The sequence below is a fragment of the Gouania willdenowi genome, unplaced genomic scaffold, assembly GCF_900634775.1.
Source record: "Gouania willdenowi unplaced genomic scaffold, fGouWil2.1 scaffold_62_arrow_ctg1, whole genome shotgun sequence".
Taxonomy (NCBI): domain Eukaryota; kingdom Metazoa; phylum Chordata; class Actinopteri; order Blenniiformes; family Gobiesocidae; genus Gouania; species Gouania willdenowi.
In genome coordinates, this window is record NW_021145227.1 from 221799 (window position 1) to 365159 (window position 143361).

General features: G+C 38.8%; 7 protein-coding genes across 8 annotated transcripts in view; 3 read left to right on the forward strand and 4 right to left on the reverse strand.

The window, feature by feature from the left end:
* LOC114460735 (uncharacterized) overlaps positions 1-1531 on the forward strand; it is a 4030-nt gene extending 2499 nt beyond the window's left edge. The window contains exon 8 of the mRNA XM_028442643.1: positions 1526-1531. Coding sequence (XP_028298444.1) covers positions 1526-1531 — 6 coding nt within the window. The remainder of the gene's footprint in view (positions 1-1525) is intronic.
* Positions 1532-5669: 4138 nt separating this feature from the next.
* On the reverse strand, positions 5670-24692 carry LOC114460708 (lysophospholipid acyltransferase 1-like). The gene is given in 13 exon segments (XM_028442635.1): positions 5670-7505; positions 8775-8926; positions 12535-12667; positions 12790-12854; positions 12929-13032; positions 13122-13314; positions 14544-14736; positions 15599-15653; positions 17152-17208; positions 18986-19095; positions 21572-21649; positions 22761-22906; positions 24498-24692. Coding segments are annotated over 13 exon segments (1551 nt in total). The 5' UTR covers positions 24588-24692; the 3' UTR covers positions 5670-7330.
* Positions 24693-31408: 6716 nt separating this feature from the next.
* On the forward strand, positions 31409-44314 carry LOC114460703 (transcription factor E2F3-like). Of its 2 annotated transcripts, none has more exons than XM_028442628.1 (8): positions 31409-32126; positions 33966-34086; positions 36887-37017; positions 37138-37226; positions 38574-38732; positions 39025-39139; positions 40604-40745; positions 43012-44314. In XM_028442628.1, exons 1-8 carry the CDS (start codon positions 31845-31847, stop codon positions 43299-43301), a joined length of 1329 nt encoding a protein of 442 aa, XP_028298429.1. In that variant the 5' UTR covers positions 31409-31844; the 3' UTR covers positions 43302-44314. The 2 variants fall into 2 exon arrangements, with proteins under 2 accessions (XP_028298429.1, XP_028298430.1); XM_028442629.1 differs by lacking the exon at positions 31409-32126 and adding an exon at positions 32240-32432.
* Positions 44315-47326: 3012 nt separating this feature from the next.
* On the forward strand, positions 47327-92535 carry LOC114460707 (threonylcarbamoyladenosine tRNA methylthiotransferase-like). Its single transcript, XM_028442634.1, has 4 exons — positions 47327-47462; positions 50984-51147; positions 52436-52548; positions 92447-92535. Exons 2-4 carry the CDS (start codon positions 50990-50992, stop codon positions 92533-92535), a joined length of 360 nt encoding a protein of 119 aa, XP_028298435.1. The 5' UTR covers positions 47327-47462; positions 50984-50989.
* A 12831-nt stretch (positions 92536-105366) lies between these two features.
* Positions 105367-109029, reverse strand: LOC114460736 (uncharacterized). The gene is made up of 5 exons (XM_028442644.1): positions 107298-109029; positions 107141-107209; positions 106884-106955; positions 106449-106523; positions 105367-105578 (listed from the first exon to the last, which is right to left on the reverse strand). The coding sequence occupies exons 1-5, from the start codon at positions 108508-108510 to the stop codon at positions 105367-105369; spliced, it is 1641 nt and encodes a 546-aa protein (XP_028298445.1). The 5' UTR covers positions 108511-109029.
* A 14-nt stretch (positions 109030-109043) lies between these two features.
* On the reverse strand, positions 109044-111115 carry LOC114460737 (uncharacterized). Its single transcript, XM_028442645.1, has 4 exons — positions 110855-111115; positions 110539-110631; positions 109146-109890; positions 109044-109066 (listed from the first exon to the last, which is right to left on the reverse strand). The coding sequence occupies exons 1-4, from the start codon at positions 110900-110902 to the stop codon at positions 109044-109046; spliced, it is 909 nt and encodes a 302-aa protein (XP_028298446.1). The 5' UTR covers positions 110903-111115.
* Positions 111116-126222: 15107 nt separating this feature from the next.
* On the reverse strand, positions 126223-132878 carry LOC114460738 (uncharacterized). The gene is made up of 7 exons (XM_028442646.1): positions 132141-132878; positions 131574-131729; positions 131220-131315; positions 129960-130202; positions 126910-127198; positions 126605-126748; positions 126223-126422 (listed from the first exon to the last, which is right to left on the reverse strand). The coding sequence occupies exons 1-7, from the start codon at positions 132720-132722 to the stop codon at positions 126223-126225; spliced, it is 1710 nt and encodes a 569-aa protein (XP_028298447.1). The 5' UTR covers positions 132723-132878.
* Between the last annotated feature and the right edge of the window lie 10483 nt (positions 132879-143361).

Below are 143361 nucleotides of genomic sequence, written 5' to 3' on the forward strand. Positions count from 1 at the left end.
TCCAGTAGCAAGCACTGTAAGAAAGGACTGTTATTAGGGCTTTGCTTCTGTTCTGGACTGGGGTGGACTGGGACCACTATTCAGCCCTGGTGGACACCACGTAGAAGCTGTTATTAAGTCAGTGATGCTCAACAAGTGGCTTTTTATGTCTTCATTGTAATTATTATTCCCCCAGAAAACCTTAAAAGGAGGAAACTTTAACCCATTTTTACCTTTTTCTTTTGGTCATTTTGCAACTTCTTTTGTCTCATTTTAGATCAACTATTTTTTCAGCTCCTTTTCTCCATTTTTGCTGCTTTTTTAATTTTTTTGGGCCACTTTTCATCCAAAATAAGCAACATTTTGCCCAATAAATACCACTTAATTCCTTTTTTTCCCTACATTTTGCCTTTTTTTTTGTTCCACATTTTTGCCCTTTTTTACCATTGTTTGCCACATTGTGCCCATGTAAGCAACCCTTTGCCATTACATTCCATCTGCTTCCTCTTTATTTGTCCAATTTTTGGCCACTCTTGATAGCTTTTGGCCCATTTTAGTCACTTTTCACTCTTTCATTGCCACATTTTTGCTATTTTTGGCCACTTGTTAACATGTCTGCTTCCACTTGCTGGTCAGGAAAAAAAAGAGAACCGTCGCAGACCAGACCGGCCCACTAGATGGCCAGTCCACCCCTGGTTATGGAATGGAAGGTGGGGAGTCAGCAGTGTGTCAGTAAATACAAATTCCTTCCTCAAAAGCATTAATTTTCTTGTTTTATTCGCACATGTATTGACGTATTCCTTTAGTGCCCTGCTTTACTTTATTTTGAAAGAGTCTTGTTCATTATTTTAACATAATCCATATCTGTGAGCATGTTTTGACTCACATCAATGACCTGCAAAGCACTAAACTTGAGACTCTAACTAAGGAGACTTCCCTGTACAGGAATGTGTAAAAGATATTTGCTATGTGCTTAACAATGATCCTACTTAAGTTATTAAAACTGAAGATAATGTACAAAGATATGATCAAATATATGTAGTTAGATTTTATTTTTATTTTTTCTGACCTGATGCCTTGAGTCCCACTCTGCATGTGTTAATGTTAATAAACACTAAAAGAACGTTAAAAGTGGGTTTGTTTCGAGGCTATGCATGACATGAAAATATAACAGGGAAGGGAATTAATGAGACTGTTGAAAAAGAATATAAATATTTTACCCTTTGACTTTGGCCGAGCTACAAAGCACAATTATTCCTGTTCCTTATCCCCAAAGTGATGTGGCGCACACTTTTAAACATACCTCTCTTTATACACATGATGTCTGTACAGTTCAGAACACAGGCTTGTGGGGTTAGAGTAAAATAAGGAAGATTACAGGAAAAAAAAAAAACATACAATTCTGATTGTTTACACCAGGAGTTAATTTTCCTCCTTGGTATTAAATGATCCGCGTTAGTGCTGTATTTGTTGTACAGTCTGCGTTACAATAACTTAAAAAGGTCTATACATTGGGTTGAATTTGTTTTTACATGTGTCGTTCCAGCCCTAATGGTGTGTGAAATAATAGCATGCTGCAGGCAAATACTTGCATACCTAAGGACCTTTTTTTTTCAGTCTTTATTTTTGTTTCCAAAAGTTACCCTTGCTTACAAATATGTCTTCAAATCAAAACTTTATTCTGTTTGTTTAAATTCTGTGCAACATGATTAAAATGTTAAATGACCAATACAATTTATTCTGGTTATTTAGGTATGCAGCGATGACGAGGCTACGTCTTGTGTTGGAGGTAAAATATATGTATAGAACTTTATTTCAGACACACGATTGGTTTAAATTTCACTATTTCGTCCAGTGTAGCTTTGTAACATGCATTTAGCTTGGAAGACATTAAAATGCTTCTTCTTCTTCTACAACATTTTTGAAAATGAACAACAAATCATATGTGATATAGATTTTCCACTTCCACCCAAAATGTAGCACTAATATTAAAAACGTTTGCAAATGATGTGGTCCATCACTCTGTTTTAATCTAAAATTTAATACTTATTAAACCTATTGGAACAATTTGTGCTCAACTTATTTTATTTATTTATTTATTTACACAGTATTTTGAATTTCACTCATGTAAACAATTGGTGTCAATGCAAAAAAAAAATCTGTTTTTCCCTTATGGGGAATCATTTCAAATCATTTTTAAAAACAAATTACCAACATCTCCCTGGAATCAGGACCACCAGCCTCCAAACATCTCTGCGAATGATGATGGTAGCGGCCATGTTGGGGTTCCTTTGCCGAGTTCTGGACACAAGAAGGGTGGAAATGCCCTCGCAGGTCTTTAAGTCCACATCTCGAACCATCCCTTTCTCGTCTGGATGCATCACAACCACCTGATCAAGTTGAAACTGTCCTCTCAGAGCATTTTGGTCTGCAATCCAGTCCAAGTTCATCTCCAACCTTGAGAGAAATCTCAAGGTTGGAGATGAACAAGTTCGATCCTGCAAGCTCGTTCCACTTTTTCCAGAACTTGTCGACTCCAACTTGGATAGCCCTCAGCCTGCGCCAAGAATGGTCTTCTATGTCAACCCCGATCATGTCTCCTCCCTTCCCGGTGTGTCCCAGGATAAGGGAATTGGGGGTCAAGTACTCCACCGTGTCCTCTTGTTCCTGCTCTCTGGCGTCGATGGGGCATTTGTTGGTCAACTTTGCCTTCTCTTCTTTACAGCATCCCTCACTTCAGAAGGACCAAGAGGACTAGTGTGGTATACTCGAATGGGTTTGCTCTACTGGTATGCTCCTGCAGGAGTATGCTCATCACTTGCTGGCACAATCGGGATCTTTGCTTTTTGCAAGTGATGCACTCATTGATCACCCTTTTTATAGTCCTCTAACCTTGCACCACCCATGCTTTTTTCCTGGTGCGCAGCAATGTGGTAGTAACACCTTCATGATTTGCCTTGTGGGCTTCCATCGCAAGCAAGGTCTCCAACCACAACTGGAGGGGGATCAATGGCACAGCTGTTCCATCTTCAGTCTAAGACTTAACTCTACCACCACAAAGTAAGAGTTCAGTGTTGGTCTCCTTGATCACCACCAGGCAGTTCAGTGTTGTGTCTTGAAAGTTTACGTCAGCTTGGGCTGCAATGGTCAGGTCTTGGAAGGCCGAGGCTCTTTCCTTTGGGGATAGCTCAGGGCCTTTTGCCACCCACTTTAAGAAACCTGGAGCTTGGTACTTTGTGCTTAACCACAACCCAGGCAACCACTCCACACAGCCTTGACAAGCTGTTGAATCGTTCGGGTCCGACAAGGCGAGCTAAGGCCACGCTCCATGGTTTCCTCTTTTGCCTCTCAGCTGTTAAAGTCGGATCCTGTTCTCTTGGCTTGGGTTGTAGACTGGTACGGGGCCACCCACGTTTGAAATAATGTTGGTGTTGCTGGGGCCGGGGTTGTTTTTGCTTCTGAAAAGTGACTTTCTGACCAATTCTAGAACCGGGCTGTTTGAGTGGGCGTGTCTATAGACAAGGACTCCACACAACAGTTCATCACTAGCAACTTTCTTTTGCTATTCACACACTCTTGTTGTTGTTTTCAGTCAAAAAACTGCACATTACAGTAAAACATGGCTATTTAAGCGGATATTGTGATTGTGAGTCAGAAAAACACTGTTTATTTATTTATTTATTTATTCAGTTTATTTCCGACATGGTTACATTCACTTTTTTTTTCTTTTTTTGTACATGCCGAAAAAGGAGACGAGAGAAGCAGTTTGCTTATCCGGGTCCCGTCCCCTGTTTTACCATCGCAAATTTACATGGGTTTACATGTCTCTCTGGTCAAACATTCTTGATTTCTTCTGAACGTCCATCTGTAGTCAGTGTTGTCCTCTCTATCTTTGTTTGTGTTGGCCTTGTTCCCTGCCAGACGTTGTTAGCATTCCTCCAGTTCAAGAATAGTTCCTCTTTCGAAGGTGTTTGGAAGGTTTTTCCCTTTTCATCCACAATGTCACCTTGTTTGTCTCTACTTCAAGGGTAATCCAGCTGTGTTGTTAGTTCCATTGGCAGTGTTGTATCCTCCACTGTCTGATGATGGGATCAGATCCAACTTGTATAAACACATCACTACATCCCAGTTCACAAGCAAGGCAGTATTTTAATGTAATATATCTTAGTTCATAAGCATGTTTCTAACTGCTGTTGTTAGTTTTATTGGCAGTGTTGTATTTTCCACTGTTAGATTTAACTTGTATAAACACATTATTATATCCAGCTCATAAGCAAGGCAGTAATTTCATTGTATAAAAAAAAACGTGTTTCTAACTGCACATATGACAATAAACACTTTGAATTTAAATTTAATGTAATCCTTAATCACCCCACCACCTAGCAATTGAGATGAATAAATGACAGACCTTTTTTACTCTTGGTTTCACATTTAAATCGGTCTCCGTAGAATAATCACAGTCTGAGTTTTGTTTCCAGTGTTTATATAGATCTCTGGTATCATTTCTCTTTGGCAGGAGATGGCAGGAGTTGATGTTGTCAGGGTTCAGGACAATGTCCTTCGACTTCAGGAAGTCAATGACCTGTTGTTCAATCGATTTTGTTTCTTCGTCACTCCTGGGTTTTATCTTTAGGCCTGTGATGATGACATCTTTCTCTCTTTCCTTTTGTTCCAGCTGTTCAACCCTCGCGTTCAACAATTTTATCTCTTCAGTTTGATGAAGTGTAGCGGCAATAGCAGCTTCAACGGCAAAAGCAGCTGTTTCAGTTCACTTACCTGAGCTGCCAAGTTTGTTTTATTGTCATCATCTCAAGTAGAGATTACAGGAATAGTCCATTCAAGGTGATAATCCACTGTTTTGTCCGAACCGCTGTCGCATTGTGTCACAAACACAGTGTTTGGCAGATTTGTGGTTTGTGTTTGGACTAAGATGTGATTGGGCTGGAATAATCCATCTGATCTGGCAACATTGATTCCCGATTTCACATGTGATGTCACAAATTTGAAACGGAGCAATTTTTTGTGTTAAAAGACCACAAACAAACGACTGGATGGTTTTATTTCATGTTTTGTGTGCTGGTGGACACAAAAATAAATAAAACTTTAGATTAAAATAAATAAAAAATGCTCCCCCATATCCACCACATGTGATGTACAATCAGGCTGATTCCATAACCATGGCATCCCGGCCCTAAGCTACATAATTAACCCTAACCCTATTATCCTTTGTAATAACAACAGTTAGCAGTAGCATTATCCCTGTGATTTCTCCACATTGTTCTTCCTGAGGACAAAGACAGTGCTGACGCTCACACGTACACTGAGGAATCTGAGTCAGAGGGGAGAACACATGGGACACAAGAGACGATGAGGACTTTAGGAGCATCTTTTGAGGGTTAGCAGCTTGGGAGTGGTGTCGCATGGAGAGGGTTGGACTGGATGCTCTGAAGAAAACAAATACTATTATGCACCACTCGCTTTTTCTTTTCCCCAATAGATTTAAGCTACCATGCACTTCATTATTACACAAGACTTTGTGTTATTATGAATAATTATTTACACTTTGTCAAACAAATCTTTAAAAAGAATGTAATTCAATGAAGTTTTATTGGTTAAATCAGATTATTAGCTCGAATACACACTTTGCTTCACAAAAACAATACTAAAACTGTAACACTCGTCATACACACGCAAAAAACATATTGTCATTGTCAGTTTTAAGTCTGAAATAGCTGCATATCTATACACATTGCTTCTCCCCTGATCAAGAAACATATTGAGGATCAGATTTACAGCTCAATACGAACTTCGTAGCAAAACAAACTTTTATTTCAGATCATGTAATGTAGGACAAGAGAACAACTTGAGGAGTGTTGTTGGCCTGAAACTATTGTTATAAACATTCATGCAAACTGAGTCTTAGTTACAGTCGGAGGTAAGAAATGTATTAGTTTAAATGTACTTGATGGCACAGAAAAAAAAAATTGATATGTACATGGTTTGTATTAGACTGACAGTCAAGAATGCACATTTGGAGCAGAGAGGATTTTTCAGAACCCGGAAGCCAAATACAATGTTTTTGAAAAGGCACCCGTGGTATTATAATAGCCAAAAAAATATGTAAGGCAATCTAAATAATACAAGACATTCTCAAGCCTAAAAAGAGACGCATCATCTTGTTCGCACACTTGTAGATGCATCTGAAAACCATCATATTAGATGCAGATTTGCACCAATAATAATCAAACCACTGTGACACAAACTCTAAATGCTCTCAAACTGTACAGGTGTGACTAAAAAAAGGCAGATAGAAACTACAGTTTATTGGATTTTCTTCTCGATGCACTTGAAATCACCTAAAAATCAAACATTTTCTGATTTCCATCCTTCCATTGTGCAAAAACAGACGCTTGCAATTTGGTTGACACACTAAATCATCTGTAATGGGAAAAAGTCCGTCTTAGGTTCTTAAATATTTGATTAAATAACATCCTCATTCCCATTTATTGTGCATGTTGGCATTTTTAAATAATCTAAGCTTTACCACATCTATACATTTTCTACAAAATGACACCCGGTGTCCAGCACCGTACACGTAAGAACAAACATTTTAAGAACTGTGACACTATTCAACTCCCCAGGGCTTCAGCAGGATTTAAAATTCATAAAAATCACTAAGATGTGTCCACTAAAACATTTTGTTCACTATGTCTTCTGGAGCAGAAACTAAGATGGGGGGGATTTGTTCTAAGTGCTGTAGTATCTGTTTGCACTGACGACCAGCCGTCCTGATCAAATACACTCATGAACAGAGGGAGAAAAATACTGACACAGTTCGTGGTTTTATAGACAGTAGAAGTGGGTGGAACACAAACAAAAGACAATGCTACACATCTGATGTAGAACTCCAGGCCATGCGGGTGCAACGGGTGCAGCACGCCCTCCGCGTAGCGTGGCCCTTTGTGGCCTCACAAGGGCAGCCTTTGTACCGCCATCAGAGTGTGAGCGAGTGCCAGTGAGCCGAGGAGGAGGTCCGTGGGTGTTTGTGTGTCAGATCGTGGCCTGGCATTAGTGCACCTACACACTCTGCTTCAGCCTTCCCAGTGAGATGGATAGTGCAGCTCGAGGAAGCAAAGCAAAGCTGAACTGGGATGAATGGAGTTAATGGGAGTAGTTGAGTTTCGGGTTAGTAGATGCACTTAGACGTTTTCTCTGTTTTTGTCCTCTTCACAGTGCAGATTTCAGGCATCATAATGTACCAGGAGAGTTCCTCTTTTCTTTTCTATCGTCCCAATAAATAAAAAGCATTATGTTGTTCAGCAGAGTAAATGAGTGAAAGGAGGGATTTTTTTCATTCTAGTTTCTCGTTGTTGTTGGCGTAAACAGGGTGGCACTCGGCTGAGCACGGAGCCGGGGAGGAAGAGGAGGAGGGGATGGGGGTGTCCTTGGGTTCCCTGGGTTTGTGTTTCCAATGGAAGGCAAGTGCAGCCAGAATGCTGATGATGTGCATGTGGAAGTACATAGATCTGAAAAAAAAAAAAAACACAGAAAAGCAGAGAAATAATTGTCCTATGTTGTTAAGAATGATATATGTTATAATATAATGTAATAATAATAATCTAATCAATAACAATAAAGTAGAATTCAAAAGTCTCCAAACGAGTCAGCCTAGTCTTAGTCATGAAAAGCAAAGATGCTGAATTTCTTTGTTAGAAATTAACAAGTGCACATCATGGCCCTCATTTATCAACAGTTCTGAGTGTACGACATGCGTTGCACCAGATTTGCGCAAACTTTGGTATTTATCAATTCTGACGTGAGCATAAGCAAATGAAAATAAAGTATTAAACAAGCCTCCGCTGTCATTTACGCATAATCAAACACACATTTAGAACAGATAAAACCGGATTATTAAAAGAAATGAAATTAAATAGAATACATTTTAAAAAGCTTACGTTATTACTGCTGCCACTTTTTTGGATTTCCTTTCACGGAATATCGTAAAAATACCTGAAATAGGACTTCATTCATGCTTTAAAATGTAAATAGTTTCTAAAACTTTTACAAATGTGCTGCAGTAATCAGTAATGTGATGAATTATAAATGAAATTGGCTGAAGGCATAATAAACACAAGCAATGGACAATATTTGGTCATTTTTAAGGCTTTTTAAAAAAAAAGCTTTTTGATCGTTAATTTCTTTTAATGTGATATTTATTGCCTAAAGTGTGCGGACCGAGGCTGATATAAACATCATATCAATCAATCAATCTTTATTTATATAGCACAGATTACAACAAAGGTAAACTCATCGCGCATCAAAATATAAAAATCATATATCTCATTTCAATGTGTCTCTCCAGGATCTCCGTTGTGAAGTTGCTCACTGCACACACAGGGGGGCAGACGTCAACCTGCTCAGTAGCTGATTCTCTTCCACACAAATGCACTCCTTCAATTCCAGTTTTCGCACCGTCAAAAATTCCATCTATGCCGATTTTTTATCTTGGAGAAGCTTCTTTCCTTTTTTGACCTCAGTGGGCGGAGCCTCCAAAACAGGAGGGCTTAACAAGTTAATGACGATCAAATTCAATCGCCGTATTTATCAACACCCGATCATTTGTACGCTGGGATTGATCAAATACAAACATTTTATGAATCCCACGTTGGTTCTAAATGTGGACTCAGATTTGCACCCGTTTTCATGCATGTTTGATAAATGAGGTCCCATATCCGTACATTTAATTGAGTTAAATGTGGAAGGAAAATGTGGGCTGTTTGCTAGTTAAAATATACCTGTAAAAGACGATCGTCTCTTCTACTTTGAGAAGGAGAAAAGGCATCACGGTGTAGCAGATGGCTAGCTGTGTGGCTACCCAGGTAAGAACGTCATAACCCAACTTCAAGGCTCTGGAGCCCAGGAAGTAATGACGAATGGACCTTCGGATCTAGTGCAGAAGAAGAAAGACAACACACTGTTAGACTGGAGCCAAATCATACAAATTCAAACTACTAATGATTCACTGTTGGTTGTATTCCTGCTATTTCATTTTTTTTTCTCTTGTATAACATTTTTGCAGTGTGGTGGATTGCTGACCTGATGAGCTACACAGCCAGTGTGGGTTACGATTAGGGTTAGACACACTTGAAGATATATAAGATATTGTAACCCATGTGAACTAGAGGCCAACTTCCTGCCATGGTTTAATTGTGACGAGCCCGCGCTACACCTTTATAGTCCCTGGCTCCTCCCCCTTCACTCTTGTTTGCTCCACTGAATGCTGTGATGGCTGCTGTCACTGTGTCGTCTGCATGGTCGGCTTACTGATTGAAAATCACCACTGAAACAAAACCTTCATAAGAAATACCTGGATGAACATCTTCTCCTATAAACTAGACATCTCTCCACTCACCGGGGAGTCGTTTCACATTGTACTTCAATGTGTTTCACTAAGTATTTGGCGGATTTGTGGTGTACCAGACTCCATTGAAATTCCTGCAAAATTAGCTGCGGAACACACATGGTCAGTCTGACCATTTGCACTTTTATTCAAGTAATCCTTTTATTTTCTAATTCATAATCAAACCCGAATTGTTAAATGAATAGTATTATAGTAAAATAATACTTCACTTTTTGTAGTTTTGATTGATTTTGACCATTTCTGTTACTTTTTGAAAGAAATGCCCATTCGGCTATGTGGTCTTGAATAGGCAACAATGATTTATTTGAAGAATCTATTTAAAACATGCATGTTTAATTTATATGATATGACTTAGCTTTACAGCTAATGATGTTGATTTAAAAGTGCACTTTATTCCCTTTGATCTCTGAAAATATAGAACGAAGCTTCAATTTGATTTACCTTGATGTGGATTTTTCTGCTATGATTTATAGCATTTATTTATAACTGTTTATTTATTTAACAATGACAAATTGTTTAAATGTGCTAAGGTCAATGTATCTTCTATTTTAAAATGTACTTAAGTTAATTCCTTTTTGACTGATTGTTGTTGGCCTTGTTTTATGGGTCAGGATTTTATGTTAGTCCCGGATCACCTACCACTCTCGACCACTAGATGGCGAGCCACCACCCAACCACCGCTGCATCGCAGTAGGAATATTTGATCTTTTTGTTTCCTCGGATACTCGGACCTGATACGTGGATTATACCCTGGGGACCTTTTCTGTTTTGTATTTTTTCCCCCAATGCGAAAGAACTTTGCGAAACCCTTCGTTTTCCAACTTAGTGAAATCAAACAAACTGAACTGAACTCACCAAAGGAAATGAACCTTGAACTGAACTTTGACTACAAGTTTTGAAAGAAGAAAATATTGTCTTTGTTTTGTAATTGTATTTTGTTTGTTTGTTTATTGCCTATACCTGATTATTAATAACAGCTAAATAATATATATCAATATAAATTGACTCCAAATATCTTTACTATATATAATATCTTTAATATACATATACTAAAACAAAATCCTTGTGTCTGTGTCCAGTTATTCACACACCTTGGCTCTACAGCCGAACCTATTTCTGTTGACCTTTTTCGCAGTCAGTTCCTGAGCCCTAGTGTGTTATTTATTTGTTACATTATACTTTTGAGATATTTACTAGTTTATTAGATTTAATGGCAACTACTTTTCCTTCTATTCTTTTTCACACAATGGTGAATTAGGGCCACATTAAAATAAAAAGGAATCTGAGCACTAATAATTTGAGAATAAAGTTGTAATTTTATTAAAATCGTAATATTTTGAGAATAGAGACGTACTTTTATGAGAATTTAGAATTCCCTGTTGAAGTGAACGCAACTAACACCGATAGCCCTGAAGTCGACCACTTCCAGAAAGTTCTTCCTCCACAAAAGAGGCTATTTGCTCCAAATCAGTCTGGTTCTTTTGTCGAAGCAAATGCAAACATCTGCAAAGTCACATTAAAGTCCTTAAACTGATGACAATGTCGTGATGGTGGGCTAAAAGACTTTCCCCATGTGTGAAACCTAAAGACAAGTATAATCTCACTAATTGCAGACAAGATCCTGTTTGTATTTCAATTTCATTCTCATAAAATTTTGACTTTATTCTCGAAATATTACAACTTTAATCCATACCTGTCAAGTTTTGAATTTGAAAATAAGGGAAATTTTCAGGCGCCCACTACGAGTCGTCTCACCACCCTAACCAAACTCCAGTATCCCTTATATTTTAAGACAATTGTACAAGAAATCTAAAATAGCCACTTGTCAACCACTTACTAAATACAATTATGTGATTAGAATCTGGTAGGTCGACCTTTATTAACACTGAAATGATGCGAACATTCCTACTAGGGCTGAGCAATATATACCAAAACTCATATCTCAATATATTTTCTCAGAATGGTGATATAATTCTGGGTTAAATTTGCTGATGCAAAATGCTACACAGACTCATTTATTAACAAAAAGCTGATCAATATGTTCCACTTTTGGCTCTTTCACCTGTAAGGGACAGCACGTGTGAGTGAGTTCTGTAGTGTAGCTTGTTATGGTGAAGATCGGGTTAGCATGCACTCAGAAATCCATCTAACTGTGCTTTACATGTTGTTCTGAGAAGTAAAAGCAGCGACTACTAAAACTAGTATTTTGATACAAAAAAGCTATAATATATATTATAATATTCTTTATATATATATATATATATATATATATATATATATATATATATATATGCAATATTGTAGTTTTCTATATTGCCAAAGTAGAAAACTCGATACATCTTGAATCTCGATATATCGCCCAGCCCTAATTCCTAAATTATAAAACAGCCTAAATAAAAACATAAATATATATATGGAGCACATGTGTTTATTTAATATACTTACAGTTTATATATGAGTCAACACGTTGCATATTTACTGTTAACTTCACGTTGCTTGTCTTTAAGTTCAGTCATGATCACTCATGTGGTTCTCTGGTATTCACTAATGACTTATTACACACATTTATTACAGACTTTACATCCTTTAACACTTTTTGAAAGCGGTGTATATTTGTGGTGTTTGTGATTGGCTGGTTTGTTATTTTCATGGTGACTTACGTGGTTCCTTCCGCTGTGGTAAACGTTAGAATCTCAGTTATGAATCTAACAGAATATGTAACTGTGTCCCATCCTGCTGCTCTTTAGGAAGGTAAACTCTCTGTCACATTTTTCATAGTATTCACACCAGTTCTTTGTTTTTTTTTGACTGAAACGTCTTCATTCATCATCTGTTTTCTGAGTTGTTTCCGGTTTTGTTGCCGCTGTCGGCACTAATCTCGCGGGAACTGCTACCCAGACCATTTCAGGTGGAAGTTCTCGTGAGGCTCGTGACGGCGTTCAGTTTAGTGAGGCATCTTTGAATTATTATTACATTAAAATACGGGACAATACTGATACGGGACGATGGCGGGAAAGAGGGGTAAAATACGAGAGTTTCCCAACCAAAACGGAATACTACATTTCAATGTGGCCCTAATACGCTGTAATAATTTCATCCACATTTTGTTGCGGTTATGGAGGCTAAAAACTCACCGCTCGAGCTGCCAGTGTGATGGGAATGGCTGTGAGGAAGGTGAAGTAGTAACCAGGATAAACACCGTGCCACATCGCAGACAGGATGAAAGTCAAAGGCAGCCGATACTTAGGAGCTCGATCGTAACACACCCTGACACGTGGAGGAAGAAGAGAGGCTGTGAGTTGTTAATCGATCCCAGTAAGAACAATTACACAAAGTTTGGATTGTGTGATTGAACACTTAACAATAATAATAATATTAGCACTGCTTACATCTTGAGCCAAATTCCTGTGCGTATATTCCAGTTGTCTATGAAGGTCTTGAAGCTGGTTGCTGTCTAGACAGAAAGTTCAACTTAAAAAATAGTTTTACTCTGGAAAGTAACACACTTGGTGCTGAATTGTAGTCTACCTCAATCCCAACAATGTTAATGTTTGAAATGAGATCCCATGACGGCTTTCCATTTCCACCCATTCCCTGGAATCCGTATCCAGCAGCATTGTTCACTGCATCCGCTGAAAAAACACAGTCCAGTTCAAACACAGAAATGCCACAGATATGATGAGTTTACTTTTATCTGCATATAAAACCTATAAACACTCACCCAGGGTCCAAGCAAAGTAGAACTTGGGCCTTGCAGCTTGTATGGAGAAGAAAGCGTAAGTGAGTCTCGTGAGGAAGTGGGCGTTGGCCACAAATACCTTGTCGACGTTATATTTGATGGGCAGAAAGCGCGTTACAGTGAGAAAGATCAGCATACAGCTGCAGCACACCAGCAGTTTACAACACACAGCTTTCTGCAGGGAAAACACACACATCACACGTAAACACAATGGATTATACACATTTCTACCATTTACTCTAAAGCAAAAAATATATACAGTAGTGACTGACCAATTCTACAAAGTATGAGGCCAGAAAGTGAATACCTTCATGGAACCTTCTGTCAGTCTGGATTTTCATTGATATTTCTGAGAGTCAACACACTAATAAAAACAACACCATATAATGAGATTCAAGATATATATGTATTTTTTTAAAGGCACACTGTATGACTTTTGGCCACTATGGGGCGCTAGACTGGTAACTTTCACGCAAGCGCCCCTATTGTCCACAAGCGCCGCAGCACTGTCGCAAAAATCAACAGTCAGTGGGGCCAGCCTCCCTTGTCTGTTGCTTGTGTATGCAGACAGTAGTTGACCTGTAACTTCAGGCTAAGGATTGGCTCTAAGGGCTGGGGTGCAAAGCAAGGATGGGTTTGTTAAGTTTGTCAAGTGCTGTATATTGGCCTGAGGAACCATTTAAAATAACTCATATGTGTGTGAACTCATTAGGTCAAAAAGTATTTTGTGTGCCTTTAAATATAACTTTTATGTTAAAAAAAAACATCATTTTATGGGTTACAGTGTTCGCTGCTTCTCAGAACAGCATGAAAAACACAGTTAGAACGATTACTGAGTGCGCCCTAACCTAGACTTTCCCCTAAACAAGCCACACTGCAAAACTCACTCACACATGCTGTCTTTTTGTAGGAGAAAAAGCCAAAAGTGGCACATTTTCTGCAGCTGTTAATAAAAGTGACTGTGTGGCATTTTTTATCAGCAAATTTGACCAAGAATAGTTTTTCTGGTCCGACTTCATTTTTATTAAAAATATTGAAATGTATATTGTATATCGCCATTTTGAGAAAAAATATCAAGATATGGGTTTTGGTCCATATTGCCCAGCCCTAGACCATAGCCTCTGTAAGATTAAATAGATGCTCTAAATGAGGTAAAGTCATACACGGATAGAACACCAACTTCCGCTTCTAGGCTTTCACAATAAGAGCATTAATTATAGGCAAAACTATTGTAATGAACACATACAGTAAGTTACCTTATAGTTAATGTTACAATGATAAGATTATAAGTTATTTTTGTTTAGAAAAAAGAATAAAACCCAATTATCTTTAAAAGCACTGCCTTCGTTGCACCGGACGTTGCTTAAAAAAGGACTTTCAGAGACTTTCGTTTGCAAAACTTACCAACGGTGAAAGCTGCGGGGATACACTATATCCGTTCTGCCCGTTGCATGTAGGTGTGTGCTGCCTGAGCCTCCTGCTGATGTGTTTACCCTCTATGAAGTCTGTGTATTCATTATAGTTATTGCACGGCCCCACCAGGACACTTAGAAAGTTGAGGTTATAGCTCAGGTACTGGATGAGGGAAGGGCTCACACTGCACACACAGAGCAGAAGAAAGGCAGTGAAGGCTAAATAGTTGTTTTTTTAAATTTGTGTGATAAACGTACAGTATATCCTGCATTAAACATCAACATGAGTAGTTCATTCAGTGTCTCTATAAACAGCTGTAGAGTTTACACATTCATGCTTCTACTAATCAAATGGGAACAAATGCTGTTTATGGAGAAGTGGTTAGAAAATGCAATTTACTCTGTGAAAAGTAAAAAAAAAAAAAAAAAGTGCATCAGTTTTAACTCATTTCTGGAAAGAAAGACGAAGGTTACAATTGCATCAGAGCAACTCAAACGTAGCCCCTCCCTTTTTTCTGTATTTTACTTAATAATTAATCAGTTATGTACCACGTAATAATGTTTCTTAATATAAACCATATAATTCCTATATTTTTCCACACATAAACACACACCAAATCATGTTGGTAATTGTAATTAAAAAAAATTTAAAAAAAAAAGGTGGTTGTTTTTAGAGGCTAACTGCATGCATGGTGAATAGGACGTCATTACACATGCATCAAAAGGTATGATTTCCCATGCAAGATGATGTCTGTTTGCAAGCTCCTGATCATGCCTCTTGAAGAAGCTATTCACCATCATTTCATCTCCTTGTCCTTCAGGGCTAAAGGAAAAGAGAAATGGATTTATTCTGTGGAGGAGGTGCTTTTGCACATCTTTATTTATTTTTTATTTTTTTATTTTTTTCTATTATAATCACATGAACCATTATTACAGGAAAGGGAGGATGAAATAAGTCAATTCAGAGATTCCAAGTCCACTGATAATAATCTATCCCTTGATGTTTCCAATGTAACGTAGAGGTTTTATTTAAATATACAGACTCACTTTATTGCCAAGAGTTTCTGCTCCCGTGATAACTGTTGTGTTTTCTTACACGTACCTGAAAAAGGCAAGACATACAAATAAGTTGAGGATTTAACTAAAAACTGTAGAGCAGCTCGTTTTGGAGTTTAAATCTATCAGCAGGTTGTCCCTGAATCACTCACCCATCATATAAATGCACTTTAGATAATCGTACTAATGGTGAATAATGAAACGTTATTACTAATTCCTATAGGAAGAAATGTAATGAATACATGTAATATCCCCTTAAATGTGATCATCGCCAATTTGAAGATTTCAGCCAACCAGCGTTGGCATATCCTGTTGTGGTTACGTCAGGCGTATTCTTTGTATTTCCACTACCATTGAAAGTCTGGCAGAGATAACATTTTTATCTGATGATCTAGTTTCTTAGATGTTACGACGTAATTCCAAAGAAGAGCAGAAACATTTCACTGGACAGGTTTCCATGTTGCACTTACCAGGAAATGAGAATCTGAACTTTTTTTCAGAATCCGCAAAAGTTTTATTACCAAGTTTAGTTTTCACAACACAACAAAAAAAATGGTTCTGTTGGTTGGTGCAAAAACAGCAGCAGTAATAAAAGATAGAGAATGATGAAAAAAGACAGGAGGAAATGTGAATATATACAGTATATACATGTAATGCAGGTAATATATTGTTATTACAATGTCTTATGGTGGTGGTGTCGATCAGAACTCATTTGGATGAGTCAGACGTCAAAATGAGTATGTAGTGCATTTGCATTAGATAGTATGAACAGATTGAGTGCGTGAGAAATACCCAGGTGTATACTATACTATATTTGGGACATTTTTGAAGTATGGATGGTGGGCACACTAGTCATACTGAATCGCCCCATGATGCATTGCAAGCGAGATGTAAAATCGTCCTGTGACCAGCTTCAAGCAAAAAAATCAAACGTCCACTTTTCAAAACAAAAGCGTCTCTTCTTGTCTTTCATTAGTTTTGAACACTTTTCTAAATAGGGCTCTTGTTTTGAAGTTAAATGGAAGTTTAGTCAGTAGCACAATGGAGGGTCTCCGTTTTTTTATGGATCAAACATGTTGTTACTTGGTCACTTTCTTACTTAAATGTTTTCAGAACTTTCAAAAGTGGAGACTTAACGGATATATTTAGCCTCAGTGTGCTTCAGGTTTTTGTTGTTGTAGGTTCAAAATGCATCTTGGGAAACTTGAAAGTATACTTCAGTGGGAACGCTCATCATCCTAATCATACTAGTATATAGTAGACAGTATATACTCATTGAGTTTGTAGTTCATAGTACGTTGTGTGCCATTTCAGACACAGCCATAGTCTTGGACTTGGAAAATAACTGATCCACGTTTCCGTGCATGCCCTGCCATTTGCTCAGCGATGTGTATAACTCTGGTTGGGAATCAGGGTTACCTATCCTGGGAAGACACTAAAGGAAGGAGATAAACTATAAATAAACCTAAACTTTAACAGCAATTGTATCAAACATGGGATAATCTTTTGACCTTGTTCGTGTTTGTGTACATCTACTGTCTTACCATCGTGGAGCTGGAAGGCCAACGTGGTGATCTTCTGAGTTACTATCATCAACGGTTCTAAAGAAAGGAAGGAAAACACTTTAGTCTGAATTACTGGCTTTAGAAGTCCTTCTTTGTCAGATATCGGAGGGTGAGTTTGACTGTTTCTGTTCCAGATCAAACAGTGATCGTATCAGCTCAACAAACAGAGAAATGTCAGATCAATGGTAGAATGTGAAGGATTTTAAATCCTCTAATCAAACAGCTGAATCCTAACAGAGGATTTTATATATATATATATATATATATATATATATATATATGTATATATATATATATAGACGTCTGAGTCTTTGTATGCGATGACAGAAAGAATGTGTTTTCTCTGGTGAATCCTTCATAAATCCAGACAAAGTCTTTATGATCCCTGAACATTCATCTAATCATCATTATCCCAGTGCAGCCACATCTTGTGTAATCCCACAGATGAGGATGAATAAAACTGAAATCAACACTAAAGTTAATTCATTCTCATTTGAAAAAGTGAATAAGTGATGTTTTAGAATAGATTTTAAAAGTAAAGTGACATTTGATGTAAATATTGTTCTCACATGCTCTCTTATTTTAATCCATAGATCCACCAAGAATTATAATTGTGCCACAGTGTGTGCCACAGTGTGTGAGCTGGCTGCAGGCTGAGGACAGACATCATTAGAGTAACTCGAGGACTGTTTTTTTTTTCTTCTCCCAATGGTAGAATTAACAAAACATGCAAGATTTTCTAACTGTGGTTCATCCCAGTTCCACTCTACAGCACTAAGGCAAATATTTGTTTAACTCTGATAATGTTCTACGAGTAACCTCAAAGTTCATAAGCACCAAATTAAAATTAAAAAAAAAAAAGACATTTAATGTGTGAGGAAAAAGTGAGTCTTGTGTGAGAGGGTGGATGTACAGCCATACATACTGGACACATATTCCAACATTGAGAGAGAAAAGAAAAAAAAAAGCCTGACACAAACATACCAACGACTGACTCACAGCTCAACACTACAGTCACATGGAAGCTAAAGTGAAGCTGCCAACAAACTCAACCAAACTGGAGCAGAGCAAAAAAAAACAACACACTGCCAACAATATCAACTGTTGCTGAGCAGATCCACCACAATGAGAAATGTCTATTTCACTCTTTATCTGGAATGAACCAGTGAAACCACTGATGGAACACATGCCCGCTTACAGCTACGCAGCCAAATAACCCATGCCATGAATCTGACGATACGGTGCAATTGACGATCTGCATGTCACAATACGATATATATCCATGATGCAAAACAATACAATATATATCACCATATCAATAATTACAAAGTTCACCTTTACAAGTTGTACAAAATGACATTAAATACAATTTAATTCATTTTTTTTAAACTTGGGGGAACATGTAAATGGAAACTAACTGTAATTAAAGTACCAATATCAAAAACAAGTGCTATCTTTATTAAACTGTCACATCAGATTTTTGCACATCAGATTCTGATTCTGTTAATTTCCTAAATTCTTTAAAAAAAAAAAGTAACCGCATAAACACCCCCTGAGTCAAAACAACTCTGTAAATTTAGTGCCAAGGTACTCAAGTTGGACTGCGTCTACCAGACTTAGGTGTGAAAATTCCTCGTTGCTGTGTGTTAATCGAAGAGTTTGTGTTTACAAAGGGATGTGGCACTGGTCGCCATGTAAGCAAGTATCTCGCAGGTTAGAATGTTCGCTGATAACAGAGAAGCTGCTCAAAAAAACTGGATCAACAAGGGAGTGGCAAAGAGATAAGAAAATCAATTTCAGAAACAAAGCAAACTGAGTTTCTCTCACCCTGAGAAGTCGGTGGAAAGGATTCCATAGTTAAAGATGAAAACACGACTCACTTGGCACGCTGTGAGGTAGCCCATGGATATCACCATGGAATATCTGTGGGATGACATGTGCGTTAGACAGAAAGACCAGTGACGGAGCTTATTGTCATAGCATGGTCATAGATTTCCCAAGTGAGTCTAAAGCATTGGGGAGGTTTTTCATGCACATTAAAACCAGTTATTCGTAAGTCGCTAAAATGCATTAATTAATCTGTTTTTCACCATCTCAAAGCCATTATATCACCCATCCTGTTAAAGCTGCAGTATGTAGAATCGTGAGACTCGTATAGAAACAACCACGCTCCCTCCTCCCCTCCCTGTTTTGAAACCAATCGTCCCTTGCCGGTATCCTCATGAACGCGCACAACTGTGGAGCTTAGCAAATTTTTTCTCAAAAGCAACTAGTAACAAATGTAGGGACTTGGTCTTGTGTTATTGGAGAGTTTTCTGGTATATTAGAGACTCTGACATGAATACACGTATCACTCTGTAGTTACTGCCCAAAGCCCCTGTGTGCCCCTCCCACCCACACAGGTGGCTGCAGTGAACCCAGCTGCTAGTCAAATCCACATCATTCCCCATCCAGACAGCAAAATGAATTGTGTCTGTTTATTCCACCTTGAATATGCTTCTCTTAGGTTTACATGCGATGTATCCCGTCCTTTCTCACTCCCCTGTATGTGGGGCAGAACTTGCGCAATCACGGAGGTCCACGTAGACTCAAAACAGATGGAGTCTGTTCTGCCCGAGTATGTTTGGGACTTTAAACTTCAGATTCACCACGTCGATCTTCCGTTTTCCGCTTGCTTTGCCGTGTAACCATTGTGCCTAATGCTGCAATGGAGACTTCTCCTGCTCGAATGTCCACCATTGTACTTTATTACGTGAATGCACATCAACTTTAGTCAAGCAGTCAATAGTAACACCCCAAAACAGCTCATGGAGCACTCTGTAAAACGATCTCTGATTGGTTGAAAGGTTGCGTCACGCTCCTAGATTTCTAAAGCTCTTATACAGAGCCAGGACAGGATACAAAATTCTACTGTTCTCTCAGAACACCTTGGATTACAATATGTTCAAAGGTGATTATGGATTTTTGACCTAATGAAGCCAAAAAAAAATTTACATACTGCAGCTTTAAGACAGCATTTGCTACCTGACTGATTTCTTCCCTTGTTTGATGGACTTGCGGTTATCCTTTTGCTGCTGTGTAAATGAAGTGTTCTTGATATTTTTCTTTTGGTTGTAGACAATTACTCTGCTGAGTCTAGATGTAAACCTATTCAACGTCTTTTTTATCAACAGTACTCTACTCTTTGAGCTCTTACACAGAAATGTCACTTTTAACCCAATCGGCCCTGCAGATAATCAGATGTTGCTGTTCCTGACTCTCTCTGTGCTCTAACATTTGGTTGACCTGCTATTCTAGGGATGAGTCATGATTTTTTTTTTTTTACAAATTGTCTTGTTTGTGGACTTACATGATTACAGATTGTTTTAAACCGGAGCTCTACCATTTAGAAAATGTCTTTTCTCAGCCTTTTTCCAGTACCATTAACGGTCAGTGTAAAGAGCCAAATAACTCAATAACTGTATGAAATAGGAGATCAGCTGATTGGATGACGCTGGACCTACTGACAGTCATGTATTTTCAAGAGGTCTGGTTACTAATGGACAAACTTTCCAAATATTGAAACAAGAACAAATAGTAGGAAAAAAAAAAGCCATTTCATACAAAAAAATAAAGTTATTGTTCATTATCGGTGCATTCTGAAATCTGATTATTTCTAAATGTATAACACTTGTAACTTTCTTTATTGCATGTTACTGCACCTTTAAAAAAAAAAAAGGTGCCACAAATATTTAAATGCCACACGTACCACATATTCTACTGAAACATTCTCTAGTTCAGCTACAGCCACAAAGCGATGTTGTCTTCAGTTCATGAGAAAGATGAAATATATGTTAAGTATGTAAACATACAGAGCAGCACACGGTAATTTAAGGTGGCACACAACAGAAGGGTTTAAACACGCACAAATAGATAGTTAGTCTTTCTGTGTACTTTAAGACAAGTTCAGGCTGTTTAACCTGACTTCTATTGCATTAGATTAGCTCAGGCCTCTTTAATAGAGGAGGAAAGGGGTGGGGGGGGATGGGGTATTTGCATGAAGAAAAATATTTTTCACACAAGCAGAATCTGATGTGTTAAAAAAAAAAAAAACATATTGTTTCGTGAGCCTGCAGTGCTAAGCTGCCACGCTAACATTGGTCAAAAGGAGCAAAGCTGAATAAATGGGTTTAAACTATGCCACTTATTAACTCATCAGTTTCTGTACTGGGCTAATCTTGTCCAACAAGTTCTGCTTAAAAACAACACGAACAAAGATTACATCACAGTCTGGAAAAAAGATGCAACTGTCCCAGTCAGTCAGGCTGGTCAGGAAACAAAGCCTAAAGGCAACAAGTCGGCATAGAAACACTGCCAGAACTTCAGAATTATGAGGTACTTTAGTAGCACAAACACTGACCTGTGCACATTGTTGATGTCAGCTTTGATGACGATTGAGTAGTTGATGATTACAACAATCAGAATATGAGCCGAGTACCTGCATAGATAGAGAAAAAACAATTGTGGGATACAATCACAGAATCTACGTTATTAATATTATACAACAATCTAATATAAATATTATTCGATAGAGTTGCATTCTTTCAAACCAAATCAGGTTAAACCTAGGGCTGGGCAATATATCGAGATTCAAGATATATTGCGTTTTCTTCTCTTTTTTTTTGGCGATATAGAAAAATACAATATCACCTATATTGATATACATATTTTTATAGCTTATTTTGTATTCAAATACTCATTTTAGGAGTCACTGCTTTCTCTACATCTCAAAAACAGCATTAAAAAAGCACAGTTAGATGGATTGCTAATTGTGTCCTCCTAACCCAGATCTACCACTAAACAAGCCACACTACAGAACTCACTCGCACGTGCTGTCCCTTGGAGAAGAAAAGGCCAAAAGTGACACATATTGTGCAGCTGTTTGTTAATAAATGTGCCTGTGTCGCATTTTGTATCAGAAAATTTAACCCAGAATAGTTTTTCTGGTAAAACTTCATTTGAATTACATTTTTTTAAGAAAAAATATTGAGATATGACACTGACTGCTACGCGCAGGGGTTCCCAAACATTTCAGCATGTGACCTCCAAAATAACGGTGACAGGGACTGGCGAGCGAAGAGCGGCAAACCGGGCCGGGGGCGGTGCCTGCACACCCCCACGAGTGCCCGCGGCGAGCTCATCGCTTGACGGGGGGGCCGAGGGGCACAAAGCCATCTGTGGGGGTCAAGAGGGTAAGACCCGGACCCCCACGGAGGAACCCTTTCTGTTTTGTCTTTGGTCGGTATTACTATTAACTTAACACTTCATTTTTAAATATTTTAATATCGTCCCTAACATCGCCGGGGGTTGGACCCCTGAATTGGGAACCACTGCTTTAGTGCCTCCTTCTACATTAGTAAACCTAAGTTGATCAAAAATAACCCAGTGTTCATTCATGAAGTCAGAAAAGCAAGAAAAAAGTCAACTAGTAAAAATATGTGACTATTGTGTTGTTTTCTCCTCACTCTTGGGTCTGAGGACAGTGCTGTAGTAGTTCAGGAATGTGATGAGAGAACAGTATCAGTGTTTTTTGGGGGGGAGGTTTTTACCATCCAAAGCAGAAGATGAGGAAGGCGATGCCTAGAAGGGTAGCCACAGCGTGTCTGACCACAGGAATGGTATGGTTTGGACTGAGGTAGAGACGGAACCAGAAGGCAGCAACCAGGGCGAAGAGCTGACACGCCAAAAAGTTCACCTGAGAGGAACACACACACACACACACACACATGGAGGACATAATTATAATCTTATAGTAGTCATTCAGTTACATTTATGTGCAGAATAAACTTTTAACTAATATGGAAGTCTTTGTCTTTTCATGACGCCTTCCTATAGAAATCACTCACCTTAGGGTCATTTTTTGCCAATAGTTCCGTGAATAATCTGTACATTTTTAGTTTGGTGGGAGGAAATCTTTTTGAGATATAGACAATTTAGTGAGGGGGGGGGGGGGGGGGGGGGGTCGATTTTCGTGCGTCCTTATTTCTCTTCAAATTTTGAGGGGCTGGCATGTCCACCAGATAGGATGTATAACTCTAAATATAGGATGTATATTGAAAGAAAGTAGGTATAATATGTATATTATTATAGAAAGTGTCTAGAGATACGTTAAACGTAGCCATAGCCTCCCAGGACTATGGGTACTGGACTGTGTTTTCACTGTGTCAGGATGGCTGAGTGGTCTAAAGCGGTGGTTCCCAACCAGGGGTACGCGTACGTGTACCCCTAGGGGTACTCAAACACATTGCAGGGGGTACTTGAAAACATTGATGAATCTATTTCCAACATGCTGAGTCATTTTTAAGCCTATTTCAGACACTGTACATGCTCATCCAACATCTTTTCCACTCGTTGACAATAAACGGCATTAATGGAATAAACAAAATTGTGGCCTTAATATTCTACTACATTGTTACTAACATGTTATGCACATTACTAAAAATTGAGGTAATTATATTCTCTGATATGCAATAATTGTAATGCACAACATGGATATTTAGTGTGCGTTAAATGTACAGATTGGCATTTTCAAGCTGTAGGAGATTTCAGAGGCCAATGGTCGAATACCACTTTTGACATGTACATTTTTTCATTTTAACATTATTAACACGGCAAATTCCACCTTTAAAAGTAGATATTCGACAAATGCACTTTCTGCAAACTGAGTTGTTTTTAATAGTGCTTTTATAAATACATTGGATTGGAAATATAAATAATTTAGGGTATTTCCTGGGTTAGGGCTAAAATAAAAGGGTTAGCAGGGTAGCTAAAATAAATATGAGCTAAAATACAACTGACAGAACTTAAAGTCACGTGGTGGATCTATCACGTGATCTAAACTGGCCAATGAGGGGCGCCGCGTATGCATAGAGTAGCAGTATACATAGCCACTGCCATTATTATAGACCAAATTTCAGTTTGATTATATATGATGTACAGTAGTTCCTGTGATATTGGAAGCTGAAAATGGAAGAAAAATAATAAGAACGCACAAAAATCAACACATACCCCCCTCACTAAATTGTTTATATATTTTTTAAAAAAAACATTTATCCGATCAAACTAAAAATTGACAGTGTGCCTATTGGATTATTAAGGATAAGTTCCAAAAATAAATAAATAAATAAATAAATAAACTTTTTTTTTTTTTTTTGCGTGGGATGTCCTGAAAATGTGTTGAAATGACCCCTTAGTAATAAGACACGTCCGATAATTGGCCAGCATTCATCCACACTCACAGTGAGTAACGTCCCCTCACCGTGTGACTCAGCAACCATCATTATTACCTGATCCAGAGGAAAGCCCAGGTATCCACTGACAGGCAGCAGCCACATGGAGCCGGTGGTTTGAAACGCAGGGACCGCAGGCTCACCCATCCTGCCTGTGTCCGGTGTGACCGACTTTGTGTTTCCACTACTTCCTGTGAGTGAGGCTCATGTTCTGACTGAGAACCCGAAGTCACAAGTCCGACTAGTCTACTACACTCCAGCAGCCACGCCTCTCCTCCTCCTTTCCATCCTCCTCTTCCTCCTCCTCCTCCTCTTCCTCAGCACCAGGAACCAGCGAGCCGCCACACGGAGGCAGCATGAACAGCACTTCCGGTCCGTACTTACAAAAATAAAAGCCTAGTTTTAAAACTCGCCAATACAGTATTCCTTTTATTCGAGAAAACATTAACACCAAGTGGACCTGATCAGTAAAATTTGACATTACACAATCTATAATCTAAGTCATAATTATGAGATACTATCTCAGAGGTCTAAATGGTCTTTCATGGGATTCACAAATCGTTAAATTGTAGTTGTTTTGTGAGGAATTAAATAAGACTAGCAGGCAAAACAGTCTACGGTTGGATGCACCAAAAACGTTGGATGGCCGGGATAATTACTGACAGAGACACTGTGCATCAACTGATGTGACTTCAAATAGCATGTATAAAAACACAATTTACATTATTTCACTGCATTGTCGTGCACAAGTACACATTACCCTCATAAAGCTCACTTTTAGATTCTCGTGTTAAAACATCTACACATTTCCAGTGAGAATTTCAAAAACAGCTTCTGAAAGTGAGCATGCACAAGCACAATTATGACTTAGCATCTCATAATTATGACTTAGTATCTTAGATTTATTAATTGTTTTACTTTTCCAAGTTTTTTTGTTTTTTTTACTGGCAGGAATGGGCTTTCATATTTTCCTGTGTTTATTATTGTCACAGTGTGATGATGTGGACCCAAATGCAGAGACAGATGGAGGCAGCAGGCAGGGGTGACATTGGTAATGAGAGTCCATTTTAATTCTCAAACAACAAAAAACACTAAATCCAAAAAGGCACGAGGAAACCAAGAAGCAGGGAACAAAATGCAGCATGACACGAGGAGGGTAACCAGCAATCATTCAGTGTCCAAACACTCAGCGAAATAATGCAGGAGCATCCCAGTCTCACTCCCAACTCATCATATATCGACGTTCCGGAACGACCCTTTAGCGTCAGTATTCGACACACGAGGTACAACGTGCTACGTGATGCCAAAGTACCCTCCCGAACGTCAACGTGTGACGAGTTGGGAGTGAGAATGTGTTGGCAGGAGGCTTGACTGGGAACAGGCCACACCTGGGTGCAAAACATGAGGCAGCCGATCACTCACAACCCAAACACACTGACATCACTGGGAGGTGAAGACATGAGCAGGAATACCTGGAACACAAAGACTAGAGTTAACACAAGAGATCATACTCGAAAACAGAATAAACAAAGACTCAAAAAAACCACAAGAGAACCACAAGGGCAACACCTAAACAAAATATAACAGACCCTAACATAACCACCTCCCCCTTAAGGACCGGGTTCCAAACGCTCCAAAACCAACACTGGGAAGTTGGAGCGAGACCTCCTGAAGGAGACCTCGAGGAAGACCCAGGACACGCTAGAAGGACTATGTCTCTCGGCTGGCCTGGGAACGCCTCGGGACCCCCCCGGAGGAGTTAGAAGAAGTGGGCAGGGAGAAGGAAGTCTGGCCTTCTCTGCTAGGGATGCTGCCCCTGCGATCCGGCAACGGATAAGCGGAGGAGGTTGGATGGACTTCAGTCTTTTCATTTAAGTCATGTTTTAACAAGGAGTGTCTGTACTTTCAAAGAACACAGATTTAAAGGAGCATTGAGCAGGATCAAGAAATAAAACTCCATCGTGACACAATGGCCAATAGGGTAACGACAACCATAGGCCAAGCTAGCGCGGGAGAACTCTTCATAGCAGTGCAGCTGATCCTGTGACACAGTTATTTATTTCACGTGACTTTACTTCAAGACCACCGCGCATGCCTCTGCAAGCTGATTCACTGCACTTGTCTTCTTCTTCTTCTTCTTCTTGTTCTTCTTCTTGTTGTTCTTGTTCTTGTTCTTGTTCTTGTTCTTGTTCTTCTTCTTCTTCTTCCTCTTCCTCTTCCTCTTCCTCTTCATCTTCCTCCTTCATTTCCAGCCGAGTGGACACCACTCCAAGCCCTTGAGAATACGCATCAGCGTCATTTCACCTCAAGTCTGCAGGACTACGCGGAAAATTTGGACCCCGAATGGCAGTACAAAATGTATCACACAGTCTGTTCAAGGCAATAGGGAGAAATGTAAGTGGGTTAGGTTTTTTTTTTTTGGTTTTGAACGCTTCATCGCCTATTAGCATTAAAATACTTAAAATGAGTGTTTATTTTTTTCACAAATCCTGCCCTATGCTCCTTTAATAAAGGTTTGCGTACGTAAAATCCACGCTAACTTGACAGCATGCACGAACACATGTTGCAGTTGATCTACTAACCCTGCACAACGAGGATTGCGTCTGTCAAACGCAGAAAATAGCATGAGCAATCTATGTAGCATGTTTGCCTCAAAAAGCATCTCTTCTAGAGCTAGTGGGAGTAGAAGATGACAGACGATCAATTTTGCACATGCAACGTAATTCACCAAACATGGAACTAAATTGTTTAAGTGCATTTATTTAGCGCCTTTGTCAGGCAAGTGTTCAATGTAAACGTAAACACAGATGGCTGTAGGTATTAATGCAATGAGACTAAACAATATGTGACACAGGGAACCAATCTTTTCAACTCAATCAGCATTTGTGGGAAAAAAAATCATTAAAAATAAGAGAAAAAAAAATTCTTATGAGGTACAATCCTGAAAAAACAGGAACAAGCAGGTCTGAAAATGGATGGATGGTACAATCTTTTTCATTTTATATCTTTTTTCGATGTCATCTGCTGATCCGTATTGGTTTCCCACAGCATTGGCTTAATTCTTGCAGTCTCTCATGTTGTTTTATTTATGCTTACATTCAGATTTGTTTGCTATGACTGAAAAATATGTCCAACTCTTCCATTAAACCTTCCAATTTAATAACTTCAAATTTCATTCTCTGCTTTCCCACATTCTTCATGTTGCTGCACAACCCTTTTTAATAAATAAATAAATAAATAACTGTCTCCACCACTTTTACAGCTTTTTTCCATTTGCGCTGGCAATCTTAGTAAATCACCTGCAACAGGTGAACAAATAAGACATGCAATTAATCTGTGTGCTCGCCCAATTTAGTGTTTTTTATTTGGGATCTCAGTAAATTAGGCTGATAATATGTATTCGTATTTTGTCATGTGTACAGTAATCACTGGGCTGGTTTAGATTCCCTGGTGGCACTTTAATAGCCTATTCCCAATGTGTTTTAATTAAACATATAAGCCAATTATTTCATGATAACGTCATCAAGGTCATGGATTAACGTACTCAAAACAACAAGTGCACTGACAATGTACAGGAGACTTCTTTCTTTCTTGTTTTTGTTCAAGCTTAGTTAAAAAGATCTTAAACACAAAAAACAGAGTGTTCTCATACATTATTCAAATTCAATCTTCGTACAGCAAAAGACATATTCATGAATTAATAAAGATAGTGGGAATAATGAGAGCCATGCAAACATGTATTAACATGAATAATACATACTGGACTCATGATTTTACTATATGTATATACCATTGCCTGGTAATTGTTTAAAATAAACTGACTTGTGAATCCATTCATCAGTTCATCTCACCTCTATCTATTTCTTTTGTTTTTATCTTTTAAACACCAATATTTACATAAGATGCACCAACAAATACCAACCATTCAAAACATATCTGACGTATTGAACTGTCTCTCCTCTGTTTATGTATCAGTTGTAAAACCCACTGCTTTGCATTGGATGTTTTATGTAATATAGTTATTTCTCGACCTGTCTATCTGAGTAAATACTGAAATAAACCTCAGCACCCTGACAGCTCCAGCTCAGCCTCCTGTCCCTCAAACATGAGCTACTGTCTTTGAACCTGAAGCCAGCAGTTCTCACTACAGGCTCGTCAATCTTTCCCTTCCAGTCTGAGTCTTTTCCATCTGTCAATCATCCACTGTCTGCAGCCCATCCACTGTGCATTCAAACACAGCACACTGCTGAAAACATCACTTAAGAAAATGCATGTTTGACACACAGCACAAATGATGGATAGATGATACGTCATGCTCCGTTCTGTGCTGCAAATATTTAACAGATAAACTGGATTAACCATTGTGACCTGATTCAACCCCCATTTAAATACAAGGTAGGTTTTTGGAAAACTTTTGACTCATCGTACACATCATACTATGCGAGCAAAGGTGTTTTCATTTTAGGATTTTTCATAGTCCACATGCACAGCATGACTTTAAATGATACTTCTTGTAACACAGAAGTGATTTTTGAGACTTGACAGACAGTGTCAACTGGCTGTTGCTCCTGTTGTGTGTTTCACACGGAGGCCGTGGTTACAGAACCATCATTATAATAAAAAGTAATGACAACAATTACTCTTCCTTATACTTAACAGCAGCAAATGTGTTCACTTTATGTTTCAAAAGGTGGCTTTAGAAGGGAACGATCATTTTAGGTTCAATATTTAGCTTTCACTCTCCCCAACAATAACCCCCCACTCTAAAAAGAACTAATAACTATGTGATAGTGGTGCTGTTTTGCTTACTCTCCCAGGGTAAAGGGTTGCTCCTTATCTGAGTTTATATTGACCTTCCCGAAAGGCTGATTTTGCTGGAGGATTCTGAACATGTCACCACATTCTGTATTACACAGTGTACAAACAGCCCTTAATTAATTATGTGGTAAAACTAGGACGATATATTGTGCAACAATAAATCACGCCTTTCCATCTCTACTAAATCTGTCCCAGGCGAGCGTGTCTTTTTACCTGTAGGGGACATAGTCAATGCACAAATATAGACATGCTAATATTGTTGAATAAAAAACATATCTATATCTAAAATCTGGGCTTTGTAGACTGTTCTAGTTTGTTATGCAAAGTTCATGTAGAGATAGGGGTTTTTCTTCTGTTTAAGAATGTCATGAAGTCAAGGTGACATGATTTGGTTTTAATTTTAGACTAGCATTAATTGTCAGTCTCTGTTTTTGCATTTATTTACAGAGTGGCATTATTTGCACTTACATTTTTCATTATTTACCCTTTCTTTGATTTTTTATATTCCTATTGAGTTGAAAAGGTTATAATCAAGGTGAGTATGCACAGAGTTAATGTCAAATAATTGTTCCAACTGCCATTTTTTTTTTTTGTCTTTTATTCCTTTCCATTATTGGCTATCATATGATGAAATCTATCATCCCATGGTCACCCCTTGATTAGATAAAGGTCATTTATTCTGATTTAATACTGTTCTACAAGTGTGTGTGCATGTTATATATATACATAGAAAAAGTTTTAGATATTTGAGTTCAGCTCAAGAAAAATGGGAGGGAGCAAAAACAACATTTTTGAAAATGATCTATATAGGTCACAGCTTGATAGTGTGTTATTGTGTCATTTTGACCAAATATCCAGTTTTTACTTCTTCTTTTAAGCCATAGCTGTTGTTTTTTTAATGCAAAGATTACCTTATGTTCACACAGAACAACTGTTTTCGTTATGTCTTAATTTAGCTGGAATTCCTTCGTTCTGGGATCCAGGAACAAACTAAATATTTGACATTAAGACTTAATTTTGTATACACTGCAAGCTAAACAATGGGTGGTTAAATTAGTACCTCGCCACATCAAAATAAACACAATAAGTTCACGAGGATAAATCACTAAAATAGAGAAACAGTAACATGATACAGGTGTTCATCACTCAACACATCAATTTCAATCTCTATTTTATACAGCAAAATTATGATTAGAGACTTTCCATTTAAAAAGGTCAAATGGTGGAGTGTGTCAACACAAATACAAACCTTAGAACAATCATTGCAAGTACTGTACATGCGCAAGGGCCTGTATTGTTTTTGGGATAACTGTCCTTTTAATACTGACAGAACTGTGAACATTGTTTTATTATGATTTCATCAAATCTTTTCTGTCTTTCTATCTTGTTTCATAGCTGGGGAACAGTCCTGAACATCAGAAACATAAACTGTTTAAACCTAACCATGGAAAAACAGAGTGATGGGAGAGTTGTAGAGACACTAAACATTTACAGATGGTGGTTGACTCCCCTCATTCTTCCCATGCTGAGCTTCAGCTGCTACTTTCAAAATGGAGGCTCAAAAGGCCTGGATGAAGGAAATACTAAAATCAAGCCTCTAGCTAGCAGCCATAATAATAATAATAATAATAATAATAATAACATGCCTCTTTTGCATAGGCTTTTAGGTTAGATTAGATTACATTAGAAAGCAACAGGGTTGAAATAATGCATATAATACAGAATATAGAAAATATAGAAAAATTTGAATATACAAAAATAAATGAATTATATATATATATATATATATATATATATATATATATATATATATATATATATATATATATAAAGTTATGTGCACAATTGTGCTGACTGGTCGAAACCTTTAACGTTTCATTAAATTTTCTTCATGTTCTTTCTAAGGGTCAATAATTAAATTAAAACTAATTTTAATACAAACTGTTATCTAATGTTTCTTTCCGTTTCCCATCCATATTATATAGCTAAAAACAAATGTGTAATAATAATAATAATAATAATAATAATAATAATAATAATAATAATAATAATAATAATTAGTAGTTGGTTGCTTTGTGTATATTTTCTGTAAAATGTGTCACTTCCGCCATCTAGCGTCCTCTCAGAAACATTTGCAGGCGTGGCTTATGACGTTTCCTGATAACAACTGCCAATGGACACGTGGAGCAATGAATACGAAGCCGTCATTGGACAGTTTTTTAGCAAAAGGGGCGGAGATTCTCTCTTCGTTAACCAATAGCGACCAACATGTAAATTTCGTTTGAAAGTTTCCCGGGAAATCTGAGTTTCGCGGGAGGGCTGTTGAGCGCGTAAACCGTATCCCTCCATTCATCAGGCCGTTTCCTGAAGCCATTTCTGGACCCGAGAAAGCAGAGTTGCGCTACTTTTTAATCCGTTGCATCTGCCTCAATGCACGTTCCGAGGGAAAAATACTTTGCTAAAGTCGCTCATTTAGACATTAGTCTTCACTTTTGTCTGATTATTGTTGCGACTGTCGCGGTGGATTAGCAACCAGACGGGTTTGAAAGTAAGGAGACAAGAAAGGGGTTACCCTGAATACGCAAGATGAGAAGAGGGATCTCTTCAGCCCCGGACAAAGTGATTTTAACGGGGGTTGGGGGCTCTTCTCTGGATAGCAATATAATTTTAACGGCACTTTCGGATCGCTTAAATCCAGCTCAATCCAACGCTACTTATATCCAAATCATAACTACATCACCGCCTTGTAACGTTACACAGACACCGAATGCGTGTTTATCAGAGCCTCAGGTTAACAACATTTACACAACTCCACAGCAAGCGGCGACCAACGGAGTGGGACACCGACCTACAGTGGGCAGACCACCGGTAATCATCTCCTACAGCTACTTTAACATCTTTAGCTCCATGTTAGCAAGCTAGGCTAGCTGAGCTTGTTGTTTCGGGCAGCTAATGTTAGCCACCTAGCCAGGGCATTCCCACGACTGAACCGAGCGAGGTGGCTAACTAACCAGCGCTAGCTGAGTTACCTAACTGGTCTGGTTAAGTGTCTGTTCGGCTGTGGGGACTGGTTGAAGTTAGTTTGTTGTGAACAGAAGTGATGAGCTGTCAGTCAGCAGCGTGCTAGCTCACTGTGTGGGACCGCTTCACCTTTCCAGACAGATGGAAGTGTTGGTAAGAGATGAGGCAGGTTAGCGGGGGCCTACTGCCTGTGATGGTGGCTCAGTTTGGGGGGTTGGTGGGGGGGTTGTTGGGCTGCCTTGTTTTTAAATAACTCGTATTTAGCTTCACAATCAGATTTAAGCAGTAAAACCTGCATGTTTGCTCAGTTTAGTGAGGTATTCAAAACTGCACAGTCGTGTTTTGAAGATGCAGACCAACTTAGGTGAAGCTTAATAAATGTGTGTTAGCCTTCCAGGCTATTAGCACTAAGTATAATGCTGTACAATATCTTAATACGGGTCTTAAATCTTCAGTGATCATGCATGCCTGTGCTATGTGTCTGGTTAACGCTGTGGTGCATTCACTGCCAAGTAAAGTGAAACCTGACTGAGTTTTGTTGCTTTAGTGCTGATTGCTCGTTTCCTGTTTTCTCTGCATGCCCTAAAATCATCAAACATCTCGAGCTGTTGTCAGGGTGCAGGTTTATGCTTTTTTTATTTGATCTTTAGATGGACTAAACCAGCCCCAGGGTCTCAGGCTGGAGCTATGAGCAGGCACTGGGGGTGAGGGGAGCTGCTTTCTCATAGAAAATGGCTGACACTTTGACTGTCAGAGGGCATGTTATTCTCTATCTGGGCTGAATTAAGAGTGCTGATGGGCTCAATCTGACATTAAACCTGATCATGCATGTAGAGACTGTGTTTATACATACACGTATGACTAAAGGTGGGTGAGGGGTGACACAACAGGGGCTCTTGCACTTATAGCTTGGAAATGCTATGAACAAGAGAAAAAACACTTAATTTGACATGGCTGTTATTTTAAATATATATTAATACAACCATAATTTGAATTGGAAGGATTGACATTTCTGTCTTGCTTTGAATGAGTAAAACTGCTCTAGATGCAATAAAATGTCCTGGTAACTGGGTGGGAAAATGTGTTTTTTTTTTTTTTTTTCCTACTAGGGTGAAATAAACAACTTGAAACTGAAGAGTTATGAGGGACTTAAACATGAATTAGGTTGTACCTTTCGTTGCATTAGCATTTTTAATAGTTTTTTTTTTTTTTTTAAGGCTATGGTGTGTGCATGTGCCAGTGTTCTGGGGCCTGACAGTGACTCGTGTTGGAAGCAAACCCTTGAGTTGTGACTCACTCTTTAGATATTTGGGTTTGTCTCACCCTCTCTAGAAAAGAGGAACACACAATGGCTGAGATAGGATTGCAGACACCTATCAAACTGGTATCAATTAATCCTAACGTCAGAGCATATGGTCAGTCTGTGGATGCTGTAGGGTTGTGTGGGCGTTTCCTGTGACTGTCCAATGGAAGGCATTAAATACCAAAACCAATGTGAACGACATCACCCCCGAAGATTCAGCCATCAACAGAAATTAAACAGCCAGTGTGTTTTGTTGTATAATATTAGAGTTAAAGAGTTTATTTAAAAACATGTGTGTAGTTGTACTCCACGTTTAAACATCTTCTCTGGATCCTTAAAGTAGCCATTTCCCCTCATAACTCCTATTTCCTCTACTCTAACAGGCGAAAAGAAGGCTGGCGCTCGATGACTCGGATCACCAGTACCAATCAGAACCAGCCAGGACGCCACGAGGGAGAGGAGCAGCTGCAGCAACCAACGGAGCTCGAATTAAAACGGCCAAAAGTAAGAGGACAGTGACTTCATGCAGCGTTCAGACCCCCTGTGTCAACTGGTGGAGTTTCAAACAGGCACTGTTTAGTCCTCCAAACTTTTTGAAACTTATTTCTTGCACCATGTGATTCATTTTCATGAAGGCATCTGTTCACCTTACAGGGTTCTCATCAGAAGTTTCTTACAGCATAGGGGGATCAACTGAGCCGAGCGAGTGCCGCCAGTGTGGGAAAATTTAGACAATGACAATTCATTTAGTGAAGTAAAGCTCCGGACGTTCCGTGCTCCTCGGAGCTTACATACTCGTGGACTGTGATTACAGTAACGTTAGCGGAGGATGCACACAGGCGGCATCGGGGGCAGCTAAAGGGCTGCAGGGGTCCTTGGGTAAAGACGAGGGCCTCCGAGCAAATCGCCTGTATTAAATACATAGTTTCACTGATTTAAAGTACTGGGTTATGCAGATTAAAAATAGTTAAAACAACTAGTGCACGCCAGGAAGTCCCTTTTGTGTGCAAGTGTGCAACTATTATTACGACGGTAGCTATTAAAAAAAGGAAAAAACAGAAAATTTATCACTTTGTAGGGAATTAAAATTACGTCGGGGGCCCCTATGCTCAACAATGCTGGCAAGGACCCTGCCTTAGTCATACCCCCCAAAAAAACAATCTTCCCCCAGCACTTTAAAAATGATTATTGCATGTCTTAGCTTTTGAGGTTGTTTTTGTCTTTGTTTTTTTAAATTTAAATGACTAGTACAGTGCCCGTCATATGTATTCATATAGTGGGAGTTTAAGTAGAGTTAATTATGGCCAAATAAGTATGTGTTTGAAGGTTGGATGTACAAAAAGGTGTACATACTCTGTACTCTGTAGTGTTATAAAGGGGTATATGTGCGGGTGCAAAGTAAAATAGTGTGTGAGATTTCCCTGGTTTAATTCTATGGGACATGCACATGATTTGTCTGTCTGTTGTGTATTTGTGCATTTTTTGTATAATTATTGTTTTTTGTTGCCATTTAGTGTGATTCTGTTATATTTTTGTGTATTTCTGTATCTTTTTTAGCGTAGTTTTGTGCATTTCCGTTGTCATTTTGCGTATTTTTTGTATAAATGTTTTGTTTTGAGTATTTTAATTTTAATATTTTTGTTGTGTGTGTGACTCGCTACTCCGTGGCGCACACGCATGAGCTTTAGCCACCCACATGCTAGCACATCAGTGACTAACATCAGGTCCAATCAGTGAGACTTGAGAGCTTTGCTGGTTTATCGATGTGTGCGCGGCTGCTCAGACGCCCCTCCCCCCTCTCCGGTTCAAAATATCTTCCTCTCTCACTCATGTGTTTGCAGTCCGTGTCTGCTTGGCTGTGTGCGGCGATTGGATCTGGCCGCGCACGTGACTCTTGCTCGGATGAGGAGCCGTGCAGTGAATTAAATATAGATGGTGCGCTAGCGCCCCTAACACATTGAGGTCAAAATCTGAATAGGTTTCACTTCTGTGTTGTCCAGAAGTGAAATTAAATTAAAATAAATATTTGGAAATGACCTGGATGCACACATTTGGGGTATTTGGAAGCCATTGAGAAAGTCTCAGGTCGAACTCATACCGCGTCGGGGAGATATTCGCTCCACACATGCACAGACCGTCTTTGCTTTTATAGATAGATGTTGATAAATTAACTGTTTAACCGTTAACTGATAATAACTTTGACCGATTACTACTAACGAATGACTTTTTATTTTATTTTTGTTACTTATGTCAGTGTGCTCATTTATTTAAATCAGGCTCAATATCACACGGAAATACCTTGCATGCATGTTTTTGGACAATATCATGCATTTACATGCTACTGAAAACAGGTGACTAAATGTACCAGACAGACGAGTATGTCAAATCTTACTCATAATCCATTGCTATAACCTCACGGCAGCAGGGGTATTTGTGCAAAACCAGAAGATGATTCACCGGGTGGCAGTAGTTACAGGTTTCACAATCATTAAATGGAAAAACAAATGAATCTATTTCATTTCAATGGTATTTTTAACCCGTAAAAACAGGCTGTGTGACGCGCTGTTGCCACAGAGCTATGCTTCAACACAGCCTGTCACACGTGCATGTTGTCACTTCAAAGCAGCGTCATCGTTATCTTAATGAGCGTTATTATTCATAAATTATTATTTTTAATGTGATCCTTGCACAAACTTTCTATGATTTAATGGCATCAGTGCATGCAATTCTTACTCTTGACTTCCAGTGTATTGGGTTTTTGTTGTTGTGGTTGAAGGTTCTGCATAATAAGTATGTGCAACATTTGACTGATAAAGCAGCATGTTTACTTCCCTCGCGATAAGATTATAATGAGTAAGTAATCTCTAGAGATTGTAAACATCTGTAGATTCAATAACCACAAACCAGTCTCTTGAAAACATGTAGAAGAAGAAGAAAGTTTGTGTGTTTGTGAGTTTCACTGAACTGTTGTGTGGATTCACAGTAATCACACATTACTGCCTTATTAGATCTGCTCAAGCCATGTGCCATCCGACTCTCCTGACAATCTTTTCTGCTTTAGTTAGTCCAACACTGCGTTAGATTTCAGCAATAACGCTTTAATGTTCAGAGCAAGACTTTTTGTGTGTGTGTGTGTACCTGGACCCACCGTTTGTACTTCACTGTTATATTTTGTCACAATGATTCCCAAATCAATTAACCTCTTCAGTTCATTAACAGGTCTATCATATTTGAAAATAATCCTTAATGAATATTAAAGACAAATGTTTCTTGTTTGTTGCTTTGTCCTTCCTGTTCACATCAGCACCAAAGTCTCCCCCAGAGAAGACGCGATACGACACATCCCTGGGTCTGCTAACAAAGAAGTTTGTGGATCTTCTCGCTCAGTCTGCCGATGGAGTCCTGGACCTTAACCTTGCTGCAGAAACGTTACAGGTAATAAAATACAGCTTCATCTGCATATGACAGGATCCGCATCTTCTGTTCGACTGTTTAATACTGAATTTTGTTTGGCCGTTTATTTGAAATGTACGATTGTGCTCTGTATTGTTTCAGGTGCAGAAACGGCGGCTCTATGATATCACTAATGTTCTGGAAGGCATTCATCTCATCAAGAAGAAATCAAAGAACAACATCCAATGGATGTATGTCATTTGTCTGAAGTGATACGCTGCTTTTCTCAGTGTCCAGCGGGGATGTTTTTGGTTGCATGATAACCAAAAGTAGTGTCATTTATCATTCATTTGGGTACGGGTTATTTTGAGGAGCCTCTACGCACATTCTATCGACATTCTGGGAATTCCTTTGGTTAACCTGACCAAGTCAAATGGCTTCAGTCTCTTCTACTCACCTTTTCTAATCCGGGGCTTGGGTATCCAGCAACTAATGATTCAATGAGGAGCAAACGGTAAAAGATCAGTCAATAAAAATAGTTTATAGACCGATCGTGCTCTTGTTTCATATGGTTCTTGGCCTGTGGTCAACCAAAGTTTTTTTTTTTTTTTTTTTTTTTTTTTTAAATCTATAAAATTACATGAATGTTGCTGGACGTGGAATGTGAGGACGTCATTCATGACTCAATTGAAAAATAATTTCTCTGAGGACTTATTTTTATTTTGAGTAAGTTTGTAGATACAAGATTTTAAAAACTGAGTTTATTTATATTCACATATACCTTGTGCTATCAGTTATAGCTAGGGAAACCTTATCTGTAGCTGCGTTTCCATTATTCTTGGAAATGCGTCAAATATTGCCAAAAAGGTTTCACTTTTTGATGAGGAGGTATTTCAGATGTTTTGATATTGAAATGTGTTGCAAAAAGTGCTATGGAAACACTTTTTTCCGCAAATACACGTCACAAAACGTGACGTACCTGGTCCAACTATTTCTTAGCATTATACTTTAAAGTTATTACTGCCACATTGGACGTGAACCAACAAAGGAATGCAGAGTGTTCTAAGGAATGTTCACCTTTCCTCTGTCTCGTCTTCAGACTGTGGTTGGAAGACACAGGGGAGTCTCACTTCTTTCCGGGGGCCGAAGCTATCCTTAACTTCGGGGTTAACTCCTTTGCTTCACAGCAGTCATTGAGTATGACATGGGACACGCTCCCTCCGCACACTGGTCGAGCGGCTAGTGCATTCATTCGCAGTTAAAAGGGCCATGCACCCACCCACCCACACACTGACAACAAGAGGTTCTGAGCAGCATCCGTCTTTCTGCTACAAAGTCTCGCGGGATGAGATTTCACGGGAGATGCGAGGCTCCTGCCCAAAACAACATTTAATGTGCGATTATACTGTATCGACATTTAGAAACGCTGCTTCTATTTTGCGAAAATCTGTAATGGAAACCCAGCAAATGAAATGCTGATTTCTCATCCTTATACAAGCAAAATCAGAGATGGATTAACGTTTTTGTCAAGTACTAGAAACTGCAGAGTTGGCTTGATCCAGACTTGTCCTAACTCCCCCTCCCGGATCCCTCCTCAGGGGCTGCAGTCTGCTGGAGGTGGAGGGAGCGCTGAGCCAAAGGCAGAGACTGACGGCTGAAGTTTCAGCGCTGGGTGACGAGGAGCAGAGGCTGGAACAGCTCATCCAGAGGTGCAGCGTAGACATGAGGCACATGAGCGAGCTCCAAGGAAACCAGAGATATCCTTTTGTCACTGAAGGTTTACGTCTTCTTCCTATACAGCCTGAGTCAACTAGAAGAGTTACCTCACTGCCACATGGACAAGTTAAGCAGAACTTTGCGCCATGTTTACCAAAATGAGAAAATGAAGTAATTCACTTGGTGTAGATTTGAAGGATCATTGGCTTTTCTGAGTCTTACTGCGTTAATATTTCACCGGTTCAAAGTGCTTTTCTGGCTCTTAATGTGACTGTTTCTGTTTGATATTGACTGTCCAATACAGTTGTGCCTCTTTAACACTTGGGTTATCACATTTGCATATGTAACGTATCAAGACATCAAGCAGCTGGGGAACCTGAGGGATCAGACCGTTATCGTCGTCAAAGCACCCTCAGACACCAAACTGGAAGTGGCAGACCCTGATGAGGTTCGACCACAACACAAATGCACACAGGTGGAAATTACCATGGAGAAGCTGTTTTCTTCGAATGTTTTAGACTCATCTTAAGATTAGTCTTTAATTACATTGCTATTAACTAAACCCAGTTGTTTAAAAGAGATAAATGTCCTTATAGTTAAACAAATTTCATCGATAAGGCTGGCTGTGAGGCAGTCCCTGTCGCTGCTTTTTTTAACTTGTTGCAACACCCCCTAAATCTGCAATGGCAGCATTAACGCCTCATAAAGCTTTTGTTGCACGTGATGTTAAAGTTGCAGACCAGGGGCCTCATGTACAAAGACTTGTGTAAAAAAAAAAAAAAAATGGCAAGGCAAATTTATTTGTATAGCGCATTTTATACACAAGGCAACTCAATGTGCTTTACTCGATAAAACATTCAGCTTAAAATCAATGAGAACATTTAAAATCAACAAACACATTACATCAACAACATGACCAAAAATCTCTCTCGCAATCATATGCAGTAGAGAAAAAAAAAAGTACCGGCACCGGGATTCCACTCAGCGTGACGATTTTTGGGAGTGAATCGGATGTTCTGAAGGTGCACATTTGATTAATGTTGGCCATCCTGTCCTTAATCTGAGCATTAAACAGGCTGTGGGAATATGTAATAGGTAATAATAAATCCTTTAATAGAATTTAGAATTTAAATCATCAATAGTCGTATAAACGTACGGACGCCGCCTCAGGACTTGACGTGAAGCTCCGCACATTTCCACGCTCACTCCAGTTTTGATACATCCGGATTTTGCCGTATGCATGTTTTTGGCCATACGTATCTTTTGTACATGGACCCCAGAAACCTTTGGCTTTAAGGGAGGCAAGAGGGCCCAATAGATGTTCAACTTTGGTATTGCATCAGAGAAGTTTCCACTGCAGCCTAAACTTAAAGCAGCATCCGAGTCAATCTCAACTCAACACATAGCATCTTAAAGCCTATTGTTCTTCCTTAACTAAAGCTAAATCCACAGCTGACGTGCCTTCTTTCACTTCTAACAATTCAGGAAGTGTTCTTTGTGGAGAAGCAAGAAGCTGATTAAGAGACGCCAATTTAAATTTGCTAATCTTCTGGGTGTATTTTACAAGCACTGGGGGTCTCTTTTCAGACCACAACCTTCTAGAGCTTAGTCTTTTGTGTTCTTTGATATATTTTGGAGAAATGCACACATTCTAGGACAAGGCTCTAAAACTCCTGTCCCAATGAGTCCCTGGCCTGCTTGTTTTACTGCACTTAAATGGTTTGTTCAAAAAGTCTACGTTTAGCGCTAGAATACACTGTCAATAAATTCAGATGTCTTTGTGTGTACAGATGTTTACGATGTATGTTCCTTGATGTTGGGTTTAGTAACTGGGACCATCAAGAGTCCAGAGAGTCTTTGGTCTAATGTTTCACATGATTCAAACCAAACTTTGTCCTTTCGCTCTCACCAGAGTTTGTCCATCCACCTGACCAGCACCAAAGGACCCATTGAGGTGTTGCTGTGCCCAGATGAGGACCATGACCAGAGGAGTCCCATGAAAAACGGAAACACAGACATCAATGGGAACTCTCCTTTCCTCAAAGTCCTTCAAAGTGCGTTAAACATGCATGACTGATACATGAACAGTAAACACAGTGTGCAAGAGCAGCATACTTGTTGATAGAATGTCTGACTCATTTTGCCAGGTTTTAATGTATTTTAGGTCAGATCTGTTCCAGACCAAGAGGTAATCACACTAGACTTCACATACTTTCCATTATTTCCTTGCTGGGGTCTCGTGTAGAAGATTTCTGTGTTGCTTTAGATATTGTACGATAACTATGTAATTTAATTCCAACGCCATGTTGTGAAAATAAGCCATGAGGCTTTTTTAGTACAGTATTGTATTTAAAATGTTTCTAAATTGGCAGACACTGGCAGAAAAGGAAAGCCTGAGGGTTTGACTTGTTATTCTGCAGCACAAATGATCTGTAAATAAAAAAGAACAAGAAGTTCAGTTTGACACAGGCTGTGGTTGAAATTGCGTACTAACGTACCACTCATACTACTCATGCTAAGTCTGACATCAAAATTAGTGCGTAGTACATTCACATTTGATAGTATAAGAAGATTGAATACTCGAGAAATACCTGGATGTATACTATATCGGAACATTTTTTAAGTATGCACAGTTGGCACACCAGTCATACTCAACTACCCCATGATGCTTTGCGAGCGGAATGTAAAATCGTCCTGCGACTGGCTTCAATTATTCCTTTTTCAAAACACAAGCACTTGTTATCCCTTAAGGCGGGCATACACTGTGCGAATTTTTTTTTTTTTGGCCCATTTTCGACTCATGCGTCTTTTTTGGGATCTTACGAGTCTGCTAGATTGTGTGTCGTGCATCGTGTAGTATACATGGAGTCACCAGAAGCGATGAACACCTCACGACCACCTCCCGATCAGCAATCGTATGGTCGTAAGGAAATGAAACATGTTTGAAATCCAGTCGCTCCTCGTGAGGGTATCTCACGGTTGAAGCAGTGCCACGAACTGGCTTACCTTAAACTCTCACACAGCGCATGCGCGAACACTGTAGGACCGCTGTAAAATTGACGGACCGCACTGCCCACGTCTGTCCAGCTAGTTTCCGGTCCATCACATCGCCATCTTTTCTTTTTTAAAGCTCTTTGCTGAGATTTGCGAGTGTCTCTCCACTTCCGTGTTTTTCTTCTTCGTCTGTTTTAATGGCGATGCTTCAGAGTTCTTCTAATGTGAACGTCCGTATAGTGTGAGAACATGAATCGTGAGCTGCGTACATTCGGGCTCTGCCCACGTGTTGCACAGTTTGAGCTGTAGCCGAGTACAATGATTCCAAAAAATCGCACAGTGCATCCCAGCCTTTAGTCTTTAACGCAAAGTTTTGTCAGTAGCACAATGGCGGGTCTCAAATGTCCCAATGAAATGTTGATATTCTACTTGGTCACTTTCTCGCTGGCAAAACTTTCAAAGGTGGTGAATTAACGGGGATATTTAGCCACAGTGTGCTTCAGGGTTTTGTCGTTGTCTGTTTGAAATGCATCTTGGGAAACTTAGAAGTATACTTCAGTGGGAACGGTCAACATCCTAATAATACTTAAAGAATGTAGTGCAGTATATACTCATTGAGTTTGTAGTGTATAATACTGAGTGGCATTTCGAATGCAGCCACTGCCCAAAAAGTGCTGACATCATTTACTCCAACTACAGTAAAAACACATTTATTTCCACATTTATTAAAATAATTTAAGGTGATCACAAGGACGATACAACCTGCAGGACAAAAGAAAGTCCTTAGTATAAAACCTGCCAAATGGCAAAACTGAGTAAAAGTTCTTGAATATTTTAGGTTTGAGATAAATAATATAAAGCTTTGTATTTCAATGAAAGGCAGCTTTAAAAAAATTTCTAACCTAGATTTTATAGATTTAAAATAATAAGCAGACCTACAATTTGGTCACATTTGTTTGCAGATGAGCTTGAATTCTGAATGCTACTTTGTTTTTAGCTTAAAACTGCCTACATATATGACCAGAGGTCCATGTTGTTCTCTAGGTCAGGGCAATGCTGACGGTACTAAAACAAGCGGGCACTTCATAAACCAGAGGAAGAATTTGAACTAACAGAACCAATGTCAGTAAAAAGCAAGTTTGTTTGCTTTTGTATTTCATGCAGGAATCTAACAAATAGGTGTTGGTATGCAGTGCTGTGATGAAACTGGGAGTTGGTAGATTTCAGGGTATTCTGAGAACATTTAGGACTGTAGTGCTCAGTGCATTTTAATCTGTTGGTGGATTAACTGCCTTGTCTTTTTTTTTTCTTTTTTTTTTCTTTCAGATTCAAATTGTGTAACCACGCCTCCAAACTCTCTCCTCGCCCCACCTCCCGCCTCCTCTGCAGTCTCTGTCACCACCCTTTCCCCCATCTCATCCCCTTACACCAGTCTCCTCCAGCAGACTGAAGACCAGATCCCTTCTGCTCTCGGGCCCTTCCTGAACCTCGGCCCCTCCCTCCTGGAGCAAGAGGACTACCTGTTAAGTTTGGAAGACGATGAGGGAATCAGCGATTTGTTCGACAAATGTGACTTTGATAAGATGCCTTCACTGGACGATCTGCTGTGCAGCTAGCATTAGCTAAACGAGCTAATACCCAGGGATTTTCCTGTTCCTAGAGGATTCAGTACCATATTCATTCAGCGACAAGTAGTGTGATCGTCTCAAAGCCTTTTTTCACTGGTCATTAAGAGAAGAGTAGTTTTACACAAAGGTAATTTGTTTAATCCAAACCGGAAGTGTAGATGCGTCTTCCATGTCATGGCGTTGTGAAGCCCCGCCCCCTCATTCCACGGTTTCTAGTGGTTTTTTTCCCGTGTCCAATGTGATGCCAAGTTGTGGAAAATATATGGAAGAATTGACTTGATTGAAGCTGTGATCAAAGGCATTCATTGTGCATTAGTAGATTTTTTTTTTTTTTTTTGTTATGAAAGGAACAATATTATAACTTTGACAGGCAGAGGTGGAAAGATGCTCTCTGACGTCCTCTTTACTAAGGTTTTAGAGAAGCATATGTAGTGAACACATGAGGCTCCTTTAAATAGTGATTGATGATGTACGGATTGGACACAAGGGCTTATTTAAAAAGTGAAATGTAAAAGTTATAGTCTCGACTGACCCATTGGATATCCTCGAAAATGCTTCCGTGCTTGACAAAGTTAAAAAAAAAAAAAAAAAAAAGTCGTCACTTTATTGTGATAAACTGGTTTGAAACTCCCGACAATTTTTGCCTGAATTCGAAACTCACAGCTGTGTTCAAACTGGTTCCTGCTGCTTCCTCCTTCTGTTAGTCTTCCTCAGCAGAAGCTGCCATAGCCACACCCATCCCTCCACATCCCCTCACCTCTTCAGTTCACTTCAAAACAACGTGCCGTGCAGCTGTTTAGAGAGAATCGGTCACAAGGCTCAGTCAAAGTTGGGTTTTAATGGGTTTTAATTCTGTACAATTAATGAGTGACATCATAGTCGCTTAGGAGAAGGTACATTTGTCACTTGCATGCATCAATGCCCCCCCTCCACTAAAATGAAAGCTATGAAAAAAAAAAAAACCTTTAAAGATATACTTAAAAAAAAAAAAAAAGTCTTATTGTTGAATTTGAGAGCATTAACTTTGAGCAGAAGCTGAAATGATGTCACGTTTTCTTCTGTTTGATCAGTGTCACAGTTCATCTGGAGTTGTTTGTGTTATACGTCATAACATTGGCTATACATATAAAGGAGTTTCTGAAATGCAGGCTTTAAGATCACAGGTAATTATGGCTGATTAATGTGTGTGTGTGTGTGATGGTTGTTGTGAGCCTGCCATGTGTAAATTGTTGTACAGTAAAATTCCCCCTCCCCTCCCCGTGCACAAGGTACTGTAGGTTACCTCTCGCGTAATGACCGTAGAGATGGGCACAGATGTGACTGCTATAGTGTGTGAGCTTTGAATTCCCCTTTGCTAGATTGGATCTTCCAATGATTTAGGAGTGACGAAACATTACATTGTATTGTCTTTATGTAAGCAACTCCTTACTCAGACCCTCATATTGAGTTAGTATTTACTCTTTACCCAAGCATCTACCATCAGATTTAATGGTTGAGGTTGGAAAAGTTAAAAAAAAAAAAAAAAAAGTTTTTGCCATTTCATTTTTGTTTAGTTTTCTTAGTTAAGTTTTTTTTTTTTTTTTTTTTGTGGCCCCTCTTTATCCCCACACAAAAACAACCATGTGCATGTGCCCTGATATTTTCTATTTTCTTTTTCTTTTCTTTTTTCCCCCTTGCGGCCCCCTACTGGTCATTAGGATTGATTGTCTGTGTGCACCTCTGATCCAGGATCAGTTCTCAGCTGAAGTGCAAAGGGAACTATTAGGTTAAGAGACACTGTGTGTCTGTTTAGGGTTTGGAATAATGTCGGCCTTACACACTTTACAGGAAGTTTTGCCATTTTTCTCGAAATGCACTGTAGTCTGTAAAATACAGTGTTTGGACCTCGTTTCATTGCACTCACCCACCCATTGTCTCCCCCCCCCCCCAAAGTCAACTTCACTGTGCCACTGTTAGTGTAGGACATGTTTCCAGATTTACTGGATGCAGATTGCCCGTAGGAGCATTTAATTCACTGTATTTTTTTTTTTAATATCTATCTGTGGAACAGATGCGCTTATTTGCATCACTATCCCAACGGCTACATCACCACTGTCCAACCTTTACAGGATTAAATTATTCTCCATCTGTTCCAGGGTTAAAGTCCTTTTTATGTGACCGATACGTGAAGTGTGTACCTTTCCATATTGTAATGGAATGTGATGGAAACTTTTAATTCACAGCTGAAATGTGTGTGTGTGTGTGTGCATTTGTTGAACTAGTTTATTTCTTAACAATACGTCAATTCTGATATAAAACAGCATTGTTTTTCTTGCTTTTTTTTTTCCCCCCCCAAGCTGTTACCAAATACAATATATTGACTCATACATAACCTGTACATCATATGTGGAGCAAGCTTTGTAATAGGAAGGAATTGACTGTACGATTTATAATGTTGCTGCCTTTTTCCACTAACTACAGGAGTAAAATTTGCAATTTGACCGCATGGGTGAAAATGGTGTTGAATGTTCAAAGGTAAAAAAAAACGAAAAAAAAAGAAATCTATGTTTTTGATGTTATTCCCAGTTTTCAGTTGTTTCTGTACATCTGTAAAATGAGAAAGCGTTAGTCGCTCTTGAATTTCGGGGAAGGAGGAATGAATGCATTTCTTTTTGTACTCTAGGCATTTGTAATAAGAATTTGAATAAAGGCAATATAAACAAGGAAATGGATATTGTTTTTGTGTCATGCACTCATTTTGCAATGACAGTGAGTTTGTATTCAAATTCCATAATTTTATGTAAGTTTGTTATCCCACTTGTAACTGTTAATTCATTTTATTTTGGATCCTGGATCTTATCCCTATTCACTCCTGAGTTTTTGGCACAAGTTTAGTTTAAGTGTCTAGTGGCCATTCTGTTAATCAAACCAAGGGTTAAGGGACACTGGAAGATTAGATTTATTTGGTTTTAATTGATCTGGCGTCTGCACTTTGGCAGTTTTAAACTCTAATCCACAACATCACATTGAATGATCTCTCAAAAATCCTTAAAACATGAATTCTTTCAACAAAAATAATTAGAATCAGAAAAAAAAATGTTATTAATCCTTGAGGGGTAATTAGAAAGCCAAAGAGTGGCAAATTAAATTGCAACTACACAAAAGGTAGTAAGGCAAACATGACAAGGTGCAAATGAATGATAACGTGCAACGATGGCCACGAGAGTGCCAAATGCTTATGTATATGTTTAAAAATACAAAAAATATGAATGAATAAAAATGAAAATGTGTGTATATATACACATGTAAACAGATTTTTGTTTACATTTTTTGATCTGTGGCAGGCCAGAAACTGTTTGGTGAACAAGTAATGTCATCTGAAGATCCTTTGTGTACATATATAATCTATTATTTTTCTAATTTATTAATTAATTATTTTTTCTCAGCGACTCCTAAAAGAAGTATTTTAATACAAAATAAGCTATTGAATAAATATATATTCATATATATGGTGGCTGAGAAGTGCGAAACACATTTACAAATATCACGACACATTTACAAATGATTGCAACACATTTAGAAATGATGGCAACACTTGCCAACACAAATGCCACAACAAATTTTGAAAACAAATATATATAATTATCTAAAAAAAAAAAAAAAAAACACACACAAACAGCAAAACACTAAATATATCTTGAACCTTGATTCATTTAATCCATTTTACCTGCTTTTCTAATTTAAGGGTGTGACGGTTTGCTTGCAGCGTAGTCAGTGATAAATGCTTGGTACACCCTTGACCAGTGGCCAGTCCACCACAGGGCTGAAAATTCATCATTTTTCCCAACAGGTTTGAGCATTTTCTTCACTTTTCTTCTCAATAGTAAATAAACAACATGCTTTTATTGAGTTTTTGCTTATGTCAAAGACTAAACCGGAACACATTGTGTTTTAAATGTAGCCTGTATCAGTAGAGCTTTGCCCGTATTCCAAAAAAAAGCGCAGGTATCTTTTCTGTCCCGTTTGGTGTTCCGTACCCTGTAGCAGTATGGTGGCGTGTGTTGTCATCTAAGTGTTGTGGTTGTGTTAGTAGTGCTTTTAGCCACCTGTAAGAAGATTTCTCACAAGGATTCTGAGTTTGTTTCACCAACAAACCTCAGCACGTCTCAGGCAAGCAGCTCCTGTTTTATTTTTAATGATTATTTCCGTTAATAAAAGAGGACACGTGTGGCTAGCAAAGAGGCTAGCTAACGTTTAGGTCGCTGATGTTCTGTCAGAAGGTTGTTAAATATATTAAATATCCACTATGCGTTTGTTTAGTCGTGTCAAGTTTGCACTGGTTATATTTAAGGTGGTTTTTGGTATTATTTTAAAGGCGAACACGCGTTCTCGTAACACGCACTAATACAAATAAGACTATCTAAATCTGCTCTCTTAAAATGAGCTGCGTTTAAAATAGCTGTCAACATGTTTTTTAGATTAACCTGCGTTACTGTGATAAAGTTATACATGATTATTAGTAACTGGTTACAAACATACGGCCCGTGTCCCCAACTCTGTCCACCAGACCGTTCAATCTGGCTCAGAGATGACTGAGGTGTAATCATTTGTATTAATTATAATTATTTAATTATATTTATTATTATTATTAGGGCTGGGCAATATGAACCAAAACTCATATCTCGATATTTTTCCTCAAAAATGGCGATATATGATTTAAATCTTAACATAAGTATTTTTTTCAACTCAATAAAGTCTTACCAGAAAGACAATTATGGGTTAATTTAGCAAAATACCACAAAGGCACATTTGTTAACAAACAGCTGCACAATATGTTCCATTTTTCTCCAATAAGGGACAGCATGTGTGAGTGAGTTCTGTAGTGTGGCTTGTGTAGGTAAAGGTCTGGGTTAGGATGCACTCAAAAACCCATCTAACTGTGCTTTTAATGCTGTCCTGACAAGTAGTAAAAGCAGCAACTTCTAAACCAAGTATTTTAATACAAAATAGGCCATACAATATATATATATATATATATATTGGCAGGTTTTTGTAATGTAAAAAAATTGACACCAAGATAAATAATTTCACAACTTTTTCCACCTTTATGAGGTTGCAAAAGTGTGCACACCCTCTTATAATTGGGGGCGGGGCTGTGTTTGGATTTAACCATTCACATTCAAACTGACATTTGTGTAGCCACATCTTCCAGCACAAGCAATGGTCCACAGAGAGCTTCCAAAGCATCAGATGGATCTCATTGTTTAAAGATATCAGTCAGGTGAAGGGTACAAAATAATTTCCAAGGAATTAAATATAACATGGAACACAGTGAAGACAGTCATCATCAAGTGGAGAAAATATGGCACAACAGTGATTTTACCAAGAACAGGACGTCCGTCCAAAATTGATGACAAGATGAGAAGAAAACTGGTCAGGGAGGCTGAAAAGAGGCCAACGGCAGCATTGAAGGAGCTGCAGGAATTTCTGGCAAGTACTGGCTGTGTAGTTCATGTGACAACAGTCTCCCGTCTTCTTCATATGTGTGGGCTCTGGGTTAGGATGGTAAGACGGAAGTCTTATCTTACAAAGAAAAACATCCAAGCCCAGTTTCATTTTGCAAAAACGCATTTGAATTCTCCCAAATGCATGTGGGAAAATGTGTTATGGTCCAATGAAACCAAGGTTGAACTTTTTGGCCATAATTCCAAAAGGTATATTTGGCACCAAAACAACACTGCTCATCACCAAAAGAACACCATACTTACAGTGAAACATGGTGGTGGCAGCTTTGGGGCTGTTTTTCTTCAACTGGAACTGGGGCTTTATTCAGGGTGGAGTAAATTATGAACAGTTCCAAATACCAGGCAGTGTTGGCACAAAACCTTTGGGCTTCTGTTAGAAAGATGAAGATGAAGAGGAACTTTATCTTTCAACACGACAATGACCCTAAGCACACAGCCAAATCAACTAAAGAATGGCTTCACCAGAATAAGATTGGGGTTTTGGAATGGGCCAGTCAGAGTCCAGACCTGAATCCCATTGAACATCTGTGGGGTGATCTGAAGAGGGCTGTGCACAGGAGATGCCCTCGTAATCTGTCAGATTTGGATCAGTTTTTTATAAAAGAGTGGGCAAATATTGCCTCATCAAGCTGTGACACTGATTGACTCTTGTGCTGTAATAAAAGCCAAATGTGCTGCAACAAAGTAATAGTTTAAAGGTGTGCACATTAATGCAACCAGGATAAAGTTTTTTTTATTTTTCCCCTTTAAAGATTTCAGTTAGTTTTTCAATTGCATTGTACAGGTTATAGGTCACATTAAAGGTGGAAAAACTTTACTTATCTTGGTGTCATTTTTTTTTACATCACAAAAACCTGGCATTTGAACAGGGGTGTGTAGACTTTTTATATCCACTGTATATTGATATAGATGATATTGTAATTTTTTATATTGCCAAAAATAAAAAACTTGATGTATTGCCCAGCCCTAATTATTATACAATTATTTATAGATCAAAGTCAGAAAAACTACCTTTCACTTACAGTATCTGACCACAAATTAATGTTTTTACTGCTGTAGATTCTCTATGGCCTTCAAATTTTACACATTCTCCAACTGCATTGTTGAAGAAGCTAGTAACAAAAATTAAAATGCGCAAATTTTCCAAGTAAATGGTGGGGAGGAGCGTTGGAGGAGATATTTCTCCTGAATAAATCAAGAAAGATTCAGGAGTACTTTAATGTGGCCCCTGAGCTGAAATTATTTTGATTTGTCTTGCATAGAAACTCACAGAATTAAAAGGTCTGTGATAAGTGCACTATTCTCTATCTTGTTTTCAATGCAACTTCACTAAATAACCTCAATTAATATTACATTTTGTGCCAATTTAGAACAAACTTTGAATTTTAGTCTTGGTCCTAAACAAGAGCGTGTCAAATATTCTCTTTTCCAGATATTAGCAGTTATGTGGATCAGTGATCTGATCATGGTACAATGATCATTCACACTTTAAAGGCTTGGAAGTAATTTCAATCCCCTTTAATAAAGATTCAGTAGCTCCAAATGTATGGACACCCACAATTTTTTCGAAAAAAATCCCTGTAAAATGTTCAATCCAGATCCAATCCAGATGAAACTTGGTGGAGTAATTTAGGGATCAGCCGGACATGACTGAGTCATATTTCATAAAGATCGTTCATTTGCTCACTAAGATATGCATTTTTAAAATGTAACCAATGATAGGGATTTTTTCATTTTTCATACAGATCCAGAATCAGTATATTGATTCGGATCCCTCCAGGATTTAATGGAATCTTCCATGGCTTAAGGTCTTATATTTGATGTAATCCTGCTAACAGACAAACTAACAAATAAATAAACGCTGGTGAATTTATTACCTCCATGGTGGAAAAATGAAAAATCACAGGAAAAGTCAGGATACCCCGAGATAGAAAGGAGTTTAGTATCTCAGCTGGAGTCAAGGATGCCTAGAAAAGTCTTTGGTTGGCAAATGTATATAGAGTAATTCAGTGAGGTAGAATACGTTTCTCATTCTGCTCTTGAAGCTTTATTGACTTGAATCTAAAACAAACCAGATGATTGATCTTCTATAGCAGTAAAATGCCTGAACAATCACAGAATGTTATTAGGTAGGTGTAAATAATTGTACATTCCTCTAAATTTCAGACCATCATGCCATCTGCCTGTGACTCCCTGATTGATGATATAGAGGACATGGTGTCTTTCAATGAACCGACTCCTCATGAAAGACAGTCTGCTCGCAAGTGTGTTGTTCCTCGGTCCAGAAAGAAGAAAGAGCTCGTCACTAATGAGGAGCTCCAAGCTGACAGGTATGGGTTTATGCCAGAAAATAAAATACCGTGACTAATTAAAAAAATATGACGTAAGGCTCAGGGTGCGTTCACACCATGTGTGCATGTGTGTCTTTCTGTCTGTCGGTCGGAGCCAAGTAACAGCAATTTTTTTTGTTTGTTTGTCCGTTCACATTACTATGTAAAATGTGACCTGTATCAGACTCCAGTGTGAATCGTTTGTGGCTCCAATCTGACAGCGGAGTCGGAGAATGAATGAACAGGTGGAGGAGGGCAAGGAAAAAGATAAACAGAGACAAATACTTTGTTTTGGTGTTTTGTGGTGCCGATTTGCTTTTAAACACAGACCATTTATGATATGAACCTTATTCAAGCTTTGACCAGAACCCGACAAAGGAAAAGTGAAACCTACAGGTCCGACAGACATTAGGTATTTGGATCAGAGCTCGGCCTGAAACCGACAATTAAAACCTATTTTGTTTTTTTGATAAGCCTGGTTTTATTAACAGACAGCTGTCAACATCGGTTCAGCGCAGGGGGAAACCAGCACGTCACACACACAGGTACACAGTTCGCCCGCGGTGCCAGCGACAGCAGTGGATCTATTTACATAATCCACGTATAAACTATAAGGATAATCCATGTTCTTTTGCAGAAAAAGGATTGATTTGATAGTGTGATCTTGTGCTTCAAGCCTGTCTTAATTCGTTCCCTGTCTGCTCTGAGGACAGCACACTGCCCTTTTTTGCAGCCAGCACTCACTTAAACAGCTGTTGCTATACATAGTCACGTTAGATAAATTATATTTGATATTTAATCTTTATCTCCTATATAAGTGCGTTGCATTTAAAAAAAACAAAAAAAAAACGGTATTGATACCGTTACTATTTCATGACACCGCGGTAAACGGTAATAGCATATTACCGCCTAAGCCTACATGACGTCTACATTTTGTGTGCAACTGCATTGTTTTCAAAAAGGTTCAAATGCAGGAAAATACATCATATATGTAGTAGCTCTCCTATACATGCACAAAAACATGACTTATCTGTAATTTATTCTGCTATTTAAAGTGTCAAAATATGTGGTGCGACTTTCCTGCCACGACTGCTGTTTTGAAAAATCTTTAAAATTACTCTAAATCTATTCATTCATTACATTAAAACCAAATATATATTTGTGTTTAATCAACCTGAGCTAAGCATGTTTGTGGGACATTGTTAATGCAGTATTTTTAATGTTTAGGCATTTTATTCTTGAAAAAATATGAAGTGGTTTTCTTGTTTTTAACTCTCCTAATGTTTAGTTTGATTCCTGGCACCCAAAAGATCTGGGTGAAAACATGGGGCTGCAGTCACAACAACTCTGACGGGGAGTACATGGCAGGACAGCTGGCAGCCAGTGGATACAAGATGACTGGTAAGAGATTATTCAACTGGGAGACGTTTGAATGTGTGTGCTGACTAGATGCCATTTAGGAAAAGCAAACGATCATTATGAACTGTTTTGAAAACACAAAATGTTGCGAGGGATTCGTTCCTTGGTGGAGGGCTTATTTAACACAAGTGAAAAAAACCAGTAATTGTGTTGAAGAATTAAAGCGGAAAACTGTTATGAAAGCTGTCAGTCGGCTCAGCCAACAAAACATTGGTTTGTGTTTTTACACATCTAAAATGCACCTCAGATCTAATTTATTAAGAAACTGGACAAAAATAATTCCCTCCAATAAACAAAATTGTAAAAACACTGTGACTTGGTCCTCTTGGTACACATCTGGGAGTTTTGGTGCAAGTTTGTTTGCTGTCACCATGTATTTATAGAGGTTTTAAAATTTCCCCAATTCCGTTTACTTAATTTTCGCGTCAGTTTACCCTTCTTGTTTTGTGTTTGTGTCATCAGCTTTCCCTATTCAGGTGTCATTACAGTTGCGACACTATAAGCCACCCCTTTTTTATGGTGGGAAATTATGTGTAAATGCGTGATATTGTCCCCTAGGGATGTAACGATTAATCGTAAGGCAGTTAAAAATCGATTCATAGGTATCACGGTTGATATCGATTATCGCTATCCACAAGTGTAGGCGGCGGGCGGAGTCTGCTAATAGTTTCTTTCTGGCCACCTTCTACTCTTAAATATGTTAATAAATGATTCATTACCCCTTAAGCGCCGAAAGAATATCTGTAATATTACTTGAATATCTGTAAAAGTCACGTTTTTCTATTAGCTCTGTCTGCTAGCATAGCTTCTCTTCTTCACTGCAAGATATCTGCATGCCAACCGACCACTGGGTTACCAGCGCCCTCTGCTGGTCCAAACAAATATGACATAAATCAGTGTAATCACGGTTTTTTTTTTTTTTAAAGTCCAATTGTTAAGGCACACAATACATTTTCAGTTGCACTTTTAAAAGAAAAATAACTATTATGCAGTTTTGCATTGTTTATTTTAGAACCAGAATTTAAATTGATAGGCTTCATTTTCATTTGTATTATTCCTTTATTTATTTCATTCAAGATTTATTTTTAGTTAAATTGCATTGTTTTGAATTGTTTATCAAGGAATTCTTTTGACATTGAAAAATAAAAGGAAAATAATACTGTATTTTCTAGTTTTTTTCCCAAAAAAAAAATTTGTCTGCAGTCTCATTTTGTAAAATAAATCGTGAGAGAATCGTATCGTGAACCCAGTATCGTGAATCGAATCGTATTGGGAGTTGAATGAATCGTTACATCCCTATTGTCCCCAAATATGTTGGTGAGGCTTTAGTTTGTGTCATTTAGCTATTTCCATTTCAGAAGGTGAACTATTATATTACGTCATCATTTTGTCTCTTTGCCCATCTGTTTACAGTAAAAAATTGCATGCAAATGCGTGATATTCTCCCAAAACATTCATGTGAGGGTATTTCCATATCAGATGGCAACATTTTGGATTATTATTAAAATAATAATAATAATAATTGATTATTAATAATAATGCCATTGCCATTTCCGTTTCAGAAGGTTGATTCAATTTTTTCGTCCGGTGTTAAAAGGTGTGAAATGGTGTGCTATTGGAGTGCCATAAGCCCTGCTTTTTGGCTTCTTTGCTTACAAGACACTTTCCACATCTGTGCCTGTCCTTGCACCATTGGTTTATGATTGCTAGCTACATTTCAAATGTACTTAAATATATGTTTCAAAGGGTTTGGGTAGAACCCAATCCGAAAAAAGTTTCTCCACATTTCAAGAAAGCTAGACTCTATCTAATCAAGTCATTGATATTTCCAAAAAAAAAAAGTCATGCTATTAAAACGCCTGTAGTAATTTCGAACACAAGATGGCAGTATTACATTATAAGACATTAACCATGTGTTTTTGTATGTATTGGAGGTATTTTTCTTTAACAGCCATAGTTTTAGATTTTCTTCTAAAAACACATTCAATGTGATGGAGATGATGTTTATTATAAACAGGTGTGATATTAAAACGTGCAGTTTGTTTATGGGTAGATTATAATTGTGTGTTGACATCAAGGAGCAGAATCTGTCATTCACAGGTGATGATCATAATCACAGGAGTTTTTCCTTCGTGATAACCTGATCTTGTTGTTCCACAGGTGTCGTTACAGACTGATTCTAACCTAGATTGTACTGAATGCTTCCATTTGCATGTGTTTTGCATCGAGACTAGACCTATTATTATCAGCAACCTTTCAAAACAAAATACACTGTGCGTGCGTGCGTGTAAGCAAGCGTGCAAATTTGTGCACAGATGAGTTTATTACACACTATGGAAGGGTCTGAAAGTGCTGGATTGTGACTGTTGTTCTGATGCCCTGCGCTGTTTCTTCTGTAAATAGAAGCAGGACTTAATGTAACAGGAATAGATCATTAGTAATGTGTGTGGAAACTAACACACTAAACCCCTTAAGGTAATTTTCCCAGCAGGCTTTGTGACCTTTTCGTTTTGCTGTGTCTCATGATATAACTCGTCTTGATGTCTCTGTTTCTCACTTGACTTGCTTGTTTCTCATCTGCCCTTTGACTCAGCACCTCACGCTGTGATCCAAAGTCGACTGAGGTTTTGTGTTTGCTGTGCTAATTGTCTCTCCCCTGATCTGTATGGATCATTTGGTTAGACGTTAGAAAGTGAGTGCAGCGATTGCTCACATCTTTGGATGGAAATTGTCTCTCAGAATGTGATACCAGTGTAGAAGCCTGCAGAAACTATTGCAGAACTATTCAGTTACACTTTCAGTCGTGTCAGATTTTGCCATAAGGAAAATATGGTAACCAATACAAAGGCATGCAATGAAACTATAGCTCTTTCTATTTCGATGGAATCATAATTACGGCACAAGAAAAAGAAGACTAGCGTTTTCAATGGAAAAATTGCAGTTTGATCTGACCATTCTGAATCTCAAAATGTAAAAAACCCCAAAAAACAACAAAAGAGTAAAACATTACAAGACTGTAGCTTAACAGCAACTGGGACCATAATTCAGCCCTGACATTTTATGTCCAGACCAGCCCATTACATTATCCATGGACACCACGTAGAAGCCGTTAAGTCAGTGATGTTCAACATGTGGCTCTTTATGTTATAATTTTGATTATTATTTCCCCAGAAAACCTTGGGGCGACCGTGGCTCAGGTGGTAGAGGGTTGTCTTCTGATCGAGAGGTTGGGGGTTCGATCCCAGTACCTGACTATGTGTCGAAGTGTCCTTGGGCAAGACACTGAACCCTAAGTTGCTCCCAGTGGTCGACTGCCAGCACCTTGCATGACAGTCCTGTCCCACTGGTGTGTGAATGTGAGAGTGATTGGGTGAATGAGCTGATATGTAAAGCACTATGAGACTGCTTCAGTGTGGTGATAAAGCGCTATATAAATCAAGTCCATTTACCATTTATAAGGAAGATACTTTTTCCCCCCTTTTTATCCATTTACATTTTGCCATTTCCTTTGTTCCATTTTTGCCTCTTTTCAAAAAGACACTTTTTTCAGACTTTAGCTACCCTTTGCCAATAAATATCCTTTTTTCCTTATTTTTGGCCACTTCTCATCCAAATAAGCTAACTTCTGCCCAATATTTCATTTTTTTCCCCATATTTTTCCTCTTTTTGTTCCACATTTTTGCCCTTTGTTTTACTATTGTTTGCCACATTTTGCCCATTTAAGTCCCACTTTGCCATTACATACCACCTGGTTCCTCTTTATTTGCCCATTTTTAGCCACTCTTGAATGCTTCTGGCCCATTTTAGTTACTCTACACTTCTTGCCACGTTTTTGCCACTTTAGGACCTTTTTTGGCCACCTGTCTGCCTCCACTCACGTGTAAAAAATAAAACATAGCGGACTGGACCGGCCCACTTAGGGTTGACGGCCCACAAGGACGATGGCCAGTTTGTCAGATTGCCAGTCCACCCTGCTTAACAGTAGTAAAGACTCACTGAAACAAAGTGGACCTATTAGTCAGACAAACTAACTAACAGGGATTAAGAACGTGCGATATATTGTCGTTCACGACATATCGTCAAAAACATTCTCACCGGTAAGAATATGTCATCCCACGGAAATTAGTGAGGGCCACGGATCATTAGTCCCTCAATTTAGCCAAGAATGCCCATAAAAACCTTGTTCCACGGGCCAAAATTGCTCACAAGTTTGTTGTCAACAACTTATTATTCTCTGGAGCAGAGCGCTGTTCACGCAGAGCCTCCTCAGTGTGCACCTTCCCTCCCACCCTCAGCCCACGCACGCACGCACGCACGCACACACACACACGTTTTGCTGTCATTAAACTACAGAGAGCCATCAATTTGTTTATGGTCAGATTTAACAGTTGCATGAAAGGATAAAAGCTAAACATGTCACACGTTGTGTGAAATAAATGTTAGCATAAATACTAATGTCACTATTCATCTGTCCCAATTTGTGAAATGTAATATTTAATTATATTTCACATGTTGTATTGACCGAATGGACAAGATCTCGGATACAGGCAGCCAAAATGAGTTTCCTTCACGTCGAAAGGAGCCAGCTGAGGTGGCTCGGGCATCTGTTTCGGATGCCTCCTGGTCGCCTCCCTCGGGAGGTGTTTCAGGCATGTCCTATTGGGAAGAGGCCTCGTGGAAGGCCCAGGACACGCTGGAGGGACTATGTCTCTGAGCTGGCCTGGTGTCGCCTCGGGGTCCCCCCAGAACGGCTGGAGGAGGTGTGCGTGGATTGGGAGATCTGGGCATCTCTGCTGAGACTGCTGCCTCCCCGACCCGGCCCCGGATAAAGCGGAAGAAAATATACTGAATGATTAAATCATCAGCTTGATCTGGTTTAATTATAGGAAATCAGAGAGTTATTTATCAATCATAACTTTATGTAACTCATTATCAGATAAATGAAACAAGATTCAGCAGCAGTAAAAACACTAATGGGGTTATTTGTGCTTTTCAAGTGTTTTTTTTAGAAAACAATTTCATTTTAGGTGAGGAAACAAATGAATTACATACAATAACACTAATAGTGATCCACATGCACAATATATACAAATATATTCCATAAGATATCAGCTCATGAACTCTTTCAGTCAGCAGCTATTGGAGTCAAGTGTGTTCAGATGTATTTGTGTTTGTAAGGAATCTGCTTACACTTAAAGTTGGGACATGTTTTATTTATTTATAGTTTTTATTTATCGCGATGTTTATTTGTTATTGTGATAAATTATCAGGATCATTTTTTTAGTCTATATCGCCCATCCCTAATAGGGATGTCCCGATACAACTTTTCACTTCCGATACGATACCGTTATTGCTGCTTTGAGTATTGGCCGATACTGATATCGACCCGATACGATATCAGCACGACTCATACATACTTTTATAACTTTTTTTGTAGTGCGGAATTTTAGGAAAGGCTTGATCAAGTGATGCTACTCAAACAGAGAACAATAGTCAACAATTCAAGTTCACTTCAGTTATTTTTTTACTGTCAGTATATGGTGGGAACAACTGAGGGCGGGGACAAAAACAACAAAAAGTTATCAGAGGTTTTAGATGCAGTCCGATAAAATCCGATATCCAATATCAATACTAACTAACTAATGATTGAAAAAGCTCTAATATGAGTGATTTGCTCATCTATATTTCCAGGCAGGCACACCTTAGCTATTGATACATTTCTTCTAAATCTTCTCTTGGCTGTTTTTCTTCCTATTTTTCTGATGGACTTTGGCCTCAGCCACTGACACTGGGCCTGATGTGGCTTGTGAGCCGTTAAATCAGTAGCTTTAATCCGGTACAAAGTTTGCATGCATAAGGCACTGAAGCACAGATCCTTCTGCCTTTTTATAATGACACTCCTCAGTGACTAATCATATTTAGGATGCAGGCTCTCTCAGCCTTTACAGACTCAGACAAAGCTATTTCACAGTGCTTCAGGGTTCACACACTCTGACATGATGTGCTTGTGCATCTCATATTTTTATTGTCTATTCGCAGTACGTAACTCTTAGCCATTTGCTGTATATGTAATAATGCCAACAGCTGTTTGACTGACAGTTCTTATTATGAAGATAATCATCTCAGTCACCTGAGTGTAATCCAATTCTTAAGACAATTCAGTTCAGAAATGTCCAAACTTGGTCTAAGATTCCATCAAGGCCATGTTGTATGGTTATGTTTACTAGCTGTGTAGTCTTTTTTCAGTTTGAATCAGGTCTATACTGAGAGGTGTGTTAAGCACCCTTGTGTTTAAAGTGTTAGACTGTAGCTGTAGATCAGAGATGTCAAACTCAATTTAGTTAAGGGGGCAAATATGGACTCGTTTGATTTCAAGTGAGCCGCAGATTTTAGGTATGAAAAAGAACAATTTTAACATTGTGTCCTAGTTTTTAATATCAGTTGCTGCCGGATCTTTACTTCGAACATTCTTGATTTTGTAGCTAGTTTTTGTGTAATTTTGTGTAATTTTTTGTGAGAAATTGCCAGATTTGGGGAAAAATTGAGTCCTTTTTACAATTTGGAATTAAAAATGACTGCATTCATGTGATATGAACAAAGCAAAATGGCAAGCCCCTCAAAATATTGTAGAGTTTCATTCATTTGAGATATCTACAACTGGATTTTGTGGTATTTTACACAATAATTTGTGGTATTTTACACAATAATTCATGTTTTCTTTGTCATTTGTACCGTCTCTAGGAGGCCGAATTGGGCGCTCTAAATGTTCGGATTTGGCCCCCAGGCCTTGAGTTTGACTCGTGCTGTAGATGCTTCAAGCTCCAGATCCACCAAAGTTGATTAGCGACTCTACTCTAATGTGAATTTTAACCTTTAATTGTTTTTTCTGCCCACATTTATTCTTTGTACTTTAAAAAACACTTACAAATCCTATTGAAATCTATGTATAATTCCTTTGAAATGTGAAAAAAACCTAACTAGTTTTTTACTATGGTCTACTGCCGGTGGTCATTCATATACATTAATGTATATAAGTCCCACCTTTGTCCTATAGACCCCTATACAAATGAAAATGAGTGCTGAATGCGCACAGCCAATAGGCTTCAACTTCCTGTTTTCGAGACTGTCAATCAAAGTGAATGCGGAACTGTGCACGGAAACAAGGCCGCACGTCACAACAGCAAACAGGTAAATATTTTTCTGGCTCTTACCTGAACCATAGACCTATATCAATGCGACCCGATGCGACCTTGTTATGTTTTGCAATGCGCATGCAGAAAAGTAGAGGTCTGGCTTATGGTAGATAGTGTTTTTTACGTGTTTCTTCAAAAAATGGGGGTAACCATACATTTGCACCTAGTCTGTCATTATACACATAAATATGTGAATAATCATGGTACAATCATCAAGATCTCTGATCCAGATAACTGCCAATATCTGACAAAGAGGATATTAGGTCATTGGTGGAGGTTTGTGCTTTTATTACTTTGTTTTTGTTGGTCTTTTTTACTCAAATTAGTTACTTGCATCATAACTTTTTCGGCATGTACAAAAAAAGAAAAAAAAAAAAAAAAAAAAAAAAAGTGAATGTAACCATGTCGGAAATAAACTGAATAAATAAAATAAAATAAAATAAATAACTTGCAAAAGAGAAAGGTTTCTCATTTAATGTTGTTTTTCGTCTCACATCAAGGTCATTACCAATGATCAAAAGCTAAATGAATTTATCTTCCTTTGATGTGACTTACACAGTTGACTCATAAAGCCTGTTTGTGGACAAAGAAAGCTTCAGCAGCTCTAAAAGCATGACATCACCTTCTCTTCCTCCCTCTCTCCTCTCAGCTTGTTTGCCTCTTTCCTCTCATTCACAACCCTCAGCCTCCCTTACTGATGTTTTTTCATCATCTTCTGCAAACTCTCACCATGACATCACCTCTTGTGAAACATAGTAGCAGTTCTTAAATCGCCCTCAAGGTGGCACCGTTAAACCATGAAGAGTTAGTTGAAAGGATGCTTCTCTGCAAAACTAAGATGAGGTCATCCTACCAAAAAACATACTGTTCCCATTCATAGTTTTAAAAAATCACAAACTTTATGCCCCTGAAGCTCACACAGAATTCCAGTGTTTGATTAAACCATTATAAAGTCACTAATAAAGCCTGACAAACACAGACAGATGTTTGAGTTTGAGCATAGCAAATGTGTTTTGGTTTGATTTGTGAAATTTCTCATTGATTTGCATAATAAGACCTCTGTGGATAAGAGGAATATTTGTATGAATTAGTGTTTCAACTGGTTCTGATTCTTTATGCTTGTTCTTCCTTAACAATTTTAACAAATCCCGTTTTGTTTAATTATGGTTGGAAATTCACCATTGCTTAAGGAAAAAACAAACAAACAAAAATAAATTCATTCATCCAATATGCTAAAATATGTATGCATATGGTGTATGTGTTTTATAACATAATTTCACGTTTTCAGATTTTGGTGTTTTACATCAACAACAGGTACATGTGTTTTCCTTTATGTGCTCATTGTCTGCAGACGCCTGCCTTCTACTGCAGTGTCCATGTCCAGCCAAAGGGGGCACTGTTTATCCATGTTTTTAAACTAGCTGAATAAAAGCACATTTGGGCAGCAGAGCAATGTGCCAAATAGTGACTTCATAGAAAGGCTTATGTCTCACACACACACACACACACACACACACACACACACACACACACACACACACACACACACTCTTCATGGAAAGTCACACCAGGATATTTTGATTGTTTTTTGGCTGCCCTACTCCCGTCCTCAATCCCGCTTTTGCCAACCAGTTGTGCTCATGGCGTTTCAGTTATGATTTTACATACCGGTTAGGCAAAATTGCTCCCTGGCACACGATGTCAGCCAAATGACCCAACCAGTTCCTCGTTTGGACACAGACGGTTGGAGGATATGGGTTTTTAGAGAGAGGGTGTAAGCTCTTTGATTAAACAAGCCATGAGGACTTAATTACTCTGCTTGTAATACAGGTGTTGTTCAATAAAACATGTTGAAGCCTCACATAGACTGCTTGACAGGTTAATTTCAACAAATCAATGCCAAAATACCTATAATATTCATAAAGTTAAGCCAAGTGATTCAACATTTTCTTACAGTTAATCTAAAGAGCTTTTATTAAGTATTGATGACTGAAAATGCCTTCAGTCTGTTTAGTTTGAGCTCAGCGTGTTTGTTTCACAGCCTTCGCTCTGTGTGGTTATATTACATCACTATATCATATTCTCACTCTGTGTGCACCACTTATGCATGCCATCTCATTCATAAAACGGACAGTGTAAAGGTGTCCTGATTGGCTTGATGCGCGCCACGCAGCTTTACGCGCCGCAATCTTACAGCCAATGAAAACTTACAATGTTCCCTCTGACTCCACCTCTCACATATACACAGATGCACAGAGTGGGCTCACACACATTTTCCTCCTCTCACAGGCAGTTGCTGACATGGGTGGGGGGGGGAAATTTGTGTGGTACAAGGAAAGTGTGTGAGAAGACTGTTACATATTCAATCTGCATGATAAGATGTATCGCCTGGTGTTTGTTGCTCGGCAAAAGACTTGCTGTCTGCTCGCTGTCTATATCTTGTGTTCTAACTGTGTGACAGACGGTCTTGCTTTGCTGATTGGGAGAAAGAAATGACAGAGAAGGTATTGCAACGGAAGACTAGAGGAAGTGTCAGTGGGGATAGGAGGGTGGTGGGTTGATGAGTACAACCAAATGAGATGGTGAAGTATACTTTTCAGCTAAAGTGACTGGTTTTATGTAAGGTAACACATAGAAAGCCTAATTCAGTGATTCTCAGATTGAAATAATAGCGACAATGAGGTAACAAGAGTAGAAAGATGCATACATTTAAGTATAGTGTGGGAGGAGTGGGTTCAGTAACAGAAAACAGGAGAGATGCGGGGACAAGATTAGTGGAAAAACTCCAAATGAAAGGACATCAGATGGCTTCAAAGGACATGCCTGGAAAAATAATCAGTAGCAGCTTGAATTTTTATATTATTTTGCGAGTTTCCAGGAAACCTTCAATGTACAAGTGAAACCAAGCACCTGGTGTAGTTCTTCTAATAATTCTTTTTGCATCATGTTTGTGTCACTCCTGTTGAAAAAGGTAGCTGCTGAAAAGGAGCAATCTCCCATCTCTTAGGTACGCATCAATGCACTTATGGTTTCCAAGGCATTGATTGTGTCTGAAGTCGTACAAAAAAAGAGAAGAGAAAAATCCACAAGTCCAGCCAGTCAGGTGGAACCATTTAGAGACCTGGAGATTAGAGAGATCCCAGGCCCAGTACGTGTGTGTGCATGCACATGTGTGTTTCAGTGATCCTACAAGGTGACCCGTGTGTAGGTAGCACTCAGTAACCGTCTCGAAGCCATGGGATTAAGGATCCAGGCTAGTCCTGCTTAAAAATTCTCTTGAGGTAACTGGACAGAAGAGACGTAGGAAGGAGGCAGGGAAAAGAGGGGATCACTGCTTAGTCCCAGTTATTGATTACTCTGAGGAAAGGAATTTTGATAACATCACAAACCCAGCCTGATGAGAATCACCCTTGAAGCTGAGCTCAGTCTCTGTAAAAGGCATTTTTCTTTCATCATTTATTCATTTACTCAATTCTCATATTGGCATATTGAAATTGAATCACCAAGACAAACATTTTGTGATAAGAAAATTGATATTTCACAAGAACAAATCAAAGATTTTTACCTTAATAACAACCAATTTTCACTGAGATAGTAATTTTGAACTAGTTCTTTTCAGGGACTTCTCAGGATATAAAGATGTTCAGTATTGTTTACTGTAGATATCTGTTACCACATGTGAGATTTAAGACCAGGGAAAGATAATTACATATGACTGAAAGACCACTCTTAGCTCCACAGAGAAATAACAAAAAAAAAAAACCCCAACAGATTAATTCCCCACAGGGCAGCAATATCTCATCCCTGCCCCTTCAGTCTCAAAGGTAGAAGAGTAAGAAGAATGGAGGCAAGAATCACCGCTCCGGTCTTCCCTCTGTCCAGTCATTTGTTCACTTGCACCTCCATTTCTCTGATGAAGAGGCCAGGAGATAAATGATTGGAGAAGCTTGTAAGGAGTCTCCCTTTCTACTTACCCGCAGACGGGGGATGTGTATTCCCTATTCCCCTCAGAACCTAGCCAGCCAATGAACCCTCTGTTATCCTAGGAATACTGCCTTGCATTCCGCTGGGATTGAGAATACCCTGAAGGGATATAATGGGAATTTCATAGAGGGGATGTGAGTAATGCGATAAGCAAGAGCTAAAGAAGAAGGTGTGGCAGAGGAGAGGATAGTAGGTGGTGTGAAGACACAAGGAGTAGAGTGGTTCTCTAAAAAGGGAGATGAGGATAGAAACACTTGGCTTTGCTCACACCAGCAGTGTGGAGCCTCAAATCAAAGCAGGGAAGTTATGGATTCTCACATCAAAGTAGACTGATTGTAAAAAATTAAAGCTAATGGCTTATTGACTGAGGAGTATAATGTCTTGAAAAATCCAACAAGGAAGGGGCCATGTCCCTCCACCTGATCAGGTGCCATTTAAAGAAGCCATTTAACCCCCAATGTCTCTTCAGCTTTAGCTGCTTAGATGGAATCCCAGGATTTAAGTTTCTAATCAATACCAGTGCTAATTTCACACATTTTCTGGTCTATTGGCGGATTTCCTTGCAGAAGAATTTGACATTATTATTAGAAGAACGAGATGATTGTTGTCACACACCGTGAGTGTGTAAATAAGAACTAACCTGTCTGAAGTAAAAAAAATATACCAATAAAAACCAGGTAAGGGCTGCATGAAGTATTTGTCAACAGTTTTCTGCTGCTTCAGTCGTGACATCCAAGATTCGTCTCAGTTTAAATTCAACATTAGCTAAAACTACAAGATAACAAGTTGATTTAGCTGACACTTTTATCCAAAGTGACGTACAACACGAGCAGTTAGGGTTAAAGGACTCGCACGATTCCAGCTACTCAATTGCCCTGAGTTGCTGAAATTTGCTCAAAGTTGTACATTTTTAAATTTTGACACTGTGTCACGACATCCAATCGGAAATGAGTTTTTCCCCATGTCACTCTTCTGGTCGTCACTGTCTGTCGATCCGGAGGCTGCAGCTAGAGGGCTGTACACTTTTTCAACGTACTGGGGCCAAAATGAAAGTGGCATACTCCTTGAATAAGCGTTTTCAATTCTAAGTATATTTTGAGTGAACTCGTCCTTTAGTAACTCCACAAGTTGAGCATTTAAACCCTAAGTACAAGTGATCTGTCTATGATAAGTACTGTAAACATGCGGCCAGAGAAGAAGCGTGCAGCCCTCTCAGTGCTGCCTTCGTTTCTGCAGACACATACTGTTCCTTGGTTGTCACGTCACTGGAGCGATGAAGTGACCAAAAAGCGAGACTATATTCAAGCGACTCGTCACATGTGACTTAGCGACTATAGTAGCTGAAGTCGCGTTCGGTGTGAATGCACCTTAAGGGACTTGCTCAACATTCCTCAGTGATGGCCCAGGTTGGATTCCAACCAGTGACTCTCCAATTACTGTTACTCCACCACCAAAATGTCACATTATAGATAGCACTGCTTTAAGCTTTTTCTCAATTAAACTTACAATTTAGCACAATTGTACATGTCAGCTACTGTTTTGAAAGTGCCAACATTTTTTAGAAATGTTTTTTTGAAACTATGTTACATCAAGGATATACTACTACGACTCCTCTGGTTTTCTTTTAGAATGTTGGTTAATTTTGTAAATTATTCATTTCTTTAATATTTTACAAGGTAATGGAATCTTAAGTATTTCTTACTTTTAATGTGCAGGAGGAATAACCTTGCGGTTACTCCTGCGGTTTTGCATTCAGAACAAAAATAAATGTACTTTTCCTCATGTCTTTACGAATGTTTGAGGGACTAATAATTAGTTAGTAAGATGTGGGTTTGAGAATGTGGTTGAAATATGAATGAAAAGGAAAATAAATTGAGAGTTGTGCACTCAAAGACATGTTACATGTGGACCCTATTGAGGTTTTGTCCCCTCAATGCATTGAATTAGCTTTTTGTGTTGTTAAAGATGACCGTACGTCCTCTTTCCTCTGAGTTAGTTGTTGAGCCATCAGTGGACATTTTTCACTGACCACCTGCCGAAATGCAAATCTGAGTGACCTGTTTGACTGTGTGTGAATGTTCGTACGAGGCCCCCCGCTGAAATAAAAGTGTGTGAAAAGCCAAGTGTGTGCATATGAGTGTTTGTGTGTGAAATGTTGAGCTTTGTGGGGACAAGTCAGCAATTTGTATGTGTTAACGGAGTATGTTGCCATGTGTACACACACACACATGCTTGAATGAGTTTGTGCACCCCTGTCCTTTGAAATAAATTAATTCTAAGTGTGCTTCTGTCTGATCTCCTTTTCATACATATGAATGATTCAGCTCAGTGCTAGATTTCCATGTCAGAGCACAGATATTAGATAAAGTAGATTTAAATGCTGCAGATGATTTGTGCTGGGGTTTAATTCAAATCGGCATCTGACAAAGTATCCTTGACCATCAAACAAAAAAAAAAAGATGACTTGACAGAGCACTGGGGATGGAACTTGCTTGACCAGATAGAAACCATGAATGAATTACAGTTGCTCTGGGTGCTCACCCGGAGGGGCCAAACCTAATCGCTTTCCTGCTGCCCATTCTTCAAGGCAGGTCACAGACAAGATGCTTCAATTGTTTCATTCAGAAGTGTTTGACTCAACTCGTTCTTGTCTTTAAGCCTTCCACACCCTTTTTCCCCTTCTTGCACTGCAGTTACATTGGCAGTATAGATCTGCTGAGGGTAAAGTTAGCCGAGTAAATACAAGTAATGCTTCGCCAGGAAAGAAATCAATATGTATGTATTGATTAAGCATCAAGTCTGCCCACAAGGAATTTCCCGGTCGTCTGTGCTACGTGCGACTGTCTGTGTTGGAACGTGATAGATGGTCCCTAAAACATGTCAGTTTGTTTGTACAGTATTGTGATTGCCCAGAACAGGTCAAGAATCACTTCAGCGTGTGAGAAAGTATCGACTTGTAGAATTTATTAGTTGGTATTTTTTACACATTTCTACTGAGATAGAATAATGGTTTGGTGTGATTTCCTATAAATAAATGTCAAAAAAGAAAAAAAAAAAAAACATTTTTATTATTCTGGGCTTCTGTCTGTCTTAATGTCAGGATAAAAGCATGAGCACACAGATGCATCTATTTCCAGCTGTGAGTGAAGTTTATTGATAATCCGATGCTTTCCACATGGCATACAGATGGCTTTTGTAATCTTAAAGGCAGACATTGCCTTTGAGATGTCACCCGATACTGTGTGCGCGTATGAAAGGTGGAGGTGGATTCACAGTACCTCAGAAGGCCCCTGCTGTCCTGCGGGTGCAAAGTGGTCCTCAGTCTCTCTGTTGTGGTTACAGTTGGTGTTGTCGTGTCTTTACTTTCTTCTACATTCATGGTAGTTGATTGAACCATGGTTGACTGGGATCGTTGTGACTGGTCCCCATTATTGACTTTATTTTGCGTGTCGTTTTATAACGGTATATCAGTGATGCTTTAGTCTCTGATGTTTACAGATGATCATATTACTTTAAACTTGAATAAGACAGAAATAATGAATCCTATAAAACTAGATGGAGCTTGAAGTTGAAATAACCCAAGCTCAATGTGAGTCAAATTCCCAAAACTTGTATGCACTCAACTCAAGCTTTAAAGCAGAGTAGCTGCACTGCTTGGAAAATGTAGTGAGATAACGCACGCACGCACGCACGCACGCGTAGTGTTATTTTTTAGCTGCCATTGGACAGCTTAGCTGGCGTTTGTTGTGTTAACTTGAGGAAATACCTGAATGTGTGTCCATAGTTTTGTGTTGGACGTATCGGACGTTGATAGGAGCTTCCTTTAGTGGTTGCACAGTAAACAACACAATGTGGAACTTTTCTGTGAGGTTTCGATAAGCGACATGAACTTGTTAAAGGGATCTTCCACTGTTTTTACAAATGTGGCCTAAAACCTTTTAAGTGTCCTTATTAGAACATCTGTGCTTAACAAAACGCATTATTTTGCACCATATTAGTTTTATTAACTTTTAAAACTGGGACTACTTTACCCTGTGCGCCGCCATGTTGAAATGACATTATTGGTGACATGATAAGCCCCTTTTAGTCCATTGAGTTCTATAGGAGTTGACACATTTAGGATCATTTAGCAGCTTTTTCAGTCAAAATGAATACGTGTGCCGCTTTCGGTTTCTCTAAAAATCAGTAAAATTGAGAAATAAAAAGTCAATGTAAAACTCTTTTGTTTACTGAGGGATGATAAATTAAAACCGTGACCCAAAAAAATCTGTGGCCACAGGGGGCGGCAGTGCCCACTCTGCTGTTTCGTACACGCCATTAAGGAGAAAAGAAAAGCTCCGTGTGCAGGGAAATAAAGGCGGATTCACTGCTGAATCTAATGAGCAGCAGTAAAGCCCAACATAGTACACAAAACTCCAGAAACACAGAAAACAATAGCAAAATGTAAAGTGCAAAAAGCAACAAAAACACTAAAAAAAAATTACAAAAAAGTTAAACACAAAATGACAACACACACTAAACAACCACTTAAACCCACAAAATGACTACAAAAGCAACAGACACAAAAGGACTGCAAAGACGCATGAAATTACACATGACAACAACAGAAAAAATATCACAAAAATACACATAATAACATGGAAAATCACACAAAAAGACAACAAAAATTTGCCATATGAGAAAATTTACAAAATAAATTCAAAAACACATGGAATGTCTAAAAACAAAAACAAAAAAAAAACACACCAAAGAAACCCACACAAAAGGACTACAAAGACAAAACCCTTTGGTCTTTCTTGTGTTAATGCTCAGATTGGCCATACTTCTAAATGCTGACATGAATGTTGATAATGCTGGCCTCAGATCAGACAATCACATTTTTGTGGACCCCGCTGTGAGTCACAGAGTCGCCCACCTCTGACATAGTGGAAGTAAATCAGTATTTCTGTGCTGGGTATTTGCAATATCGTTCATACACAGTCTTCCTGAACTTTCTGTAAGTATCTGTCTTCACTTTGAAAGTAACTCAATGAATTGTAGACAGCTATAGCTATAAGAAAGCAATAGGCCCAAGCTTACATGCATTAGAAGAGATTAATGCAAACAACAGGAGTCCTGCTGCGACAATGGTGCTGGAGTGACAGAATGACTGCTGGTGATTATCAAGTGAATATTATGCACAAAGTCAATGTAAAGAACATTCAGTACTTCTCCCTTCAAAGTAGCTATCACAGTCACTTAAAGCAGTCTAACTATTTTATTTCACCTCAACATTTTACTTGTTTTATAACTATAAGTGCATTGATATGGCTGTGTGACGAACTATCTTGGTGCATAGTATGCAGCACGGATGTCTGGGCTTGATTTAGTTTTTCTGACCTGATAACTGATGAAAGAGACTCAGATGTGTGTAGGAGCTGGATTAGCATATAAAAAGACAGTGACAGCACATCAGATAATTCTGACACCATCTGTTTTCAATGGGAGTCATTAAAGTGAACGTCTGTGTGTGTGTGTGTGTGTGTGTGTGCGCGTGTGTTTGTATCAACCCTGCTCGTATTTATTTTCCTTTCTACTGTTTTAGACTTGCTTCTTTCTAAAGCAGCTTTTCTCCCATTATTTTTGTTTCATTTTTCTATTTCAGTTTTTTTGCCACTCAAAAGGAGAGAATCTAACCCATTCTTAGCTCAGACTGTGGACAAAGGGATTAATTATTCACACTGGAAAACACTTAAAATGGTCTCATTTTTGTAATGATTTATTAATTAGCAGGCAAATTCTCTGGGATTTGGCTTTATGTCCACCCCAGCTACCTAATGTATTCATACACGGATCCACAAGCAAATATGTGTGTATACACGCACGCACGCACACACGCATAAATGCACGTTGCCAAAAAATCCTGCATACATAGGAAGCAGAGAATTATTCTGAAATGTCTCCTATACGTTTAATAAAATACAATTTTTTGGAGAGAGCCAGAAAAAGATTAACGTGTGTTGATATTGTAGTTGTAGTGCTTTTTTGAGGATAATATATCTAATAGATTTATATTGTGTATCACCAACTTGAAAAATAAAATAAAAAGAATAAACATGAATTTTTATCCATATTGCCCAGCCCTAGTGCATTTATGCTGTGATTGTTTTTAATGTAAAACTCAAAAAAATATCTGATATTCAGATATTAATAATATTCATAAGGTGCACTTAATCTTTTTCTTTATAGTTTTCTTATGTACTGACTGTCTACTTTGTGTGTTTGTGAAGTACATTTTTTCTGTATTCAGTTAATCAGGTTTCATCATCATTTCAGGTACCATCTATGTTTATACTAACACTTGATAAATCCTGCAATACTGATGCAACATTACAGACCATTTTCAGCTAGAGCTCACATGAATTCCATAGGATCCTAAAATAGAAAAGCCCTTTGCTTTTGAATGTGTAGGTAAATAGTTTTGGTCTTTATAGCTGGAGCAGAGCAGCTTGTCTAATCATCAGTCTAGCTGCCAGCTTCCTCGTTCCTTTCACCTGCTCTTGCTAAGCGCATCAGAAACCTGTATATCCATGTCAGAGTGTTGAAGCTGTGATTAGGAGCTTTGCAGCTCTCATTTTGAAAGCGGTTGCGTTACAGGTAGAGGGATCAGATGATTTGGTTCAGGGCAGCATTGGCTTTCAATTAAGAGTATTAACCAGTGGAGGCCTAATGTAGTTGATGTGGAAGTGTGTGGGGGCACCAGTGATGCATATCACTTGTAAAGACACTGCCAATTGAACAAGGTGCTCCATTCATTTCTTCTAACTTTTTTTTTTTAATCCTAAACCAGAAACATGTGCAGCTTCCTATTTCATGAAACACAGACAGTGATATATATACATTTTTTGGCTCATTCACATGATATATCTTAGTTTGCATCTTTCCGCTTGCCTTCTGTTCTTCTTTTATTCCACTTTTAATAAGTCAACAATGTTTTGTTTTTTACACCAGCATAGGCTGGTGTAGCTGGTGTTTTTAACACCGGCATAGGCTGGTGTAGCATTAGTGTAGCAATTACAATTTCCCCCCAGTTACAATTTTACTTTTCAAACATTTTGTGTTGTATCATTATCGGGGTCCTGTTGTTTATTGTATCGTAAGTAGGGATGCACCAAATTTTCAGTAACCGAATATATTCGGCCAAATATTGCAAAAAAAGCCACATTCTGCCTTTGGGGGAGTGAGTTAAAAGCCAGGCCAAATAGTAGCATTTGACGCAATGACGCAAACAAATAACGTGTGTGCGTTGCTGCAGAACTAGAGTGGCAGGAGCAACAGCAGCAGCTCTTCCTTTCCGCACACAAACACAGCCAGACTTTCTCCTTTCCGCTTATCTCTCTCCGTCGTCCGTCACCGCGTAAAAGTTGTTCATCATACCTCTCCTTTAATCCACTTTAGTTTTTTGGGGAATGCGTGTTTTGTTTCATTTGAAGGGCTAATATAAATGAAAAACTTAGTTTTTTTTTTTGAAAAGCAAAGACGACTGGAATATTTAAAAATGTCAAAAATATTCAATAAACATTTACTTTCTTTAAAAACGTCTAAAAAATTATTCTAGGCTATTTATGCACGATTAAAAAAAATTGTGAAAAACTTAACCGCATTTGATATTCGGTATTCGGCCAAGCGTTTATATTTTACAAATTTTCATTTTGGTACATCCTCTAATCTAATCTTCTGAAAATGAATGCATGAACAAGCTTTTCTGCATCTGGTTTTTGATGCCATTCAGTTCTGAGTGAATTATTACAATAAGATTTCCAGCTTGATATGTAGCCTTCAATGACTATGAGGTTAGGCTGGCACTTCTCTCTTGACAGTGTTGAGCTGGAGAACATTTTGACACATCCAGCTGCTGCTGTATATTTGGTCTCTGAGGGGAGGACTCACTCTCCCACACTTTGAAAAACCCCTGGTATATGGCATATGTAGGTGACATTTTTTTTGTCAATTTTAAGAATAAAAGAAAAACAAAAATATTAACAGAATGCACATTATTACATATTCAGTTGTGTTTTTACATATTTAAAAAGCAAATATGCAAGGTGACAGGTAACATATTAATGTTTGTCTCTTATTGTATTACTGTAAAATGCACCATTTCTGTGTTTTTTTTTTCACTTGCCTTTCAGCCTCACTCTGTTTCCCATTCTCGTTTCTCACTTCCACTGTGTTAGTGCATTGGTGTCAAACTCATAATGGGTTCAGAGACACAAACATCACAATTTGATCTCCTGTTGGCCAGACTAAGCTGTGCCCTTAGGGCACTCCTTGTTCGGTCAGGTCAGCATATCACATGATTGTCATTGAGGGCACATCCACCTATTACCAATGAGGAAAGGATGGCAGCTCATATCCCAGCATCCACTGGAAAAAAAATACTCTAGCAAAGCTTTGTGGCATCTGCCAGCACAAGTAGGACACCGCCCACTGTTGTCTATATAATCCCAGATAAAGCTGAGGTGGATCTAAAAGAAAAAAGGAGCCTTTTGAAATGTGAAATGATATAATTTCTCGAGCTGCAAACCCCAATATGTTATCATCTCCGCTCATTGTTTTTCTATATCTGTTGCTTTAAAAACATTTAGTATGAAAGTCTTGCAGGAGACTGTTCTTTATGCACCTATAAAGGTTTTTGTTTCAGCAGATTCGAATGGTCCAAAGAACATTCTTTGTGTACCACATTTTCTTAATCTTCAGGTAAACAGGAAAATACACTAGTTGAATATTTGGATTTCCATGCAAACAAAGTCTAAAGTGGATCAAACAAGCAAATTCTAGAGCGATTGTTTTGGCCGGTCTCTCTCACTGTGAAGACCATAAGTATTGTCGATGACGTAGAGTGCACAACATTGTAAGTGGTCAGGAAGAACTGGCGACGGCGCAATACAGGACAGGACACAAAAAGCACGGCAACTTGTTGCTGCTCTATTGTTGAATGTTGTGAAAGAACAAAAGGAGAAGGCAGAAGTTTCTGCGGACTCTTAAGTGCTCGCTTTGACCTATTGTTAAGAGCCTCTTCTTTGGGTTCCTGTTTTTCTACCTAGAGAAGTCTCTCCTCCAGTAACTACGCCCTCAAGCGGTTAGCTCATGCAACTGCACCAGAGGTGTTTTAAAGAGGATCAGAAGTTTTGCTCTGAACGCAAACCGAGCCAACACGAGGTGAAAATGATTAGATATCCTCCGCCCATTCAGACCGAGTCTGGGACTAAACCAGTGTGAGGGTACCCTAACATTTCCTTCTAACTAACTCTTCAAACACAGATGGGCTTTAGCAGTGGTGAATGAAAAAGTAACTAGTCTTGAAGTTGACAACGCTGTGTTTACTCCCAAATGAAGACAGAACATTGCTCGTGTATTAACGTGCTTTGAGTTGGCTGCCATACACTTTTGATGCCCTTTTGATACATTTTCTAAGTGGTTAAAACTTTATCGTAAAGACATAAATGCTGCACCGACTCAGTCATGGTGTTATATCCTAACCTTGTCATTTATGTGACAACATAGTTCAGGGTCTGGATCTGTACCGTGACCTGCCTTTTCTTGGCCTGTGGTCTAGAATGTCTTCATTCCTTTGCAGTAAATTTTAACTTGGGCCCCTTGACATAGTGACAGAAGTGGATGTTTTGTGAACTAGTGAGAAACAGATCACACCCAGTGCTATTTTCTCATTCGGTGTTAAACTACTAAAACTCTCTTAACTGCCACTTTTGTCAATACTTGCTCCATCTGCCTCAGTTCATGTTGATGTGTGCTTTACTTCAGAGAACAGGTGAGCTTTTGCATACAGCTGGTCCCTTTTCTTTTTCCTTTGACTGTTCTGTTTCAGTCTTTGTCACCGATCCAGGTGACAAGCGGAACAAGTACACACACACACACACACATACACACACGCTTCTTCATCGCTCTGTTTTCTATCACCTACTTTCATACAAAAAGCAAATTATTATGCGCTTTTCCCTTTGCCCTATTTATTTAAAAGTTGTACTGTGTACATTACACACAACTCTCTCGGTTTATCTCTCTCTCTCTCTCTCTCTCTCTTTCTCTCTCTCGCTCTCTCTCTCTCTCACACACACACAGCCACACCCTCACACCCGATTGAATATTAACTGCCATCTTCAAGTGCAAACAACAAGTATAATCACATTTGTAATGTCAGAGAAATGCTGTGTCAATATTTGCCCAGTCTGTTATTGTTATGAAATGGGGAACTGACTGTGGTTACCATCATGGTTTTGACAGTTGAGGTAAAGAAAGAGTCTTTGCCTGATACACGCACACACCCTTGAATGGATAAACAAACACACTTATATGCATTTGAGGCTTGTGTTATCTGAGTGTAACACGTAGGGCACTATGAGCTATAGGCTGCTTTTACAGAACATCAGAGTCGGCTGAATGGGGGAAGAACAGCTGATCATTTTATCACCTTGACCTGACTCGGTTCGTCAGATCTATACAAGAGTTGTGAATTCAACCCACTGAGAATATTGTTGTTATTTACAGTAAAATTCACTTCTCTGATCTGCTCTAGACTTTGGTTGTGTTTTCACATAGGGCCAAACCAAATTGACTTTTCATCAGTATGTTATGCATTCAACCATCTGTTTACTAGGAAAAAATGGTTTGTAAATGCACTATATTGTTGCCTAAACTCTATTTTAAGGTATGTTTCATGTCAGATATGTCCTTTCCATTTCAAGAAGGGAATTCCTTTATTTCCGTTAGTTATTCTCTAATATTGGACCTACATAGGCTACCAGAAGTAGTAAATTGAAAAATAAAGAGGACATTATCACTGTACACTTGATATCTACAGTTTACTCAAGTGTGGCTAAAGATAATACCATGCCAACTGTGAGATGTTAACATGTTTCCAATCTTTAGTCTTTTTTGTATATTTTATCAAAAAGCTTACATTCGGGTAACTATAGTTAGAGACTTGGTTTTCTGTTTCCAATAAAAAGGTCGACATTTCTTATTCCATTACCGTTGAAAGGGAAAAATTGCCTTTATATTGAATTTTTATTATAGACTTTAAACCAAAAATCGTTAAGGCTCTCTCTGCCAAAATGATAAAAAGCAGATTCTGTGTACGTGACTGCTAAAAGAGGCAGTAAAATCTGGTTCAACATGTGCTTTACAGCTGTTGGAATAAATGGTTCAGAAATAAATCATAAAAAAAGGTTCGCATTCATTTCTTCATTCATACATAGTCACGGGGTCTGCTTGTTCCTCTTCCAGGTCACACAGGGGGCAAGGTGAGAGACATCTTAGACAGAATGCCAGTTCATCACAGGGCCAAAACAGACAACCACATCCATACACTCAACAACAGGAAAATTATAAACTCATTTCACCATAGGTTTTTAAATTGAGCTATAACTTGTTTCAAAGATACTGTATGATTTAACAGAACCTAAGCAAATAATGACCATTTTAAAAAAGGCTTAAGATCTTTAGAATGACTTGAGATTGAAGTATTCAGTTAACGGAGTTACAGAAAATACAAGTGATCCAGACAAATTTTTAAATAAGTTTACTGTGAGATTTGTTTTAAATGTAATATTAATAAAATGTTACCTAGTCTCACCGCAACCTTTAAATCTCTCAAACTCACTGACTTTTCTGCCCTTGACTCTAATCATCGCTCTCTGGGTGTTTGTCTGAGCTAATGATCATAATGGTGCTCGGTTGCTGTTGCAGATTAGTGCTTCATTCCTACTACTTCATTAAATTTGGCCCATCTCTGCTAGGTGAGAAGTGGAAAAAGTAAGTGTACTCATGGCCATTTTAGATCCTCTATCCATAAATAGGTTAGTAAATCAGTGTTAATCCAAATTTGAAACCACAAGGAATTGGTGACCATCATTTTCTCTTGTTGTGGTGTTTTCTCCCATGTACGTACAACCAATATCGCCAAATTTTCTTTTTATTTGTGAACACATATCTTCATTCCACCGATAACACAGAACTGCCACAGCTGTTGCTCTACTTTTACCAGTATCTCTAAACTAACACCACTTCTTCCAGAGAGAAACTGTTGTGTCTAGACTCAGGTGCTCTCACTGTGTTTGTGATCAGACGTAAGGAAGACAGATCGACTTCAGCCCCCCTGCCCCTGAGATAGAAACTTCTGCCATCCAAATTAGCTGTTGGTTCTTCTCACTGCATTTATCATTCCTGCTCCACTTTCAGCCCGACTTGCCTGCTATTTTTTACAGAGGGACCCTCACTTAATCTTCAGATACTAGGTCTCTCCTTGGTACTTCTTTTGAAGGCATCCCAATCTTACGCTATTTTCTAATCATGTGTCTGAAAATTCCATCCTCTTGAATCATTATCTTCCCCTTTTTCTTAACGTCTCACTTTTTATTTTTTACCTTTTATGCGTCTCCTTCTTGTTTCTCTCTTCAGCTGAAAAGTTGAGGACAGAAAGAAAAAAAAAATCCCCAGTGAATAAATCTTTCTAGGATGTTGTCAAACTGTTGACGGGACTGCTATCACAGGCTCCTGCTGTGTCTAACCTGGCATACTCTCCCCACATCTTATAGTACACAGCAGTCTCATGGGAACAAAGTAGGAGATAAGCAGACAGTACAGAAACCATTGCGGTGTGTTGTCGTGCCTGACAAATTCAGTGAAGAAGATGGTTTTAAGGCTGTGAGATTGAGACTATGGTGTGATGACGGCAGCTCTTCTTCAGGCTAAAGAAATAAATCGTAAAAAAAAGTTAAATAGAAAAAATACCTAACTTCTTATTTTTATTAACTCTTTTAAATCCTGAGAAAAATCTTTTGGGTGTGTTGAAGACTGTGAGTATTGTCTTTATTATCTAAATCCTAAACTAAGTTTGACCTTTTTGTGTTTCTTTTAAAATTGGCAATATCTATTGCTGTAATCCACGTCATCATATTTATTCCTCTCAGACATGTTTTCAGTTAACCGTGTGGCTAAAATGCTATCATTTGTATCTTTCAAAACAAGAATGCATAAAAACAACTTACAAAAAAACTTTTATTTTTGAGGGTGATAATTAAGGAATATCCTTGAACTAGCTTTTCAACAAGCACGTTTATTAAGGAACATGATGCTAGTTGTAGGAACACCACAAGGAAAGAAAACGGCTGACCTATATTTGGGTATCTAATCCCACTCTTTTTCTGTTATTGCTCTGAAATTGCATCAGAAGATTAACTACTGAAATGGACAGAAATAGGGTTGTCTGTGTCTGTGTCTGTGCCTGTGTCTGTGTTTCCCTTTTTTTAAAGATGCTTAAGCGGCTGTTGTTCCACATGTTTTCACAAGTATTATGCGTTTTTGAAATAAGATATTTATAAGGATTGTGTTTCAGCTAATGACTCACATTTTTCACATTTTGATAAGGTTGACTTCATTTTAAACAATATTAATAACAACATTAATAATTATTATTAATTAGAGGGATCTTTTTATCAGGAGCAATGATCAGAGTTTCTGTTTTGTTTGAATTTATCTGGAGATAATTTGATGACAACCAGTTTTTGATACAGGATATACAATCTAAGAACTCAAATAAAAAGTGAAACTCAGAGTCATTAAAGGAGCAGTACAACTGGATATCATCAGCATTGAAATGGTAAGACACATTTTTAAAATTACGGATCAATCGACCAAGAGGCATCAGATACAATAAAAACAAAACAGGCCCCAGAACAGAGCCCTGAGCTACTCCACATGACAGGTTGGACATATTAGACATAACATCCTTAATAGCAACATTAAAGGTTCTTCCATTAATGTAAGAGGTAAACCACTGGAGAACAGTACCAGAAAACCCCATCTCAGATTTGAGTCGATCAACCAGTATACTGTGATCTACAGTATCAAAGGCAGCTGTCAGATCAAGTAAAACTAAAACTGTGTAACGACCAGAGTCAGCGGCCATCATCACGTCACTAGAAACTTTCAGAAGAGCAGTTTCAGTGGAGTGGATTGATCTAAAACCAGATTGATATTTATCATAAATATCATGCTGTTCCATGTATGAGGTTAGCTGCTTAGCAACCATTTTCTCCATGATTTTAGACATGAAGGGAAGCTTAGATATGGGCCGGTAGTTTATAGGCTCCCCCGGATCAAGATTGGGTTTTTTAAGAATGGGGTTTATTATCGCATGTTTAAAAAAGCTGGGGACCGAGCCAGATAAAAGTGAGAGGTTTATCAATTTTACCACCCAAGGACCAACAACATCAAAAACATTTAAAAGCAGAGAAGTAGGAACAATGTCTACAGTGCTCGATGAGGGTTTCATCTTTCTTACTAAAACTTGAACATCCTGTAGGCTGACAGGAGTGAAGGAGGACCATGAGCTCACAGGGGCTGATGCAGTGCACAAGCTAACCAAGGGAGGAGTGATGCTAGCCCTGATGTCTTGTACTTTATTTACAAAGAAATTTAAAAAATTGTTACAGTCCTCCTGTGTGTGTACAGGCACATGGGAAGGTGAGGGTGCAACAAGATTTTCAATAGTATTGAACAAAACTTTGGGGTTTCTCTTATTTTGCAAAACAAGATTAGTGAAATAAGCAGAGCGGGCACGCTTTATTAATTCATTTAGCTCCATTATCTTTTCTTTTAAATGGAGTCTGTGCACCTCTAGTTTAGTGGTTTTCCACAACCGTTCAACCGTTTTAAGTTCAAGTGGGCCGCAGTTTAGTTAGAAACAAAGTGCAATTTAAACACGAATGTGCCCTAGATTTCACTTCCACGTATAACTGATATATACAGTTTAAAAAGGCAATGGCAATATCCAAACAATAAGTGACAGATATCAGTCCCTGCAACATCAATGCTTTAAAATTCTTGATTTTTGTGACCAATTTATTTTTAATTTAGAAGAGTTTTGTGGGAAAATGCTTGGAATTCAGAAAAATTTTGTTATTTCTGCAATTAGCAATAAAATAATACAATGATATTTGGAGGGACAAAAAGATAGTACCAACTTAACTATTTAGTAATTTATCCAAAGATTCATGTGTTCTCTAGGCCTAAAAATCTTTTTTACGAAAGCTTTCTGCTAAATTATGTTTTATTGATTTTATTCACTGTTTGTTTTATTATTGATTTTATCCGTTTAATTTTTTTGGCCCTTGTTTCTGTAGCACTTTGAGATTACTACCGTTAAATGTAAAGTGCTTTACAAATTAAAGTTATTATCATTATTCTCTGTCCAATTCGGCCCACAGGAAAAAGTAAAAATGACAATCTAAAGCAGTGGTTCTCAAACTTTTTTGGCTCAAGTACTCCTTTCTCTAACTTTTGAATGCAAGTATCCCTTTATGTCCGACTACAACATTTTGCTCAGAATACTGTGAAAAAACAATAACTATAGATGATAATGATGGAATGAATGAGTGATAATGCACATTTTAAAGAATCTCATTTTGTAAATTAGTGAACGAAACAATATTTAGTGCCTCCTGAACACATTTATTTCAAAAGTTTATTTTATTTCTGTTCATCTCCCTCCTGATGTGGGACCAAGACTGACCGTTATATTTTCACTTCATGTTCTTGTCAAGATAATTTGTATTATCATTTTGTGTGTTTTTGGTGTCATTTTGTGTATGTTGTTGTTTTATTATTATTATATTTGTATCTTCTTTTGTGTGTGTTTTTGGTGTCGTTTAGTTGTTTTTCTGTTAGTTTTGTGTATTTTGTTGTAACCTTGTGTATTTTTCTCTCATTTAGTGTGTCTTTGTTGCCGTTTTGTTAGTTGCTGGTATTATTCAGTGTGTTTATCATTTTAAACTAAAAATAAACATTATAAAACCCCATATTTTTAATGCTTTATTTTTTTATTTCTCTCGCTCTCTCTCTCTCTCTCTCTCTCTCTCTCTCTCTCTCTCTCTCTCTCTCAAATACCCCTTGTAGTGCCATCACGTACCACTTGGGGTACATGTACCCCCATTTGAGAAAAACTGATCTAAATGGTCGGATGTGGCCCCTGGGCCTTGAGTTTGACATGTGCCTTAGACGGTGTATTTTGGATAGGATTCTGTATTGAAAGCATGTGCAGGCCATAGACTGTAAAAAGAATCGACGGGACAAGCTCCCCGGTGGAGTGAAGCTTTTATTTTTAGAGCTCCCCCTGCTGACTTGTTGCAGTATAGATCATAAACACCGCCTCCTTAATGATGACAAATGAGTAATCATTAGTAGGGATGTAACGATTTATCGTAAGGCAGTTAAAAATCGATTGATAGGTATCGCGGTTGATATCGATTATCTGAAAATTGAACCGCAGTACTTTTTTTAACCAGCAGAGGGCGCTATCCAGAAGTGTAGGCGGCGGGCGGAATCTGCTAATACTTTCTTTCTGGCCGCCTTCTACTCTTAAATATGTTCATAAATTATTCCTTACCCCTTTAGCACCGAAAGAATATCTGTAATATTACGTGAATATCTGTAAAAGTCACATTTTTCTATTAGCTATGTCTGCTAGCATAGCATCTCTTCTTCACTGCACAGAATATCTGCATGGTTACCACTGGGTTACCAGCGCCCTCTGCTGGTCCAAATAAATATCTGACCTAAATACAGTGCAATGATGGGTTTTTTTTTTTTTTTTTTTTAAAGTCCAATTGTTAAGGCACAAAATACATTTTCAGTTGCACTTTTAAAAAGAAAAAGAACTATTATGCAGTTTTGCATTGTTTATTATAGAACCAGAATTTAAATTAATAGGCTTCTTCTTCATTTGTATTATTCCTTTATTTATTTAATTCAAGATTTATTTTTAGTTGAATTGCATTGTTTTGAATAGTTTATCAAGGGATTCTTTTGACACAGTACAGTATTTTCTAAAAAATAAAGGAATATTTTTCAATCATCATTTGTCTACAGTCCTGTTTTGTAAAATAAGTTGTGAGAGAATCGTATCGTGAACCCAGTATCGTGAATCGAATCGTATCGGGAGTTGAGTGAATCGTTACATCCCTAATCATTAGTTATTACAGGCCTACATTGTGTTCAAGAGCTCATTTTTCTGTGAAGTTTTGTTTTAAATAAGTTATTTGAGGTTGAAAACTGGATTTTACGTCATATATGATGATGATTGACAGCCGCGGATCTTGCGTAGCTCTCTTTGTGAATAGCAGTTACGTCGTGAAGGAAAGCCGAGATGCCATTTAACTAGATAGTTGAGTTGCAATATATTGTGGTTTTGTACTGATCTCTATGATCTGATAATTGTTGGTACAATTTACAGCGGGAAAGATACTTATTTTATGGAAAGACCAACTGCCAAACCCCAAGCCCCTCATGTGTGCACGTGAGAGCGTGTGTTTTTGTGCTTGCATGCTTGTTTGAATGTATGTTAGTGTGTATGTGAAAGCCAGCATGTGCCTGAGCAAGTGTTTTTAAAATGAGAGTAGAGGTAAAAGTATTTGAGGGTCCATTCACAATTTGCCACGTTAATACACATGCACACGCACGCACGAATGCACACATACACACAGACGTGCACACACAAAGGGACTCCTACTTTCTCCCGTGGGGCTCAAAGCCTTTTAGACAGCATTGCTGTCAGCAGGGATCTGTCTTGTAGTCCCCACTCAACATGTCCAGCTCAGCTCTCTGAACACACCTATGATCACGCACATGCTTTGGGAATGGGATGGCTTAAAGGTAACTGCAGCTGTTATATGTAGGCCCATTACAGAGACACAAAAACAGCTTCTTTCCCTCTGCCACCATCCACATGAACACACCCCAAGTCACCCACTGAACCCCCCCCCACCCGATCACCACCTCCATGATGACATTATCTGCTGCGCTGTATATATATATATATATATATATATATATATATATTTATATTTAGCCTACTTATCCTTTATTCTCTATCTATCCCTCATCCTTTATATTTATCATTATTATTATTATTATTATTATTATTATTGTTGCTGGGTTGTTCTTTGTTTTTGTTTTTTTTGTGTTTGTTTTGTGCACCAACTACCAAGACAAATTTCTTGTACTGTCCTTAAAACTGTACATGGCCATTAAAAACATTTCTGATTCTGATTCTGATTCTGATGTGTCATATTAAAAACTGTTGGATATAGTTGATACATATTAAGACTTGCATTTATGCAATTAGCTTTTTTTAAAAAATTATATTGTAAATGGTTCTCTTACTCAAATGTAGACTGCACTCTAGCACGTTTGATCCAATGTTTAAGTCACCAACAATATAATATTGCAGTGAATTTCACTGTTCATTAGTTTGTCATCAGTAACTTAGTTTAAATTTATTAATATAAGTCATTCTGATGCTACGTTCACACCAAACGCGTTTTCTGCGGGACCGTTCGCGTCTGTCGCGCGAAACCTTCCGCAGGATTCGCGGGATCAAAAAATGTTTCCCTATTCGCTTCATTCGCGTCTGAAGCGAAGCTCCGCCCACCAGACTCCCAAACGGCGACAACCAGGCTCTGTTTGTTTCCACCATCAACTATGGAGGACCTCCGTTAATTCACTGCTCCTAACCTCGGAAGGAACGTCGGCTTTCCTGGCTTCACCAGGTTAACCAGCGCCACATCCAACTCGGTGAGCTTCACTGACCGCTTCAGAAGCTACAGCTGGATGATGACTGCTTCCAGCGGTACCCGTGGATGACCAGCGCCCGATTCGACGACCTGCTGGGTCGGATTGGCCCACGGATGTCCCGGCAGGATACCAACTACCGGAGCTCCATCTCTGCAGCCGAACGACTGTCTGTCTGTCTCCGGTAAGTTTCATAAGCAACCGAAGATGCCATGATTCATCAGACACATCTCTCAAATACACAATAAAGATAGATACTATATTAATCCCTGCTTTATTGTTTTTTATCATAAATATATTACAACTAAAATAAAAGTTAATCATTATAATAAATTATTTACTATTGTTATTTTTTGTCCTCTGGAGATCTATTCTGGAAGATGAGGCTTGTTTCATTAATAATATTTATTGTTTTTAACTCTTATTAATAAATCATTATTTATTTACTACTGTTAATTATTGTCATCTGGCAGATAAGGCCTGTTCTTTCTAATCTCTCCACCTTTTATGCACACGTACACACCCACATTATATATATCTGATTATCAATGATCTGAGCTTTTCTATGTTGTTCACTGTGCAGGTATCTGACCACAGGTGACTCCTTCAGGACCACAGCTAACAGCTATGGACGAGAGGTCTTCACATCGTACTTCTCTGCAGGAGCCGTTCCATGGCTAGACATATTCCACCAGAACACCCAAAACGACTATTTTAAGAGCCAACCACATACTTCTATAGAGCAAACTTCCTACTGTATTAACATGTGTATAATAAATATGGAAGAATGGGGAGAGAAACGTCTGTCAGCTTCATTTTTAACCAGAAAGAAATAATCCAAGAAACCTCACCTCTGAAATTAATTTAAGGCATTAAAAGTCTCACACAGAATCAATATGAGGAAACTATATATTCTTGTATGAACAAAATATATAACCTTGATGTGGTGTACACATAGCTGTTAAGATGCATTGATAGAAATTAAAAAGAAAGCAAAAGTACACTTTAAAATGTGTTTTTAATCAACAATTCTGAAAGAACACCATGTACATTAACATAATACCTCAATTTTAAACAAACTGTTTACTTCAATATTATAAAACTTACATAATAAACAAACTAGTATAAAAAAACTATTCACAATGTGGTTCCTGCCATGCAAAGAGTGCCGCCCATCCAGCCCATCCAGCCCAATCCAAAACCTAATTAAAATATTCCAAATTTAGTGTTACCGGATGATAATCAAGAAGTTTAAAACTTTGAAATTTAACGTTCCATAAATTCTGGTGGCACTTTTTGCAGGATAGGAAGCAGGTCTCTGAAAAACATCTCATCCTCAGTCAGAGCTGGTGGTGAGGAGGAGGTCTCCTGAAGGTCTGTAGGATAAGCTGCTCCACCTCTCTTGGAGAGCCTTGGCTGGGCCTCTTCTGTGCTCTTTTTCCTTAAAAATAAACAAACATTATATATATACATATAAAATAGCTTATCAAGTCACTGTTACTTAAATAAGATCATAGATATATTTTAATTAAACATTAAATGAGGTAATGATCAACATTGTCATCACTGATATACCAAGCATTTATAGATACATTTTATTTATAACAGAATGCAAAACAACTTCTGTCATGTTCATATCAGATGGTTTGGCTGCACTTGTTTCTGCAGGAGATGCTGCTGCAGCATCATTATCATCATCATCATCTTCTCCTGCTCCCTGAGCACTATCTGTTCCCCCTCCCTGTCCTTCTCCATCACTCATCTGATTGTCTACCTCTGAGTGACAGCAAACAATATATGAAACACATTACTATACATTTTAAATCACTACACTAGATTTAGATCCCCCACTAGAAGAAGCCCTGTGATACATAAAGGCCTGAATATTAACCTGGTATATATTTCTATATGTCTGCACTGATAAACAAACCTCCAGTCTCTGATGGTTGACCATACTCTGCGGTCCTGTCTTCCTCAACCCTCTGCCCCATGTTGCTGCTTGTCTCTCGCGGTGAAACAAAGGGGTCGATGAAGGACATGACCACAGGGTATTTCCACCGTTTAGATGTTCCTGCAGCTGACCCACCACGGTTCTACTGACTTTTTTTTCCTCTCATAACCCATAAGTGAAAATAGCTGGTGTTAGCGGCTAATGCTATCATTAGCTAATGCTATCCTCACTCACTGCCGATTTTCAAAGATGAAAACTACAGAGAGAACATTTACCTGCTGCTCCACCTCCTCGCTGATTCTCCTCCACGCCAAATCCTTCCTGGTCCCGGTTAAAATAACAGGCTCCCGGTGGTCACACACCGCTACGATTAGCTTCTCCTCAATGGTTGAACGGGTGAAAATACTGGTTTCCGTGTTGCCTGCCTGACGTCATTGCCAACAAGGACTCTGATTGGCTTTCGCGCGCGCGTCACGCGAAACTGCCGCTGGAGTTCAATATTTTCAACTCAAGCGAACGGCGAACAACGCGAAAATCGGGAGCGCGCTTGCCGCAGCATTCGCGTTCAACGCGCGAAACAGTTCGCGCCGCCCCACCGGCGAATAATTCGCCTCCCAGCGCGTCTAAACCATTGACTTTGCATGTAATGTGTTCGCTTGTGCCGCAGAAGCCGCGTTTGGTGTGAACGTAGCATGAGGAGTGGGTCTGTGCTCCACCACATCCAGCTGTCTAGTTGGCCTATCAGAAAGTAACACCACACAGGCCTTTGTTAGCTCAGTCAGGTGTGTCCATTCACCCCAAAGTCACCCCCTGCCCCTATCCCACGAACCAATGCTGCACTGTGCTCCAAGGTTTTTGTGACCTTGTGTGTCTGTCTGGGTGAATGTTTGGAGGGGCAGTGAAGAAGAAGAAGAGGCAATGTGTTTCAGGGAGGGGACGTATGATGGAAGGTCAGAGGACAGAAATAACATGAGAGCAACATGCGTGCACGTCTTCAGGTTTTGTCAGTTTTTTTGAGAATATAAACGACTTTGTAAAAACTAAAGAGCAATGTATCAATACGTGTTGTGCTTTGTGTGTATATATATACCAGTGGTTCCAAAAACTATTTCTTTTCTAGAATTAGTTTTTGTTCATGTTTATTATACTGTGTTACAAATATAGAATAGCTAGGATTGTGTTGTGCCACCTCAGATATTTTTTATAGTGCATTTTATTTGAGATATATATATAGCAGGATTACTATTGCAACAACACATCATCAGTAGGGTAAAACTAACCTGTCTCACGATGGTCTAAACCCAGCTCACGTTCCCTATTAGTGGGTGAACAATCCAATGCTTGATGAATTCTACTATTGAAAAATAAATAAATCAGTAATTTGTTAAATGTATCCATTACTATACATATACCCCAAGCTTGAAAAACTCTGATATATACTGTTTTTTTAAAAAAATATAAAAGCAGGCTTCACTGTTCATCACTGCTTTGTGGATGTTTAGGGTTTGTGGTGGAGTCTGGGGGTATGTGGGGGCATGGGATATAGAAAGTGGGTCATGGTGTAGACTGCATGTAAAATATTCACATCATCTTGTTGACCCTGAGCATTGCTGTCTGCCTTATATTTTAAACTCCCACACACACACACACACACACACGTGCAAATTACAGGCCAACAATCCCAGGCCTCTCCTCCTGTACATCATGTAACCATGGCCGAACAGCAGAATGAAATCAGAGACGGCCCTGCTTTGGGTTGCATGATGGAATGTTTTCCTTATTTGCAGACTCTAGGAAAGTGACTGATTGGACACATAAATCACATAATCATCTATGTAAGAAATGTAATCTGTATGACTGAATGTATGGCTTGCTTAACCATCATTCAGTCTTTTCTGTTTGTAGATTTTAGGATGAGGATGTGTAACTTGTATCACGTGTACAACCAGGGGAGGGTGTCAAAAGAAATTTGGAAAATCCTTAAATAGGTTAGTCTCAAGTGGAAAATATGATCCTCTTGTCATGATGATACTAATGAAAGTAGGGTCATATGCAGTGTGTCTGCCATCGCACGAGGGAATTAAAGGAGCCTGTGTGAAAGGTTTATGGTGCTTGGAAAGCAAAAGTCTCGAGAGGTTTTTTTTTGGACATAAATATACACAGTGTCACTGCAGTGAACTTCCCCAAGCTGCCTCAACAAGTCAAGTGGTATACTTTATAATCAGCGAGAACTGGAAAAGAAGAGAGAAGCTAAGCACTCTCCCAGCAGGCATTTGGAAAGTGATCTCTATTAAAGCCTCTGAGTGCTGGAGAGGAAAATTGTCATTTCAGAGTTTAAGGTTGCAATCATACGAGCACGAAAGTCTTTAATTATTATGACCATGACAGTATTTATTGAAAGGCATGTGGAACTTGCTCATCAGGACAGAACATCTTAAGGATAAACTGGGCTATTCATTTACTTTTTTGATGGGATTCATCTTCACACCAAAATACAAGTCACAGGTCTCATTTTTTTACATTTTATTTTTGTGGTATTTGACTTTTTTCAGCTGCTGCATACTGTATCAAAACCAAATTAAGGTGAATTACATAAGAGCATGTTGTTTTTTGCAATCTGACTTTACCAAATTCCAACCCTGATTTTCCTAGTTCTTGCTTGAGTTTAGAGTTTAGTTTAGTTTAGCATGTGACTTTTTCACATGCTATATGCAACCATTGCTTCTGTTCTTTATATACTGCTCGCTGTAGCCTGAAGTGTTTGTTCTATATGAAGTTGTGTGTAGGTGAATAATAAAGGGAAAAATCTAGGGTTTATACTTTAAATGCATACCTTTGGGATTAAACAGATAGACTTCTTACAGAGATGGAGGAAAAATGCTACAGCCCCAGTTTTACTTTATACTGGCACCACACATAAACTACAGACACAATAAGGAGGACGCGACTGTTGCTTTGGTGGGTGAGCAGATTGTCCTCTCGTGTTAACCATGGCAGTTTGATCCCAACTCCTGCTGCCTATGTTTCAAAGTGACCTTGGATAAGACTCTCAACCATAATATTCTCCCAATGAACAACATGCACCTTCCATTATCCTCATTGGAGCGTGAATGTGTGCAGGATGGTGCAAGTAAATGCAACTAATCCTCTTAATCACTTTAAATCCAGTGTCTCAATTCTAGTCCTGGAGGACTGCATACTTTAGTCATCTCCTTGCTCCAACAAACCTGATTTAGCTTTCGTCAATGCTAAATAATTACACATTCATTAATAAGGTAATGTCTGAAACATTCTGGACTGCACCTCTCTATTAACACAAGTATAAAACACCTGCATTTGGACAGCAAAGGTAGTAGTGCACAATGTACGTTTTGTCTGTTGAAATGAACATTATGATAAAACCCAAAGACACGCGAGACATCTTAAATGTACAGGAGCAATTTTGTATTAGTAAGCAAATACTAATCCTTACTATATTAGAGGATCCGATTTTCTGTGATCGCGGAAAATAGATGGAAAAAACGTACTTCACTTCCGGAAACGGCAATGTTGTTATTATTTATTTATGTATTTTTTTTTACTTTTTTTTTTTAGAAACAAAAATAGCAGATATTGCCACATGATGGGGAATATACCCTCAAATGCATGTTTTGGGACCATGTTTTGTCTAACAACAAATGGACGGATGTCAAATCTCACAAAAGAACTGTGTGATTTCAGCATGTGCTTTGATGTTTAAAAGTCAGTAATGGCATCTGGTTAGGGAAAGTCAATGAACTGGAAACAAAACTTTGAACTGACGTGTAAATAGGTAAACAAAAACAGAATTTGATACTTTTTGAAACTTAAAATCAGAGCAGATCTGTATTACTTCATGCAAGTCTTTATCCTGTATTTCATGTATGTGACTAATTGAATCTAGAATATATATTTTCCATTAAGGAAAGTCATTTTTACTCTTGCTTTCTCCATTTGACTTTGTGCATCTGGACTAGATCTACTTCATAAGCATCTGAGCAGAGCCGCAGAAACTACTGTAATTGGTTTCAGGATAAACGTACATGATCTTAACCCTGGTCACATACACCAGAAACAGTGCTGAGTTGGATATTATTTTACATTTTATTTGCGTGATGGCACATCTGCATATACAGTAGAAACATTGGAGTTTGGGGAAATGAACATATTCCCATTCTGCACATTTGTTTAGTGCGTATGTTTCTCTGCTTTTTGACCCTGCAGCTGATCCTCACCTCTGTTTCTCTGCTCAGCGTTGCATACACCTGTGGATGAAAAAAAACACACACACAAGTACATTGTACAGCGAATAAAGCTGGATATCATATAATAATGTAAACATGTATATTTTCCTGCATTGTAAATCATGATTTCATTTGATTAATAGGCATTTTTTTTTAGATGCCTGAATATGTAAAATAAATCACTTCCTTTTTTTTTACCTTGCTTTTTTGCCTATACATGTGTTCAGACACATACCCCTGTTCCTCGTTCTTTGGCCAATCCACACTTATATGGTGACTGCACCTGCTCTGATAGCTCTTTGCCTTCATTTCCATGGGGAGTAGAATGATTGAAATGTGTTATGTATGACCCCCCACAACACAGAAACGCACGCACGTGAGCAGTGTCCAATCTTTTTTTGTGTATAGTGAGGTCAACAACTTTAGATTACTAGAATACATTACATTTTGGACACATGAATACATTACAGTCGAACAGAGTAGGAAAGTATGAAACATACATTCTATGTATTGGCAGCAGACTGAATGCAGTAGTCTTGCCATCGTGTATAAATGCTTGTGTGTATGTGAAACATTGTTACACAAATAATATTTGTAGATATAAGGTAACCGCTGGGGACAAGTGCAGTGTGTAAAAGGTAAATAATTGTACATTTAATGTACGCCATGAAATGGGTGCATTGTTGGTTTCCAGGTTTAATTAGATTCCATCTTCCTCTAACCAATTAAATTGCATTATAAATGCGAGACTGATTCTTCTCAATGCTCATTCATTAATTTCACAATTACATTTATTTTTATACATAGTTACTGTTTTACAATTTGCCCAAATAATCTTTTAATTTTGTCATTTTTACTAAGCTCCGTTAGGATTGATTGTAATTTAAATGTATTTTGAACTATGCTCTTAACCACTGTGTTACAATTCGTAACGAATTAAAAACATTTGGACTACAGAAAAAATACAATTATCAATCAATGCTCAATGTGTTGGTTATACACTCATCAAACTGTTATATCCAGCTTTTTTGTGACTTTAGTCACTTGTATAAATTACATTAATACATACATCATTTTAATGGATGTAGAGTTTTAATAATGTAAACCACTTTGGATTATATTTTATATATATACAAAAAGCATGATATAAATACATTTTGATTTAATAAGTCTGCATGTATGCACATTAATCTCTTTTTACAACTTGTACAAAACTGGAGGAGCTTCTTCTCCTCCAGTAAACTTTCCCCGAGGAGCCAGTCATACAATCCGGGACTTTTTTCCATCAGATAAAGGATATTGCAACATTCTACTCTAACAGATTCTCCCCAATTGCCTCATGATACTTGATCGTAAAAGAACCAAATGACCCCCTCCGCCATTGGCTGAACCTTGTCTATGCAAAAATCATGCAAATCAAAGATTCCAGACGTTCCCGAGCAGCAGTTTTTCATGGAATGTCATTGGATGGTATTTAGAACTGTTTTAACACTGCCACAAAAACAGAACACAAACTTGAACATTTACATGCATGAGTGTAAACTACACCCAGTGGCTAGAAATACAAGCATGGCAAGTCTTGCCTGTGTTGTTTTTCAGCTTCTTCTTCTGTGATTGAGAGCTCATTATTGGTCTGGGGCCTCCCCCGGGACACAGGAAATGGCAACAACACAGCTGCGACCACTCCCACTACAACCTTGTGTTTATCAGTATATCAGTATGTGTCTGTTGGTTTCTCCCAAAAACAAACAAAACAACATGTGCACCTTTTTCTTGCAAACCTCACCTAATTTTATCGCCTTTTTGCACACATGTATTTTTCTTTAATCTTTTTTTTCCGTTTTATTTCCTAAAACGAGCAATCATTACTAGCATCATTACTAGAATACCCAACAAACAAATTCTACGGATGATTCATGTCATACCGGAGTGACTCACGTTATTTATGTTGCTTTTTGGAGACATGCAGCTGTATTTTTGTTTTTGTGAGGCATCATTAAGCCTTGCTGGCTGTCTGATTCCATCACCTAAAACTGCTCAACCTCCACATGCTGGTTTTTTTTTTTTTAGATTGTAAAGAAAAGATGGTTTCGGTCTGTAAATAGATTAAAAGTTGTCATTGTTTGGCAACTTTTTTCTCTTCATCACTGATTTCATCGGTTTCAGTTTGTAGATTTATTTATTTAAATTTTTGGATAATAAGTTTGGATTATTGCTTTGTGTCTGACAGGAACCTACTTACCGTATTTACTTCAAATGTGAATTCCAGAGACTCAAACTTAAATATTTCTTGAATGCAAAACTTTTTGGTAACTCCTTACTTGAAGTTTTATACATAAAGGCTGACATTATACTGTCAGTATCTGTCATTAGCATGAATAAGATGTCATGCATGAAGGCTGTCATTAAGTGTCGTTCGTTACCTTAACCCTAACCCCTACCTACCCCACTAGATCCCTCCACCTAACCCAAAAAATGCCAACATAGCTCCAAAGGTGTCATAATGTAGCGAACTACACTTAACTCATTCACTGCCAGCCATTTTCAGAACGGCTCCCCCCCCCCTCACTGCCGGCCATTTTAGAGCGTTTTGACAGATTTTTAAAGACCCACAGAATATTTTGTACTTTGACAATCTGAAACCAGATTCTGAAGGATTAGTCTCTACTTTCATCAGAATTTTTGTTTTGTTTTTAGCTTGTTTTGTTCTTCCGTAATCAGCAGTTGAATTGGCAAGTTTTACACAAATCGCCAGTTTCTGACAGAAAGCTGAGAAAACGGCATTTTTCTTGAAAATCCTGTCAGTGACTGAAGCTATTTTTTTTTGCATTAGGGACACTTCAACATTGGTTTCCTTCTATAAAACAACACTAAGACCGAGCTTTTGATGGCAACATTATTATTTTGTTATCTGGGTCAGAATTGAACGGATTTCTTACCGTTATTTTGCCGTCCTCCAAGTCCCCCCCCCCTCCATTCCCACATACGCAACTTCCTCCTACACCCGAACATGCAGAGTCGACCTGCTTGCCCTGGTTTTTTGATCGTTTTGTCTCACGATCGCAACACTCTCAATAGTCCAGTTAGTTCCACACATACTCTGGTCGAGTGTGCACTGCTGTGAGGGGCTCGTAGTGCCATTTTCTCTCTCGTCCCTGACTTGACACCTTATTCATGCTAATGACAGATGACGGCGTAATGTCAGCTTTATGTATAAAACTTCAAGTTGTGTTACCAAGTTCTGAACCTTCCGCAGAAATGCCTTGCTTGCACACACACAGGAATCAAACCATGTACTCATTACCCAGGAAGTATGAGAGTATTATGTTAAATGAATGTATACTATATATTATAAAGCTGATAGTTGCGGAGCTTCCAAAATTACAGTAGAGGAAAATATCAAGAAATTTAGCTTGAACAGGCATTAAACCGGATTTTTATAGTAACGCTGACCCGTGACATGCTGTAAACTTGAGTGAATGATGCCAGAAACCAATTATGCATGTGTGATTTACTTGGAGTGCCATGTACTGTTTTCATCTGTTTTATGCAATGGGTTTATGATTCTGGGTTGTGGAGATAAGGGATTTCGTATGCTCAATTGTTTGTGTTTTTCTATATAGGCATGAAAAAGCTCACGTTTGTCTTATTTTGTTGTGAAAGAGTCTAGCATTTTTTTTGTTTTAGCCTTTAATTGTACGTGCTTCAGTATTTTATTCATTTTTAATTTTACCCTTCTGGTGAACAATCTACTGTGTCGTATAAGGACTTAGAATTACAGCCCTGTTGTGTGTTTATGTATCGGTCTGTGTATTCAGTTATATGTTACACTCTAATCAATGCTCTCTTTCCTTTTGTAGATGATCCAACAGAAGCAGACCTTTGGCTGCTCAATAGCTGCACAGTGAAAAATCCTGCCGAAGACCACTTCAGAAACTCAATCAAGTAAAAACACACTCGTGCAATACTTCATTCCATTCAGTTGATATAGATTATACATTGATACAGATTTAGCCAACAATTTAAAGTTGTATATTGTCAATTTGTGTGAAGTGTATTTCCTTGGTGCACACATTTGTAGTTACGAACTTTACATCTTCCACCCACTCTCTTTTTCTTAGTCAGGCGCACATAAGCATGCAGACACACAGATTTGCTTAAACACAGAGAAACTATGCTATAAACTATTTTGCATTTTGACTAGTTTTCCTCCATCAGTAGCACACTCACACATCTGCCGTACGTAGGCTTTTGTCTGACACTGAACCACTCTGGGGTTTTTGTGTGTATAGTCAGAGCTTTGCTCCAAAGTAGAATAGAGTTTTAGTTCACTTTAAATACAGTTTATTCTAGACTATGGGGATAAGCCAAATGCTATTAGTGTATTGTCACTAACTGCATTAAGCATGGGCAGGCTGTGATTCAGGTGTTAAAGTGAATGTTTCCAACCCAGGCTAAAAAATGTTCAATTGTCCTTTATCAAGACGCTGAACCACTTTAAGCCAATAGAATCTTGTTTGGAACCGCAGTCATTATAAGTGTGGGAGTTTGTGATTGAGAACACCATTGGTTTTCCACACACTTCTTCAAGATGTAAAGCACTTACAGAATGTTTTCTTGAGAGCGGCACGTGAGAACCAATTGTGACAAAATCTTTGGAAAAGGAGTCGTGTGTTTCCAACTTTTACCTTCATCAGCTTGTGTGTAGACACAAAGTGAGCACCTTACTCCAGCAATAGCAAGAGTGGAAACACAAAGTTAAGAGAAATTATGGAGGACATTTCATACTCACCTGCCTGTCAATTGTTATTTAATTTAAGTAGATGTCCTTATAGGTTGCGCAATGATTCAAAGATTTGTAGGCGATAGACTTGCAATCATTTGAAATTCACTGGCTTGTTTTAAACTTTATTTTCATTTGTGGTTGTCAGATTCCTTTTTAGCCTTTATACTTCTTAAAAAAAATTTTTAAAACAGGTTGATACCAACTAAGCTGCAAGTGTGTGTAAAATATGTGCAAAGAAGTCGCTTAGAATGCTTGCACTTTTGAACTTGGCTGATATAGACTATTAAAGGACTTGAATGAGGATGAATCACTATTTGATTCTATAACATTGAAAGCTCTCCAGGAAAGACAAAACATTCTAAGTTTACTGTGAAGATGGGATCTTAGGATTTGCCACCTATGTTTGCCTTGTTGCAGAGCATTGGATTGTTTTGTGGAAAATCTGTTTTCTGAGAGTACTTGCCTTTGAGCAGGAAGAGTCACCTCGCCATGAAGCTAATATTAATAGTGTATCGTATGAGCTACACAATAACATTGAGGGCTAAAATAGTAATAAAAATACATTCATTTATAGAGCGCTTTAAGTCAAGATGCTGTACATCAATCACAAGCTGCATTTCAAATACCATTGGAAATGCACAAAATCTAAATGGTGCAATAGAAACTGGTAATGGAAAAACCTGAATTTTGGAAAAAACACTCAAATATTGTAAAACAGTTTTAATGCTTTCATGAGAAGGTATTTCAGACGTTTCGATATTGAAATGTGTCGCACAAGCGCTATGGAAAAAGTTTTCCCGCAAACACACGTCACAGATCGTGACGTACCTGGTCACGTGACCACTTCTCTTCAAGAAAACATGGTGCAGAACATGTAAACAGAAGAGGAGGCCGGGGAAGAGGGGACTGGGTTTCTAAGCATTATACTTTAAAATTATTACTGCCACATTAGACAGCAAACAAGAAAGGAATATGGAGTGTTATAAGGAGGTTCTGAGCATCCATCTCGTGGGATGGGATTTCAAGGGAGTTACGAAGCGCCTACCCAAAACAGCGTTCAATGAAAACAGGTTAAAAGCGCAATTATACTTGGTCGACATTTATTTATTTATTTATTTTTCTCTTGTCTGTATATGCTGTCAAAGGTCAACACTACAAGAAGTGCAATCATTATGAGACAGAAATGTATGTTTTGTTATTGCAATAAAATAAATTGATTTATTTTATTGCTTAATTGTGACCATCACCAGCCCTCCCTAAGGAAGGGTAAGAAATCTTTTATTATAGGGAGGATATAAAAAGGGAGAGCAGTGTTACACCTAAGTGGAGAGGGAGGGGGAGGGGAAAGGGAGCAGGGAGGAGAGACTCAAGGTAGGAAATAGAAAGGGTGGGGAAGAATAGATTTTTTTACAGTGAGGGTGAGATGTGAAGTTGTAGAACATATTGTGCTTATTATGTTGTGTAATCGAGCCAGTATAGTGACAAGTGTGAAGCTTAACTATAATGGTGGTGGCTGTGGACAGGGGGAATGAGTGAGTGGTAGTACCTAAAGCAGGTATTTGGGATTAACATGTCTAAAGTCAAGCCCAGTATGAGTTTTATCCCACATCCCAAGGCGTGCCAGTGCATCGTATACCAGTATATGTGCAAAAAACCGCTACCGCAAACCCAGGAACTGCCCCGGGCCCGCAGGTGCAGCCAGGCCAGCAGAAAGAGCGGGGGCCAGGGAGCCCCAGGCAACCCCCCCATGGCCGAGCAACCCTCCAGACGCCCCCAAGATCCCAGACTGAGAGACAGCCACCGCCCCCCACACACACCTCCGAGGCAGCCCCAAGCAGCCGAGCACCCAGCACATCCCGCCACCGACCCCAACCCCAAGGCCCCCCGCCAGCATCCCGCCCCGCCCCCCCACCCCACCCACCCACACCCAAGCACCCAACCCCCAAGGGGAGGGCCCAGAGAGCCCCCCACCCGAGACCCCAGCAGCGGAGCCAAAGCCCACGCCCAGCAGACGGCCAGAGCCGCGCCGAACGGGCAGCCAGCGGGCACCCGCCGGCGGGCCCAAAGCCAGCAGGGACCAGACCCCAGGCCAGAAGGACCCGGAACGGAAGCAGCACCAAGAGCAGCGCCCCCAGGGACAGCGACCACGCTCATAGTCGCCGAGGGCATCAAGGGGATGCTGCAAGTTGCCCCGCCGGCCCCCAGGCACACCTACCAGGCACCCCAGAGCGCGCCAGATCGCCTTTCCTTGATACTGCTCGTGCGATGAGCCCTAGAAAGCCCCCCCCACCAAAGGGCCCAGCCACACCGCAGAGCCCGGCTCACAGAGCGCCACCCAAACCGGGGCCACCTGGCGCCGCACCCACAGGCATGGTAGGGCACGGCCCGCACCACCTGCCCCGGAAGACCCCCACCAGGACCAGCCCAGCCAGCTGGCCAGGCCCGCCGGACCCCAAGGGCACCACCGCAGGACAGGGAACCCCCAAGGGCGAGCCCCCAGGCCAAACCCCCGCGGGGGGCGCCCCCCCACCCCAGCCCACAAACAGGCCACAACCCAGCAAGACCGAACAGCCCCAGACGGAGCAAGAACAGCAGCCCAGGCCCCGCCCCCCACCGGACAGCGCAAGCCACGGGGCACTGGCCCCCCCCCGGCGCAAGGGAGACTGGCGGCCGCCACCACGGGAGCGAGGCACCCCAACGGCACACAACCGATGCGGAGCAGCAGCCCCCCGCCAAAGGCGCAGAACCCACCCACCTGCCAGCCCGCAGATAGCAGGACAGACCTACCAAGCGGCCGATACCGACCTCAACCACCGGAACAGCTAGAGCCGCCCCCCAGCAAAGAGCACCATCCCGGAGTGCCAAGCAACCCCGCCCCAACCCCGGAGCAGAGGCCAGCACCCCCCACACCGGCGCGGCAGGCCACCCGGACCCACACGCCGCGAGGCGCGCCCCCAAGGCAACCAGGAGACGAGACAAGCACCAAGCTCCACCCGTGGGGAAGGGGCACCCCCACGCCCCACCAGGCCGGCACCGCCCGGAGAGACCCCGCAAAGAGAGCCCCCAGCAACACCCCCCCACGCCCCCCAGAGACCCACCGCCCCGCCCCGCCACGCCCGACCGCACCCTCTCGATTCCCATACGGCGGCCTAGCCATCAACAGAGGGGCCCGGCCCCCACCCGACAGGCCCAAATGTGTGACGTTACCCACCACCTTGTTATGGTGGTGGGTAACCACCATAACATCCCCTGAGTGAATGTATGTGTTTAGTGAATGTATAAATGTACTTTGTCGATATGTAGAAACATTGCTTTTATTTTACGAAAATCTGTAATGGAAAACCAGCAACAGTGCTGTACATCAAATAGATTAACCATTAAACATATAAAAATAATCATAACAATAATATGAAAGACATACATATGAGTCCTAAAGTTCCTGTTTTTATGTAACAGTGTAAAAACAAGTTTTTAGCTTTGCCTTAAAGGGGTGGTATTATGCAATTTTTCACCCATCTTCATTTGTTCTGTTTTAGAGTTTTAGCCCTCTCAAAAGTCACTTTCTGAGCAGTTCTAAAAACGGGCTGTTTTGGGGCTTATTTATGCATATTCATGAGTAAGCTTGTCTGTAGATGCAGACTTCATGCCTCGCTCTTGCAAAGGAGATCAGTGATCACCAAAGCAATTTTGTTTTTGCTAACCACCCACTGTTGTTATTGTTTACAGCCAAAAAACTGCACATTACAATAAAACACATGGCTATTTCAGCGGCTGTTGTGATTGTGAGTCCGTCTCAGTGCTTCAGGCTGTGTTTATCACAGCAGCAGCAGCAAAGTAATTCAGCTGCTTCAAACACTGTTAAGCTGCTAAGTCACTTTCTTCTCCTCTTCATCTTTATTACCTACAGGAATAGTGCATTTAAGGTGATAATCATTTGTTTTATCCAACTGCTGCGTCGCATTGTGTCACAAACACGTCAAATCAAGTCAAAGGTGATGCGAGGTGATATTAAAAATGGAACTGCTGCCTGGATGCTACACCGTTGCTGCCCACTGCTCATCAGGGAGGGTTTATATGCAGAGGACACATTTTGTGTATGTAGCTTTACATATTTTACAATAAGGTATAATGTATATTCTATATTAAACCGCAGTGTTTGTTTTAGCTGTGAGCTAGTTTGAGAGGGAGGAGCTCACATTCTTAGGGTAGGAGGAGCCAGGAAGAGGATTTTCCGCTAGGTGAGTGAAAGTGATTTTTTTCTTGATACCGCCCCTTTAAAAACATTAATGGACGGAGCCAGCCAAAATCAGCGGGGAAGCTTTTCCATAGCATTGGAGCAAGGAATGAAAAAGCATGTTCCCCAACAGTCTTTTTACGGACCTTTCAGAGTCAGACATTCAGAAGCCCAGTCCCCTGGGATCTCAAACTCCGAGTTGGAACATACGTCCTCAACAGATTTCAACAAATAGACCAGATCCAACTATATATAGCCTTCTATCTGTGAGTATATGTATTGTAAAACCTCATTGCAACTTAAAAGCAATTGCTTCAAGCTGTTATTTTTTAAAGATTTTTTTTAAAGCAGACTGTGTTCCCATGTCAATTTGTAGGTGCCCAACTGAAAAAGTGGGACCTATTTTTGCTTGTTGAAACTGGTCCATGACAGGAAATGTTTGGAACAACTTAAAGGAGTAGGAACTTGTTTCCAGATACCACTGTGGACATCCATGCTTTGATAAGCCAGGTCAATTTTGGCAGCAAAAGAATACCTGTACAATGATGAATATGATAGATATTCCCTAATGTTGTGAGAAAACTCCACACTTGCTAGGGTTTTTCTTCAAAATCTTTAGCCTCATGCACAAAAGACTAGGTGTAGATTTACTAAGATCTCAAATAAAGGGGTGCAAAAATTTTGCGTACTTATATACTATTTCCTTATGTGCTGCGTCTCATTTAAGAAGATTTCTGCGTATTTCTTTGGTAAATGGACTTGATTTATACAGCGCTTTTTAACCACACTGAAGCAGTCCCAAAGTGCTCAGCTCATTCACCCAATCACTCTCACATTCACACACCAATGGGACAGGACTGCCATGCAAGGCGCTAGTCGACCACTGGGAGTAACTTAGGGTTCAGGGTCTTGCCCAAGGACACTTCGACACATAGTCACTTACTGGGATCGATCCCCCAACCTCTCGATCAGAAGACGACCCTCTACCACCTGAGCCACGGTCGCCTGAAATGAAGTCTTTAAAATGTAAATGATCATGGTTCCATTGCCAATCAATCAATCAATCAATCAATCAATCAATCAATCAACCTTATTCTGGACTCATAGTCCAAAATAGAATAAAATGACTAGACAAACAATTAAGATGGCATTTAGGCCAATGTCTCCACAAGTCAGACTGATAACGTATCTCACTCCATTTTATATTTGTGAGGGACACTATTATTTCATTTTCACACATGTTTAGTCGACACAAAAAGCTGTATATCAAAGTTCGTAGTTCTCTTTGGCATTGACAAATGTTTCTGTGGCACTTGACCATCTTGGCTTCATCAAAAGAACACGCAAAGCATCATTATAGGCCACCAGCAGCCTGCGCATGCTGTTCTATTTCATCCTTGCTTAAAGCTCTGGATGTTCCATCTCGTGCATGCGCAGCTCGAGTAATTATATCAACAAGGTCACCTGCGACACCTGGATGACACAGAGAGTCTATATCTACCAGTGTCATCAGGTGATCTGTTCTTTCTATCTTCTCGCGATTGGGGATAACGATAGCAGGTCGGGTTGTTTGCTATTCACAGCTTGTCACTTGTAGCTTTGTAACCGTAAGGTTGGCGCCTCAAGTGTTCTCGTCCACTTGAAGCTGCGACTCGCTGTTTTCCCTTTAAGTGAGGCTGGGACACCACAGTCTGCAGCAGGTGAGTGCCAAGCTTCGACTTAGTGACCAGTTTACCAGGGGCTGCCTGAGGTGAGTACCGTACACTTTATTGTCATCGGCGGTGATTCGCCTTGTGATTGTGTGCTGGTTCAGACTCTGTAGCTCCGCGGCTACGTCGCTCTTTCTTCTGTGATTAAACAGCTAAGGTTACTCTGCTGTGTTGCTACGCTGCTCTGCTAACACCGTTGTGTTTACTCTGATTGGTGGATTCGCTTGTGTGAGGCCAACACGGGCCTCCCGGCACATTGCTGCTAAGCGGTGGCCGGTGTTCTGAGTGTGTATACTGATGCTCTGGCTAACAAGGTGGATGCTCTCACCACTGAGTTTGCGCAGATTAAGGCCATCTTGCTTAACCTACAGACTGAACTCGGTGCACCAGTCTTTGCGGCTAACCCTGTTAGCATCATGTCCTTTGTTTGACACTGATGGTGATGGGCAAGAGGAGCTTGCCTCACAGGCTTCTCATGCCTTTTCAGAGGGTTCTAGTAGTACCTCTTCTGTAGGCTCAGTGTCCAGCCGTGGCACTGTGCAGCCGGCAATGTGCACGGCCTTGGCACGCCTTGGGTTGGAAGAATCCCCGGTTCCTATCCGAACGGCAGTCGCTTTTTTCAGGCAGGCCCCCAACACCTCGGCCCTTGTGGTGCCTCACTCTGACCCTCAGACTCGATGTTTCTCTCCCATCATACAAGCGATGACAGGGCTCTGGCAGCCATGCATGATGCTGGCAGCTATGGCTTGGAACAGCTAGCTCCAGTTGAGCCCGCCATTGCAGCCCTGATAGTTTCCCCAGATGAGGCTGTGAGACTGGATGCACGCTGCCCTCGATCTCAGTGCAGGTTGACTGACGATCTTCTGACTCGCAGTTATAACATTGCTGCCCATATGGGTAGTACTTTTATATCTATCGTACTCATGAAGCCTCGGTGCCATGTGCCTGAGCCCGACTCATCTGCCCACCCAAAGAAGCACCCTTAAAGCTCATAACACTAGCCTTGCTGCAAGGCTCATAAAAACGCCTCACATAAGCACCCACAGGCCAATATCTGGCCTGGAGGATATTTGACACTTGGTGGAGATCTGCGCTCTATGAATGCTCTTGTTTTTATGTATAGAACCTGTCTATCAAAAGCCATCAAATACTTTGAAAATGACTTCCTAGTTGATGCGACAGTTTTTCCTGAAATCACCTAGCTGTAATGCTAATGCAGTAATTGCTCTATTGACAAGGAAGGACACTTGCACACTAGACACATACAGAATAAAGGTTTCTCTGTCTATCATCCTTTGTGTGATGGAAACACAAAATGACATTAGGGAGGATAAAAGAAAATGCACATGCAGACATGCCATTCTCCTTTTTTCCCCAGTGTTTTCATATACGTGGCCTCTCCTAATGGTTGAAAGGGAAATGGAGGCACTCAGGCTGTTTCACACTCAGTCACACTCTGGCCCTTGCACTTCCTGGTATCACAAAACATACTGTTTTGACTTGGTCCAGAACCGCTTGACAGCATGGCTGGATTAAAAAAAAAATCTCTGTATTTCTTTACTCGTAGCCTTACAATTTGAAATGGATTTTTACAGGAACCCAATTCAAAGTCAATAATTTTCTTCTCTGAATTCTACTTGGTCAGTTTTTGTTTCTTGACTTCAGCTTTGAAAGGATCTGAAGTTAGTAAGGTAACTGAAGTCCCAAGATTTTTTTTACAAGTGTGACATCCATGTCAGAATATATTTACAATGTGTCAATATGAAGAAATGCAGATAAAATAATTAACATATGTATGTTAACGGTGCTCCAAATGAAAAATAATTGATTATAGCAAGCATAGTTTATACTTTAATAGACTTCTGAATGCTAACAAGTCTTTGAAACATGTTTTTTTTGGATATGCGTTCGTGTCTCAAATACCAAAACCGATGGTGTAATTTAATGACAAAATTGTTTCAAATAAAATAATCTAGATTTTATTCTAGAAACATACTTGCTTTATGGCATATTTTAAACAGGTGTGTGTGGTTTTGTGCAGGCATGTGTGTCTATCTTTGTGTGTTGAATTTATCCACTTAGCTGGTTCTATGATCAAGGGAATGTGTGCTTACAAATTAAAGCCCAACACGTAGGTTTGTGTTTCTGTTTTTAAAATGTGCCAATTCCCACATTATATTTACGCTCATTTCAATATCATTTTAATATTAATGAGCCAACTTGAGGAAGGAAAAATCATTAATGTTAATTGAAAAGGGGCGCACAATGCAGAAAGTCTTGGAGGAAGTTCAAAATGTATGTGATGTACTTATACCATGGGTGCATAGCAGATGTGTAGGCTGATTGGTGAATATGTATATTAGCCTCAGGCTAAATAGCAGTCGACTCCTGTGTTTTGTTGGCAGAAGTGTGTGTGTGTGTGTGTGTGTGTGTGTGTGTGTGTGTGTGTGTGTGTGTGTGTGTGTGTGTGTGTGTGTGTGTGTGTGTGTGGTGTGTGTGTGTGTGTGTGTGTGTGTGTGTGTGTGTGTGTGTGTGTGTGTGTGTGTGTTCTTGCATTACAACCCTTCCGAGGACCTCGAGCAGTAAAAGCACCTTTCTACTTAGGACCTTTGGACAAGTTAGGACCAAAACCCTGGTCCTAACTTAGATAACCATTGAAACAGATAGTAAATGCTATTCTAACAGGCCTGGTGTAAAAATCTGCATGGACCTCAGGAGAAGGTATTTTTACTAATGTGTGTGTCAGGTGTGTATCGGGCCTCAGAAGAGCTCCCCCTATCGTGAAAAATGGAACTGCAAGTGTGTGTAGTTTAGCGCCCTCTATGGCTAAAAATGAAACTGCAAGTCTGTGTAGTAGAGCTCCCTCTATGGCTAAAAATGGAACTGCAAGTGTGTGTAGTTTAGCGCCCTCTATGGCTAAAAATGGAACTGCAAGTCTGTGTAGTAGAGCTCCCTCTGTGGCCAAAAATGGAACTAAAAGTGTGTAGAAATTTGAGCTCTTACCAATTAGACCTGTCTATGTTATAAATAGTTGTAAAAAAAATAACCCAATGTGTTTTTAATGTAAAAATTAAAATAGCGATGAATGCACAATACTTTTTTAAAAAGAAAAATGAGGATCAATGAACTTGTAGCAGGTTTAAAGGGTTTATTTTATCCTAAAGTTGTTTGTGTGAATTCAGATTTATGTTTTAAAAAAATGAAATACTGATTAATTTTAAAAATTGGTATTACATTTTTTTTTAGCACTCATTTTCCCTCTGTGGCATTAGAGGGTCCTGAAAATACCCTTGTTTTTTATTTTTTATGCATTTAATCAACACATTAGTTTACTGGTTAAATTGAACAAATGAGTTATCAGTTTCCTTGTATTCTTCCGGGTAAATTCTCCAATCCTTATGGTTTATTCCTCAACTCAAGATCTGATGTTTTAGTGTTGTGAGAGAATAAATAAAACAGATAGGTTTTTTTTTTAAAACAGCACAGTGATTTACCCCCATTTTACCCCTTGTGTTCACCTCTGACCCCTGTGTCCTGTTTCCCTGTCTGTGCTAACAGCCTGTTTTTAGGTTGCTGCCCCCTTCCTTACTGTCATGGCCCCCTCATGGATCCACAAGCTCATCCTGCCTTTATCCCAGCATGTTCAGCCCATCTCCAAGCGTTGGTGTTTCACTGACAGTGATTGACAATGATGTATATCACTAATCTAATGGAAGATCTCACTGTTCATGTCATTCATGCTATCTCTTACATCCCACCTACCTACTAACCCAGCCCTGCTAATACTGTTCATGGGCTCTGAATGTCTGTCTCCTCTCCACCCTCTGTTCTTTGTAATAAACTAATAGTTACCTCTCTTTATGTGTTTGTTCCCCCCATCATAAAAACACCACGACAATGACATTTCTACACAAGAGATCTAAACAGTTATGCACCCATCAAGTGAGACTGATGGTATGACATATCTTGTTTTTAAGAGCAAACAACCTTTACAAACACTGCTGAATAAAACAGATAGTTTTTGTTAATAGGGGCGGGACTTAATATTGACATTGCCATGTATTCCCATTCTGACGTGTTGAATTATCTCACTACATAGCTCCTCATGGTAGGACAAATAACATGAATGAAGAGAGGCTGACATCTTTCTGTCTTCACGTAGTATTTTCAGACGCTGTGAAGAGACGAGTCCATTTCTTAAGTAAGACATTATTAAGAAAAAGCTGTCCCCAGTTATCAGCCAGAGCAAAGATGGAGGAACACCCCCAAGTCTGCAGAGATATTCACTCATCTGCAATAGGTGGACTTCTATTTGAGGTGATTAACAATTATTTCCGAATTAATTATCAATGAGAGATTCATTCCATAAACCTAAAAATCTCCAGTCAGTTTACATCATTTTAATAAAGATTTTAAAAAAATCTGTAAAGATGAACAGTGAACATCTTCAGGGCGTGAGTGGTCAGCTCATTTTTTTGTTGCAGAAGACAAACCATGGTCCACCCATGTGTGTAGAATCAAAAATACACAGATTTAGCTGTAGAGATTGGGGTCATACATTTTTATTGATATAATATCCAGCCTGCTCAATGATCTTATGATGGCTTACACCATGTTTTAGTGCAAGGGACATCAAGATGGTGCCCACGGGCACCAGGTAGCCCACATGGATCATAAGAGGTGCCCTCAGGCCTCTTCTAACCAGAACACTATTAGCAAACGAGCTAAAATCTGATATGAATCAAAACAAATATCTCTATTCTTTCTCAAAATTGTGATTCCTGATAATTAATAAAGTCTATCCAGAAAGACAATTTGGGGTTAAATTTTCTGATGCAAAATGACAGACAAGACACAGCTACACAAAATATGTCACTTTTGGCTTTTTCTGCTATAAAAGACAGCATGTGTGAGTGAGTTCTGTAGTGTGCCTCGTTTGGCACTCCAAAATCCATTTAACTGAGCTTTTCATGCTGTATTGATAAGTAGTGACTCCTAAAATAAGTATTATTAAACAAAATAAGTTATAAAAATATATACCAAAATAAGCGATATTGACATTTTCTATATTGCCAAAATAGAAAATGTTATATATTATTGAATCTAGATATATCACCCAGTCCTACTAGCCAGACTTAAAACAAAGATATATACAGGTGACAGATGTTTTCAGAGATAAGTTTGTGTATTAAATTAACCATCTTGGTTATAAATGTTTATCACTGAGACATTGAGGTAAAGAAGTGTTGCAGATAGGATTTTGTTAAGGAAGCTGCAGGTTATGAGGAAATGTCTTTATGCAAAGTGTATTTTTCAAAAATATTACAAAATTGTTAAATTGTATACTTTATATGTTTTATTATAGTAACAAGTTGTTATTTGCTAGTTAATAGAAAAAAGGATTTCCCATGAAATACAATTAAAATTGAACAATTGCATGAAAATTAAGAAAAAAGTGTTGCACGTTGAAACATTTCTCACCTTTTCAAGTTACTGCTAGTTTTTTTTATATTACCCTTTAATTCAAGTGAAACCGTGAAAATGTGGCATTTAAAACGTGTATATCAAACCAGATAGACCTAAGAATTATTCAGTACCTTTGAAGTAGCTCAGTTTCAGAAAAGTTGGTGACCCCTGGTTTAGTGGTTAAGGAAATGGGTTGTCAATCGGGAGTGCGGATGTGGTCACTACAACACTGATGGACCTTGAACAGGTACCCTAGTTCATAGCCCCAACCACTCCCCTATGGCTGCTCACTGCTCCTTGGGGATGGGATAAATGCAGAGAGCATATTTCATGTATTTATATACATAAATGACAAATAAAGATTGTTTTAATGCTTTAATGATCCATCCATTTAACAGATCAAACTTAAAAAGAATTTAAGGCAGATACAACCTTGGCTGCTTTCAGTACACAAAAAAAAATGAAAAACATTCCTGCAAACATGTATCCTGAACACTGAATTAAAAGTGCAATTTAAAATTTTAAAAGTCAGCTCAAAAACAAAAAACAAAAAATTCTCTAATCACCAGAAACGAGGTGAAGAACTTACAGTCTACTTTCTGAGACGATACGATTACGGACATAGAACTTTACTGCCCTCCAGTCCCTTGCAGACAGAGCTCCATCAGCAGCAGCAATGCATCTTTCACAGTCCACCTTCCCTGGAGTCCTACCAGTCCGAATGTGAGTCAGCAGCGACATTTCCACAGCCTGCACCTCATCCAGAGACCATTTTATTTTTGTTGTCTTGTTTGTAGCTTGGAAGAAGAGAAAATAAATATTTGTCATAAAGTAATATAATGTAGGTAATTGTCAGGAAATGTTAAGACTGTGGAGGTGTAGGAAATTCAAAGACTATAGCTGAGCAAAAAAATAAATCGCTCAATTAATGGAATTTGTAGTAAAATCGATTTGCAAACTAGTTTTAAAGAAATAAAAATTAACTAAATGTTTCCTTCTTCCCACCACAGTTTTTTCCGTAGGAACTGTGCAGGGGAGCATCGAGTTATGGACAGAAAAAAGTGAAATAAGGAAGAAAGCAGAGGAAGTAAAAAGGTGTAATGAGATCAGGTATGATGAGTCAATGAAAAGAGTAGAGAAAAGAAAAAGAGAGATGTAATGAGAAAGATGGAAACAGAAGCAAAGCACACAAAGCAGGAGTAGAGAGAAGAGAGGAAACTACTAATGGGAATCAATCATTTTTACTATACTTATTTAGGTTGTTATTTTTACAGTTATTTGGTCCTCTTTCGAATCAAGAAACACATTTCTTTAAAAAAAATGGGAGATTTTTTTTTAGGCAAAAATCACCCAGCCCTAGCAGAGGCACTTCCATGAAGTAACTAAACTGGGCCGAGCTGAGAAATTTACCGGTTTCATGTCTTCAGTGTAGTTGATTTTAATTTAATTTCATCAAATACCCTGGTGGCAAACTGACTTGACCAATGAGCATGTCCTCACTGTATTTAAAATGACATTCTGAAGACAGAGTAACATTTAACCTCCCTGTAGAAGTTGTTTTCCCAGAAGCAGGATCACAGAACCAATGCTGAGGCCTTGTTATTCCTGTATTCTCAGGGTTTTTTCTACACTTGAAGATGACGAGCATGACAAATGTGTGAGCTCACCTTTTGAGCTGCAACTGTCCACTACCAGCTCCTGTTCTACGGCCACCTTCTTGATCTCAGTCACTGTAGTTTTCCCTAAAAAATATCAGCAAATAATCATCTTAGAAACATTGCAATTCAAAATGTAAGATGGTAACCACAGAGGTGCATCAGCTTCTCTCACTATTCGAGTAGAGCTGTCCTATAACACAGTTGTGATAGGAAGTTCAACTTCCCAGAAATGGACTAATTACCAACTACAGCTGCAGCACATTTACCTCCTGAAATGTCCTTGTTCTCGTGACAAACTGATGTTCCTCCTAAAAAAACATGCAGATAATAACATTGAACAGAGGTCACAAATCCCATCCTTCAAGTCATTCAATTAGTGTAATGGTCAAGATTCAAACATTTGTTATCAACAGAGTACATTAGAAAAATCAGACTTGTACATACCTTCTACACGTTGCTCATCATCAAGCTGCAGGTTGTGATGCTCCTCCTGGTTCTGAGTCATTGAAGTTCCTCCTAAAAAGCCAAAAGGGAGAAAACAATGTTCACAGAGCAAAAATATTAAGCAGTATGTATAGATGTTTAGGACTGTTGTGCTTAGATTTAGGGAGCAGATACAAAAAATACCTCCAAAAAGTATCAAATCTAATCAGTGTTTTACTGTGATCATACACATAAATTTGAGCTGTTGTCAGATTCACCTGTTGAATCTGCCTTTACATCATCTTCAGATGACATCCCTGAACTTTCTTCTATGACGTGGGATCCATCTTCAACACAGCAAACAGAAGCAGCTCTTCAATATGTGTGAAGGTAATCATACCTGTCACTCACATTTTCTTTAGAATAATTTCTTACCATGAGGCGTTATTGATATTTGGTCCAGTCCTTTTCCCTTAAAGTCTGCCAGCCTCCCTTGTTCACATGCCATCAGTACTTTACTTATTTTTGCAAGTTGCAAAGTTCCTTCAGGAAGGCGGTAAAACTTTCGGTGGACTCTGATATCGTGTCCTAAGAAGTCCGCGAACAGATCCTGTTCCGAGTCATTCAAATTTAGCACTCTTGACAAAGTGGCCACCTGCCTTCTTAGCTTTGTTGATGAGAAAGCTTCAGGTTTGTGTGCACCACAGCTTCTCGCGAGCTCACGAATGCAATCTGACCCCCTCTGTCTTGAGTCATATCCTGGTCTGGCAAACAAGAAGGAATTGTTACCCACGCCACATGAGCTCCTCTCCTTTACCATCAGGTCCAGGGATTGAACCATGGTTGGAGTGAGAATGATCGGTACTCTCCTGCCTCGCTTTCCTCTGATCTCCACTCTTTCAAAATGCTGACAAAGCTTTTTTTCGACCTCTGATAACGCTTCAGCTACATCTTTATTGAGTGGAGATCGATCCCTTCCAACATAGGTTTCCAATTTCATATTTGAGACTTCTCCTTCTCTCCTCCTGTTGAAAAGGATCACCTGTGCAAGTGTAACTTTGGCCAGATTGCTCCAGTTCTTGGGAGTTTTATGATTCAGCAACTGTTCATTGTAGTCTTTCTGCCTCACAGCCATACACATGTGCATTCTTTTTACGTCATCTGCTAAAGGGATAAGCTTTGGTTTGTTCCATTTCTTTTCTTCTAGCGTGCGGTATGCAGCTGAAGAGATCATCTCATTCCAAGTGAGACAGTACATACGCCTAAACTCCTGAACAAGCACCTTTTTATCATTATTCTGAGATGCAAGTGCTTCAGCCTCAATGATATCAGCCACTCTCTGGACACTTTGCCCTAGCTTTGTAGCAAAAGTGGGTTTATCAAACTTGTTGCCATTTTCATTGAAGCCAGTTACTTTTTTCACTGCCCGGATGACATGATGAAAGTTCTTTGGATGGATGTAATCCTCCATCTTTTTCAGAGGAGTCACCCGCCTTCCTTGGATCAAGAGTCTGCCAAGGCCTCGCATAATCTGACGTATGTTGTTGTGTTGTGAAGCGGTTTGTCGTTGTCTATTATACATTTTTTCTCCAACTTTTAAGATATGGCTATCTTCTTTTATTGCTTGAGTAATGTTATCCTGAGTCATGCCGTTCACAAGTGCCCATACTTTCTTGTTCACTTCTTTAGGCACAGGCTGAGAACCTGCACAGAGAGTCTGGATTCGTGTTTTGCCAGGCAAACATTTGCGAGCTTCTACAGCGAGTGAGCATTGTTTTGCATGTTTCCAAAGATATTTGCGTTTATAAAGCCCAAAGCAAGCAAAACAGTGTTGATAGTCTGCTGGAATAGAGTGGTCATTACTCTGTCGCTTGCATGCTACCAGCGTCCCTTTTCCTTTTTGCAATGTCTCAATGTTATGTGTCCTATTTCCTTGCTTGCGAAGGAGATCAAGACCAATCCTCCGTTGTTTGGATTTTTTTGGCAAGATTATTACTGAAGCGACCTCAGTTTCATCTGGATGCTTACGTTCCAGATGTCGCGCAATCTTGGATTGAGGCTTGTAACAGAACAAACAGTAGTTTTTCTTTTCATGGTATTTCTTCTGTCCACGAACTTCAGGAACACCACCAACAACAAGGGATCTGTTTTCTGTCAAGGTCTGTGAATGCTCATTTGTCGCTATTGTGTTTGAGCGTCTATTTCTGTGTCTTTTTGATGTATGTTCATCAATTTCATCTTCTTGGGAACTTAAGTCTCCTTCCATAGACCACATGCATCTACTTTTTGATCTGAGTCCTGCTTTCTTCTTGTCATATTTCTTTTGTGTGTGTTTCACTCCATCTGAATCCTTGCTGTGACTATTACTTTTGTAATGATGCTTGTATTCAGTCTTTTTCAGGTTTGGCTCATCCAAGTCCTCCTCTGAACAGTAGTCTCTCTTGTTTTGTCGTGTGTTTTCTGGTTCTGCTTGATTTGATTGAGTGTCACTGTAACTTGACTCTCTCCCGTGATGTCTCTTGTGTTGTGTCTTTTTCTTTAATTTTGAGTCACCTGAATCACTCGGATCTGTCTCAGAGTCTGAGTCTATCTTACGAATCCTCTTATATCTCATCTTTTTTAGTTTTGATCTGCCTATATCATCCTTGCTACTAACTATGGGTCTCTTCTTTGTCTTGTAATTTACCTTGGTTTTGAGTCTTCGTTCAACTTCAACTTCTTTTCTAGGTGGAGTAACTAAGCAGTCTCCTCTAAAGAGTGAACTTGCTCTCCCGAAAGTCTTTTTCTTGGCTCTGGGAAACTCTTCTGAATTTTTTTCCAACAATAAATCCATACCTTTTTGTCCTTTGCGGCGGCATTTTGAGTTTTCTTTCAAAGGAATAAACTTATTCCTCTTTGCGGCAGGACTCTGGTTTGGTGATTCCTCTGAACTGTCCTCTGATGACTCTGGTACATACTCATCTGTGGAAATGCTGGACATGGAGCTTGAATGTGAAAATCCATCTTCTCCAGCCATTTCTTCATTCAGCTACAAAAGAAAAACATTTTCCACAACTGAATGCCTCTCGTAAATCAAATTTTTAGTGCATCAGTTAAAAACAGTGAGATAATTACTCCCTTTATTTTCTCATCCATGTTACCTCCAGGGCTGCGTTCTCTGGTGTTTTGTTAGTTAAGATTTATGGGTGTTTATCAAATATGTATGTATTATATATGTTGTTTATAAAAAGATAAGGGTAGACAGCAGAGCGGTCATCAAGCTAAAAATCCTTGAAGGTCATGATAGGGACTACAGATATTTATTTTGGATTAAGACTCGATATGCTATGACTTATTTTAATGGTATTAATGGCTAATAGAAAATAGAAGCTTTATATACACACATGATTACATATTGAATCAATATATTTCATCTGAAGTCCCACAAAAAATATATCTATCATGTTAAAAACATTTTTTTTTATCATGAAAAAAATATTTTTGCGGGACTTTAGTGGCTTCGTAAGGAGAGGTTTGTAACAACATTCACCATTAAATTCAGTGAGTTTCTCTAATCATTTCCAAATATAACTGAAAAGAGATGGCCTCTTTCAGTCAGTTGTGCTTCATCAAATGTCCAATACTGAAGAGTATCTAAAACTAAATCCAGGTGAGCTTAAAGTAGAGCTGTACTTACCATCATGCTGTCTGTATTCATCAAGGGTTCCATTATCTCTGCATTCTTGTTATCTGCCAACATTTCTCCATCTATCTGTGTCTGTTCTTGCATCTGCAAAACAATGGTGAAGGAAACTATTTAAACTAATACAGAAGTATGAAGTGCTGAAAATGTGGATATTGTTTACGAGGTAAACTGTTATTGTGCTGTGCTATTGATTAGCATCCATAATTACATGACAGAGGAGCATGGAGATGCAAAAACCAAGGTTATAAAGTAGGAATTAATGTTTTTCACCCTGAGGTATGTTATCAAAACGTGAAGGAAACATTACCGTTGAAAACAGACGACGATGGAAGACCGCTGTTTGCGCTCTCTCCATCTCTAACAATTCTGCACTTGCCTTTTCATAACGACTTTCACATACATCGTGATGTTTGTGTAATTTCTGCAGGCGTTCAACTTGGCGACGTTGAGCCTTCAAAAAAAGCAGCTTTGTAGTTCCGTGTAATTATAGCAAAGCAAGGCAAATGTATTTGTTTGGCGCATTTTATACACAATGCAATTAAATATGCTTTACACATGGTGAAAAGGAGAGACAACATTTAATAGTGGTACTAAAATCTAACATTGCAAAATCAATATAGAGACATAAAAACACATAGTACACTGAAAAAACAAACTTAGGGCTAGTAAATTATATTAAATTGTATTTAATAATTTCTACATAGTAATAAAGATTCTAGGAGAACATGATTTTTTTTTAAGTAAAACTACAAATATTTACACAATTTATTCATGTAATAAATGCACTGTGTGGGATGAGTAAGTTTTAATAAAGATTTCTTAAAAGTAATGAAGTGTTTTATGGTCAAAACCTAACAACCTGAAAATAGTGAGTACATTTTAATCAAAAAAATGTGCGCGGGAACCGGAAGTCAAGCAAGGCATCGTGTGAACTCAGAATCTGACCCACACATGAGACATGAGGAGAGAGGACTGGAGGACATGGATACGCGAACTGAGCCGTAAGTTAAAGTCTTTCTGTTTATTTAAAGTTGTTATAGATACATATACTCAGTTACTTGTGATATTTGGACTCGTGTATCATGACGTGAACGACTACTTAACTCATGTAAATGACCGCAAACCGTTGTGTTTACATCTGCACACTGCTGTACTGGGTGCTAGCTTAATGTAGCATATTGTGCTCCGTGTTTGAAACATTAACCTGGTCAATAATATGAGAAGGCAGGCGGAGGTTTACGTGTTGTTAGTGTTGAAACGATAGCTGTGCTCACGGCCGTTTTATAGTCATATTTACAAATGCGTTACATTACATGTAGTGTGGTTTACCGTACTTAGCGCTACTTTGACGTAATAGTTTCTCTACTGTTTCCTACATCATCTGTTTGACAATAATCTACCTCTACGGAGGCTGCAGTAAATAAAACTCAATATTTAACAGGTTTTTATGGCGGTTTGAGGTCGTATTTTTCACAGTGGAACACACACTTTTTATATCAGCCAGTGGATATGCCGACATCTTCACAGATAACTTTAGGAAAATAGGATTTCTATTTGTAAAAAAATATTTCTGTCTGCAAAAATGTGTGAACATTATTTGTATTTGTAAATTATTATTTTTGTCTGCACAATAAATTAGGTGAATGTGTAAGAATTGTTTGTCTGCTAAAGTGTGAAAAATTGATTTGTATTTGTTAAAGAAATTTTTTGTGCGCAAACAAATTTCTCTGATTTATGCAGTGTTTATTTAAATTGTAATTTGTAACCCTCACTGTATATGTATGTAGACAACTTCACACATATTTTAATCCCTTTATTCTGTTATCTATACGTTTGTTTGTTTTTTGATAAATCCATAACCATTTTTAAGAATATTGTAATCCAAAGTGTTCTGAGTGACAGTGAATCATTTCTCCTTCTCCTGGCTCTGTAAATGAAGTTTATATATCCAGTACTGTGACAGTGGACTTCAGCCAATCAGAGATCTTCCTACATCTTCCTTGGCTACAATACAAATACAATATACTCAAAGATGATTATGGATTTATCCCCAAAGAAAACATTGTTTTGGCAGGAGGACAGCCACAGAGATTCCACTCAGCACATCCTAACAATTCTGGTTGTCCATGGGACAGATGGAGAAGATCCAATGAATGTATCCATCCATCCTGAAGGCCAGGAGATGCAGCCTGGATATGAAAATACTGCTAATGGGACTGATTTATTACTCCTCTGTGTGAGCTTTTGTAAATAAATATTTATTTTTCTGTATGTGAGATGTGTGATTTCATGATTTGTGATAAAAGTATATTATCTGATCAATATAAAATAAGCAGAATTTACAGAATTATGAGTAATAAAACTTAAAATTTAATTTTAAGTGTCAAAAAAGATATAGATCTACTTAATATTTTCATGTTGGTGATTTTCCTGCCTATGGAAACATTAATTCATTTTTACTTAATTTTTTTGAGTAAATACTACATCTAAATAATGTATAACATCATAAAATGTACTTAATATATTCAGTAACTTTAAGGTCTGTAGTAAGTACATTTTAAATGATAGTGCAAATTGTTACAAGGATTTAATCAAGTCAATCTTACAAGTTTGATTTTTCAGTGTAGAAATAAAAAGCATGGTTTAAAATTGAAACAAAAGATTCAAATGCCCATGGTTTAAAAATCAAGAATACAAGAACCAGCTCAGAGTTGGAGCTTAAATGCAGCTGAATTCACTTTAATTATATTAAACTCTACTCAGCAATGTTCCAGAAACATATAAGGAGTATAATGAAGATAGACTTTTGGTAAAATGACTCAAATTTACCATTTTCTGTCTGATGTCTTCTCTGTCTGATGCTGCTTCTTGTGTGCCGAATCAGTGAATGAGGCAATTAAGCAGGTGTTGGTGGGAAAACACGTGAGGAGATGAGGAGCGCTTCTTTTAAACACCCAACACCCATTCAGATAGACTTCATAAGGTAAAGGAAGCACAACATTCATACCAGCTTAAAAAAACTATGATTAATCATTAATAAATAAATAGAGACAGATCACAGAAAAGGTATTATTTTACTCTTTAAAGGACTATCTGTATCACTCCTGTGATGTCCTGCACATGAGAAAAAAATAAATGAAACGCACCTTTACATCCAACTAAAGTTAGGACCGGGTGGGGGAGGGGATAGTCCAAGTTAGGACTTCAACAGGTTTAAACACACTTTTTCTGTTGGCTCTTATTATTATTATTATTATTATTATTATTATTATTATTATTATTATTATTATTATTATTATAGTAATAATAATAATTATTATTATTGTTATTATTATTATTACAGATATGAGGAAGGGAAACATTTGAAGATTAACAAGAAGTTAATAGATAAAAATAAAATAAGAATATGAATATATACATAAAGTATATACAGTGAATGAATGAAAATGGAAAAAACAAGTAAAAAAAAAAAATAGTCCTGCACACTTAATAAACAATAATGTAATATCATATACAAAGTAGCCCTACAGTGAATTTTACTTATCCTATTGAGAAATCCTATTAACTAAAATAGTTGCACTTCTTGAAGAAAATACAAGCAAAGATGCAGGTGCTGACCTAGCATTAGAGTAGAGTAGAGTATCTTTATTAATCCCGCAATGGGGACATTTAACCTAGTATTAACCTAGCATTAACAATGGCATAGCGTTGGCATTCACCGAACATTATCATTAGCCTAGAATTAGCAATAACCTAGCAATAGCATTAACCTAACATCCACATTAACATAGCAATAGAATTACCATAACAGTAACATTAACCGAGCATTAGATTTAACCTAGCATTATCCACACAATAACATTAACCTAGCAATAGCATTAGCATTAACCTAGCAGCCTTCTCAGCAGAGATCGTACTCCCTCACGCTGAACCTCGTCTTCACTGGGGGGGGGGTGTCTCTTTGGTCTCTGTAGAATCTACAGTGTAGATCCTCTTGTGTGCCACTTCCTGCATTATGAGGCCACACGTAGAGTGCTGCAGTTACAGGGCTACCCCTCCGCAGACGTACCCTTCTCCATCCAGCTGTCAGATTAGCCTCTGTGCATCTTTTTATAATGGCTATAGGTGCTGCAGCCAATTGATCAGCAGTGTTGTTCAATGATCATGTCATTTTAATAACAATTATTATAATTATTAATATAAAACTGTATGTACATGTAGGTGCGCGCATGTCACTCTCTTCCTGGGCCGTCAGTATATTTTTTTCCTCCGTTTTTGCAAATCTATCCTTCATATACAGTATATATGTGCTATGAAATGTTGGATTAGAAAACATACATTAATAAAAATTAAATTGGGTTGAACTGAGGGAACATGAGAGTGGTTTTGTAATCAGTGATGGCAGTGGTGGCAGAAGATTAAAAGATTACTCAAAATTACATGAATCAACCTGAACAACACTGGAGGAATGTTTTTCAGGAGGGAATGACACACTAACATGATATAAAGCTTGAAAAAGGGATTTCTACACAATACTCCCCTTTAAAAGTGAACAGATTTTCTATTTCAAAAACCAAATGTACAAATTCTGTGTCTTCTAAATGTTATGAACTTTCATCTAACTATTTTATTAACTATTTATTAATTTAAAAATACATGATAAATAAATGTAGTCTAAATTGTAGTAGTGTAAGGTAAAATGGTTGTGCTGTGTAATGGTTTTAGGGAGGTTTTATGTGTACAGCTGTGGGAGGTGGGGGAGGGGAAGCTTCAATTAAACACCTGCTCATGGAGCAATGTTTTCTACACACACTACTAGACAACTGTTGTATAGAAGCCCATTCACAATGAAATACAACATAAAACCAACATTTTGAAATAAATACAATTTTGATAAGGGTTAGGGAATCAACTTGAACTCTGAAATGAACCAAATCGGAATGAAACCCCATCACCGTGAAGCTGAATATCATATATGAATTTCAAAAGTTATGGATCAAAATGCCCTTATGATGAGCAGGGAATTAGGGGTCATAACTTTGGACATGAGATGGTCAAAGACTTGGGCCTGGGCTCATTAGAAAGGTCTCTTTGAGCTGCATGTCATATGTGAATTTCAAAGTCCTGGCCCTTTGCACTGGGGAGATATGAGGTCTGATGACCCCCATAGACTTTAATGGAGCACACACCACTTGACCTCTGACCTATGAAGGGCGGGTCACAGGAACTCCAACCTTGGACAATCAGAAGGCTGTGACCTTATAACAGAGTGTGCAAAGTTTCAGGTTTCTAAGCCTTTCCATTGATTTTTAATGATTTTTTTTAACTTTAAATTAAAAAAGCCGCAAAAATGTCATTTTATGCCTGAAATCAGTTTTTGGCCTGTACTGAGCTCAATTTTTAAGCTAGAAAGCTGTAATTTCACACACCTCATCCTTAGGACCCCCGTATGAGCCTGACTTGTTTCCATTCCGATAAGTTTAAAGATGGCTGAGGTAGCCCCCTGAACCCACTTTTCGGCCTTCAATAGTGACCTTTGGTGACCTATGGCCATAACTCCGGAACGCAAAGTCGTATCAACACGTGGTCAACGTTTCCCGCATCGTCTCAAAGACCACATCAACATATTTAAGATATAGACCTCTGGTGTGTTGTCTTCTTGCCAGGGACGCCGTTTCTCACTCCCAGATCCGACGTTGACCCTGAATGACCCCCTAAACTTTGGAGTACAGCCTCCAAAGTCGCACCCCTGATTTATCATCAATTCACCATAGATTGTGTGAATTTTCAGGTTTCTAGAACCTTCTGTTGATTTTTAATGAATTAAGTTGCAGCATTTTCCAGAAACTGTCCTGAAAACTTCAAATGGCTCTCTCTCATGATCCAAAGGTCATTAAGAGGTGAGGAAGGTACCGTTGGAAAAGTCCCACCACCCTCTAAAAGATATGTGAATTTCAGATTCCTGGAATAATGTCTTCATATCCAGAATCACCCAAAATAGGCCCTTTGGCCTTTGAAACTCGAGACCATGTGAGATTTTGGCCTCCGTATTCACAACTCTGCCAATTTTCATCCAATCTGCACAAATGAGACCTCTATGGAAAGGTCTCCTCCAACTGAGTCCAGAACATGTGGAATGGTTACTACAAGTGCCAGGGTTCGCCCTCTAGGACCCCCCAAATCCTTGATCCAGACACCCTTTGAAGGGTTGTCATTTCACCACCGTAAGTCTCTGAGACTTCATTGAAGCATTTTTGGGGACGTCCAGAGGGGCCGCACAACATATTCAAGTCCCATTCTCCTAGGCCCTTGTCTGACTAAACAAGAGTCTACAGAGATGAGACCACCCACTTCCAAAAGGTCACCCAGAGACAAATCATAATATGCACTTGTTTTTAAAATCCAAGCTCCCTGTGAAAAGTTATGAATAAAAATCCCCTTATGATGAGCAGGGAATTAGGGGTCATAACTTTGGACATGAGATGGTCAAAGACTTGGGCCTGGGCTCATTAGAAAGGTCTCTTTGAGCTGCATGTCATATGTGAATTTCAAAGTCCTGGCCCTTTGCACTGGGGAGATATGAGGTCTGATGACCCCCATAGACTTTAATGGAGCACACACCACTTGACCTCTGACCTATGAAGGGCGGGTCACAGGAACTCCAACCTTGGACAATCAGAAGGCTGTGACCTTATAACAGAGTGTGCAAAGTTTCAGGTTTCTAAGCCTTTCCATTGATTTTTAATGATTTTTTTTAACTTTAAATTAAAAAAGCCGCAAAAATGTCATTTTATGCCTGAAATCAGTTTTTGGCCTGTACTGAGCTCAATTTTTAAGCTAGAAAGCTGTAATTTCACAAACCTCATCCTTAGGACCCCCGTATGAGCCTGACTTGTTTCCATTCCGATAAGTTTAAAGATGGCTGAGGTAGCCCCCTGAACCCACTTTTCGGCCTTCAATAGTGACCTTTGGTGACCTATGGCCATAACTCCGGAACGCAAAGTCGTATCAACACGTGGTCAACGTTTCCCGCATCGTCTCAAAGACCACATCAACATATTTAAGATATAGACCTCTGGTGTGTTGTCTTCTTGCCAGGGACGCCGTTTCTCACTCCCAGATCCGACGTTGACCCTGAATGACCCCCTAAACTTTGGAGTACAGCCTCCAAAGTCGCACCCCTGATTTATCATCAATTCACCATAGATTGTGTGAATTTTCAGGTTTCTAGAACCTTCTGTTGATTTTTAATGAATTAAGTTGCAGCATTTTCCAGAAACTGTCCTGAAAACTTCAAATGGCTCTCTCTCATGATCCAAAGGTCATTAAGAGGTGAGGAAGGTACCGTTGGAAAAGTCCCACCACCCTCTAAAAGATATGTGAATTTCAGATTCCTGGATTAATGTCTTCATATCCAGAATCACCCAAAATAGGCCCTTTGGCCTTTGAAACTCGAGACCATGTGAGATTTTGGCCTCCGTATTCACAACTCTGCCAATTTTCATCCAATCTGCACAAATGAGACCTCTATGGAAAGGTCTCCTCCAACTGAGTCCAGAACATGTGGAATGGTTACTACAAGTGCCAGGGTTCGCCCTCTAGGACCCCCCAAATCCTTGATCCAGACACCCTTTGAAGGGTTGTCATTTCACCACCGTAAGTCTCTGAGACTTCATTGAAGCATTTTTGGGGACGTCCAGAGGGGCCGCACAACATATTCAAGTCCCATTCTCCTAGGCCCTTGTCTGACTAAACAAGAGTCTACAGAGATGAGACCACCCACTTCCAAAAGGTCACCCAGAGATAAATCATAATATGCACTTGTTTTTAAAATCCAAGCTCCCTGTGAAAAGTTATGAATAAAAATCCCCTTATGATGAGCAGGGAATTAGGGGTCATAACTTTGGACATGAGATGGTCAAAGACTTGACAATCGTGACCTTTGGTGACCTATGGCCATAAAGTCCTGGCCCTTTGCACTGGAGAGATATGAGGTCTGATGACCCCCATAGACCTTAATGGAGCACACGCCACTTGACCTCTTTTAAATCGAAAAACGGATAAAAAAATTAAATGTGCATATCTTTTTAAACTTTTCTACAATGCTCTATTGTACAATACAGCTTATCAGACTTTATTAATCTAAAAATGGTCGTTGTTAAGTAACAAAAACACATTTTATAAAGAAATAAAAACATATTCCCATTTTTCCAACATTCCAGTGTTTCAAACTACACTTTAGTCTCGAGGTTTGGAGATATTTTCACATGTGAATGAATATTATGACGAATATTAAAAAGTAAATAATTGTTTCTAAAATGTAAACATGTAAATCGACATCATTTCCTGTTTGAAAAAAACGTCACTTCCGGTACGTTCTGCGTGGAAAAGCAAACAAACTATGGAAAGGTAAGATTATATTTCTCACTAAAAATGTCATAAAAACTATTCTAAAACCAAAATCTATCTTTTACATTTAGGAGTTCGCTGTGACATAACTGGATTTTGGAATTTTTAATTGTTTCTAAAATGTAAACATGTAAATCGACATCACTTCCTGTTTTAAAAAAACGTCACTTCCGGTATGTTCTGCGCGGAAAAGCAAACAAACTATGGAAAGGTAAGATTATATTTCTCACTAAAAATGTCATAAAAACTATTCTAAAGCCAAAATCTATCTTTTACATTTAGCAGTCCGCTGTGACATAACTGGATTTTGGAATTTTTAATTGTTTCTAAAATGTAAACATGTAAATCGACATCACTTCCTGTTTGAAAAAAACGTCACTTCCGGTACGTTCTGCGCGGAAAAGCAAACAAACTACGGAAAGGTAAGATTATATTTCTCACTAAAAATGTCATAAAAACTATTCTAAAGCCAAAATCTATCTTTTACATTTAGGAGTCCGCTGTGACATAACTGGATTTTGGAATTTTGTGCAGTTTAAGCATGACGTCACATCGTGCTTTAATTGCATGAAGATATCACATGGTCCTTACAAAAATAGTAAAATCATATATTTTTTTAAAACGTCCTAAAGAAATTAGTGAAAATATATGGGGCTTTAAAAATCTATATTTTTCTTCTCTTTGTGTGTAAAAGAATTCTGTGGTGATGGCATTAAAATACATTTTTTTTCTGGTCAAGGAAGGCATTTCATATGTTTCTAGGATGGCCGTAAAGTAGGGTCCTTACAGGAATAGCAAAAGAATGGGGTCTTTAAAAAGTAGCAAATGTGAGAATGTGTGTGTGTGTGTGTTGTAGTGTTAATTGACTTGTCCAAAAAACTAAACTATTGATGAAAAAATAAATGGTTTATATCACCAATTGCCATTTTGAGGAAAAATATAGAGATATGAATATTGTTGTTTTATCTTGTAAAGGATATGATTGTCTAAACTGTGTAAAATGAGGTGTAGGATTTTATTAATATGTGTGTTACCTCAATAACAAATAGAAATCACTAGACTGATATGATGCCTTGTTATGTAGCAAGTGATGCTAATGCTAATGCTACACTATAGTTCATTCATTTTCAGACCCACTTATTCCTGTTTGACAGGGTCGCGGGGGTCTGCCGGTGCCAATCTCTGGCTATCATTGGGCGCTGGGTGGGGGTACACCCTGGACAGGGCGCCAGTCCATCACAGGGCAACACAGACAGACAACCACTCACTCTCATTCACTACTATGGGCAATTTAGAGACTCCATTCAATCTTATAATCATGTTTTTGGATTGTGGGAGGAAGCCGGAGAACCCGGAAAAAACCCATGCAAACACTATAGTTAAAAGACTGTGTGACTATAAGAACATGTCAGATCTTTTGTTTGATGTTCATTGTACTTGGAACCAGTTTGATAAATTGCTTACATACAATTTAAAAAAAATATTTGAAAATGACCTTGTCTTAAATGATCTTTTATTCCTTTTTTCCATTTAGGGTGATGATTTTAAGTAGGTGAATTGGTTCGTTTTATTGGTAAATAACTTTAAAATAGTTTAAATGATTTTAATGAAAAAAATTGTATTTTGATAGTGTTTTTACAAAAATAAATGGTGATATGATTTTTTTCCCCATATCACCCACTGTGACTGAGGTAAAGGTAGCACTGCCTTGGGCCACAGTGTTTTAAGTGGGAGCCCCCTGCCTCTGTCATCATCAACATCTGTGATAAACACCTACAACATGAGACATGTCCCCAGATAAATGATGGACAGTTGTTGATATGAAATATTAACAAATAAATGTATTTTGTCACATGTTCTCCACAGGGGCTGCTAAACAAGCTAGCTAACATTAGCCAATGTGAACTTTAGCTAGCTAGCTCACTCTGTGGGTCTTTACCAGGTACTACGTGTTAAGGCTTCAGCGAGCAGGAGAACTCTGTCAGCATGGAAGATTTTGACAACACCGTACTGTCAGTGTTGGAGGGTAAGTCATGTTTTTCATTCATATTTGGTGATTATTAAGCAAAGTTAGCGTCTGTATTGGTAGCTTTGATCACATTAATGTTGCACACTGTTAGCTGGTTGTTGTCTGTCCCTGTATGCAAAAAATGCCTTGCTTAAGTGCCGTGGAACAAGTGCCGAACTTCTTTTCTTTTAATAACCTAAACTTTGGGTGGGACAGCAACAAGAAAAACCACTTATTATTGTTATTATTATTAATAATATTTCACCATAGTTGACCATCTACACCAAAATGTACAAGTGACTCCAAAATATGAGGTCCCTGAGGAAGAGGCAGGGCTCCACGCCACAACGATGGGTGTTAAAGAAGAGTTTCTTCTGCTCAAACAACACAGACAATGACACTGATGGTGACAGAAGTGGTGACACAAGCAGTTCAACCATAATTATTGAGAGCAATGATGACCTCAGTGAGGACAGTTTAAATGGAGGTTTGTGCTAAAAGTGGGAACAATTCTGTCATAGTTCTGATTTGTGTACATCTAAAAAAGTTTAAACCTGTACTGAGACTATATTTGCCTCTGTCTCATGTGCCAGAGTACATTGTAATGCACACAATGTTGGATAATGACCTGTGTTTTCCTGTTATTTTGCTTATGTGTTTACAAATGATTTCATTATTTTCACCAGGAAAAGCGTCTCCACTTAAATCAGCTGACACAGTCATTTTCCACATAATCAATATCAAACACATTTTTAGAATTTCCTAACAATAAGTAAAACATTAAGCTGATAAAATGAAATAGGCAATTGACCATTCCTAAAAAAAATCTGAAAGTCCATTAAGAAAACACTGCTCTACTCAAACTGTTATTGTTTTTTAGACTTTAGGTGAAGTGAAGTTTGACCTCTGATAGGTGTACCTTACACTCTTTATGATATAACTGTTTTCTGGTTTTGTCAAACCTAGTGGGGGAAGTAAGTAATGACTTTCTAATATAATTGTGCATTATATTTTATTCATACACATGCCACTAACTATGATTTCTCTTCTCTGATGCTAGTGTAATAGTGTTTCCATGGAAACGTCTTTGCCTCACCGTCTTATTTTATAGTCTGAGGATGCAGGCGAGTCACTACAAAACATTGAGCAAAATGTACAAGAATCCCAACACAAAACCCAACCAAGGCGATTTTGCCCAAATTTTGGACCTTGAGTTCAAGGCAAGGCAGGCTTTCATTGATGCAGATATTACAAAGGAAGAAGATCGACCTATGAAACTCTTTGATGCATATCCCTGCTTCAAAGACACTGGAAATGTCAGCTTTTTTACTTCCGTCCTTGGTACTGTGTGTTTCTGTCTGTGCAGTCTGCCCTGTATTAAGCCTGCTCAGTGGTAATAACTGAACAGAATTGTGTCCAAGGCAATGGATGAGCTGCATCGCCAAATTGCAACCCCCAATTTTTATTTTTATTAATAATTTAAAAGGTACAATAAACATTAAACACACCCTTTATAATTAATGTACATGTTTTCTCTTAATTGAATATTAATATTACAAATGCTTTTGGATTTTGCACCATTGTTGTTATTGTTCCCTCGAGACAATTACACTATACCTGTAAGTGTTATATTGTATTACAGTGCATTATTCTAAATGTTAAATTAGGTTTTATTTTTTTCAATGGTTTGTTGTGTCACAGAATTGCATTGTTTTGTCTTGATATATGAAATAAATATGTGCTAACCACTACATTAATTATAATTAAATTCAGTACATCTACACATCTGCTATATGTTGTCACCACTAAAATTTTGTATTTTTTTTCTAGATTACATCAACTCAGGCTGATTAAAACCATCCCATCTGAGCTGAGACATGAACTGATTCATTTATTCACACATTAGTTCTTCTAATGTCTTTAAACACTTTTATTGATACACACAGACCTGGTCAGAGCAGGTTACACTCCCAGTTAGGATCATGGAAAATAACATTTGCTCTGTCTCAGTATCTAGTTTAGACTTTTTTTAGACCTGTGTCCTGGGTATGATGGGTTCACGAGGTGAACAGTACTCAGCCATGTTGGGAAGTCTAGAAATCACACAGCATCTCACCCAATCATACTCGCTGTGGTTCATGCCAGAAAATACCACAGACCAAGTATTTGTAGTGTAGTCATAGCACTCAACAATTCTGTTTCCTGTGCTACAAGAAACAACAAATATCTGCTTGTTCATCACTGCAATGTCAAAGTAACTGTGTGTGTGGACCATTTCAGGGACATCGTACCAGGTGTTGGTCACTGGGTCATAAGCCTCAGCAGAACTCAGATCTCTGAACCCATCGCTTCCTCCAACTGCAAAAATGTGGCTCATATATGCAACGACCCCAAGGTCACACCGAGGTGTTCCCATGGGAGTGATCAGTGTCCACTGGTTGGTGTCTGGGTTGTAATACTCAGCAGTATTCAGTACTCTATCGTTACTCCATCCTCCGCATATGTAAATCTTGTTGTTCAGTGTGGAGCAGCTGGCATCTTCCCTCCCTTCATTCATTGATGCAATGAACGTCCACTGGTTGATGTTGGGCTGGTAGCGTTCAGCAGTTCTGAGTAAGGTACCATCATCATCCCTGTAGCCTCCCATAGCGTAGATGTATCCCTTTAGCTCAGTAACACTCATTAAGTACCGTGGCTCCTGCATTGGTGACATCTCCTGCCAAGTGTGTGTGACTAGGTTATACCTCCACACTCTGTTACAGGGGCCGGTCCAACTTAAACCACCACCCACAATGTAGAAGCATCTACCAAGGAAGACAGTGCTGTAGAATAGTAAGTGAGTCATGGAATCTTCCAGACTGGGATGAGTGTGAACTGTGATCCAGCTGTTAGTTCTGTAGTCAAAGGCCTCTATAGTCTTAGAAAATATTCTAACCATCATTAAGACGGCGTTTGGCAAGCGACAGCGAAACAAGGTGTTGTTGATCCCAGACTCAGAGCAGAGTAATGAAGGTTGAGACATGACTTTAAGGGTATCAGAGACCAAGAGGTGGGACTCAGGGTATGTTTTTACCACATCATTGTTACGCACATTGTCTGTGATGTAACTTTTGTCCATCAGACCCAGTCGTACCTTTGGTAACAGAGTAGAAATGGCTCCCTGTCGTTCCTCAGGCATGTGGTTTATCCATCTTAAAACACTTTGATAAACTGTGCTCTCCTGGGTCACAGTAAGGTCATCCTGACCCAGGATATCAGCCAGCTCCTGCACCGCAAGCTGCAAAAACTCTTCACAGAGTGAAACCTCCTCAAAATTCTCACAGATAAAGTGAAAGGCCTCATACTTCAGTTGAAACAAAATGGGAATATACCAGACTTTAGTAAACTGCCACAGCCCAATGCATTTTTCTGGACAGAGATGATCCTTCAGAGCTTCAAAGCATGTTTGTTCCAGACTCTTTACATTGAACTGATGCACTTCTATCATTAGATCAAAAATATAACTGTTGTCAGAGTGACAGAGATAAAGTAAATTCACTGAGTCCAAGGAGTTTGTGGGTTATTGTGTCTCTCTCAGAAGGTCGTCCCTCATTAAATAATTCTCAATGTGCTGCTGAGTCCTTTGATGTGCGACCAGCTCCTGATGATGTCATCAGCAGTGTGTGATGATGTCACAGTGAAATTCACACTGATATTCCTTCTGCTGGCTCCTGATTGGTGGATGGCGTGACAGATTCTGCGTTCTTTGATATGTGTGTGTGTGTGTGTGTGTGGGTGGGGGGGTGTCTCAGCTATGCATCCTCACTTGAATTTCAGGAAATGCTAATATTCCAGTTTATTATTAGTTTGAAGCCTACAGTTTGAAACATGCAGACAGTTGAGATCAGATTACCTTATTGGTGACCCAGCATACCCAATACAGAACTGGCTCATGAAACCATTTTCAGACACAGGCAGACTGACCCCTGAGCAGCACACGTACAACTACAGACTGAGCAGTGCTCGATCTGTGGTTGAAATGGCTTTTGGGAGACTAAAAGGTCGCTGTAGGTGTCTCCTAAAAAGAAATGTTGTCCCCAAACTCTGTAAGCTAGAGCTGAGCAAGAAGGTGGCGATGGCCTGCTGTGTTCTCCATAACATATGTGAAGAGCATGGGGACAACTTCATTGAGGGGCGGACTGCCGGATTGGAACACAATCAGCCTCCCGTCCAACCACTGCCCGACACTAACAATGCAGAGAGGGCTGACATCAGGGCAGCCTTGATACAGTATTTCAATCAAGCAGAATAACCCAATTGGTTTGTGATGTGGCTGGAAATGTTATGTGTACAGCTTTGGGAACCAAAGAAATTGATATGTGTGTATTTCCATGAATGTAATTGTCTTGTTCATCTGAATTAAAAAATAATAATAAAGGCTAATGTCTGTTTTTCAATACATTTAAAATGACAATCCAATACTGTTTTATTCAACAAACGGGTTGGGACCTTCACCGCCTGAAATGTCCACAAATAAAATGCAAAGACACTAAAATTACATTTGCTATATGTTGTAACAAACATTTAAGCTTTCCATCAGGGCCTTAAAGATTAGAGTACAGGAATTAAAGAGTGACAGAATAAAAAAGTAAGAGCAATAACATTATATACATATAAAAAACAATAGTGACAATATATCTGAGCTGGTGCATATTGTTTAGTTGTATATGTGACAGTATAACAAGATCTAAAACTAATTTCTGAGAAAGAAAATCTGGTTACCATAGATTTGTGATTGTACTGTAAGCTACAACTACATTTTTAACTGATCGGTATGTACATATATTATTACTATAATATACATCTGTGAATGTAAAGTACGGAACACTTTGAATGTCGGGTTTAAAGAAATTCTAAATATAATCCAGCTGATGCAGACCTAGACACAATTTACCATATGTGGGTCAATGTGATCACAGCAAAATTAATAAAACCATATCATTCACAAGGAAGGAGTGGTAGTAATGACATATGTACGCATTTTAAGTTAATATTTACTAAACTACTGTTTCTATATTTTACATTATATTGTGAGAATTGGTAATATTCAACAACGGTTTGAAAACTACACATATGACTTGTAAGTAACTGCATTTTCTACATGTGAAGAAGAAGACTAGTAAAACTAAATATGAAAAATGTCCTTTGAAATTAGAGAGAAAACTCACATCACTTCAAACAAACTTTTATTTACAATATTATACAGTATGTACATGTTCTCAGGGGGAAAAGCACATTTCTTCTTCCCCTGCTCCTCCATCAGGAGCTATCATGTTTGCTCCGTGGGCGTCCATGTTCGTTAGGCTCTCCAGAATCACCTTTGAGAGTTGACGGTCCTCCCTGCCTTCCAACAGAAACACCTCGTCAGACTTCTCCATGTATTGGAGGACTTCCCCAATCGAGTCCCTCTTCCTCTTACCTAAACAAAAAGCATATGGGAAACCATCATCATCAATACTTTATTTCAGACACATAGTGATAGGTCCATGCAGACAGAACACAATAGACATAAACAAGTAAGACATTACTGTTAGTCATTACCAGTAGATTTCAGGATGAGTTCAAATACAGCATTGTTAGTTTGTTTACATAGTATCTTACCCATGGCAGCCGCTGACAAAGCTATTGACGAGCTAGCAGAGGGGCTGGGGAGGGGCGTACTGCACGACCGCTGCGGCGAACTGCAGGACAGTCCCGGAGATTCTGCCCAAGGCGTGGAACACTCCATGTGCACAGAGGACACATCTGAAAAGAACATAGAACGTTGTTTACCAAATTGTTTGGGCATTACTGTTCAGCTGGCAACCACACCATGGTTAGCACCATTATAGCTGACGTCACGTTCACAACTTGAGGGAATGTAATAATAAACATTCTCACAACTAGCTAACAGCTTTGAAACTTACCGGGTTCTGTTGCCGTTTCCTCGAGCACAGCCGAGCACAGTGCCCCGGACGACGTGTTGGCCGGGCGGTCCCCAAGCACAGCATTCAACATTTCTAAATGTGGGCTGACATCCCTTCCACTGCCGCTGCACCCAAGCTCTCGCTTCTGGTCACGGGAGTCCTTTTTGAGTTTCTTCAACTTATTTAAAAGTTGGTCGACTGTCCGGGTGTACCCGGCAGCTGCCATCTCCCTCAGCAGACCCTCAAATATCGGCTTGTTCCGCGAGGCAGAGTTGAGCTTCTCCTGTACCTCCTCGTTACTTCACAGCGTCACAAAGCACTGTGTTTCCACCTCGGACCATTGCTGCTTAAGATGTTTACTATCCATTTCGGCCTTTCTGGGTATCACGCGGTATGAACTCCAGTCGAGTCGAAAGAAAATGGCTGACCTTCGTTTCTTGCAAGACATTTATAGCCCCGCCTTCGGAGGGTCCCTTCCTCCCGCCCACTTCAGAGCTGGCCTGTAGACCAGAAGCTATGTGGGGCCAGCGTAGCCCCGGTTTTTGGCTCCGAGAGCTGGAGCTCTGTTGGTGGAATCTGAATGGCCCGGAGCCATAGCACCAAGTTAGCTCCGGCTCCTGCCCGGTGGAAAAGCCCTACCACAGGAGTCCAACTGTACGTGGCTGCTGCATTGTGGGCCATCACTTTAGCTAAAGGAACCATTTCCACAGTCATAGATGAGCTGAACCACAGTCCCTGGGCCATGTTTATGTATGTCATAGCTCTCCCTGTCCTCATCATCTGTAACTCCTCAGTACTGTGGACGATGAGGAAGTCTCACAGTGGAAGGACGGGTCTCCACCCAATGAAGAAGAAGGCTCTGCAGATCATCACCAACAGCATGATAGTGACCGTTGTTGTTTACCTTCCTCCTGTGATGGTTTACATCTTTGGTCCTTTCATCTTCAGTGAAGATAAAATGTATGATTGTTATTTAGCCATTCCTATTCTGGTCATGCTAACAGCTGGGAGTTCCATCATGTCTCTGCTATACCTGGGCAACATGAGAGGTATCTGCTCAGGAATCTAACAGGAGATCAGACCTGTTCATAGAATATATGCTTTCTATTAGGGATGGGCTATATTATCAAATGTTATATTGGATTTTCAACAGATATTGAATAAATACTGTATGTGCTGTTGTTTAAGACAGCATAATAAAAACAGAAAAAAAAACCCCAATGATATCTGACCTGTTCTTAAAACATTTACATCAGAATAGAATATATGCTTTCTATTAGAGATGGGCCATATTATCAGACCTCAGATATTATTGGTCTTTATCGGTATTAGTTTTTCCACAGAAATAGAAAAAATCCAACATGTGTTGTTGTTTAAGACAACAGAATAAAAATGAAAATGGAAAATATATGAATGATATTAATTTTAATACATAAATAAATTAAAAATAATGAATTGATTAATCAACATGACTTTTTCCATTACTAAAGAAATTGGAAATGAACAATATTTGATATCAGCAAAATAAACAAACATCTGTACTTTCTATACAGTAGCACATTTTATAATAAATACAGTGTTATTTAACAGGACAATCCACTCCTAAGGTAAAATCAATGAACTCATCTACACTGAAAAAAATGTTCAGTTGAATGAACTTAATTTTATTAATTTTAGCAGTTGCACGAAACAAATTTGTCTAAATCCAGATGTATTTTTTAAATTAATTCAACTCAATGTTTTTAATGTATTTCAGATAAATTAAATATGTAGTTTTAGCTCAATTAGTTTAAGCTTTTCCAACTCAAATGTCCAACTAAAATTATGTTCAGTGAACTAAAATAAATTATGTTCCCTTAACTACTTTTAATAATTTGTTTTTGTAGATTCAGGTCAATTAAATTATTTAATTTAAACATAATAAAATTTAATTCAATCTACTTAAAAATGTTAAGAATATTGTCTTTACTTTGATTCAATAAAGCAAGCCAAATGTAATCAATTATTTTGTATTTATTACATGAAATGTATATGCATCAACATTTCCACATTAATCAGCCATTGCAGGCACACTGAATTAAATGCTCACTGCATGAACATACAATGCAGCACATAACCTTTTGAATATATAAAAAAGAAAGTATCAGTTTTCATACCAAACATGAACTTAGACCACAATGGAGGACAGTAGACACTATATTGTGATTCTGTCATGACCCAAAAATGCCACAAAAAGAGCAATAAGTAAGCATAACTAAGTATAAATAAAATTTAAAAAAAAGCTGGATTAACACAAAAAAAAAGAGACAAAAGAAATTCTAAATTGACCAGACTGTATAGTCTCACTCAAATATAAATGAACGACAACAAGCTTCTACTTAGTTTCTTCAGTGTAATAAAAGAACAGGCTCCTTTGTTCTTTTCTTCCGGTCTCTTTTGAGCTGTTTGCAATCCTTCAATACAGGACATAATGCATCTTTAATAACAAAATTAACAATCCGGGTGTGTGGCTGTCCAACAGAAAGGGTTTTCTTTGATCTGTTCCTCTGAAATGAACATGCTCTTACTGATTTAGTTGTTTCTAAACTGAAACATATTCTGGATATGTATAAGTGAACGTTCCCTTAATGGGGGTCAACACCAAACTTTTTAAACAGATGCTAGGACTAGTTTGCAAATGTTCTCATGGGCATATTTGTGTTTAACATCATGTTCAACATTTAGATGTATTGGACCTCAACATGTGTTATTTCACAACCAAATTAAAAGACAGTCCTGCAATATTTGTTGTTAACATTGAACATTATAAGAGGATCCTGTCCTCTCACATCCGAATAACAGTCCAGGAATATTTATTTTTAACATCCAACATTTAGCGATGCATTTGACTTCAGAGTGAATGTTCTCTTGACCCCCCGACCCAAAAAACATGTACTGTGCATTACATGTAGAGTGTGGCTTTAGCACTCCTACAGTCCTCCAGCAATCATTTTGTTCCGTAGTCCAAGAACTCTGGGTGACAGCTTTCCCCTTTCCATCTGCATCAGTACCTTCTGGATGAACTCGTAGTAGTATCTTAGCTCTTTTGGGTAAGTCATGTTTAGAGCATAAATGACTCCAAGCATCATTGCGCAGGCTTGAGCTTCAGATCCAATGTTGTCTAGAAGAATTTCTCTCTCAACATGAATGCCAATGTCATCAAAATGTCTCGGCCGTCCTCCCTCCTTGTTGATGACATAAATGCCCATAGGAGATTTCTTTATGTCTTTCAGGATGTCATCTCCTTCGATGTCCTGTATATTTTGAGAAAAAGTAAACAAAAGAAAACATTTATTATGACTGGGCATAAATAAAAGGCTTTACATTTGTCAGGAAAAGTTTCTCTTTGATTTAACTATTGCGCAGTTGGCCTTATGTTACCTATATTAGGTTGTGCTTTTACCTTTATTGTCAGTGACCCACACAAAGCATAATATAAATAGATTTATTTGTTTCCTATACACTGCTATTTAGTTGTGGTATAGTATCTTACCCAAAAGATGGCGCTATTATCTGACTGAGGCTTTGGCACATACATGCCGTTATTACTGCCAGTGAAGCCGCCTCCCCTTATACAATTACTGCGTTAGGCTGACTTCACACCAGTGAGCAAGATCGGTAACTAAACTTGGCAAAAATGTAGTAGAAAGAGCGAAACAGCTGAACAGAAACTGCATGTTTCCTACACTGCCCTGAAACAGTGTAATTCTGTAAAACAGACTGAAATATTTTCTTTAATGTCATTGTAAGGTTATGACGAACCTTGAAAAAAAAAAAACTTGACGCATAGGAAATGGTCAAAAGTAAGGATTTTCACATACACATGCTTCCAACCTAACATAGGTGTATATACTTACTACTACGAATAATGATAACACTAAAGTTCAATGGGATGAGCCATTTTTTTTAAATTAAATAAAATTAATTTCCCTGGTTTACTTTTAGCAAACAGGTATAGCCAAGTATGCGGTCTAATCTTTATTTACTGCGCAGTTGCTGCTTTAAGTTTGTTGAGCACACATCATCTGGCACTGGTCCCTCAGAGATTAAATTCTGTTGTTCAGCTCTGTGCCTTTAGCTACAGCTGCCACTGTCGTGCTGTTGACGTTTAATGTAGTTGAGATAATAGTTATATATAATAATATAATATTATATAATATATATTATATAATATATATTATATTATAGCTATAATATAATATAATAATAGCTAAAAGACATGTGAGGACACAAGACAGACATGACAGGCAAATGCAAAAACAATACCTCACCATATACTCCTTTATCAGATGAGCATCATCTTCTCCAAGGTATATGCAAAGTCCCTTGAGGACTGCTTCTCTTCTCAGATTGATGTCACTTGTCTCCTGAATGAAAAGATTAGGCTGAAATTATTAAAATTCTTCTTGATGCATCTATACCTCCAGATAATGTACAGTGTACACGTTACATATTCACAACCCATGTTGGCTTAAAAAAATAAATACATGTGACTTGAAAAATGTATTAGGGATGCCCCCTTTTTTCAGATTCTCAAGTTTCAAAGATGAAGGGCCACGTCACCTCCCTTTCATCCTTTAGTGTATAAGACTATTGATATTCCAAAATTGTGTTCACATATTTACCTCTTGCAAGACTTCCAGATGTTGGGCAAGTTTCTGGCCAACCTGAGCTCCCTTTTTCTGAAAAACAGATTTCAGCTGGGGTAGGTGCTTATCCAACTGGGCCATAAATGTTGTTTCGAGAGGTAATGTTGTTATTCTCTGGAATTCAGCATTTAACTGTAAAACAAAAAATGAAGATAGGACAAACAGCAATGTTGTCTTCAGTTATCAGTGTGATAATATATTTCAGCTATTGTAATATTGTAAAATCCATTCTTATATTGACTTCCTCATTAAACAAGCCAATTTTTGATAGCATGAATGTTTGTGTTCAGTGTTTTCAAACATTGTCCGATAAACTAAGGGTAGGGTAAGCAATCTAAATCAAATCAGCCAAAGCAGGCAGGGGTTCTGATCAAGCTCATGTATGCTACATAAACATGATACAGTGAAAGAAAGAGAAAGACTTTCCCAAAATGTAAGTATTTTTCTTTGCATCAAGGGGCAGGGTATAGTAAATAAGATGTTAATTTAGGAGGTTCTGCTCTAAAGTAGACACAAATTAAGTGATGTGCAGTAAATGCCTACCTCACTGATGTGGAAAAGAGCAGGCCACCTGGTTTTGACCTCTCCAGCAGTTGGCTTTTCCTGCACCACTTCTTTTCTTCTGTAGGAGAAAGTTTTTGACATCTTCTCTCTGACACGTGATGCAGTGTTTCGTTGTCTGATATCAACCAGCAGCTCTAGTCGAACCTTTTCAAGGCTTTCATCTGTTTCGCCAGCAGGGTGTGAAGGAAAGAAGTTGACTTCAGCCTTTTTAGGCTTCTTTACATTTTTTGCTGGAAGGCATTCATCACTGGATTTGTTTTTTAAGGCATTTACAGTCACTTCGGGGCAGCCAATTATTCTCATCTTTGTCCTGTAATTGGCCATTTTATACTTTAAGCTAATCATCCATGAATAGTAACCAGTTGCTGACTGTTCCTTCAGACAAGGAAATTTCTTGATGAGTGCCCCTGCTACATCATCGATTTGATAGTTTTGTGGATATGCTGTATACAGGAAGATCTCCTCTGCTAGTTTCTCTAAGATTTCAGACTTAAGTCCAGGAGCAATCTTCAGTTGATTTCCAGTGTCTCTGAAGCTCTCATTTCCCTGCTGAAGTTGCATTTCAACATTGTAAGAAAAGCGAGGAATAGGGAAGTTCCGTGGCCATGCACGTTCTCTTAGTTCACTGTCTGAATGTTTCAGGATGATGGTGCTGTCAGAGTCTGTTGATGATGCATGGATTGAGGACGCACAAGGAGAGCTTTGGCTGCTTACTAGTGTTTCAGATGACGAAGAAGTGCTGGGGGTACTCCTCAGTGAAGAAACTGGACTCACACCCACAACATTTTGCATGTACACCAGCTTGATAGTCCCCCTGTCCTGAAGGTCTTGTACTGTGGTAATGTTCATAAAATCTTTGTTGAAGTCAGGATCCATAAACTGAATGTTAAAATCTTGTTCAACTCCAAATGCTTCGCGGATTGTGTTGTGTAACTCTGTCAAAGTTTCTGGCATTCCTGAAGGGAGATCTAGTCATTGTCCTCTACAATGACTCTCAATTTTGGATGTGCCATTCTTCAATCTACATATTGAGACAAAACAAAAACACAATAACTTAAAATTGTGTACTGTCATTAATGAAGTATTGTATACCTACTAGAGATACCCTGATTGATCGCTCAGCCAATCAGCATAAAAAAATGCTTACAGTCACTTATCCAATAACCTTTGCTTAATAGTCTGGTGTCTGCGGCTGAGAGAAGCATTATGTATGAGATTAGACTAAAAGTAGTATTAAGTACATCAGCATTGTGTTTTAAATTAAACTAAAAATCAGCACCTTTGACTTTTGGCTTGAAAACTTTGTCAATTCGTCAGCTACTGCTGCAGCTGCTGGTCTGTCATCCAAAACCAATGCAGCTGTGGTAAAATCCCCCAAACATTATAATGTCATTAAATAAAAAATTGTTATCCACAGATAAAATTCATGTTGGAACCAGCAGAGTAAAAGCTATTGAGCTTACTTAACAAGGTCCAGTCAGTAAAATTACTTTTAGGTTATATATTAAAATATATGTAGTCTGACAAACTGTTAATCCACCCTCTATAACAGAAGTCATACATGACTGGCATAGGCTGCACAAAAAAAATCAGGGCATCCCTAATAGCTACTTTATATGGTGAACCAAGTAGCATAGAAAGACACTGCCACACAGTAACTTACCTGTAATTAATGACTATAATTGTTAGAAAAACAAAACACTGAATTGTACCAGTTGTTTTGTTTGTCTTTACTTAGTTTGTGTGGTAGTTCTTTCTTTGAACATGATAGTGTAACAGGAACAACTTAAACATTCATTTGTGGTTTACATTTCTAATGTGTTGTCCATAACATGAACATTTTTATTATTGATGGCAACATGAGGGTAAGTTAGTAGAAGTATCAGAGCACTGGATACATCATTCCTAAAGAAGATTCTCTGTTTTCCATTGCTGTGAGAATATATATATATATATATATATATATATATAAAAAAATGTATGCTCTTAAGAAATGTGAGGCATCCCTCTTGTTACCATGTTTATTGACCAACTAATTGATTAGTTGATCAATCCATTAAACACATGAACAACATACAAATTACCATAATCAAACCTTGTATGTTTATGAATCTTTTGAGTGTCACCATTCGTTGGCCTCCGATCCTGTAGTCTGCCAAGGGGTACTGGTCTACTAAGGCACCAAGTTGGACTAGGCAGACTTGTGATGTAGGACATAACTCAAAAGCCCTAAAATGCTCCCTATACCAAGCACTAAGTTCCTTCACAATAAAGCATAGTCTGTTGTCCACTACAATCATCTGGATAACCTCTGCAAACTCTGGCAGACCACCAATTGAGCCATGAACAACAATCATACCTTCCCTGTAGTTAACACCATTAACAGATGCATTCTTTGTGAGCTGAATGTGAGGGATATCAGGGTATTTTAGATGCAGAACTCTCTGCACATCCTGATGCAAAATGTCTACAGAGACAGTTGACACAGTTGAGACAGTGAGGCCAGACTCTCCAGTTGTGGCTGACTCCAAGTGATATGCCATCATGAACTGATGTTTCACTGCCAGGGACAAAAGTATGTTTTTAAAGCAGTGTGTATGGCGCACAACCTTCTTAAAAAAACTGTGTTTTGCCTCAAATCGTAACGTCCACAATCCAACAAGTTGACCAAAAAATCTGATCATCTGTGGGTAATGTTCCACAAAATGATGTTTAGGCAAAAGCCTCATTGCTGGAAAGACCTCTTTTAGCCGGTATCTGTGATCACAAATCTTTGCTTCAAGGAAAGCAATGGATTGTGTTGTGTGTTCTGGTGCTACAGCTAGTTCAACAAGATCTTTACGAGAGGCACTCGCTGTCCAATGAAAAATGGAAGAAACCGCAAAAGGCTCCAATTTTCATGGGCATTTCCTCCAATACTTTTGTTCGACATGAATGTCCGAGGAATGGTGTGAGGACAATTACTCTTGTCTGTCCACTTGAAGGGGAAATTCTGAATGGACTCATTAAGACTCTCAAGTGTGAAATATTTTTTTGTGATCAACAAGTTGAGGCAGTGTGCCAACTCAAATGGCACTATGCCTTCAATAAGGTCATGTGCAACATCAGGGGGGTAGCCAGTGCAGACGTTGAAATGAGAGAGGTGTGCAGACAAAACACACTTCCTTTTTACACCATGGCACGATTGTGCACTGTCCAGAGCTGATCTGACATGCATTTCATGTATGTCCTTGCTGCGGAGAGTAAACGCACCTGAACTCACTTCTTTCTCCTGAATTTCAGACCTCTGTGCATGACAAAACCGGCACATGTATTGAGCTGAGAAACTTTCAATAAAACCAGCAATTCCATGCGCGCCTAAGTTGTCTGCCACTACACACTGGATTGTTCCTTTAACAAAGTCTCCAAGCTGTTCAATGAAAATGCCTTGATTTTCTAAAATGACTAGATCCCTTAATAAGGGCTCTAAGACCTTCTCATAACCATACTTTTTCACGTCATCAGACCTACAAAGTAAGGTTAAATAAATAGATGACAATGAAGAATGGCAACCTGGCGGCAAGTTACTGAAATTCCAATAAATGGAACAGATCTTGTGTTTTTTACGAGACGTGCCAAGTGGATTGCAAATCTCAAAATCATCAATATATAAATTTAGCAAAACTCGCAACTCACCCCCTGACAAAAAAAGGTTGTTTTTAAAAAACAAGCCGTCTCGAAAAGACTTATATTTGCCCTCATTAACATTAACCTCGGACACAAGGTGGCTATCTAAAGCTCTATTTAGAATTTGACCAGTTGTGAAGAGCTCTTGCAAGAACTTTAGTAGTGGAACATAATGTAATGTTCTTTTATCTTTGTGGTCCAAAATATATTCTATTGGTTCAACTACTTTAAAATTGTCTCTGTAGTACTTCTTGCGCTTAAATGATGTTGCCAAAGGACAGCCCTTACCAATTGACTTGTATACAGGATTAGATGTACACAGAGTAGATGTAAGTTCTTCAACTACTGTCTGGTCTAATTGAAGATTATGACCGAACAGTCACTGCGCAAAAAGCCCAAGAATCGAGCCCCGAATATTCCAAGATATGAGTCAAATACGGTGATATCCACCTGGGATACTCTCCGAACAGCAGTTGAAGTCGATGTCATGTTCGGAGCATGTCAAACTCCGGATATGGGAACACTTTTATACTTGCCATATCCCAGAGTTCAATTCTTCCCGGATACTCTCCCCGGTCATATCCGAAGTCCGAACACCACTAGTATTTTGATTCCGAATACTGCACCGATACTCTCCCCGGTCATATCTGAAGTCCGAACACCACTAGTATTTTGATTCCGAATACTGCACCGATACTCTCCGCGGTCATATCTGAAATCCGAACACCACTAGTATTTTGATTCCGAATACTGCACCGACACTCTCCGCGGTCATATCTGAAATCCGAACACCACTAGTATTTGGATTCCGAATACTGCACCGACACTCTCCCCGGTCATATCTGAAGTCCGAACACCACTAGTATTTTGATTCCGAATACTGCACCGACACTCTCCGCGGTCATATCTGAAATCCGAACACCACTAGTATTTTGATTCCGAATACTGCACCGACACTCTCCCCGGTCATATCTGAAGTCCGAACACCACTAGTATTTTGATTCCGAATACTGCACCGACACTCTCCGCGGTCATATCTGAAATCCGAACACCACTAGTATTTTGATTCCGAATACTGCACCGACACTCTCCCCGGTCATATCTGAAGTCCGAACACCACTAGTATTTTGATTCCGAATACTGCACCGACACTCTCCCCGGTCATATCTGAAGTCCGAACACCACTAGTATTTTGATTCCGAATACTGCACCGATACTCTCCCCGGTCATATCTGAAGTCCGAACACCACTAGTATTTTGATTCCGAATACTGCACCGATACTCTCCCCGGTCATATCTGAAATCCGAACACCACTAGTATTTTGATTCCGAATACTGCACCGATACTCTCCCCGGTCATATCTGAAGTCCGAACACCACTAGTATTTTGATTCCGAATACTGCACCGATACTCTCCCCGGTCATATCTGAAGTCCGAACACGACTAGTATTTTGATTCCGAATACTGCACCGATACTCTCCCCGGTCATATCTGAAGTCCGAACACCACTAGTATTTTGATTCCGAATACTGCACCGATACTCTCCCCGGTCATATCTGAAATCCGAACACCACTAGTATTTTGATTCCGAATACTGCACCGATACTCTCCCCGGTCATATCTGAAATCCGAACACCACTAGTATTTTGATTCCGAATACTGCACCGATACTCTCCCCGGTCATATCTGAAATCCGAACACCACTAGTATTTTGATTCCGAATACTGCACCGATACTCTCCCCGGTCATATCTGAAATCCGAACACCACTAGTATTTTGATTCCGAATACTGCACCGATACTCTCCCCGGTCATATCTGAAGTCCAACAAATTATTTCAGCAGTCTGCAAAATTCAGTATACAATTCATGGCCCATAGGGTGACTCACCATACCCAGGACAGTTAAGTGCAGTGTCCCTAACTATACTTGGTTCACTTGATCCTTTTTCTCTCTACACCAATTGTCTCATCATAAATGGCTGATCTACTTTGAAGATAGAGACAATCAAGATAAATATTAAAAACAAAAATCACTTAGTGCACATAACTTTTTATTCTATCAAAAAAATAAATTAGAAAGAGTTAGGAACAGTTTAAATAGGTCTCTAGAACAAAGTAAGAAAAGAAAAGAAGAAAAAAACACACACACACACCACACCACACAGAAACAATAAAACATCTCCATCTCAGTCTTCATCCTCCTCACTCACATGCAGATAGATAGATTTTTGATCTGAAGTGGGGGGGGGGCTTTTTGAAAAGTGTCCAGTGTCTTTACGTGTGCGATTGGATCTTGGATCGATAGCCTTTTTTCTATTACTGTCCAGTGCTTTCTGGCAGGTTTTCATTATTCCTGAGAGCCGTGCTGCTCGCCACTTTGGTGAGGCAAATTTGTAACTAGTTTTGTCCTCGTCACTGTCCTCGTCGCTGATGAAGTTGGCATCGGCCCCACAGAGATACACCCAGTCCTCTGGAGAAAGGATCCTCTGCCCCACTTTGACCCGTTTCTTGAAGAGCTGTGTGACAGATTGGAAGAGGTTAGCCTTTCAAAGCAATCAACAAAACATGTTGTATATGTCACCCTTTCTCCCTGAGTAGTCAGAGAACATCTAATTCTATATCCTTCCGTTCTCACAGAAGTACAAAATAGTCAAAATCTACAAAAGGTAGGGTTTAATTAACTTAGATTCGTAAAGGAGATTGGCAGGGACAACTCTGCATAGAGTGAAAATACGCACGTGAGTGCACAGACACGCAAACTGAGATCTGATACTTTCAGTATTCGGTCCGTGCTTGTAAATTTGTTGATTTATACTAACTCCCCCCAAAAAACAGCATCTGTTCATGTAGATAAACAGGACTACTGAATAACAAGTGTCTGGAAGTCTACTTCAGATATTTATTTAATATTAAAGAAGATTTTTTTAAAATCAAAACCATATACAGTATGTAGCATTATTATCTGTGTACCCTTCGTTCTTTGGTTATTCCATTTTAAAACCAAATCAAAACAAATAAACCATGTGGTTATTTTTGTTTCATATGCCCCTTAAAATTCATTTTTATACTTAGTTTTTATACAGTGTGGTATCATTAATATGTGAATGTTAAAATAATAATATTATTAATAATAATGCCAGTGACACTTTTTCCCCATCTGGTTAGTTTGTTACAGTGAAATCAACTGCCATATTTTTGTAATATTAAAAACATATTGCACCGTAGTAATTTAAATAAAACTACTAGATACTTTTTACACACAATTCAAAGTCTAACACTAAACATTTTTTCATGGATTCCCTCAATTGTTACTTAGAGGGTGATTTGCTCCTTTCTTACTGCAGGGCGAGCCCAAACACCTCGCTCCAATTTGATGATGCGTTCCTACTTTGATGACGAATTTAACGCAGCACTGAGCTGAAAATGCCGGGCCTCCAAGAAGCTCTCTGCTGTGATTGACATGTAAACAGACAAGCCCACGAAGGTGAGCATTTCACCTATATATGTTTTTTCTACAGTCTATGTATGTACCGGCGGACGCCCCGCCCCCATACCTGAAAGATCTTAGAATAAAATGGTCAATTATATTTCAGTTGTTTTTTGGGAGTTGATATACATGTAAATGATTGTGTGAGATGGGCATATGATTTCACATATCGATTGCAGGCTTGTGAATCAAATTGAATCGTATCGTGGCAGACTCTGTGCTATCGACAAACATCGTATCCAAACATATCGACATCGCATTGTAATTTAATTTAATTTACGAAAGTAAAACACACATGAGCCAAAATTAAGAAATATTTTTCCCCCCAGAAAATATTAGTTTTTAACTCCTGTGAGGAAACAAAATAAATACTTATCAATAAAAATAAAAAAAAACCTAATTAAACAAAAATGTATGTCAAAAATAAAATAAGATACAATTAAAAGGAAGATATAAGTTGTACTGTGAGGAAACAAAATACATACTAATAAAACAGAAATCTATAATTAAACAAAAATGTATGTCAAAAAAAATTGTATTGTCAAATAATGAGTAAGATACAATTAAAAAGTAAATATAAGTTGGCTAATCACTACATGTGCCTTGGTCGACCAACCATTTCCTTGGTTGACTACAGCCCTAGCAATAACTCACTCGATCTCTCCTGCTCGTGAGAGTCTTCCTCCTCTTTATATCCTCCTTTGTCCCCTTCAGGTCCTGCTTGTTGCTGGCCTTGTAGGACTCAAAAACTCTGTTGCAGGCTCCTAGTGAATGAAAATTACAACACAAATACTATGTCATGAACTCTAAATGTATTATTTTAAGGCATCTCAAAAGGATAGTGATCACTTGAACATTAGCAGACAATTGCCTATTAGGTCCCCAGATTAACTAGATCAGACTTACTTCTAACTTGGCTTATGCCCCCAGTGTGGCTCAGCATCTTTAATGGCCCCTATCACAGCCTGGGTAACCTTTTCATTTTGATTAGAACGAAATCTGTTGGGGGGGTATTAATTAATTCAGCAAAACATGTTAAAAACAAACAAAAAAAAAAGTACTATTTTGTAATTTTCACAAACAGTGGCAATTCAGAGGAAAAGAGACAAAAACACAAAACATACTTGTTCTCTGGCTGGAACTGCCATTGCAGGTCTGTGAGGCTTCGATATGTATGACGGACCAATGCCTGTCGGGATATAAATACAGTGAAAATTAGCAAATTATAGGCCAGTCTCCATTGATGAAATCAATGGAAGTATAAGTATAATTGATGATAGAAAACTACATACCGTCAACTCTGGTGGGATTTTTGTTGTGGTGGTGGATGAGGTAGGATTAGCCTCGATTCTTTCCAGCCTCTCCATCACGTCATCAAACTTATTATTTATGTTGTCGACACTCTTCTGCAGTTGTACGATTGCGCTAAAAATGTGAGGGGGGGAAAAAAAGTTAACATTCCACTGTGATGTAGGCTGGGGCAAACACAGATGTTCAAACATGTCACAAGACAGAATGATACATTGCTTCATAATGTCGACAAAAAATGGACAACTGTTCATTTTAAGTGTGAAGCTTACTTTTGTTTTTACATAATTCCATAATAAAAAATACACCCTATTGGTATGTTGCTATTTTTTTTTTACATTGCTAAACCAATAATGCGATGATAAATGGTAAATGGACTTGAAGTAGTCCTTAGGCGCTTTACATATCAGCTCATTCACACTCACATTCACACACCAATGGGACTGAGAGTCATATTTGCCTCCAGTGTTTCCCTATGGAGACAGAAAGGACTTTGGCCCACGTTTACATGGGACCTTTATTTCCCCTTTCATTCAGAATAAAAGTTAATTCCTCTTAAAAACTGAAAGTTATTACTATTTTATTACTTAACGTAATGATAAAAAATCACTAAAATTATATTTTATACACGTTTTCCAAAGCCATGTGTTGTAGTTTGTATAGCATAGACATTTATTATGTTTTTTTTTTTTACTAACACACACACACGTTTGTTTGGAAACGCACAACGCGTTGCTGTAGCAACAAGCCACGCTAGCGAGAGTTCGTCGCCAGTCAAAATGGTCGCCACTTAAACTACAACACCGGCCATGTAGGTACACAATATAGCAGAATGATACAGCGTCCACACACACATACTCATCATGACGAAAACACATTTCAGACAATAAAGCAAGGAATCACACTAAATATATTTACCTCCATATGTCATTCCGGGTTATCACCCCAGTTTCGGCGTGCTGGTGTCCCGTTCGAAGTCCCATTCAGTGTTCCATTTGGCGTCCGGAAAGACAAGGTTTTCTCCCCCGCCAGACGGAGGAGTCCTCCCCGGTCGTGAGCAGCTAGGAGGAGAACACGACCCAGACCTCGACCGAGACCTCGATCTGGAACGAGTCCGAGTCCTAGGCTAGAACACTTCTTTGTTCTCTTGTGGCCCATATTTCCCTCCATGGTATCCATGCTTTAAAATGCGAATGCAATTCCGACGATACGCGGGCTGTATTTTTTCACATTTAGCGCTTGGAATCTCAGAGCCAATCACTGCCACCGATGTAGAACACACGGCCAATCACATTTAACTTTGGACCGTTAAAGACCTGCAATGCATTGTGGGTCTTCCAGGTTGAAGTCACGCTTATCTACTGGGATAATGTATAGGTGACGCTCATCCATAGCTACCCCCATAGACTGTTATACTGTTTCTGTGAAACACCGAGAAAACGAAATGGATCAACGGAGGAAAAGAACCTGGGGCTTCTGTTTTGCGACCACTGTGAAGAATACGTCTCCAAGTCCACGTTTAAATCGTCATCCGAGAAATGGTAAGATATCAAACTTGTGCAATTCGTATAAGTTAGTAATTAAAAATCAGCTTTATTGGCCAGGTATGTTTAACACACAAGGGATTGACTTCGGTTGACTGTGCTTTCACTGTACGTTTAAACATTAATAATAACAGTCAACTAAAATGACAAGTAATTTAAAGACTATATGTACAAGAAAAAATTAAGATAATTTCATAGGATGATAGTAGATGATAATGTTAATTATGACTGTATGTGCATGAGTAAACTGTATTTGCGTGCCAATGACTAAATAATATTTTCTTTGTATTGTGACCTCTAGAATATGAGCAGACCTTTTGCAAAACGATTTGTTGAGTCGTCATCAGAGGATGAACAACAACAGGTAACTGAAGGATTTTCTGTGTGTGTGTGTGTGTGTGTGTGTGTGTGTGCAAAAATGACAGTAAGAAACAAAAAAAATTAAACAAAAAAAACAGACCAAAATAATCAAAATCACTCCAAAAACACAGATGATGACAACAAAAAATAGAAACGATTAAGAAAAGCCATTAAGAGAACAAATTTTATTTAAAAAAAAAAAACTATGTTGCCATTTATTTTGAAATGTGAGACTAATGACAACCATAAATGTATACTTATGTTAAAATGTAACACTTTTGAAACATTGATTAAGACATTTTATTGACAATAAAAGGCTTATTTTTTAGATTGATTAATTTATGCCTTTTAAGACTTTTATGGATTCGCGTGAACCCTGAAGATTATACATGTGTTTTTCAGCAGTTATTTTTGAAAAACTAAATTGGGTTGGTTGAACTCTAAAGAAAAAGAAAAAAAAGTGGGCCGTGATTTAATGACAGTGGTAAAAAGTGGGTCCCAGGGTGAGAACCAGTTGAGAACCCGTTTTTACAATTTAGGTATTTAGAAAACACTCTTAATCCAGAATGATTTACGAAAAGGATAAGGATGCTAATCACAAGGAAATTCATGAAATGCACACAAGGAATTTGACTTTGGTAGACTGTGCTCTCTCTGTACAATGTAAACAATAATATTAACAGTACGTCCACTAAAAATAAACAAGTCATTTAAAGACTAATATGTACAAGAAAAAAACAAGATATTATATATATATATATATATATATACGTATATATATGCAGTGGTGAGTAGTGCGAAAGGATGATGAAGTGAACATGAGGTAGTTATCTT

Excerpts from the sequence above, each read along its gene's own strand:
- LOC114460707 (XM_028442634.1), top strand. The coding sequence starts at position 50,990 with ATGCCATCTGCCTGTGACTCCCTGATTGATGATATAGAGGACATGGTG. Across the intron at positions 51,148-52,435 it reads GAGGAGCTCCAAGCTGACAG|TTTGATTCCTGGCACCCAAA; the intron begins GTATGGGTTTAT and ends CCTAATGTTTAG. Across the intron at positions 52,549-92,446 it reads CAGTGGATACAAGATGACTG|ATGATCCAACAGAAGCAGAC; the intron begins GTAAGAGATTAT and ends TTCCTTTTGTAG.
- LOC114460737 (XM_028442645.1), bottom strand. The coding sequence starts at position 110,902 with ATGGAGAGAGCGCAAACAGCGGTCTTCCATCGTCGTCTGTTTTCAACG. Across the intron at positions 110,632-110,854 it reads ATCGTCGTCTGTTTTCAACG|ATGCAAGAACAGACACAGAT; the intron begins GTAATGTTTCCT and ends ATTGTTTTGCAG. Across the intron at positions 109,067-109,145 it reads AGCAGGACTCAGATCAAAAA|AAATAGACGCTCAAACACAA; the intron begins GTAGATGCATGT and ends AAAAAGACACAG.
- LOC114460738 (XM_028442646.1), bottom strand. The coding sequence starts at position 132,722 with ATGCAACTTCAGCAGGGAAATGAGAGCTTCAGAGACACTGGAAATCAA. Across the intron at positions 131,316-131,573 it reads ATCTGGAAGTCTTGCAAGAG|GAGACAAGTGACATCAATCT; the intron begins GTAAATATGTGA and ends CTTTTCATTCAG. Across the intron at positions 130,203-131,219 it reads ATCTGATAAAGGAGTATATG|GACATCGAAGGAGATGACAT; the intron begins GTGAGGTATTGT and ends CAAAATATACAG.
- LOC114460703 (XM_028442628.1), top strand. The coding sequence starts at position 31,845 with ATGAGAAGAGGGATCTCTTCAGCCCCGGACAAAGTGATTTTAACGGGG. Across the intron at positions 34,087-36,886 it reads TCGAATTAAAACGGCCAAAA|CACCAAAGTCTCCCCCAGAG; the intron begins GTAAGAGGACAG and ends TGTTCACATCAG. Across the intron at positions 39,140-40,603 it reads AAGTGGCAGACCCTGATGAG|AGTTTGTCCATCCACCTGAC; the intron begins GTTCGACCACAA and ends CGCTCTCACCAG.
- LOC114460736 (XM_028442644.1), bottom strand. The coding sequence starts at position 108,510 with ATGACTCAGGATAACATTACTCAAGCAATAAAAGAAGATAGCCATATC. Across the intron at positions 107,210-107,297 it reads AATATCAATAACGCCTCATG|ATGGATCCCACGTCATAGAA; the intron begins GTAAGAAATTAT and ends GCTGTGTTGAAG. Across the intron at positions 106,524-106,883 it reads TGATGAGCAACGTGTAGAAG|GGAAAACTACAGTGACTGAG; the intron begins GTATGTACAAGT and ends GATATTTTTTAG.